The sequence below is a fragment of the Thalassophryne amazonica genome, chromosome 16 (genome assembly GCF_902500255.1).
Source record: "Thalassophryne amazonica chromosome 16, fThaAma1.1, whole genome shotgun sequence".
NCBI classification, from domain to species: Eukaryota; Metazoa; Chordata; class Actinopteri; order Batrachoidiformes; family Batrachoididae; genus Thalassophryne; species Thalassophryne amazonica.
In genome coordinates, this window is record NC_047118.1 from 35684252 (window position 1) to 35801624 (window position 117373).

Sequence of the window (117373 nt, forward strand, 5' to 3'; positions counted from 1 at the left end):
CAAAGTTAAGCCACATCTTACACAGATGGACTTTGCTGCCGTCCTGGATAATGTGCACAAAGTGTTTATTAAAGTGAGGGAGAAGACGACAGGGTCGCTTCAGTCGTTCTCCTCACTAGTAATGCCCCACTGTGGATGAGTGTCATCCACAGCGATTGAGCCAGCTCAATTACCAATCCGCTGAGTCTTGCTCCTTTATGACAGATAGAGCTCATCAACATTAGTGCACTTTGATCTCAATCTGCAAGAACAACGACTGAGCCCAGCTCAGACCGGACACAAACTGCTCAACTGCAGGCCAGACTACCATCTCAGCTTCAAGGAGAAAGCTGCTTTTTTCCCCAAGGCTTTGAAAAAGCCCACAAATGCACTCTGTAAAGTGCAGTGAATAAATAATAATCACGCTGTTGTCAGTAAATGCAAGTCTCCAAATTGAAATGGCATACAGGGAGCATAAACAGATTAAAATCTGGTCACGTTTGATGCACCAGATCAATCCAAAAATCAGCTTTGTTTTGCTTATGTCACAGACCTGCCTGTACCCTATTAAACACTGACACCTGCAGGATGACTGGTGGATGTTAGATGGATGATGAAAAATAGGAGCAGGTGTGGTTAAACGTACAGTACATGTAGCTTGAAATGAGCTTGTACAATCACCAGCCACTTTATTAAGTACACCTGTTCAATTGATTTTCCCTCACATTGGACAAAAAGTTCTGTCCCATCACAATGTATTCCCATTAAAAATCCCTCGTATGTACAGGACAGAGCAGTCAGGGATTGCCCAGTTCAACAGAGGTACGAAATAAAGTTCAGCAGTGACACTAGCAGATTCAAGGAAAGTGGGTACCGTATTTCATTTATTTCTTTCAAACCATGCTCAGACCTGGCACCTAAATGAGGCAGGCTTTTATTGAAGGCCGGGGATTATTAACAAAATCCTGCTTGTTGCCTGCACTTTAATATGGTGTTAAATTTTACACATATCCCTGGGTGTGGCGAACCAAAGACAACCGCTTTAGATCAGAGCCCTCTGTGTGGCTGCAAACTCTGCGTAGCCTGACGTCCACCTGCAAAGTGACAGAGATCACAAGGGCTGATGGTCACTTATCTGTTGTCACTCCTTCCTGTACCATCATATTTTAATAATTTTTCCAGTTCACATGCCGATTACATTTCAATCATGGATCAAATATGTTTAGCAGAAAAGTCCACAAATATGACCAACTTTATAACACAGTCGGAAAAAGACACTCAAATGACACGCAATCCCTGGAGGGAAATTACACATACCAGTACAGTTTGGAGGTTGATGATTGTATGAAGAAGTGGAGCTCGTTGAGGGACAAATTGAGCCAGAAAAAGCCACCATTCCCACCGACGCAACGGAGAACTTTAAAAGGGTTATGCGTAAATCCAACCTGGTCTCATGGCAACTCATGATTTAGCAGCACGAAATATACATTAATCTATTGGTTCGTGATATTGTGACAAAAAGCGCCTCATTTTCGTCACAGCAGCACAAATTCATTCTAATACATTCCGTGATGGCTGCACGAAATTAAAAGTGTGTGTGTGTGTGTGTGGGGGGGGGGGGGGGGGGGGGGGTCAGGGGCAGTTATGGTTGGGGTTAGGGTTGGGGGAAGGAGTAGGGTTAGTAATAGTGAGTTAAAAAAAAACCCCGTCACGAAAATTTGACTCATTTTGTGACGGGAGCACAAAAAACATGAGACTGGGCTGCATACGTCAGTGTCATTGCATGGCCACGGAGTTACGGAGTTATAGAAGCATAAATCAGGCTTTTTGATTTTAAGGTACCACTCTGCAGTGGACTTAGAAAAAAGAGTGACTCAACCAAATGTAATCCTGGTCCTTACTCTGTGGTTTGCATGTTTTCCCTATGTTCACGTGGGTTTCATCCGGGGCACCAGTTTCCTCCCACTTCCAAAGACATGCAGGTTAGGTGGACTGGAACCTTTAAATCAACTGCACGTGTGCGTGCACGTATAAATGTGTTTTTCAATCTATATGCGACCTAGCGACAGACTGGAGTCCTATCCAGGGTGTACCCTACCTCTTCCCCCATAACTGCTAGAATGGCCCCACCAGGACCATAAGTGGGAATAAAAAATGAATGAATGTCCACATCGTGTTCCATCAAAGAATCCATTCTTCCCCCCACCCCGATTTGGAGTGGAGTGGAGGTGGACATTATTAGTGGATAAATGGCATGTGTAGGTCATGCCAGCAGGCTTTGCCATGCCTGATCCATCTCGAGGTTCCCTCATACGCACTCCAATCATTTGGGATCCTGTTTATGGCGCCTTCCAAAAAGGTAACTTGTGGTCAGATGGCGCTCTGAATGCCGCCGGATAGGTGTCCCATCTTGATGGCGCCTGGAGGGTTTTGAACATGTGCATCACACTCTGGGCCGCCGGCCAATTTGAACCAAATATGTAGACTCTCGCAGATGGCTGTCAGAGCGTTTTGTAACTGAAACTGGACACTTTTCAGATGTGCGCCGATTCGTCATTCTGACGCCATTCTGTGTGATTCTGGCTATATGCGACGAGGGTATAAAGATGGATAAATGAATGATGGCGACAGTGAGACCTGGAGGGGGGTGATTGGGAAGCACAGCCTCCCCGATCTGAACCCGAGTGGTGTTCAGTTGTTGGACTTCTGTAGTACTCACAGTTTGTCCATCACGAACACCATGTTCGAGCACAAGGGTGTCCATAAGTGCACGTGGCACCAGGACACCCTGAGCCGGAGGTTGATGATCGACTTTGTAGTTGTATCATCTGACCTTTGGCCACGTGTCTTGGACACTTGAGTGAAGAGAGGGGCAGAGCTGTTGACTGATCACCACCTGGTGGTGAGTTGGATCCGCTGGGAGGGGAGGAAGTCGGTCAGACCTGGCAGGCCCAAACGTACAGTGAGGGTCTACTGGGAACGACTGGCAGAACCCTCTGTCAGCGCGGTCTTCAACTCCCACCTCCGGGAGAGCTTCTCCCAGATCCCAGGAGAGGTTGGAGACATGGAGTCCGAGTGGACCATGTTCTCCACCTCCATTGTCGATGCGGCCGCTCGTAGCTGTGGTCGCAAGGTCTCTGGTGCCTGTCGCGGCGGCAATCCCCGAACCCGGTGGTGGACGCCGGAAGTAAGGGATGCCGTCAAGCTGAAGAAGCAGTCCTACTTATCTTTGTTGGTAGGTGGGACCCCGGAGGCAGCTGACAGGTACCGGCAGGCCAAGTGTGCCGCAACCCGTGTGGTCGCAGAGGCAAAAACTCGGGTCTGGGAGGAGTTCGGGGAGGCCATGGAGGAGGACTATCGGTCGGCCTCGAAGAGATTCTGGCAAACTGTCCGACGCCTCAGGAGGCGGAAGCAGCTCTCCACCAGCACTGTTTACGGTGCAGGTGGGGAGCTATTGACCCTGACTGGGGATGTTGTCGGGCGGTGGAAGGAATACTTCGAGGATCTCCTCAATCCCATTGTCACGTCTTCCGAAGAGGAAGCAGAGACTGGGGACTCAGAGGCGGACTCATCCATTACCCAAGCCGAAGTCACCGAGGTGGTTAGAAAGCTCCTCGGTGGCAAGGCTCCTGGGATGGATGAAATCCGTCCTGAGTACCTTAAGTCTCTGATGTTGTGGGATTGTCTTGGCTGACACGCCTCTGCAATATCGCGTGGCGATCGGGGACAGTGCCTCTGGATTGGCAGACCAGGGTGGTGGTCCCTGTGTTTAAGAAGGGGGACCGGAGGGTGTGTTTCAACTATAGGGGATCACACTCCTCAGCCTCCCCAGTAAGGTCTATTCCAAAGTACATTCGACCGATGTTCGAACCTCGGATTCAGGAGGAACAGTGTGGTTTTCATCCTGGTCGTGGCACACTGGACCAGCTCTACACGCTCCATCGGGTGCTTGAGGGTTCATGGGAGTTCGCCCAACCAGTCCACATGTGTTTTGTGGATCTGGAAAAGGCGTTCAACCGTGTCCCTCGGGGCACCCTGTGGGGGGTGCTCCGGGAGTACGGGGTCCAGGGTCCTTTGCTAAGGGCTATCCGGTCCCTGTACGACCGCAGCAGGAGCTTGGCTCGCACTGCCGGTAGTAAGTCAAACGAGATCATGAGTACAAGCAGCCAAGATGAGTTTCCTCTGCAGGGTGGCTGGGCGCTCCCTTAGAGATAGGGTGAGGAGCTCGGTCACTCGGGAGGAGCTCAGAGTCGAGCCGCTGCTCCTCCACTTCGAAAGGAGTCAGCTGAGGTGGCTCGGGCATCTTTTCCGGATGCCCCCTGGACGCCTCGCCGAAGAGGTGTTCCGGGCACGTCCCATTGGGAGGAGGCCCCGGGAAAGACCCAGGACGCGCTGGAGGGACTACATCTCTTGGCTGCCTTGGGAACGCCTTGAGGTTCCCCCAGAGGAGCTGGGGAGGTGTGTGGGGATCGGGAGGTCTGGGCAACTTTGCTTGAGCTGCTGCCCCCACAACCCGACTCTGGATAAAGCGGAAGAAAATGGATGGATGGATGGTATAAAGATGGTACGTTCCGTGCAGATAAAAGAAAAAGGACACTTGTCACTGTCATCAGACAAACAAAATCACCTACATGAATAATAATAATAATAACAATAATAAGGCGTGATATGAGCACCCACTCAAAAGATTAATCATTAAAAAAGTGGGCCTCAGAATTACTGCAAAGTGTGCTTGTACTCGTGAGGACTTTTCCTTGTTGATTTGTCAAAGGTCAGTGTTATGATTTTCCCAATCAATAATGTTCAGTTATAATTCTTTCAACTGGTCTAATCTGACATTAATGTCATTCTGTAAATATTTCAGACATAATGGTTTCTTCTGTGCCCTTTAACGTCTGTCTCTGAGAGCATGGTTGCTGTTTTGTTTTCTGTCTTTGTTTTTGGTGCACTGTGGCCCACATAAACTGTTGCTGCTGATCCCCAGAGCAGCTTTCCAGGAAATGCTGAACACACCTTCCCAGTTCAGGAAAACTGCTAAATGTCAAGCAAAGAGGCCGTTTTCATTTACCACAAAAGGTTCAACACATTCATAGGACACTGTGACTTGTGTAAGGCCAGAGACTTGGCTGATTATTGTGAGAATGTGAAACAGACCTGATATTATTTGACTGATTTGATATATTCCCCTTTGAGGGATGACTTTATGAGAGAACAAATATAGAAAATGTAAGTACTTCAGGTTTAACATTCAGTAAGTTGGTGATGAAGCATTTCTTCATGCTGTGTTTTGTGCTGAGCTGTAACACAATGCCGACATTAGCCCGGTGCTTCTATCTCCACCTCAGTCCTCCAAATTGAGCACAAATGGAAAAAATCATTCCATTACATCTGGAAAATTTAATTTGCGTGAAGGTTGTATGGGAAGGCAAACCTATCTATATTTAGCTTGACAAATGCATCAAAAACAGAGTTATTGGTGCATAAACACAAAGCATGGGCAGCCTGCAGGTTTTCAATCCAAGCAGTCACCACAGCAGGAAATTTCAAATCAAGGGCAGAAATTCAACAGTGAAATCTGCTGAAGTAAAAACCTGCAGACTGCTGACCCTGCATAGTTCATAACTGGTTGCAACTGGTATAAAACTTTATACTCAATAATACTGTAAGAAAAATGTACAAATCTTATTATATACACTGGGGTAAAGATTTATAGGCTTTTTAAATTGTTGATTAATCAGCTGTTATAAAATATTAAAATCCCAGTAATGATTAGCCACAGCTAAAGGCTACATCATTAAAATCCTAGTTAAACCCTCAATCCTATTTATTTATTTACATTATAAATTATAGAAAGAAACCTAATCCTCAAAACTGAAAGCAGTCTGTGTTAAATTTGTATCTCAAATTCAAAATTTGTGTCAAAATTCACAGATTTTGTTTTTATTTTTAAATTATTATTATTACTACTACTATTTTCAAGTGAGCAATCAACACAAATTTTCTTGCATGAAGTGTTTCAACGGATTTGAGTAATTTGGGGGCACTGAATCTGGTGTTAGTTTTTGCCAATCACAACATGTTATGAAACTATATTTCTCTTAAAACTATGCTTTTGAAGCTGCTTTTGTGCATGATTAGTGGCATCAAACCCGTGAGTGAATGAGCAACTTTTGTGTAATCCATCAATAGGGAACATGCAGATTGCAAAAAAAAGTGATGTGATAGAGGAAATCTGCGCTCAGATTCTGATTCAGCACCCCAAAATGACCCTAAATCAGTTCTCAAAGTACATGCAAGAATTTTTTTTTTAATTTTGTTGACCAGTGTTATTTAAGAAGCTGGTCATTTTGGCAATAAAATTGTTTGCATAGTCTGCGTCATCAACAGATGTGTGTTATTATACTTATTATACTAATCCAATTACATTTTTTCCACAAATCTGATTGGTTAACTGAGACTTCAGACCATATAATATCAGGGTAACCATGGCAAAATATTCAACCCTTTCACATTTAGATGTATTACTCCGGGTCCTGACCGGTGTTCTAATGAGATGTCATTCCTCTTGACAGGTCAGCCCTCCACGCAACTGCGCATGAGTACGCATACGCAATATTGTCGGGATGCGGAACTGTCGATTTATGTGATGAGACACACAATTCAACAGAACACCGGCTGTGCGTGCTGCTATGCAGATGTCATAATGGCACTGTTAGCTGAGAGCGAAAGAAAGCCTCGCCGATCAAATTAACTACAGAAAAATAAACCATGCAAATGATGGAATTGGATTAGAATGGGAATAACCCTGTTGTGTCTGATGATTTGCGGACATCCATGCTGTTACACGATCGCAAATATTAGTTTTCTTCATCAGACACAAGTCACCAGACACAACAGGGTTATTCCCTAAGTGACATTTCCAGATGTTCAGTTTGGTAACACTCATTATGCAGAGTGACGCCACATCTGTTCTGATTTTGTCTCATGTTTAATTTGGATTTGGGTGCAGCAGCATGAACAGGACAGCAGCCACCCACACAGAAGATGATGGAGCATGATTTTGCTGATTTCTAAGTTTAGTTTGTTGATTTTGTGACGTTTGGAAATCGGAAGAAACAACAGCTTTAGGTAAATTACTGTCCATCTCATTAACACGGCAAAGGTACGCCATCTCACGTCATCACAGAACAAACAAGACAGTTTTTCTACCATCAGTATGTGACTGCATCAATATCTGACTTCAGCAAGTGGGCATTTAAAATGTAGTGAGCTCAAGCTGTACTACAGCTGGTGAGGTAGCTGCAGTGGCATGCTGCCTGAGCATTGTCTGCCAAGTAGTGCACTTGTTCCACTTCAATTTAAAATGGGTTCATCTGAGGCCAGGCTCAACGTGCTTATGGGCCCCTTCACACATAACACGAAAGACACCGAAATCAGAAGAAAACCCGCGAACAAAACACAAAATGGGGAACCACGAAACATTCCACCTGCTGTATTTTATGCAAGTGTGCCCCCCCCCCCCAGCCCCACCCACCGCAAGCCACATGTGCAGGGGGGGCGGGGGGCAAAACACACATACGTCACATCTGTTAAGGGGGTGAGTGGGGGTGAGCAATATACACACACGCCACCTGTGTGTTGGTTTTTGCAATGCCACACTTGTGGAGCACTTAGACAAATTTCACATCCAGCTCGAAAGTGATTGTCTGCTCACTGTTTTCATGCTAACAGCGCGAATGGCGACACATTTTCTTAGTGTCAAGCGAATGGTGTTGGATGTTCGCGTGTGTCAGCTGGAATTTGGCTGACACCTGCTGCGAGAGGGATCAAATGGGTTCTCACGGGGCACTCTGTCTTTCAGCAGCTGGTGTGCATGAACAGTTGTAGCGACAGGTGTAGAGGCGTTGGAGGCAGTTCTGATTTTTCACAAATGGCATGCAATTCCTCCTTCATGCGCTAGTCAGCTTCAATCATGGTATGTGTGAAGGGGCCCTAAAGAGGACGCTTGATATTTTTCAACCTGAGCTCTATTTTTGGAACTTTTGCGGTTCATCTTTTCACTCAGGACAAAAATTTATTTAATGGGTGCAGAATTAATTTAAAATACGCACCTCGTCATCGGCTAACAGGCTGTATAATTTAAAGGAGACCTGCACTGAAAAAAAATGCAGTCAGATTTTTTGAACAAAAAATGACTTACATTTACACATGAGATCCTTCTGAATGTAGTAAAGTAAATCTGCAAGCCCAGATCTGTCATTCAACGGAGAAATCTTCATTTGAAAATGACAAATTTACAGCTAACATTTAGCCCTCCGCAAATTGTCCCTCTCATCATGGACGCTGCCGAGACGTCACGGACAAGACCCTCTCCCAGCATGCATTGCGCCAATTGTAATTTGTGGATTTATGTCAGTTTGCATCTGCACCTTTTTCTTGTCTTATACGGAAGGATCTACTTTTTTAAAACTTCATATTGTCTTGCGGCACGTTTGGTGAGTACACATTTCTTTTATTTGTGCTTGAAAATTATTTTGGGGGACTTTTTCATACGCCCGTTTGATTGAGTGGTGTCGCAATGAAAATCTACTGTCTTTCGCCTCCGGTACCATCGCAGGATATGGAGGTGAGACCCGCAAAGAATCCCAGTCATTAAAAATATATAAACCTCTCTCAGCGTCCATGGAGCTCTGGGGCTCCGATTGCCGAGACGTGCGGTGCTGTGGATTTTGCCGCAAGAAGTCTGTCCTTGCAGCAACAGGTGTACCGGCCACTTCGCATTAAAACAGCGAGTGTAATCTCAGGACTTGTGCCAGGTGTGCTGCAGCTCCATTCAGTAGACAGAGAGGTGATGCCGGTGTTGTGCGCTGAATCTGGCACAACACCGGCTGCAAAGCAGACACAGGCAGTGTGAGTGGCCCGCGTCGGCGGTTAATGAGCTCGTTAACGAGCCGGCAGACTTAATAAGCGCAGCGGATGCAGAGAGCGGGAGAGGAAGAACGGCGCCCGCTGTCGATGTCGTTGCTGATCTGAGCACACAGATCTGTATCTCACATTCATTGCAGCTTACTTTTGGATGTTGAAACCAGGACGTGTATAAGTAACATTACTAACAGATAAAATCAATTTCACTGCGGGATCGGACTGAAGGCAGGAGCGCGTCATCTTGTCCCTGACGTCATGGAAATGATACGGCTGTACAAACTGTTTTCACGGAGGGCTAAATTTTAGCTGCAAATTTGTCATTTTTAAACGAAGATTTCTCCGCTGAATTACAAATTTGGGCTTACAGATTTACTTTACTGCATTCACAAGGGTCTTATAAATACATATCAGCTATTTCTTTCTGAAATCTGACCACATTTATTTCAATGCAGGTCTACTTTAACAGTGCAGGGCAAGCTGAAAGCACTCTCTGCAAACTGCTTCTTGTTTCCACTGAACAGGTGCAAATGTCATTAGAAGTGTCTGGTACCATGGAGAACATCCCAATGGAGGTAAGCATGCACATTTGCCTCACTAAATCAAAAGAAAGTTTCAACAATGACAGATTATACAGTTAGCTGCTTACCTTAGCCATCCTGCGGCATGGCTGTCTCCTGAGTTAAAGTGCACTTCACTAATAAATAGTAAGTCACTTCAGCTTCTCCGCTGTTTGCACTCAGCAAACCAGAGGTGGATCTGCATGTTGAACTGGCACACGTTTTACGCCAAATGTCTTTCCTGACACAGCTCCACATTACATGAGGAAATGTGGTGGTGGGGTTGAACTAGGAACCTTCCGCACTGAAAGCAAGTACACTAACCACTTGGCCACTGTTGCAACCACTAATAAATACAATGTCAAATAAGCTGACAATTCTAAATGAATAAGGAATTATGAAAATATTGACATATTGCATTTTATTTTTGGTGCCATGTGCCCTGAGAAATTAAGTCATAAACGTGGGAATTGAGCCTTATTTCACTTGCTGATGATAAACACTCAGACACATGAACCTCTCATAAAACTGGAGTTTAATGACATCATGTATGGTAACGACTAGTGTTGCTTATTTGGTGGACGGATTTTCCAAAGATAATATTTTGAGGAGAGAACTGAGAGGTTCTTTTAATAGTGCGTCTTGTACAAAAAGAAGTGAAGCCCAGCACAGTGTGCGAAAGGTCTTCAAAACACGGATCTAACAACAGGTTTTATCCTTTCCTTTCATGTAGCCAGGAGAAAATTCTTAACAAAGTGTGTTTCCTCTCCCAAAATCGTGGAACCGGCCACGTCTGTGGATTGCGCTGCGGAGTTGCTTCATATTATGCTAAGGTAAGCTGCTATGTGCATGACACCGGCAAGTCTCGCTGAAGAAGCCACGTCACTGATCACTGAATAGGACAAAACGTGACGATGAGCGACCGCTCTAAAAATTGGTCCCCCCTGATGATGCGGTTCACAACTTAACACCTCATTTCTGCTTCAAACTGCACACCAGTCATCATCTATCTCAGCGACAGATATCTGAAGCTTTAGCAAAACAATCATTTTCATATAAATTCAGCATTATTTCATCAGAAAAGACGGTGGAAGCGATCAGAGTGCCGTGGCTAAACGAGCTGCTAGTTGATGCGTTCAATGCGCGTCGGACATTTCAAAACATCACAGAATTTTACCTCGTTTCTGCTTAAACAGCCTTGTTTCTGCATAAACTGACTTTAGAATGATTTAAGAGGTTTTACCTTTAAACCATCCTAACCATCAGTTAGCCTTTGTCTAACTGATGGTTAACAATTCTAAATCATGTATTAACTTTAACGGAGTGGCTATACGCCCAACCGCTGGTTCAGTAAAGTAAATATGCGAGCATATACGCCCAACCACAACCGACCAATGAGCGCGCTTGTAAGCTCACTTCCTGTTTCAACGCGGGAGGAAAAAAGGCGGATATTTTTTTGCTGGCTGCAGGAGTGTTTGCAGCCCGCGGAAGGGCTGTGATCTAAAGCGGCTCTGTTTGGCTCATCACACACAGGAAACTGTGTCAAACTAACACCATCTTACAGCCAACTAGAAGCATTTTGATCAAAAACTGTTTCGTCATCGTTAACGGGCTTCCGTTCAAAATGCTTATGAAGTTTGTCTGTTTTGATCCAATGCGGTGTTTTCGCAGTAATTAAACACCATGCCATTAAATGTGTCAAACATACGCCACAATAGAGCCTTAAAACGTGGTGTAAAAAATGTAGTTTAGATGCACAAAACGTGTCAAATACACGATCACGGTTGGTCGAATAAGATAAGACATTATATTTATCTGCCCAACGGTTGTGCATGTAATGTTCAATGTATGACTTATCTGCCCAACGGTTGGGCGTATGGCCTTTGCCTAACTTTAATGAAGTGGAAAACGATTAATACTGATTGCTGAAAAATTATGCTTTTAGTGTTGTGTGCATGCGCAGTAAGCCTTGGTAGGATGTTTCAATAGGCAGGATGAAATGTTAGGACACTGGACGTGGGCCATCTTCAGTGTTTGTTAATGGCCAAGCTGAGCTAAACTGAAAGCTAGGCTAAACTACCATGAGCCGGCTTCCGGTGGAGGAACACAGATTTCCTGTGGACAAATAACAGTGCCACACGGTGGAACAATAATTTTTTAGGGCTGCAACAAACAATTATTTGGATCATCGATGAATCTGATGGGTTTTCGACACGATTCATTTTTTTTAAATGTGCCAGGGAAACAATTTTTCTCTCCTTCCATCACTTTATTTAACAACAGAACATTATTTGAAAACTTAAAATACTTGAAAATCAGCAAATTGTCAAATGTCCCTTAGCTGTTGAAATATAAATTTATAAAGAATAAAACAGTTTATAACAAAAATAATTATTTCAAATGGCACTGCTTTATCAAAGTGCTGAGTTGCCATAAAATAACATTGAAACATAGAAATGTTATAAAATATATGGTGAAAAAAGGTATTTTTGTTGCTGCAAAAGAGCAATTAGCATAACCAGTTAACCATAAAACCTAAATCAAAAACTGCAGCCTGACTCATTATATGTGTAACATTCTCTGTATAACTTGTAAACTATACTCAACAAAAATATAAACGCAACACTTTTGGTTTTGCTCCCATTTTGTATGAGATGGACTCAAAGATCTAAAACTTTTTCCACATACACAATATCACCATTTCTCTCAAATATTGTTCACAAACCAGTCTAAATCTGTGATAGTGAGCACTTCTCCTTTGCTGAGATAATCCATCTCACCTCACAGGTGTGCCATACCAAGATGCTGATTAGACACCATGATTAGTGCACAGGTGTGCCTTAGACTGCCCACAATAAAAGGCCACTCTGAAAGGTGCAGTTTTATCACACAGCACAATGCCACAGATGTCGCAAGATTTGAGGGAGCGTGCAATTGGCATGCTGACAGCAGGAATGTCAACCAGAGTTGTTGCTTGTGTATTGAATGTTCATGTCTCTACCATAAGCCGTCTCCAAAGTCGTTTCAGAGAATTTGGCAGTACATCCAACCAGCCTCACAACCGCAGACCACGTGTAACCACACCAGCCCAGGACCTCCACATCCAGCATGTTCACCTCCAAGATCGTCTGAGACCAGCCACTCGGACAGCTGCTGAAACAATCGGTTTGCATAACCAAAGAATTTCTGCACAAACTGTCAAAAACCGTCTCAGGGAAGCTCATCTGCATGCTCGTTGTCCTCATCGGGGTCTCGACCTGACTCCAGTTCGTCGTCGTAACCGACTTGAGTGGGCAAATGCTCACATTCGCTGGTGTTTGGCACGTTGGAGAGGTGTTCTCTTCACGGATGATGCGAAGGAGATGTGTTGCACTGCATGAGGCAAATGGTGGTCACACCAGATACTGACTGGTATCCCCCCCAATAAAACAAAACTGCACCTTTCAGAGTGGCCTTTTATTGTGGGCAGTCTAAGGCACACCTGTGCACTAATCATGGTGTCTAATCAGCATCTTGGTATGGCACACCTGTGAGGTGGGATGGATTATCTCAGCAAAGGAGAAGTGCTCACTATCACAGATTTCGACTGGTTTGTGAACAATATTTGAGGGAAATGGTGATATTGTGTATGTGGAAAAAGTTTTAGATCTTTGAGTTCATCTCATACAAAATGGGAGCAAAACCAAAAGTGTTGCATTTATATTTTTGTTGAGTATATGTGGTCATTTCACAATGACAGATGTGACTCATGTCTCTTTCTCTAAAATAGTATTGTAGCATTATTAGTTATTATTACTATTATTATTGTTGCTATTATTATTAATATATAAATAGAAATAAATTTAAAAATATTATAATTTGTAATACATTTGACTTTTTTACGACAACAAACACTGAGCCATTAATTGTTATACAGAAAACAAATGCACAAACATGCTGAAATGCCAGCAGTTTAATGATAACTTTAACACTGAAAACGCCATAGACATGCTAACGCGTGAGCATCGGCGTTAACATAAAATACATCTATCAACTGTTTTAGAAGACCATAACTGATCAGTTTAACATAAAAAAGCTAAATATTCCTCACAGACATATGCTCTTTAGGGTTTTAGTGGAGAAAAATTAAGATAAAGCGAAATAAAACAAATGAAACCAACGAAACAGCTGCTTGAAGCACTCCTTCATTGGTTCAAGATTCAAAGCAAAGCTCGTGTTGTATGGCTGGCGTGCCTGGCTGGCTTTTGTTTGTCTTCTGTTTTCTGTCTTTTGTTTTTCCTTCCAGGTGGCATGCGTTCAGGACTGAGTGGCTGAGTTATCAGGACCTCACCCTGATCACCTGAGGCTGGTCATGTGCAGCTCGTCAGGACTCACAGCTGTGGTGCATCTTTATGGATTGGGGCATGGTTGCATTTAAGTCTGGAGTACACAGTGTGTATTTGCCAGAGACTCGACCTTGTGACCAGACGGGTGAGATCGTCGTCTAGAGAGCCATCTCATCATCATGGACGCAGAGACCGTACCAGGTTTGATGCCATGGTCTGTGAAAGAGGAGGGGGTGAGGTCTCACGCTCGTCAGCACACTTCCTGAGGTACTTTAGGTTTTGTGACTAACATGAGTACAGTCAGTAAATGTGGTGTCCCTCACACCTTATTATATTGAGCTGTTATGTTAGTCGTTTAATCAGCTTCCACTGCAGTGGAGAATGTGAACTGGGTGTTCCATGCCTGCAGGGTGGGAAGCTGATTGGTGATTAAGCCAGGAAGTGTTTGCTGTTTATGTACACCTTTGAGTGGTCTCTCTGTGTGTGGAGTGGTGGACTCACATGATGGTTTCTTCTTTCACAGACTCGGTTGGTCGCGGCCACCTGGGGGGTGTCGGCGGGGTCCTTGGGTCCGAACTGTTCTGGCTCCGGACCGTTTGTGCTGCTGGGAGCGCACCGTTATTCCACCTCGCCAGACCGCGCACTTATTTGTTTGTAATTCTGCACATCACTGTTATGTTTATTAAATTCTGTTATCCTTTGTACCGTGCTCTGCTTATTTTATATTGGGTCCTTCAAACGCTGGTCGGTTCTCCGCCTGCGTCCGACACATAACAGCTCGGTTGATTATATGGAAGAAATGAAACATTTGAGGTAAAACAAAGTTATTTAGCAACTAATCGATGACTAAATTAGTTGACAACTATTTTAATAAGCGATTTTAATCGATTAACTTGATTAGTTGTTTCAGCTCTAATAATTTTACATGGGTCTGTGTGTGAACACAGCAGGAGTGAAATCAGAGACACCACTTTCATAACATATAATCATTATTATTCAGTCTTATTGAGACATATGCAATGTTTGTTTGTTTTTTTTCTTTTTCGTTTTTCTGAATACACCACGAGCTACAAAGAAGTGGAGACAGACATATGTTGGCCGCAAAATACTAGAATTTGATTTGAAAGCCAAATTTAAGCCATATTACATTTGGAGACCAAAAAAAAAAAAAACACAGCCGAGATTAACTTTGTGTCCTGGAGTAAGTCATGAAGTGGACACGTGTAGTGACTTTCAGACAGCCCATGCTCAGCACCTGAGGTTATGTCAGTTTTATGGCTAAAAATGGCTCTAAATCTGTGTGCATTTTTTAGACGCTGTTTGGCTAATTTCATTTTTAATCAGCGACATCAGGACCCACACAAGTTAAAGAGCTGGAAGTAATGATTCATAATCTTGTATATAATGTTTTTTTAGAAGATAGTGTTGATTGGAGTGCGAAGACATTCATCGCTAAGCCACTTGCCGCTGAGAGGTTTTGGCCTTACTGAACTTACAGCTTGCACTGCGCCATTACATTATTTGGCCAGTTAGCACATTATCTGTATTTGCTTTCTAAATCAATACGGTCCCAAATAAATTTGTTTTTATTCCGACTGAAAAGATGAACCCATCAACATCCCCTTTAATCCAGCTAGTGTTAATGAGGCTTTAGCAGTACCGCCAGTTGAACAATGTGTCGCCATGTTGGTAGTGTTTACTCTACCTATGTCGCAGTGAACCTATATCCGGATAAAGAAGCGGAGCACCGACGAGATCCTGCATTACATGTACGGAACAGATGGAGTCTGAACACGCTCCTGTCTTCAAATCCAAACCAGCTAAGCTAATAGGCTAACCTCGGTTTGGTTGTTTATTATGTCATTTTTTGAGGACTGAGCAGTGATTCTCATAATAGATCGTTTTGGTGTGGGCATTAAAAATTATGATCTGATTACTTCCTCAGCAGTCATGGATTAATTAAACATAGCATCATGAAACCACCGAAAGCCGCTAAAAAATGCTAATGCTTTTAGCATCCAAAATTAAATCCCATGACAAATAGCAGTGCACAGATGTCTTAAATGATCCACTAGGAGACTTAACGACACAACAAAACATATCGTCTCCGACACCGACTTTAAGCAACAGGTTGGTCGTTATGGTGTCCCACAGCCGCCTGTACTCAAGGTTCTTGAAATGAAGCAATATCTCCACCTGGTGGGCATTTACCATTAATACAGGTACAATAGAGTTTGTAATAAACTGTAATAAAAGTCTCAAAATGACACGTGGTTCTCTCCAACAGCTTGCAGCCATAGGTAGTGGCCTCTGAGCGAGCAATGCTATGCAAGTCAAAGCAGGCGCACAGCAGCAACACATGACCTGCCACTCAAAGCAACCACACCCCTAATTATGCATAACTTTGTGACTTAAATTAAGGAGTTACAAAAAAAAAAATCACCTACAGTTGCCATGGAAAGAGAAATGAGCTTTTTAGAAAACTGTTTTTCGTACCAGGCTGTAAACATATATTTCTACTCTAAAGTTGGACAGTTCAATATGGACTTCTATGGGAACCTGCTTACTTTTCAAGCCAGCCTCAAGCAGCCAGTCGAACAACTGCAACTTTTTCTACATCCGACTGGGCATCATTTGGGACAGTTCAAGCTTAGCGCTTGGTGTTGAATAGCAGATAGGTCACCCGACCCCGGTCTCCCCTACATCAAGCACAACACCAGCAGGGAAAAAACTTTCGAAACTGGAGGTTTATGTGGGAACACGATCCCTTATCACACATAAGAATGACACCCGACTGTGTGAGGAAGAAGATCAGCAGGGACCCAGTAAAGAGAAAGAAAACGTTGATCAACTCACTTGTAGATCGTTGTTGTTTGCCATCACGGACTTCTTTCAACGATTCTCCATCAGATCCTCGCGTGAAATCCTCCTGTGGTTAAGCACTTGTAAAGTTTAAAACCTGTAGTCAGGTGCGGTGAAAAGCAAACGAGTCATGTATTTAAAACGGTGTGGTTAGGAGACCCGACAGGAGGCCAGGTGAGCCGAGAGAGGAGAGCATCACCTCCCCGGAGCAGGATGCAAACTGCGGGACTGTGTCCAGGACTGACCGCCGGCTGCCGCGGCACGTCTTCATCCTCGGTGATTAAAAACAAACCAAAACACTGTTTTCAAACAACAAAACCGTCAGCATTCACGAGACAAACTCCGCCGTGTTTAGGATAAAGTGAGGCCGCGCTGGCTGCCGGGCTGTGACTGTGGAGAGCCGGTGGAGAGGACGGAACACAGGTGTGAAGTCTGCGGAAAGATAACAGCTACAAAAATTTCAAAATAAAACACATCGTTTTTAAGGTACCGAAAGTAATTCAACAAATTCAACATCATAAAATAACGACTTATATTACTCACATAATTAGTATGCAGCGAGTGCCCGTTTTTTTGGACTTTAATTGAGAATGTGGCTTATACAAAGTTGAGTTTACCATATATTTCTTCATTAATTATTATCGTTGAACTATATGTACATAGAATTTTGTACATATTTTGCTTAATTCCTCTCAGCGTTTTTGAGTAGCGCGCTAATAGCGTTTTAATGTGTTTTTTTTCCACACAGTACAAATATTTTTCTGCTCTAAGTGTGTCTAACTTGACGCAGAGCGAGATACCGGTCAGATCTGCGCTTGTCGACCGCCCCCTAGCGTCAATCTGTCAATATTCAGATGAAGATGAATGATCAGTTTTAAAGGTTTGGCGGGCTTAGACGGAGATCTAAAGCAGAAAAGAAGACTTTGTGTCTGCACACCACAGGAGCTGCTGCCTCCCATCAGAGGATAGAAGGGGATGAGTATCTTAATTGAATTTAGGCTTAGGATAAGGGTTTAATTGTGCATAACATAATTAATAAAAAAAAATAATGCATAAAAGTAAGGAAATTTGGAAAATACTTCCACATCTGTGCAGCTGCTGTATGCAGTTCCACAAGTCTTGTGTAGCAGCAGAATTCCATTATGGCTCAGGTCCAATTGTGGGATTTGTTTATTTATTTAAAACCTTTGCATACTGTGCAGAACATTATATGCTGGTGAGTCAGGATATCTGATTCAAGTAGTTCTGTTCTCTGTAAACATGACAGACAAATTATAAAAAGTACTTCTGACACCAAATCCACATGTTGGCAGATTGCAACAGATGGCAAGTGGATGTTTTATTGTTTTCAGTGAGATGATGACTGAAATTTTGGCATCACTGACTAGGTACCATCAAAAAGTAAAAATTAAAAAAAAAAAATTTTCCTGCTTGCTATAGCGACAAACTGGATTGCAGAATTCCAGCATATTATTGCTCCACATTAAAGTGAAGAACTTCATTTAGTAGTGGTGTGCGATACTGCATGATTTGGTATTGATCCAATACCAAGTAAATACAGGCCCAGTATCACAGATACTGGTACTTTTTAATATTTATGGTGGATGCATCATGAAATTGTTAAATCTGAGCAAATTTTCATGATCTTCAAATGTTTTTGTGATTTTTTTTTCCCTTTGAATTATTAATTAGTTAAAACCCAGGACAGAATTTGGTCAAAGTTTGTTGTTAAATATAAACTACCTTAATATCATAGTCAAAGTACTTTGTTCATAAACAATATAACAGTAACAAAACAATTTTCCCCATACATTGTCATGTCTGAATTTTTTCCCTCATAAATAAACAGCGTGCACAAAATTGTCACTCGACAACAAATTACAGCAAATTCTTTTTTGTTTCAGCCAGAGTGTTCAGAAACTACAAGACAAAAAAAAAAAACCTTCACTGCACTTCTTTTCTGGATTTTTATCTTGAATAAGCAAAGTGTATAACATTATCACTCCACAACAAATGTTATAAAACAAGTAGGATTTCAAGCAGAATGTGTGTTCAAGAAATAAAATATAAAAATAAAACAAAATGTCTCCCCTTCAGTGCACTTCTTTTCTGAATGCAGCAGAGCATGCAGGAGAGAAACGGAAACTAAAGTATCAATCTCATGACACTAGTATTGAGCAATATCAATACCAACACTGATATCGATATTATCGATATTTGGATCGATCTGCTCACCACTATCATTTGGGAAATACATTTTCATGCTGCGGGGAAGAAGCAGCGCCTCGCTAAATCAGAGACATGTGGTTGTCCCGACTTATGTTAAGAAACAGAGATCCGGAAGAGCTGGCAAAAAAAGAGGAAACTACAGTAGCAGAAGTAGCCACCTGTGGTTATCGTCACATGTGCAAAATGTGTTCTATCTATGTCTGATTTTGTCAAAAGTGTGATCAATTTGATAAATTGATTCACACCAAAAAATATCTTTAGTGTATGGAGTGGAATTCTATGAGACATGTTAAAGAGGATTTCAAAGGCACCCTCGCTTGGTGAAGAAGGTTTATGCGCTCCTATTTTCCATCTTCCTTCTCTGTACTTTGTTTTAAGACTTACTTTTTCTTATCTGCACTTATTCACAAATAAATTGCCCATAAGGTCAAAGGACACAACTGTAAGTTGATTTTTGGCTGTCAGCCCCTTATTTTCACCAAACGTTAACTTCTGAAATAAATAAACACTCAAGACCTTGCTGCACATTTGAGTTGCTTTTGTTGCCATCTAGTGGGTGATGTGAGCATTTCAGGGCTTCTGATACATTTCCTACTTGAAATGCCAAATTCACAAAAAAAAAAAAGGCACTTATACAGTAGTGTTCAGAATAATAGTAGTGCTATGTGACTAAAAAGATTAATCCAGGTTTTGAGTATATTTCTTATTGTTACATGGGAAACAAGGTACCAGTAGATTCAGTAGATTCTCACAAATCCAACAAGACCAAGCATTCATGATATGCACACTCTTAAGGCTATGAAATTGGGCTATTAGTAAAAAAAAAAAAAAAAAGTAGAAAAGGGGGTGTTCACAATAATAGTAGCATCTGCTGTTGACGCTACAAACTCAAAACTATTATGTTCAAACTGCTTTTTTAGCAACCTTGTGAATCACTAAACTAGCATTTAGTTGTATAACCACAGTTTTTCATGATTTCTTCACATCTGCGAGGCATTAATTTTGTTGGGTTGGAACCAAGATTTTGCTCGTTTACTAGTGTGCTTGGGGTCATTGTTTTGTTGAAACACCCATTTCAAGGGCATGTCCTCTTCAGTATAAGGCAACATGACCTCTTCAAGTATTTTGACATATCCAAACTGATCCATGATACCTGGTATGCGATATATAGGCCCAACACCATAGTAGGAGAAACATGCCCATATCATGATGCTTGCAACACCATGCTTCACTGTCTTCACTGTGAACTGTGCCTTGAACTCTCAAAAACTGTCTGTGGCCCTTGGACCCAAAAAGAACAATTTTACTCTCATCAGTCCACAAAATATTCCTCCATTTCTCTTTAGGCCAGTTGATGTGTTCTTTGGCAAATTGTAACCTCTTCTGCACGTCTTTTATTTAACAGAGGGACTTTGCGAGGGATTCTTGCAAATAAATGAGCTTCACACAGGCGTCTTCTAACTGTCACAGCACTTACAGGTAACTCCAGACTGTCTTTGATCATCCTGGAGCTGATCAATGGGTGAGCTTTTGCCATTCTGGTTATTCTTCAATCCATTTTGATGGTTGTTTTCCATTTTCTTCCACACGTCTGTTTTTTTGTCCATTTTAAAACATTGGAGATCATTGTAGATGAACTGCCTATAATTTTTGCACCTGCGTATATGTTTTCCCCTCTCCAATCAACTTTTTAATCAAACTACGCTGTTCTTCTGAACAATGTCTTGAACGTCCCCTTTTCCTCAGGCTTTCAAAGAGAAAAGCATGTTCAACAGGTGCTGGCTTTATCCTTAAATAGGGGACACCTGAATCACACCTGTTCCACAAAATTGACGAACTCACTGACTGAATGCCACACTACTATTTTGTGAACACCCCCTTTTCTACTTTTTTTTTTTTACTAATAGCCCAATTTCATAGCCTTAAGAGTGTGCATATCATGAATGCTTGGTCTTGTTGGATTTGTGAGAATCTACTGGTACCTTGTTTCCCATGTAACAATAAGAAATATACTCAAAACCTGGATTAATCTTTTTAGTCACTACTATTATTCTGAACACTACTGTAAATGTCAGAAATGCATGATTTTATTTTTGGCACACATAGCTGCTTTGACTTCCCAGTATTAGTATATAAAAATTTAGATTTTTGGAATTTTATGGTTCTTGAGTTTTAAGATGCAAATGTTTGCTGGACGTATGTAAGAAAGGATGGAATTTCACCTGACAAGCACAACTTAGAGTTGTGAATATTTACTTATTACTATTTCCTACCTTGAATCTGTTTTCCATCCTCTTTTCTTTCTGACTTGTGGCCTTTTCAAAGGTCAAATCTCAGTGTTTTTTTTTTCTTCACCAGTCCAAGGCAGCAATAGCTTTTAAGCAATGCATTTCAGTTGAGCTGCTATTTCACACATTGTTTTCAGAACATTTTTTTTTTTTTTTTTTAGTTTTCATTTCCATCACTGCACATCTGCAGGGACTTCGGAACATTTGGAAAAATGCTAATAAATTAAACGTACTCACCAACATCTGAGCTGCAAACCACCTCTGGAGTGCTACCTGTAGTACTTGTATTTATTCTCCATCTTTTCCTAAGAATGTTGCAATTATTAAAAATGCAAAAGAAGCACTATATGTAATATAGATGTCAGATAAATTTATTTCAGACAGCAATCAGTGATTTTTTTCCACATGACATACTGATAATTATTTGACCAATTAGACAATACAACTACAGAAAGTCAACGCAACTGCAAGGAGAAACAATGACAATTAAAAAAAAATTAATAACTCAAATGTAAAACTTCTTAAGCTTTCTACCACATACAGTCAGCTCTATAAATATTTTGACAGTAATACATTTTTTTGTACTTTTGCTTCTGTACACCACCACAATGGAGCTTTAATTCAAGAGGTTTAACAAAAATATTGCATGAATATTTAGGAATTACAGACTATTTATATATATGAACCTAATTTGGAACAATTTAGGTTCATATAAAAAATTTTACTTTTATGTTTAGTTGAATGCAGGACATAAATCAGGGAACGGAACACAAAACAGACCAGATTTGTTGTAAATCTACTCCACACTAACATTATACCATACAGATACACTGAACAATTACAGCTAATAGGCAGCAGTGTTGCTTTAGTTTTAACTAGCAGAAATACCCATTGGTTAGATAGTATAATGCAATATTAACAAAAAAAAGAAATGAAAATGCCCAGTGACCATATTATATTAGTCAGAGAATACAGCATCTCAGTCCGTGCAGTGCACACTGAGCCAGGTCAAAGTTCACAGCTACTCAAGACACACTATAAGCTCTGACAGCAATGTAAATATTGAAGACTGTGAGTGCTGAAAAGTTGACATTTTGAAAGAATTTTGCAAAAAACTGGGATACAAAATAGGTAGGACACAGAAGAAACAACTTAGGCCCAAGCATATGCACTCACACTACAAAATGCCCCGTAGTACAAACTAAAGAAGACTAATGGGAGGCTGTTAAGAAAATAATTCATCTTTACTGACATTGAAAATTCCTGATCTGTTACAAGTTCCAGAAGTTTGGGGAAAATGAGATATAGGAAACAAGCAAATTTCCCCTGTCCATTTCTAGTTTTTTTTTATATTGAGTCTATATTCTGTGTACTGGTATAATGCACCATGTATAAATATATAATAACAGTAAGCAGTGCACTGTACTTCACCTTAGGAATCATTAGATCTGTATGGCTGGGTTTATTTGGATATGTAAGAGATAAAAATTGCAGCACGGTGGCTTAGTGTTTAGCACTGTTGCCTCACAGCAAGAAGGTCATGGGGTCGATTCCCACCTGCGGCTTTTCTGTGTGGAGTTTGCATGTTCTCCCCGTTTGTGTGGTTTCCCTCTGGGTGTTCCACCTTCCTCCCACATCCAAAGACATGCAGGTTATGTGAATTGGAAACTTAAGTTGTCTGTAGGTGTGTGTGAGGGTGTGAATGTGTTTGTTTGTCTATGTGTGGCCCTGTGACAGTCTCAACTCAACTCAACCTTTATTTCTAAAGCACGTTTAAGGGTGATTCTTTAACTACGGGCACTATTGGCCTTGTAAATGTAATTTCCACCACACCATTGCCTTACAATATAAAGCACCTTGGGGCAACTGTTTGTTGTGATTTGGCGCTATATACATATGCTCTGATGTCACTGTTTATCTCCATAGAAACTACCCAAACAATCTTTCATACAAACTGTTTAAAGGGACATTACAGTGTTGTGGTGGAAATTATGGCAATAGTGTGGGACTACATTTTGTTTAAAAAAATCACAACAGTTGTATGACATTGAATATCCCAATTATGTTTTGATTATTTTACTGATATTTTATTCAGAGATATTTTAAAACATTAGAAAAAACGTTTCTTTACCATTCATTTTTATCATTGAAGATCAAAAGTCTGGGTGTGGGACAAGCACAAAACGGCAATATTTGCATATAATGATGCTGAAAAAAGGTGAAAAAGTCATCATAGACTACTAGAACAAATTTCTTAACACACTTTCATTGTAAAGATAACTATAAAAGTGTGAAATTTCCCCTTTTTTCTGTTTTTCATACAATATGATCAAAGGACATAATAAGTGCCCGTAGTCTAAGAATCACCCTTAAAATGACAGCAGTCAACCAAAGTGCTGTACATAATTAAAAAAGAAATAATTTAATTTGATTTGATTTTATTTGATTTACATAGCGCCAAATCACAGCAAAGCTGCCTCGGGTGCAACACATTAAGTAAGGTCTAACCTTACCAACCCCTAGAGCAGGGGTGGGCAATCATGTGCCATAAAGGGCCGAGACACTGCAGGTTTTCCGTGCAACCAATCACCTCAGCAGGTGGGTTCATTAATGATCAGGTGTCTCAGCAGGTGATTTCATTGACAACCAGGTGTTTATGTTCAGAACAGAAGCTCATCAGCAACCCACCTGCTGAGGTGATTGGTTACATGGAAAACCTGCAATGTCTCGGCCCTCGATGCCCACCCCTGCCCTAGAGCAAGCACACAGGTAACAGCGGTAAGGAAAAAACTACCTCTCATGATTTAAGGACGAAACCTCAAGCAGACCAGACTCAGAGGGGTGACCCTCTGCTTGGGCCATGCTACAGAAAGACTAAGATAAATTCATCAGCATTAAGTAACAGGAAAAACAGAAGAAATACTAAGGTGAAACAAAGATGTAATTGCTCACTTAGGAAATGCCAGAGAAAAGAAATAGGTTTTTCAAGAGGCTTTAAAAGTCTCTGGGGACGTGGATGATCTAATATTAAAGGGGAGAATATTCCAGAGCCTGGTGGCAGCCACTGCAAAGGCTCTGTCACCTCTCGTCTTTAATCTGGCTTTAGGCACCTCCAGCAACAGTTAGAAGATCTTAAGGCTCTGGTTGGGGTGTAAGGAACAAGGTGCCCTGCTCTTTTTTTGTGGGGTGGGGCAGAAGGAAGCTGAAGAAATGAAGACATCTTAAATCAAAGCCAGTGGTATAATTTAAATATGTATTTGTTGTCCATACATCATCATCATGTATGAAGTACTAATACACCAGTGAACATGCATGTTCACTATGCAGCAAAGTCCAGCTCTCTTAACACATTAGGGGAGTGGCCACTTTGAGTGACAGCTTATGTGTGTGTTGACCGTGAAGCTCAGGCCACCATTGTGAAGGTCCTTCAGTCTTTTTAAAATTTCTTTTGCAACATTTTATTACAAATAAATGTATTATGGATTGTTGCATGGTTAATTGTTCAACAGCATCTACTGTCCCTTAGCAAAAAGAAGTTTATTCAAGTGTACTATGAGTATACTTATTTTTTTTACTAAAACTGAGGAAGTATACTTGAAGGTGACTTTTTATAAACTATATTTTATATACTTAAGAATAGTATAGTGAAGTATACTTGGCTTATACTGAGAAGTATAAACAAAAGTCTACATCTAAGTACATTAATACTAAGACTTACACATACTTTAATACTAAAACTTATACTTTAGTATACTTTTTACATCTTTATGCCAAAAAGTACTAACACTTATTATGCACTTGGAGCAAGATATACTAAGTCAAGCCATTTACTCAAGTAACTGAAAAGAAGTCATAAAAGTACAGATTTTCTTTTCTATGTAGTTATTTTTGGTTTCAACGGTTCGCACTTTTCTTTTACGTTTTTTGACAAGGACGGACTTTTTTTTCCTCAGTTGAAGACGCTATGTTTACATTTTTACAAATAAGGACTTGATCTTGGAGAAACCATTACGTTTACATTTTACATGCACTTTTTCCTTTAATTTTCTCCACAAAGGAAGGACTTGATTTCATAGGTCTTTGTCTTTGAAATGTCTGAAAATAACAAACTTGTTTTCAATATTCTGTCTTGTGATTTTTTAAATGCATCACACTCTTGTGTACATACAGTATGAGTAAACTTTAAGGAGTTTATTTTCAGTATATAAATAGTAAGCTACAAGTAATATGCCAACAATGTGTATAACAGTATACTTCAAGTATATGATAATAAACTAAAAATAGGGACTCAAAGTAACTAGTACAATGGCAGTATATCAATAAGTGCACTTGTGGTATACTTTAAGCATAGGAGAGGGATATATCAAGTACATTGGTAAGTGTACGTGTGGTATACTTTAAGTATACAAAAGGGATATACCAAGTACATTGATAGTATATAGATGAGTGTACTTGTTGTATACTTTAGCGTACTTTTGCAAACTTAAAACGAACTTTAAAATGTACTTTTATAAACTTGAAATGTTCCAATTTAGTCCAAAAAAGTATTTAATTTGTGTACTTTCTAGTATACTAACACTACACGGCCTGTAGTATACTTGCTATACTTACACTGAAGTGTTATATGTCGGACGCAGCCCGGAGAACCGACCAGCGTTTGAAGGACCCAGTATAAAATAAGCAGAGCACGGTACAAAGGATAACAGAGTTTAATAAACATAACAGTGATGTGAAAAATATAAAAGTGCGCGGTCTGGCGTGGTGGATTGCGGTGCGCTCCCAGCAGCGCTAACAGTCCGGAGCCAGAACCAAGGACCCCGCCGACACCCCCCAGGTGGCCGCGACAAACCGAGTCTGTGAAAGAAGAAATCATTATGGGAGTCCACACTCACACAGAGAGACCACTCAAAGGTGTACAAACAGCAAACACTTCCTGGCTTAATTGAAAATCAGCTTCCCACCCTGCAGGCATAGAACACCCTGTTCACAAAACTCCACTGCAGTGGAAGCTGATTTAAACGACCAACATACAGCTCAATATAATAAGGTGTGAGGGACACCACATTTACTGACTGTATAAATGTTAGTCACAAAATCTAACGTACCTCAGGAAGTGTGCTGAGCGTGAGACCTCACCCCCTCCTCTTTCACAGACCATGCATCAAACCTGGACGTTCTCTGCATCCACTGATGATGAGATGGCTCTTGAGACGACGATCTCACCCGTCTGGTCACAAGGTCGAGTCTCTGGCCAATACACACTGTGTACTCCAGTCTTAAATGCCACCATGTTCCAATCCATGTAGATGCACCACAGCTGTGAGTCCTGACGAGCCGCAGGTGATCAGCCTCAGGTGATCAGGGTGAGGTCCTGATAAACTCAGCTACACAGCCACTCAGTCCCAAATGCGCACCACCTGGGAGGAAAACCAAAAGACACACAAAAGCCAGCCAGGCACGCCAGCCACAACAGCACCCCACCCTCACGGGAAGCCTCCCGGCGACCACACAAACCTGGCCCAGGAGAAACACCCCCCTCCAGGGACCATGGCTGGAAACCGTATCTGCATTCGTCTTCCAACAGAATCTTCATTTAACAGAACGGTTGATGTCTTCTCCTCTGGCTGCATCTTTGCCTTTGTTTCTGTCTGTCAATTAGCACAGGTATGGCCAGGAGTTCTTAAACCTGTGTGGTCAGCCTTTGTCCAACCATGTTCAGTCTGATTAGTCAGAAAACAAAAAAGAAACACAAACAACCCCCCCCCCCCCCTCCCAGAGGACCATCCCATCAAACCCCGGGAAGGGGAGAAAAGAAAAACAACCCAAACTTAAGCTTGCAAATAACAATGCTAACACCCCCCCCCCTCCCCAGAGGACCGTTCCATCAAACCCCGGGGAAGGGGAGAAAAGAAAAACCCAAACTTAAGCTTGCAAATAAAAATGCTACCCCCCCCCCCCCCCCCCCAACAACATGTAGGGACCAACACCCCCCAGAGGACATCCCGCCAGCTCCAGGAGTAATAACCACAGCCAAGGTCCCTCTGGGATCCAATGTCACCCACGGGGACTCCCAGCGCCTCCCAGAGGACCATTCCATCAACCCCAGGAGACGCCTCCCCTCATGACCAACGGACCCAGCCCCGCCCGTCTATGGCTAGATGGACCCACAGCCCTTTCCCCCCCAGAGGACACCACAGTCACACCCTGAGGGCGGAAACTGGGGGGAAAAACAAAAGGAAAGAAAAAAAAAACATACAAACAAAACAACCCCAACCCCACCCCCTTGGCGCAGTGGAAACTGGAAGCACGTCCAGTGTCACCAACCGTGACTATACCCCAGAAGCCAACCGGGAGGAGTGGAACAGCGATTATGGCAGACGGCACAAAACGGCGCCACTCCTCCGACTTCCAAACCAGCCACCAGCTGCGGGTATATCCCACTGCCCCAAACCTCAGCCACGCCGATGGCAGACGGCTCAAAGGCGCGCTGAAGCCGGAGGTGGAACAGGGAATCAAACAAAAACACCCCCCCCCCCCAGGTGCAGAGGTTACCTGGGAAACGCCCAGCATAACCAAACTGCACCACTCCAGCAACGCCGACAACCAACGGCTCACACGGCTGGAGCCAGAGGAGAAGAGAGGGGAAAAAAGAAAATACCCCAAAGCCCCCCCCCCCTCCCGGGTGCAGAGGTTACCTGGGAAACGCCCAGCATAACCAAACTGCACCACTCCAGCAACGCCGACTCTACGGCTCACCCGGTTGGAGTCAGAGGAGAAGAGAGGGCATAACAAAAAAAAAAAGAAAAAACAACCCAATTACCCCCCCCCCCCATCACCCCCCAGGGGACCGTCCCATCAAACCCTGGGAGGTGAAACTAAAAAAAAATAAAAAGAAAAAGAAAGACTAACAGACTAACATAAAGTTGCTTGGGTCCTTTTTGTGCTCCAAACAGACTGCAGGGACACGACCCCAGACACTAATAGTGTAAAAAAAAAATCCCACACAAAAACCAACTCAAAAAACACCCACACAAAATGAACTAACACAAAACTAATAAGTGATTTATACTGTCAAGCTCAAACAAATGGAACACACCTGTTCCAACTTAAGAGCTTGACGGTAATGTGACTCAGTCACCAACAGAGGGAGCCAGAGTGCTAAAAATGAAAAACCCCCTTTGGTGACAGAAAACAAACGAGCTGCTTTTCTGTGCGCAGCTGTGTGCAACACACAACCAGAAAATGTGATTCAACTAAATAACACCGGAGCTGACAACAGACGCAGTAACTATCATTACTCGGGAAAACGGGGCTACGACTGTAACACAGGAAGCACCGCGACCCGTGCCACAGAGCTCCGCCGGGCGCGTTCACCCATTACACACTCCTGCAGCTCCTGTTTAAACCTCTTATCCGGTCGAAGTGTGACGCGAAGCCGTCGCCAGTCACACTCCACCACGACCCACGGATAAGGCACAAACACAGGAAACACGGCTGCAAGAGAGCACGAATCAGTATTCAGTAATGGGTTCTCAAACACGCACCATCCGGGCGGAGAGCACCCGCAACTATTTCGGATAACTTCTGAACGTCTGCTGCCGCCTTCCCGGCGCGTTACCGTCTCTGCTACCGCTGGGTCCGTGATGTTTGGCCAGAGACTACTGTTATATGTCGGACGCAGCTCGGAGAACTGACCAGCGTTTGAAGGACCCAGTATAAAATAAGCAGAGCACGGTACAAAGGATAACAGAGTTTAATAAACATAACAGTGATGTGAAAAATATGAAAGTGCGCGGTCTGGCGTGGTGGATTGCGGTGCGCTCCCAGCAGCGCCAACGGTCCGGAGCCAGAACCGGTTCGGACCCAAGGACCCCGCCGACACCCCCCAGGTGGCCGCGACAAACCGAGTCTGTGAAAGAAGAAATTATGGGAGTCCACACTCAACACACAGAGAGAACGCTCAAAGGTGTACAAACAGCAAACACTTCCTGGCTTAATTGCAAATTAGCTTCCCACCCTGCAGGCATAGAACACCCTGTTCACAAAACTCCACTGCAGTGGAAGCTGATTTAAACGACCAACATACAGCTCAATATAATAAGGTGTGAGGGACACCATATTTAATGACTGTATAAATGTTAGTCACAAAATCTAACGTACCTCAGGAAGTGTGCTGACGAGCGTGAGACCTCACCCCCTCCTCTTTCACAGACCATGCATCAAACCTGGACGTTCTCTGCATCCACTGATGATGAGATGGCTCTTGAGACGACGATCTCACCCGTCTGGTCACAAGGTCGAGTCTCTGACCAATACACACTGTGTACTCCAGTCTTAAATGCCACCATGTTCCAATCCATGTAGATGCACCACAGCTGTGAGTCCTGACAAGCCGCAGGTGATCAGCCTCAGGTGATCAGGGTGAGGTCCTGATAAACTCAGCTACACAGCCACTCAGTCCCAAATGCGCACCACGTGGGAGGAAAACCAAAAGACAGAAACAAAAGACACAAAAGCCAGCCAGGCACGCCAGCCACAACACTGAAGCATACTTAATAAAATGAACTTTAAGTATACTACTTTTTGCTAAGGGGTGTGGGCTATTGTAGTAAAATTATCATGTGATGTCATTTTGGATGCTAACAGTGTTAGCATTTGTAGAAGCTATCAATAGGTTCTTGAAGTTACATCATTAATCCACATTTGCTGAGGAAAGAAGCAGGTCATAATTTTTTAATACCCAAACTAAAGCAAAACCATTATGAGAAACACCACTCAGCCCCCCAAAATAAAAAGCAAGTTCCCTCTCCCTTTTTCTACTCGAGATCTCCACACCAGATCCAAGATGGATTTGCATGCTGATTTGGCACAAGTTTTACACCGGATGCACTTCCTGACTCAACTCCACATTACATGGAGAATGTGTCAGGGTGGTCAACCAGGAATCTTCTGCTCCAGAAAGAAGTGCACTAACCGCTTGGCCCCCAAAAATATGATGTAATAAACACCCAAATATAGGTTAGACTGTTTGCTGAACTTCAGTAAGATGCTTATGGCATTTATAGCAGCTTGAAGACGTTAGGTTGAGTTAATTAAAGTATACCCTAACTTTTAATGGCCACACCAAAGCAAAACCATTACACAAGAACCACCCAAAATATGATTTAATACACCGAACCAAGGTTAGCCTGTTAGTTGAGCTTTTCTGTTTGGGTTTCATTTGTCCTGCTGAGGTCACACGGTCTCACCTACGCTCCAACTCTTTGCCCATATAGACACTCGCACACATTAGGCACTTCATATATAGGATGATCTCAGCCTGAGATGTTCAGGTGCTTGTTGACTCAAGACTTTCAAAATCAGTACTCCGACTAATTTTGAGGCTTGATTTTTAGTGTGATTCCAATTCTTAAAAATGTTTCAGACACAGTCTTCTAGTTCAAATATAGAAGTAACTCTTGCTGCCATATTCATAGGTCTTCATTCATTCTCTTCGCCATGACATCACTGGTAACCTCAAAGACTCCCTGAATGCAGGCCAATCCTTGAAATGAGGCTACGACTTTGGAATGTGAGCGGGCTGACAGCCACCACACCATCACCCCATCCTTTCTCTTCTCTCCATTTGCAGAACAAGGAGGCGTTCTTCTCTTGTTCCATGACTGATGGCTCCATTAAGCCCATGAAACCCTGAATGTCTGGTGAAGTCACTTTAACATTTACTGACCAGAGATGTTGGAGGTCAGGTGAGATGACATCACATCATCCTATTTGGCATGCACAATGAGGCTTAAACATTTTTTTCCACAAACACCACCATATGAGGAATGTTGGAGTCCAGTAAATATACCAGTAAAGTACTTATCTGTGAATACTTCAGCTCATATAACACTGTTATAACTACCAGAAAAAAAGGGGGGGGGGGGGGGTAGTGCAATTTGTCATAGATCAGTACTTCATTTGAAATGACCAAATATCACTTTAGAGTAAGTCAGCAGAGGTTCGTAGTTCTTTTGGTAAGAAAACATGCTGTAAGTTTGTAGTTTGCATGTTAATAACAGAAATTAATGGGCTGACTTTGTGCTACATGAGTGGCTACTTAGCAAGTCTCAGATGAGGTGTATTATTGCATTGTGAGGGAACATCAGCTACAGCATTTCAGACACGTAGGACACTTCCCTGAGCATAATACAGCATGCATACAACTCAGTATTGAGGACCTCAGCAACTACAAAAGACTGAGAGAACTACAAAAGACTGAGAGGATGCCCATGTGGCTGCAGAACATACTGTAGATGGCTACTTTTTGGAGGTAGCACAGACTGGTGGCTGGCCTGGGTAGTTGGCAAGCAGGAGCCAAGGTGGTTCCAGTGTGCTATGATGCACAGCACAGTACAGTACAGTACGTTCCTAAGACCTCATGTGACCAATGCTAGGGTTCTACCAATACCATTGTTCCAATGGCAACATAGAATTATACAAGCAAACAGCCACACAACCATCTCACTTTGATCAGCACGATCTCAGTGCACCAGCGTGGAAGTAACGAGCTTTGACCTCTCCACCAATTGAGGGACGTTTTCAGAGGTGTCTCTATACACACCTCTCAAACAGGTACTCTCATGGTGATGGATTTACCTGGGACTGCTACATCAGTTTTCTTGAGACTTGAAGTCACGTCGTCAAATGTCTTCAACAAGAAACAAAAATTTAGTTTCTACTAAACCTCTAGATATGTTCTACCTGGGTAACCAAGAATCTTTATGTGGAATATGTAAAGCTTGTGTAATTGAATAATAATTTACAACTTACAATAATTTAGAATTAGACAACTATTCTAACATTTACAATTACCAAAGTATTGCTCTGTATGATATGCATATTCATATTCTGCTAGTTTATTGAATATTTATGATTACTTGATCTTTTCAGAGCTTAATTGGTCTGTTTACTGGTCGTACTCAGTGTTGGGTCTCGACCTCCACGACGGTCCAATCTCCAGGTGGGGAGCTTCCCTGGGTGTTTGGTGAGAAGCTGCTGACAGACATGACTCTAGCAACAGGAGGGCCAAACTGGGGCAGCAATGTGGGCCACAGGCGGCTCTCCAGGGGGCTTAAGGTACCCCCTGTCCCCACAGGAAGGAGAAGGAGTGGTGGACAACCTCTATCACCAGACAACATCAGTGTTTGGTTGATGAGCTGCTGGACCATGTCTACTTTCTTGTTCCACTCCATTTGCTGTGGAGGTATTGGACGGAGTTGCCTGTGAACATTCTTGGGCACATACTGAATGCTTTGCACCCTCTTCCCTAACACCTCTAGCCCCCACTGCAGGTTCCTGTTCTCTCTACCACTTTCTTCCTCTTCATCGCTGGTTTCCATGGCTTCATAGATGGTGCAGAGACCCGAGGACGTGGACAGCATGATTCCGGATGGGCTCCTCCTTGCTTGTTGCTGCTGGAGGTGCTTTTGCTGCATTCGGTACTGCTGCTCCAGCTGCCACTGCAGAACCTGCCTGTGTTGTCGGTGTTCCTGCTGCTGTTGCTGGAGCTGCAACTGAAGGAGTTCCCTGCGCTGCCTCTCCAGCTGTTTCTGCTGGTCCAGTCTCAACCGCTCCTCCTCCAGCCACTGCCTCTTCTGTCTCTCCTGTTCTTGACGGTGCTGCATCTCTCTCAGCTTTTCTTGGTGCTGCTCCAGCCGCCTTAACTGTTCTCCATCAGTGTGACTGTCAATGGTGGTCTCAATCAAAGGTGCAGGAGGTGCAAGCTTGGTAAAATGTGCTGCAAGAGTAGGATCAATGGGCCGCCTATTACCTGGCACCAATGCTAAGTAGTGCCCATTAGCTATTGGAGCACTGTAATTCTGGTTCTGGTAATCTTCTTGTGCATCTCTTTGCATCTTATAATCCTTATATGATGGAGTACAGCCATCTTCTTCCACTTCATCTCTCTTCTTGTCCCCTGTCAGACAGTTAAGATCACTTGTTGCATCATTTGAGATGCATGCATTAAATACAACAGGTGCAAAGAGGGTTTGGAGGTTCCACAAGAGGGCCAAGGTATAAATCACAAAGGAAAGGGTGATTCACAAAAGTTATACAAACAGCTCCAAATCACGTATCGGTATTTGATTATCAGGAAAGAAGAACACAAAATGAAATGATCATTGTAAGATGTTTCACTTGTAAAGTTATACATCAGTTTGACATTCCTTTAGTGGTCATGTGAAACATCACAGCACATTACAGACAACGGGTATTCGATGAGACAAACATGAGGATAAAAGAAAAAGAAAGAATTATTACAAAAAAATGGTATTAAGCTGAAGTACAACACTGGACATTAGATGTCTGAGCCCAATATCTAAATTATTATCATAATATTTGCAATGATGAGGAAGAGTAAACAGAATTTTGTTGTATATTGATGGCCAGCAATGTAACATATACTAATTGTGTATATTGGGCTGAAAAATCATAATAGCCAGTATGGTTCATTCATGAAAAATATACATGGTAGAACTTGTCAAACATTTAACACTCTCCTTCAGATACGACAGTCTTTAAATGTGTCCACGTATAATCAAAAAGCCCTGAAAATTCTGCCCCAGGAAGCTAACTAAACCCATTTTGGTGTGACTATGTATATAAAACTGGGCTCTAGTAACCGTATTAAAATATCTTTAACAAACTGACAAACGACCAAGAGTTGTAATTTTTTGTGTTTCTCGTAACGTGGTGGAAAATGTTGTATGATGGTCTGGAATGTTTTGTTATCAAGGTTTCAGTGAAAAGGAGCAAGCAGGTCGAAGGAAGAGGCTTAAAGACACAAAACGTAAAAAAAAAAAAAAAAAAAAAAAGACTTGTCTATATGTCGAAACATTGCCGGCAGGGTTTGCACTGTTCAGAACTTAACATCTTGAAAGCACATGATGTACACAGTATGACACTTTTCCCGAGTAATGGTTTTGTGCTTCACCTCTTCTGAATCAGCTAGCACTTAATCTGGAAATGCCAGAGACAAGGAATGCTACAGAGCAGCGTACTGGGACACCATGTGGGTTCCCTTATGATTGTACCAAAATTCCATTTGACACACAACACCATTGTTCCATGTTGCATTACTTCCTGTTTGTGATTATCATTCTCATGGTGAAGGCTAAGAGATGCCATGGGAATTAGCTGTGCAAACACACAAATACAGGACTCAAACACCAGAACAGTTGTTTCAGGCATGCCAAATCCACAGGGGAAATAAGAAACAGGAACAAAATGCCTTGCAATGATGTTTTAATGGAATTTTGAAAGATATCTTTGCATGAACCATTTATTTCTGAACATGTTGCATGTAGAGTTGTTTCAACTCTTCAGGTAATATTGACTTTTGTTAGTTAAACATGCAATATACTGTAAAAATTATAAACCAACTGCCCACTGTGGACAGTTTCAGTGTAACATTCAACTGCGATACGATGTGGAACATTGTAAGGTCTCGTCACAAAGAACAGGCTTGTTCTCAGTCTCTTCTGAAGCACAAATGGACTGAGGCATAACCACTTACACCCAAATTCTCCAACCACATAATTACCTTAACAGCCTGCAAGGAACATAGAACCTCTCAAAGCACACGACAAAAACTTCAACAATCTAATACTCCCACACCTAACTCATCAACTCTGTAACGAAGAAGCCAAGTTCATATCTAGCCTTTATTTTGATATCTAAAAGTGTTAAAATGAAAACACAAACTTATAAAGAGAACATGTAACTAGTGCTATGGTGCTGTAGTACATGAAGCATGTGCACACAGGGTTGGGAGGACCAGGTTCCAACAAAATATAAACAAAAAGGATTTTTTTTTTTTTTTTAAGTTGACATTGACTGGTAAAAACAGTAGGATAAATACACAGTGAGTCACAATGTGTGTGTTTTTTTTCTTTTGTGTTCGAAAGCTCAGTCACTTGAGACCAATCAGTCAGTACCCTGTCAGGAGCCAAAGATTAAGCAGTGTTACTTAAAAAGAACATCCTAATAGAAAGTGGTAGTAGCTACTGTACATCAAGGAGAAAGCCATACACTCATAACCATGACCATAACAGTATGAAAGAGGGAGGCTTCATTTAAAAATTGCTACAGTCATTTTTTCCCCATCCCTTTATTTTTTTTAAAATCTTTTCCTACAATCTTGCGCTCCTGTATTTTTTTTTCCTTCTTCTAAGATTCTAATCCAACGAGAGAGAAAACAAACAGCAGGATAGGAGGAAGGGGGGTTGCAGGAAAAAGGTGCATTCCAGGGGGGTAACAGGGAGGCTTATACATTACCTGCAAGAAAACTATCAGTCTTATCACTTATGGTGGAGAAGTAAGATGGCTGACTATCATCTTCACTATGCTGCGCTCCAACATGATGGGGGTGTAGGGCTTCAACCTCCTCCAGGTGGTCTGCTGCATCCTTTCCCTCCATTAAGTAGTGGTAGTCATCTAAACCAGGCTGGATATCTCCTGGGTGGTCCAAAGGCATCAAGTCCACAGACCTACACAGCAGGTCCTCCACTTGGGCAGCAGCGGCTGATGGCACGGTCAGCTCCTTAATGAGTGAGGGATCCTTGGCCTCCTCTGGCAGCTGCTCCTCATTCTCCAGGGAGAAGATGCCTGGACTCTTTCCACAGCTCTCAGCCATAGAGTGGGCATTGGAGTTGGATGTGGTGCAGTCAAAGCCATATGACGCCACAGAGTTAGCAGACTGAGGAGTGGCCCCGCCTCCATCCTCTTCACCCTCTCCTGCTAGTGTGCCCACTGCCTCCTCGTCCTCCTCAAGAGCAGGCAGACTGCAGGTGGGAGGAGGACTTTCAAAGCCAGCATTCTCATCCATGACCATCGCTGCTTCAGGGTCGTTTATCTGCAGCTCACCCTCTGTATCGCTGGCCTCGTCTCCTGAGGATGAGGGGGACGAGGGGGCTGACGCAGGAGCCGTTGGAGGCCCTGTTCCAAGGACCTCATCAGCAGGCAGTGTCTCAGCCTCCTCCTCCTCTCCATCACCTTTCTCCAGGTGAATACCTAGGTCTTGCTCCATGTCAGGTTGGATTGAAGCAGGCACAGGTGTCTGATGTTTGTCAGAACGAGACTCTACCCCAGAGCTACTGTCGTAGTCATGAAGTTCTTCTGGTGTGCTTGTTTCACTACCGCTGTGCGCAGCCAGGCCTGTGCCACTCAGGGCGCCGATTTGGGACATGCCAACAGCTGAGGCAGCAGGTAGGACATGACCCTCTTCAAATTCTGAGCTCTGTATCTGCTCATAGTCTGAGTGATGCATCTTAGATTCCTGGTCTGGCTGTGGAGCTAGTGAAGGTGCACTACTGTCCATATATGCTTGAGCAGGAGACTCCATCGGTGTCTCAGATTCAGCGGCACCATGGTCTGAAACAGGGCTAGGAGAGGAGGCAGAGAGCAGTGAAGCTGGTTGAGCCCAGTGATCAAAGAAGGGGTTTGTTTTGTCCCAAGAAGAGGCAGTGGGAATGTTGGGAATTGGACCAGAGTAATTGAGGTTGTCCAAATGTTCCTCCTCATTAAAGTCGTCTTCATCTACATTCTCACAGCTCTCTATTACTCCTTCACTGTGCATCTCGACATCTTCATCGTCCTCATCTTGTTCCTGCTGCTCAAATACTTTGTGGTGCTCCTCTGCTCTTTCCGAGCTCAGGTCCATATCGTCCACCCGCTCGTCCTCTTCATCGTCATCCTCCTCTTCTTCATTGGCCAAGGTTTCCACATTGGGTGAACCCATGAGATTTCCATCTCCTTCAGAACCACGGAGGCTGGAGTCAACCAGGGCATCGGAGCTTTGTGTGCCTTCCAGTATTGCAGTGTGCTGTGTGCTGCTGAGGTCAGAGACTCCCTGCTGCCGACTGCTGGTACAGCTACTCACATCTTCAGAGTCCATCCCAGACAGCAGGTTATCACCGTGCCAACCTGCTGAACTGCCAAAAGCGGGTGACCTCACTTGGAATTCCTCAGAGGGCTGAGAAGAGCTCATGTCAGTGACCATGGAAGAAAGCTGATGTAGTCTCCTCTGTTCTTCATCCTCATCTTCATCAGCCACATCATCATCCTCGTTGATCTCCTCCTCTGCCTTTTCTACTGCATCCTCATTTTCGTGAGGGGAGAGTGGGTCCCTGGAGGTAAAGTCACCCATGGGTGAGACATCCATCATGTGAAGCGGTGTCATCATACTGAAGGCCTCAGTTGAAGGAGGTGTGGGACCACGTATTAATGGTTTTTCTTTCTCTTCTTGTTCCACCTGCTCTTCTTCTTCCCTGTCCTCCCAAGATCCATGCACTTCCATAGTCTCCTTTTCCTCTCTTTCCTGGAATGCCACCATATCGCTTGAGCTCTGAGGAGAACTACTGAATGCAGGAAGGGGCTGGTTCCCATCCCAAGGATCAGACTGGACATGCATATCCAGCAAAGACTCATGCTTTGGCTCTCTGACGGGTGAAACAGAGCCTTGTGGGGAACAAGGAGGAGACATGACAGTAGTTCCCAAAGAAGAGATACACTCATTAGCAGATTTATCAAGATGGTAAAAGTCCAGTTGAGCTGCAAGGTGAGGACTGGCAAACAGTTCATGTAACGGTCCACCTTCTAACTCTGGTGCTAATATTGGCTGAGGCAATGTTTCTACAGAGTGTTCTGAAGATCCTTCGAGAACAGGTTCTTGATTTGGTTCTCTTACAGGTTCTGGTGTTATTTCATGTATAGGCTCTTGTACAGGTTCTGATGTTAATTCATGTATAGGTTCTGATGTTTGTTCTTGTACAGGTTTTGGTGTTGCTTCTTGTTTTGGTTCTTGAACAGGTTCAGGTGTCGGTTCACGTACAGGTTCAGGTGTCGGTTCACGTACAGGTTCTGGTGTCATTTCACGTGTAGGATCAGGTGTCGGTTCACGTACAGGTTCTGGTGTCATTTCACGTGTAGGATCAGGTGTCGGTTCACGTACAGGTTCTGGTGTCATTTCACGTGTAGGATCAGGTGTCGGTTCACGTACAGGTTCTGGTGTCATTTCACGTGTAGGATCAGGTGTTGGTTCTCCTAGAAGTTCTGGTGTCACTTCACGTACAAGGTCTGGATTTGGTTCTCTGATTGGTTCAGGTGTTGGTTCTCTGACTGGTTCAGGTGTGGCTTCTCTGACTGGTTCAGGTGTGGCTTCTCTGATTGGTTCAGGTGTGGCTTCTCTGATTGGTTCAGGTGTGGCTTCTCTGATTGGTTCAGGTGTGGCTTCTCTGATTGGCTCAGGTGTGGCTTCTCTGATTGGCTCAGGTGTTGTTTCTCGTGCAGGTTCTGGTGTTATTTCTATTATGGGTTCTTGTTCTTGTAGTAATGGTTCTTTTATGGATTCTGACACTGATGCAGTGATTTGTTCAGGGACTGGTTCTTGTTCATGAATTGCTTTAGTCTTGCTGGTCATCAGTTCTGCTGTACTTGACAGAGGAGCTTCAGGAGCTTCTTCTACTTGTGCAGCAGGTTCTGGCTCATTTGACTTGGTGATACAAGCTGCTACTGTACCAATACCAGCAGCAGTAGCTGCAACAACAGCAGTAATTTCCTTTGCTGGTTCAGTTGCCGCTTTGGGGCCACGTTTCACAGGAGTTGGGGTACTGCTGCCAATAGTTTTCTTTGGACTGGAAGTCTTAGTTGCAGACGGTTTGGAGATAGGAGTCTTGGAAATATTCTTAGAAGATATCTGCTTTATTTCATCTGTTTTGGGACGACCACGCGTCTTTGTGTCTGCAGCTTGAGTAGCAGCTGTCTTTTTGATACCAGAATCTGATTTTGAGGCTGATTTTGGGGTCTCTGGTTTAGCTGACTTTGTAGAGGAGACGGGTCGGGTAAGTGGTGAGGCTGCAGGCTTCTTGGCTGCTGGTGTGGCTGGTTTGGAAACATCTAGGAAACAAAAAACATTACAAGGGATGGTTGAAAAGGCTATTATGGTATTGATATTATGCATCTCACAGGTATACTATGATTATCTGGTTTCACTGTTAATCATGGTTAAAAATGCAGTAATTTCCCAACCACAGAAATTTTAGAATATACAGTTCTGATGCAAAAGTTAAAGTAAAGTGAGTCCCATATAGGCCCCCAGGGCCAGTGCTTATTTGTGAAGCAGAAGAGAGTCCACAACTCCCTCAGGACAGGACACTAGTCCATCACAGGTTACTTCCCAGCCAAGGCCGGTGTATACCCCCCTCAAGGATATCTTCTCCCTCACCTTGGAAATCTTCCCCCCCACCCTTGACAGGCAACATTCCTACAGGGCAGCACTGATTAACCCAAACCTTGAAAAGGCCCAATCAGAATAGAGCAACCTTTAAACTCTATATTTTATGGATGGTCGGGATATTTCATGGAAACGTGGATGTCAGCATATGCTGGCTAAATCATCATGGTGTGACAGCTGCACAACGTATTTGACATATCCAGCATATTTAGCGCATTTTCATACGTCAACATACACTGGCTAATCGTCAAGCTGTGACAGGGCACTAAAACTGATCCAAAAATCTGGTACCAAAGTGAAAACACACATTCCAAATAACAGAACAGTCTGTAAATATGGTAACTTCAACACTTGTGTTCATGATAATGAAATCTTTTTTTACCTTTTTTAACAGGGGTTGCATTTTTCAGTGTTTGTGATGCTGGAGACTTTCCACCAGAGGGGGTAGTAGAGGTTTGTTTGGAGGCAGCAGGCTTGGTGGCAGTGGAAGGGGTTTTAGGGGGAGCAGGTTTTGCTGTGGATGGGGAACTCTTGGTAGTGCTTGAAGCAAGTGGCCGAGTGGAGGCTGGAGCGGGGCGAGACGTAGATGTACCAGTTGTAGGCCTGAAGAAACACAACATATACAAAGGCTAAGAAATACTGAGAGGAACTGAGAGGAAGCATACGTATTACATCAACACATTATGTAAGTGTCTGTTATGCATCATACAGTAGTGTTCAGAATAATAGTAGTGCTATGTGACTAAAAAGATTAATCCAGGTTTTGAGTATATTTCTTATTGTTACATGGGAAACAAGGTACCAGTAGATTCAATAGATTCTCACAAATCCAACAAGACCAAGCATTCATGATATGCACTCTCTTAAGGCTATGAAATTGGGATATTAGTAAAAAAAAAAAGTAGAAAAGGGGGTGTTCACAATAATAGTAGTGTGGCATTCAGTCAGTGAGTTCGTCAATTTTGTGAAACAAATAGGTGTGAATCAGGTGTCCCCTATGTAAGGATGAAGCCAGCACCTGTTGAACATGCTTTTCTCTTTGAAAGCCTGAGGAAAATGGGACGTTCAAGACATTGTTCAGAAGAACAGCATAGTCTGATTAAAAAGTTGATTGGAGAGGGGAAAACTTATACACAGGTCCAAAAAATTATAGGCTGTTCATCTACAATGATCTCCAATGCTTTAAAATGGACAAAAAAAAAAAAAATAGACGCGTGGAAGAAAACGGAAAACAACCATCAAAATGGATAGAAGAATAACCAGAATGGCAAAGGCTCACCCATTGATCCGCTCCAGGATGATCAAAGACAGTATGGAGTTACCTGTAAGTGCTGTGACAGAAGACGCCTATGTGAAGCTAATTTATTTGCAAGAATCCCCCACAAAGTCCCTCTGTTGAATAAAAGACGTGCAGAAGAGGTTACAATTTGCCAAAGAACACATCAACTGGCCTAAAGAGAAATGGAGGAATATTTTGTGGACTGATGAGAGTAAAATTGTTCTTTTTGGGTCCAAGGGCCGCAGACAGTTTGAGACGACCCCCAAACTCTGAATTCAAGCCACAGTTCACAGTGAAGACAGTGAAGCATGGTGGTGCAAGCATCATGATATGAGCATGTTTCTCCTACTATGGTGTTGGGCCTATATATCGCATACCAGGTATCATGGATCAGTATGGATATGTCAAAAAATACTTGAAGAGGTCATGTTGCCTTATGCTGAAGAGGACATGCCCTTGAAATGGATGTTTCAACAAGAAAATGACCCCAAGCACACTAGTAAACGAGCAAAATCTTGGTTCCAAACCAACAAAATTAATGCCTCGCAGATGTGAAGAAATCATGAAAAACTGTGGTTATACAACTAAATACTAGTTTAGTGATTCACAGGATTGCTTAAAAAGTAGTTTGAACATAATAGTTTTGAGTTTGTAGCGTCAACAGCAGATGCTACTATTATTGTGAACACCCCCTTTTCTACTTTTTTTTTACTAATAGCCCAATTTCATAGCCTTAGAGTGTACTACTGGTACCTTGTTTCCCATGTAACAATAAGAAATATACTCAAAACCTGGATTTATCTTTTTAGTCACATAGCACTACTATTATTCTGAACACTACTGTATTTACATACACTCAACATGAAAATGTACTTTTCAACAACTGAGTTTACATGTGTAGTGGATCAGCATGCCCATGAGAGAGACACACGTAATGATTACTAGTTCAGAGAACAACACTTAATGACTTTGAGACATCAATACTCTCGCCTTTGAGTGTTGATAACTTTTTCTCCCCACATCTTGACTGTTCCTCACACTACAAGACTGTGGCCTCTATGATGCAACACTGAAAGACAAGTGTGTCCAGACTAGAGACAGACAATTTATCAGTGAGCTCAGTCACATTTTATTTCACAGTGATTAAAAGATTATTTTGTTAATTTTAAAGAGTCTTACTGCCTGTTAGCTTCCTCTCAGCAAGGGGAAGTCCCCGTTCAAATTGTTTAGTCTGAACAAAGCCTGAGTGAGTTCAGTAAGACAATGATTTCTTTATTTTCGGAATAAGAGAGAGAAGAGTAATTAAAGCTGACTCAAGAGCTGCAAAGCCATTAATAGCTCAGTGCAAACAGCAGGCCACTCACTGAGTTGACATTTTATGTACTGGTCAACCCCTCAGCTGTATGCGGCGCAAAGCGGTCCTGACTATAAACATGAGCACATGCCCAACAAAATCCAGCGTTTCATTGATTAGTCATTGCTCCTGCCAGGAATTGTCCTCTAAAAGGATACAACCACAAGCACTTCCACATGTACCCAACAGTTCAGAAATGGAAGTGCAACACAATAGCAACAAATAGAAGAGCAGTAATCAAAATCGCTTTATGAGCCAATTATCCTCATTTGGAAGTAAATCCTCACATTCTCCGAATACATGCTCACGGTGGACTGCACCATTTGCAAGGTTCTCTAACAACGCCACTGTTAGTGCCATTTTACGCATCACTTTGCGCATGCTTTTATATCCATCCATATAACTGCAAACACGTGGGTGTGTTAAATGTTCATCAGTGTGTTTCTGATGTGCACATCACTCTGATGACTTCATGTTTTCACACTATTAACGGTTCCCTGCATCACCTTTACATGTCCACAGTGGAGCAATAGCTGTAGAAAAATGTGTACACCAACCTGGATTTTTGCGTGACGCACCTCACATTTCCATGCTCACGTCACTTTCGATACATTTGCACATGGACGTGGACAAGGGGATACGCCAGGTTTCTGTGCGTAAGCACGCTTTGTACATGAGGCCCCTGGTAACTTATATCAATCCAGATGGCCAGTTATGCTCTGCACAACCACTGATTGGATTGCTTTGTCCAGATGATGACAGAACCCCCCTTTTCACAACACCTTAGTTTTAAGGAACACTTTGAAAACAAAATGAAAAATGTTAAGGAATGAAAACCAAACAAAAAATATTAATTTCAATGACAAATTAAAAATGGACTGCATTTAAATAGCACTTTTCTATCTGCATCAGACACTCAACACGCTTTACAATAATAATGCCTCACATTCATCCCGATGTCAGACTATATGTCACACCTGAGTATTAGATGCATCTGTCCAGAAATGGAGAGAGAGACAGAAAAAGCAAATAAACAAAAGCAACCCATAAGTCACTTTGGTCTATATATTCTGGAAAATATGGTAAAACCACTAGTTCGGACATCCCATGAAGGAGTAACCTATTTAGACAAATACACCTTCCCTGCCATAGTAGAGTCAAGATTCAAGATTAGTTTATTTGCCATTTGTAGTTAAAAAACCACATAGGAAATGGTTGTGCAAAAAGTTTAGTACATCACACACAAGAAAACAACATTAGACAAACATGGAACAAATTATCACATAAAGACACATTGACACTATGAAATACAAGGTACAGAGATCAAGTTAAAAAGTTAAGATCAAATAAATTATATAACAGTACAGCAAAAATAAACCCTCCCCACTTCTCCCTTCTTTGCTCTGGGGCATCACAGAAAATCCATCCTGATGCAACTCCCTATTGCATGAAGAATGGTTATGAGTGATCTTGAACCACTAATGTTTTTGAAGCAAGTGCACTGGCCACCACACCGCCCTCTTTGGCCACTCTCTTCTCCTCCTGCCTGGTGGCTCCATCCTCAGCATCATTCTTGCAATATAACCTCCATCCTTCCTCTGCACGTCTAAACTATCTCAAACTCATTTTTCTGACTTTGTGTCTAAACTGTGCTGTTGTCCCTCTGACAGGTTGATTCCTACTCACGTCCATCCTCATTACTCCAAACGAAAGTTGCAGCATTTTCAGATGTCACATTCAGCTCTGCCTCCCTCTGGTTAGTGCCACTACCTCGAAGAAGTACAATATAGCTGATCTCACTAGAGTCATGTAAATCTTTCTTTTCACTCTCGCAGATATCCTTCTATCACAAATCAATCCTGCCACCTTTCCCCACCCACTCCACCCTGCCTGCACTCTCTTCTTCACCTCTCTACACAGCTGACCATGACCATGGTGTCATGCTCACCTTAAATTATTATATAAGTTACTCAACAACCTTGCCTGCTTTTCTCACCCTAAACCCGTTTTCTCTGTTCACTTTAGGTTAGCAAGTTAAGCCAAATCTGATATCCTGAGAAAAACAACAGGCAACATGACAAGTTCATCTCAATGGCTAAGAAGTAGAGCAGTTCTGAAGGTGACTCACTTGCACCTGGGAGATTAATAATGCAATGCATCCTACCTGAGTTAATCCTCGCCTTGATCTCTTAACTGTATTCTCCCCATGAGGGAATGACTCGTGGCCTACCCTTGAAGCTCACTTTTATGTCACATCTAAGCAAAGTAACCTACATCTCGTAGTCCTGACAAAGCTGTGGCATGCCTCTCCTGGGCCCTGTTACACTAACTGCCTGCTTCTAAATAAAGAACTGCGTTAGTGCCAGAAGAATAAGAACAGGCAATGGAGGATGAAGGTTTGGGGTGTGTGAAGATGGATGTGACCATGTTAAATCTTTAATTCTGAATGAAGAATAAAAATAACTCCCACAAATCCCCCAGCTGGAACCCTGTGCTCAGTTAAAAGCGTGCTCATTGTATAAGGACAATAAACTGCTTGTGAGACTCACAAGTTGGCAAATGTATTTGAATACAGGTTGGTAATCTGAAGTAGGTGGCATCAAGATAAGTAAGAACTTTGTTCTTACTGCTAAACAAAGCCTTACATGTTTAACAGTAGATACAGTGAGATAAAAAAATAAAACAGGTGTGTAGTAGTACTGTAAATGTACACTTCACCCTCAGCTCTACCACAGTGCTGTCTGAAGAAAATTCCTATCAAATTGATTTTCAACAACAAACTAAGAAGTAGCATCAGCTTCAAGTGTGTATATCCTTTTTTTCCAGCACTTCTGATGTGTAACACTAGAGCTCTAAAATTATACCTCAAATAAGAGGTGAAATGTGGTTCATATATATATATATATATATATATATATATATATATATATATATGGTGTTGTTTTGAAAGACCTCTTTGAGTCTTTCCTGAGGAAAAGCTGAAAAAAGAATTACAGGGGAAAGAAAAAAGAGTAAATTAAAAGATATACAGACTGCTATAAGAGATGAAATATACAGAGGGGATATTCCGATAGAACATTCATATTAATCTAAGTCATGGAAAAATTAGGGATAATCAAAAAAGACAGGAGGACTATTTAATGAAGTGAAATTTACCAGTAAAGAAAGAAGCACAAGCTCAAGCATGAGAGACAGCGAGAGATGGAAAGTGGAAGGAACTGAATATTCAACCGATTATGCATAATCTCTTCAGTGTCGTCTTCTCACTTATCAAAGAAGACAAGTCTGGCTAGAGTATTTAAGACACAAGATGACTGGGATGCTCTGGGATTAATTTTTGTCCCACCACAACTGTTAGCTGCTGTGGTGGCAATGACATGATAAAGTGGTACACTGAAGCTTAAACTATTTTAATCTTACAAAAAAATCTGTAATTAAGATCAACTGTAGGCAAAAGGATTAGGTGTCAGGTATTGCTCTTCTGTGTATGATCTTAAAAGCTACAATTAAATGAATGGGCATCTTGTAGAAAAAAGGGCATAATCTGTGTTGGGCTGATATATTTCACAAGACACTGGATATGGAAAAACAAACATGACAAATCAGGGTTAGAGCAAATGTAGCAAAACAAAGTCCAGAAATGCATTGACGCTGAAAAACCAGACAACCAATGACGAGCTGCTACAAGCACACTGAGGCATACACAGCAAAATACCTAAGTGTGCCTTCATCGCCGAAGGATGACTGATAATATTTACCTTTGTTACCGTTATTCACATCTTAAATTATAAGAGCTGCAGAAAACTGCCCCAGTGTGTGAAATGTGCTTGCTGGTGCAACTTTGTAGTGACAAAACAACAGTTATAAGTGTACAATACATAATGTTATGCACAATAAAAAGGGTAAATTAATAAAAACTTGTGGACACTACAGTGTGGCTGCATATCGGTAATCAAATAACATAGAGGCTTTTTGATGTCATTACATGTAGCCCTTCTAATTCCTGACATGGTTTTGTGGCTAGTCCATGAGCATTTCCTGCTTCCTGAGATGTATAGAGCTTGAACGGTAAAAGACACGCATACAAACCATAATAAAGCTGACATCCCACAGAACAAGTGTGTAATTACAACAATTATAAGGTAAATCTAATTGTTTAAAAATATCCACTCTTAGGATGTAAAATTACACTGTCTATGCTTGTTGAATTACTGTATTTCACAAGTATTTTGCTTATCACAATATTCACAGAATCCCCTACTGTGATGAGTGCTTCCTTTTCTGAGAAAAACCCTCACTTTCCCCGGTGGCAACATGGAACTGAAATCAAGTGCAGACACACATCCGCAAGCAACCATGTATGTACAGTATGTAACATGGTCAACTATTCCAACACTATTGGAATTAAAACTGGCCTTAAATAGAAGTCCTGCAAGCATTTCGGCCGGCAGCCATCTTCACTGAAGCAAAGACAACATTGAGTGGACATCCATCAACAGTTAAGCAACAAATTAAAGGTGACACTGTCGTATTTCAGTGTTCCAACTGCACAAGCAGGAGTGTATCCCATATACTTCATACAGGTTTAAATCTCATATATCATGGTACTGCATCAGGACCCCCACAAGACTGTTTCCTTCTTCTTCTTTTTTAAACAGACATTTTCCCCCAGCTGATTTTGCCCTAATCACACATTCAAGAGTATACCAGGTCTATTAGAAAAGTATCCGACCTTATTATTTTTTTCAAAAACCATATGGATTTGAATCACGTGTGATTACATCAGACATGCTTGAACCCTCGTGGGCATGCGAGAGTTTTTTCACGCCTGTCGGTTACGTCATTCGCCTGTGGGCAGTCTTTGAGTGAGGAGTCGCCCACCCTCTCGTCGTTTTTTCATTGTTTAGGAATGGCTCAGAGACTGTTGCTTTGTTTGATCAAAAGTTTTTCAAAACTGTAAGGCACAACTGAGTAGACACCATTTGATAAATTCAGCTGGTTTTCGGTAAAAATTTTAACAGCTGATGAGAGATTTTGGTCTGGTAGTGTTGCTTTAAGGACGGCCCACGGTGCCTGACGGCGATCGAGGCGGCAGCATCTCACCGTTTCAAGTTGAAAACTTCCACATTTCAGGCTCTGTTGATCCAGGAAGTCGTCAGAAAACAGAAAACTTTCAGAAGAAGTCGGCATGAGGAGTTTATTCGGACATTCCATTGTTAACGGACATTTTGTAATGAAAGAACGTGCGAGCAGAGTCGCATGTCGGGCTGGGGGGGTCGCGACAGGAAAAACACCTCCGTTGGAAACCTTAACAGGCAAGTTGGAACATGCCCAAGCTGTTAAACAATTTCTCAGTTACTCACTTGTTGAAAGCCATCAAAAGCCGCCTAATTTTACAAATGGTTTTCAACACGGAGGTGTTTTTCCTGTCGCGAAGCACACAGATTCGCAGAGTCGTCACGGAAACGACTCGGCGAATTTGCGCGCACGTCTTTCATTAAAAAATGTCCTTAAACAGTGGAATGTCCGCATAAAGTCCTCATGCCGGCCTGTTCTGAATGTTCTCTGTTCTCTCACGATGTCCTGGGTGAATTAAGCCTTAAATTAGGATGTTTTCAGGTCGAAACAGCCCGACGACGGCGCCTGGAAGCGCTGCACGACGTCCTGGTCTGTGGGAAGTCCTTACACCGACAGAAACACCCCATAATCTCTCATCAGCCATTAAACTTTTCACCGAAAACCAGCTTAATTTCTCGAATAGTGTCCACTCGGATATTCCTCACAGGTCCAGAAAAAATGTTGATAAAGCAACGCGCGCCGTCTCGAGCAGCGTGTGAAACAAAGGAATTCAGCCGAGAGGGCGGGACAACATCTCACTCAAGGCCTGCCCACAGGGAAATGACGTCACCGACACGCGTGAAAAAACTCACGCATGCGCACGAGGGTTCAAGCATGATTGGTGTAATCGCACGTCATTCAAATCCATATAGTTAAAAAAAATAAAATAAAAGGGTCGGTTTATTATCTAATAGACCTCGTACTTATTCACTGGAAATTCCAGGGTGTGCACCATCCCTAAAATGCCACTGGGCGGGGCTCAACGCTGAGGATGACAAAAACCATCAAGCGCCATTTTCAAAAGTGAAAAGTGAATAGAACATGAAACAGGATGGATAGCAGAGGCGACAGGGGGATTGATAAGGAGGTCCAGGCGAACAACGAAGTCCAGTGAAAATTCAAGTCCTTGAGCGAAATCTGCATTAGTGCACCTGGGTAGTGGGTACCCACAGAACTAAACACGCCATGAAGCAGGACTGCAAGCATCTGAAGGACTTGAAGCACCACCACAACAACATAAGTGGCTGATACCACAAAACCAATGGAATAATTGCTCAAAGAATGTAGTGTGTGACAAAAAAGACTACTGTTCATTGCTGTTGCTGTTTTTTTTTTCAGTAACGGACATTATAATCAAGATGTCCAGAGTCAGTTAAACAATTATGAATTATCGATATTTTACGCAGTTACATTACCTAACACTATATTTTGTTACCAAGCTAGCAGAACACCAAATTTTAATTTCTCGCTTTTGGCAAATGACTAATATTTTGAATACTAGCGATAGCTAGCAAGCAAACTTTTCATGTTCCTTTGCATTTCACGCTAATGTTTACTTGTGAGCTGTCAGTAGCATTAGAAGCTTGGTATTACTGTGAGCCCGGTGGACACAAAAGGACTATCCCTGTAAATATTTGCTACATCTGAGGAGTAGTTTGAGTTCCCAGAGTGGAAACAGGGATACAAGTTGTAATGAGGAGCTGACTGAGATGCTGTAGATCTTTCAGTACTGCAGCATGTTCTTAATCACCTGACAAGTTGAAAATAAACCTTTTTCTCACAAAGAAGTGTTTTTTCATCGAAGAACCTGTGACAGATCAGACATTCCAAATGTATTTACAGCAGCATTTCCTACCTCAAATTATTAGAATGGCTGTTCTTGACCAAAATGGCCAACTATGAACGGTTGACTTTTAGACTGAATGACCAAGAGGAGGTGTTTTTGAAATTATGGGGCCCCTATTTGAACCACTTACAAAATGGGTGATATGTGAAATGTAGTAGTTTGATTTTCATGTGAAGGATGAAATACTCAGACTGTAAAAGATCTTGGCTGTGAAGTGGAGGGGAGAGGTGACTGGGAGGAGAGCGGAAGAGTTGGAGAACATTAACCTGGGACTCGTGGTATATATATCTCTCCCACCACCCACTCAACCCCCCCCCCCCCCTTTTTTTTCTCTCCCCTTTTTCTTGTTAACAATTTACTGTAGCTGTAGTGGGTTTGTTCTTGTCCCACTGTGTGTGTTGGTTGTGTTGGTTTTACTGTTTTAAAGTTCATAAAGCAATAAAAAGTGAATCACAAAAAGAATGGCTGTTCTTAAGTGAGAAATTACACAGCCTTTCTAGTAGGGTAGCATAGCAAAACAACTGTTATTGGTTGAAATAAAAGGAATAATAAATGTAATAGTTTTGACTGTGTTGAATGTTTGGTCTCCAAAGTAAAGGTCAAACAGGGTCGACGTCCACTGGATTCTATGACGTGACATGTTACCCTGTAACATGATAACTAAGCATGACAGATGGTGCAAACTATTGCGTTTAAAAATGCTATTAACTCAACCAATAATTTGCATCATTTTTTACCAAAATTGGAGCAACTTTCACTTTTGACCTCTGTACAAACTGAAACTGATCTTTGTCACCATTTTTGCTGTTTTTACCCTGTAAATCCATGGAATTCAGTTATAGATAGTCCAAACTATGCCTTTTTGGAATCCTTATGATCAGACAAATAATGTGGCATAGTTTTCAACATGATTGGAGCATTTTTAAATTTTGACCCCTGTGTAATTCTTTATTGACCCCTGTAGCTCATTAGAGGTCAGCTCTAGGAAGGCGCTATATCTGAAAATAAACATTAGCTAATTTAGAATATGTGTGCCAAATTCCATGCTTTTATCACAAAATGAACAATTTTTATGGAAATATTAGCTAAACTGCACCACTATTCTACACTGTTGGAGTGGGGGAGCCCCCCCCCCCCCCAAAATAAATAAATAGATACAAAGTAAATACCAAGTAAGTGCCTTCAGCTGCTCCCTTGATTCCACTTGGGGTCACCACAGCAGATCTGAATGCATGTTGATTTGGCAGAGGTTTTACACCAGATGCCCTTCCTGACACAACGCCACATTACATGAGGAAAAGGGCAGGGTTTGAACCACGGACTTTTTGCACTAAAATCAATCGCACTGACCACTTGGCCACCACCCCTGCCAATAAGCAAACAAATAAATAAATAAATAAATAATAGAGTTGCAATACCCTGCCACAGTTTCTTCATGGAGAGGCACTCATATGACCAATTTCACTGTAAAATAAAGCAGATTAGAATTCTGCACTCTAAACGTGGTCATGTTGTTCTTGCTCTCCTTGGGATTGTGTAGCGTTGTCCTTTGGGACAGCAACAGCCGGGTGAGCCTCACTGTGTTCGTTCCAGCCGTGGTAATGTTTGCCTGAGTGCTTGACACAGCAGCTGCAGACCAAGCATGGACTCGGTTTTGCTACGGTCTATAATGCAGGTCAAATTTCCATAAAAACCTGATGAACAGTGCATATTCTTTTTTCCACTATTGATGACATTGAAACATAAAATCATAACTGTGTAGACAAGGTGCTGAAGACTCACGGTCAACTGTGTGCCATAGACCTGAGAAGTCTGTTTAAAGAACAAAAGAGGACACATAAGACTTAAATTAGTTATAGATTGAAGGATTAAATCAACCCAGGTAGAAAATGTTCAAAAGGGGCCACAGTTAAATAGTCTGAATACTAACAACTTGTGTCTGAAAAATGAATGAGTGCACTGGGTACACATACAAATAACAGCTTCAGTTTACATCCCATCTGCTACATAGTTGAAGCATGAGAATCCACACAAATGCAGACTTACACACTCAGTTCTTAGTCACACAAATATCTTCTCCCCTTCCTGCCTCTGACTCTTTTCCACTCAGTCCATTTGGTAATTAGGTCTGCGGCTGTACCGCTCATGAACTCATGGCCGCAAGCAGAAAACCGCTTCACATTATGTTACTGGCCACACCCACAGCAGGACAGCAGGTTTACTGATCGTACATCATGTCATTTGATTCATTTTGTGCTGCAGAACAGTCTGGAGCAGAGATGGCTGCGGCCACTGACACATGGCAGTGGACCATTACCTCAGCAGTAATTTGTTAGATTATGAGGTGGGCTGCTTTCAGTCCACTGCTATATAAATTTATCATCCCCAAGGGACCATCAAGAGGAAAAACAGCGTGACTAATGTGACAACACCAGTGGCTGAGCTGATGGCAAAAAAAAAAAGAACCAACCTGATTATCAAACGGCTAACTTTCCCTATTTCCTCCTCTGGTTTAAACTATAAAAGCTGGCTGAATTGCCTTTCTCTGTTCTCTTATCTGCAACAGGAAAATATTTCCCTTTTTCACTCTCTAACACACAAATATATACAAATTTATGTATATAGCTCACGCTCTTTGCATGCACAGTCAGTCCTGACTCTCTGTATGGACCTATGCCATCAAAGAAAGCTTAGCAGGCCAAGGCGGTAGACTTAATACTCCACCACCATCACCTTTTTTGTTTTACTTGACTCTGGAGCACCTGCAGACACCAGGGTGCAAGAAAAGAGCTAAGTGAACCACTGGCACAGGCACATGAAGCTCTGAAAACCTGAAAAAAAATCCCCCTTCACTTCCACTCTAAAATGAGTAATTTGGCAGCAAACGCATGCACACTGTGCATTCTAAATGCATTCTGTTTCTACAAAGCACACAAACAGTTTAAAGCAACTATAGTGCATAACACTGCTCTCTTAAGGGAAAAAAGGCACATGTTCATGCACAGAAGCAGACAAATAATGTGAGCACACAGTCTATCCCAGCATGTATGGAACCAATGCTAAAAGAACTGATTTCTACTATATGTATACTAATCAAGCTGAAGTATTTCATATCAAGACTTGTTTGATGTGGCCAATCAGCCACAAACAGCAGGTGATTGGCATCAGCTCAGGTTTGAGGACGTGACTGTCCCAGTGCAGAGTTTGTTGGCAGGTAAACTGCATTGTTAAGACAATAAGATGTTTAGGTCCTGTGATAAACCCGCCACCGGATCATATGGGGATATAAGAACCACTTGTGCGTGTCTATCTAGTGGTCCACTTGAAGCTTTTCTGAGAAGATTTCTTTCATATTTGATAAGATATCAGCACTGAACCCTGGTGTGATGTATGTTACATCAAATTTTATATGAATGGAATGCATTATAGTGTCACTGTTTTTAAAGTGGAAACTATTTATAGCCATACAACATCCAAATGTCTGCACATTTTGATGTGAACATTTACTGCCTCTTACTGTTACTGTATGAAGACTGTATTATTTATTCATTGGTGGATATGGATCAAATCTGCTTCAACATGTTATTCCTACACATTTTAAAAATATGTTAGCTTCCAGACCAGTCCTACATCTGTGTGTTAAAAGATATTTGCTGAGAACGTCATAAAAACATCTGTAACAAAGCTGCTGGTACTGTCCTGAAAAACCTAATTTAATTTAACTAAAACCTCTTGCTAAACACAAGGAACAAACTATGTGAGTGGCCTCAGACAATTAAATTAGTCTGCTGTCACTTAGTGAGACCACAGTTGTTCTGCACTTTTATTTCAGACAGCAGGAACTTGAGCAAGATAAAATTAAATCAGTTGAGCCATAGAGTGAAACTGAACAAATTGAGAGGCCCGATGTGGATGTGTAGATGTGTGCATGTGTGCGTGACAGTAATGGGGGAGTGGGTGATAAATATGCCTGGCAAGCTGTCCTTTTCTGACAGCAGCTCAAGTTAAAGAGTGACTGGGGAGAAAATGACAAAACCATCAGTAAATAAAGCAGAAATGTGCGGTTATGTCTTCTACACTCACATTATTGTCTCTGTATCAATATAACTAGAGGGCTGGGGTGGTGGCCAAGCTTTTAAGTGTGCTAGTTTCCAGTGCAGAAGGTTGTCAGTTCAAACTTTGCTCATTCTCCTATATGAAGTTGTGTCAGGAAGGGCATCTGGAGTAATACTATGCCAATTGAACATGCAGATCCACCTTGGATCTGCTGTGGTGAAAACATGGGAGAAGCCAAAGAGACATTATTATTAAAAAAGAAAAATGACTGGTGCAACACAGAAATATGTGCCGGAAAGTTTAATAAGGTGCTGAAAACAAAAATATACAACGGGACTAACGTTTCAATGTGAGAGTCACATCTTCCTCAGAGTCCTCAAATTAGTCCTATCTGGCTGCACCAGATTTGTTTGTGCTATACAGAAGCACGGTGAACTCTTCTCTTTTGTTCTAAGACATTATTATTATTGTTATTATCATTATTATCATTATTATTAGTGGTGTGCACACAGACACACCACACTTTGTCATTCACACACTAGTGAGCAGCTCCTACAGTAGTAACACCAAATGCTGCAGTTTAGAAACATTTGGATGCACAGAAACAAGATGACCTAAATCTGAATGAAACAATTCTTCAGCAAGATTTGAGCTTAATGTTTTGATAAATTGTCTTTAGCACATTCAGTCATACATGGTGAGAGTGATACAGAAGACAGGACAAATGTTTTTTCATATGTTGTTGCAAGAAACTACAGTAACGTCCAGTTTAGCAAACACCAAAAGTACAGTAAAGACATTAGACATGTATCAACAACACCATTAAACACATTACACTGAATCACATCAGTCACTGTGTAAACTAATCCCAAACATAAATGATAGAAACGTCCCATCATCCATAGAGTGGTGGCTGCAACTGCAACATGGGCCTTATGTAACAGACCAAGATTGGTGTGAGACTCGTGTTTAATAAATCCAAGCACTGACTCGATCAGGTCCAATGTCAGCTGATGCGATCAGATCAGAACATCCCTACTTAGAACCTTAGATCCAAAATCCAAACCTTTGTCTGAATTTCACCCTCTGCTCTTAAAAGCAAGAAGGAACTCTACCTTCAGAATCAGAATCATTTATTGTCATTTTACACTGTACAAAGTATAACTAAGTAAAAAAAAAAGTAGCAGCTCTCTTTTCATTGAAGTGGTTGATGATAACTAAATGATAGAATTTAAATAAAATAGAATAGAATAATAAGAATCAAGGAAAGCAAAAAACTGTACACAATATACAAAACTCTTATTCCCTTAAACAGAGCCAAAGGTTACCCAATTAACACAGAATTACAGTATATGCAATTATTTTATGTTCTACTGTTGGAGGGATTGATGGATTCCATACAATTTGTAACACTGATGAAATGTTCTGTAAGCATTTACAGCATATAGCTACACCACTCCGCATGGACAAAAGAAGGACATGTGATTCTACAAATTTCTATGAAAGATGAGGTAAATGATTAGCAGCAGCATAGCAGAAGCCTATTTCAACACATAAGATAGTGACTTCCCTAATCGTAGATGGTTCTTTTTATTTTTACCTAGCAAAAATAAAATAAGCATAGCATCATATAATTTGGATAACGTCCGGACCATTCCTATTTCTGTCTTCCTTTTTTAACCCTGTTTTAAAAATAAAAACAATATATGCACTTCTGGGTTCAGATTGGACTTCTACAAGCCAATTTTGACTCAGCTCCAAACTTTGATTTGGTCATTAGTCATTGTGACTCGTGGTGACAAGCTAAGCAAGTTTTACTTGGTCATTGTTTGCTAAAGGCAATGTTCTAAATTATCGAGGCAGCGTTTACGATGACAATGCAACACAACCAGAAAACATTTAAACACATTGCTCTTTATACTTACCATCTAAGTACTGAATGTATTATGAAAGGGGCAGATTTGTGTTTGTGCTTTGCATTCTGATAGCAACAGACCTATTTGTGTGCTCGGAAAGTAGATTCAGGCTGTGCACAACTCAGTAGCTGCATGCTTCTGAGGCTGCAATCTTCAGACACTTAAGTCGTAAGTGGCGTGACTAGGCTGTCCCATTTCGAAGGCTCCTTGTAAAGCGGCTGACGTATGCAGCATTCTTTGCCCCAAAAAACGAAGGACATAACACATGTATCCTTTGTGGCCCAAAGAATCCCAGTAGTCACTTCTTCCACCCCCCCGTGCAAAATCTTTGCTAAATAAATAAAAAGACAAAAGGACACTTTTGGACTTCATACATACAATTGTAAATAAGCTACAATAGCTTGCCACGTGCAATGGTTAAGGTTTCCAGGTGATGGGGTTATTTGGCAACATGAGCTCATGGCGCAACAGCAAAATACTCCGCGGGCAAGAGTGCCTCATTTCTGAAGTTTGTTCCTGTCTCCGCTGTGCCTGAAGGCCTGAAGTGTTTCCTGGGGCACAGCTCTTAGAAACATGCAGACCCTGAATTGGGACACAACCACAGCCTCTCTTTTCCTGTCAAAATACGCTGCATTCAGAAAGTATTCACAGCACTCCACTTTGCCTACATTTTGTTATGATACGGCCTTATTCCAAAATGGAGCAAAATTATTTTTCTCTCAAAATTGTACTCACAGCACCACATAATGACAACATTGAAAAACGTTTTTTGAAATGTCTGCAAATTTATTAAAAAAAAAAAAAAAAACCTAAGAAATCACATGTACTTAAGTATTCACACCCTTTGCTCAATACTTTGTTGATGCACCTTTGGCAGCAATTACAGCCTGAAGTCTTCTTGAATATGATATCACAAGTTGGTGCACCTATCTTTTGGCAGTTTTGTCCATTCCTCTTTGCAGCACCTCTCAAGCGCCATCAGGTTGGATAGAAAGCGTTGTTGCACAGTCATTTTCAGACCTCTCCAGAGATGTTCAGTCAGATTCAGGTCTGGGCTCCTGCTGGGTCACTCAAGGACATTCACAGAGTTGTTCTGAAGCCACTCCTTTGATATCTTGGCTGTGTGCTTAGGGTCATTGTACAACTGAAAGATGAACAGTTGTCCCAATCTGAGGCTAAGTGCCCTCTGGAGCAGGTTTTCATGCAGGGTGTCTCTGTACATTGCTGCATTCATCTTTCCCTCAATCCTCCTGACTAGTCTCCCAGTTCCTGCTGCTGAAAAACATCCCCACATCATGATGTTGCCACCACCATGCTTCAATGTAGGGATGGTGCCTGGTTTTCTCCAAACATGACACCTCACATTCATGCCAAAGAGTTCAATCTTTGTCTCATCAGACCAGAGAATTTTGTGTCTCATGGTCCGAGAGACCTTCGGGTGCCTTTTGGCAAACTCCAGGCAGGCTACAATGTGCATTTACAGGCCTGACTGGTGGATTGCTGGAAAAGTCTTGCTGGATATGAACTTATTCTATTTACCGATGATGGAGGCCACTGTGCTCATTGAGACCTTCAAAGCAGCAGAAATGTTTCTGTACCCTTTCAATCTTCATGTTTCTGTACCCTTTCAATCTTTGTCTCATCAGACCAGAGAATTACAGGCCCCAGGCAGCCCATCTGCACATGGCAGGCAGCTGCACATGGCAGGCAGGCTGCCTGGGGCCTTGTACTAAAGAGTGACTTCCGTCTCGCCACTCTACCAGACCTGATTGGTGGATTGCTGCAGAAATGGTTGTCCTTTTGCAAAGTTCTGCTCTCTCTACAGAGGAATGTTGGAGCTCTGACAGAGTGATCATCGGGTTCTTGGTTACCTTCCTGACTAAGGCCCTTTCCATTCAAAAGCTCAGTTTAGACAGGCAGCCAGCTCTAGGAAGAATCCTGGTGGATCCGAACTGCTTCCATTTATGGATTATGGAGGCCTCTGTGCTCATTGGGACCTTCAAAGCAGCATAAATATTTCTGTACCCTTCCCCAGATTTGTGCCTCGAGACAATCATGTCTCGGAGGTCTACAGACAATTCCTTTGACTTCATGCTTGTTTGTTTGTGCTCTGACATGCACTGTCAACTGTGGGACCTTATATGAAGACAGGTATGTATGTACCTGTCTACATATCATGTCCAATCAACTGAATTTACTCCAGGTGAACTCCAATTAAGCCGTAGAACATCTCAAGGATGATCAGTGTAAACATGATGCACCTGAGCTCAATTTTGAGCTTCATGTCAGAGGCTGTGAATACTTATATACACAGTAAAATCACCAGTGTTAAATAACACTGACAGTGTTTGGGGTCAGTGTGGACTCATACAGACACTGTCTGTGTTAAAACAAACAAAAAAATTTTCACATTGTCATTATGGGGTATTGTGTGTGTACAAGTTTGAGGAAAAAATTAATTTCATCCATTTTTGAATAAGGTTGTAACATAAAATGTGGAAAAAGTATGAAGTGCTGTGAATACTTACCAGATGCACTGTAGTGGCTTCATCACTGAAGGTCAAGTATCGTGTATCACGTCACTGAGGTACGTGGCTACTGCTTGAAAAAAAAAAAGCATACACAAGAAGAGGCAAAGGAACCATATTACAAGAACAATCACTGTCTCAACAAAGATCACTTTCAGCTTTCAATACGTCAAAAACTTGTGGTGTGAGGGTATGAAGACTTAAAGTGCATATCACTAGTAAAAAAAAAAAAAAAGTCAAAATATTGATGTATTTCATTTTATTTTTGGTGCCATATGCCCAGAAAAAATAAGTCATAAACATGGGGAAATTAGCATGATTTCACCTGCCTTTGACAAATGCTCAGAAACCCCAAGCTGTGAGGAATATGAAGTTGGTGACGTCATCTCAGGTCAGTCCCACAAAATGAATGTGTGAAAACGTAACTTTTTACAGTGTTTTTCAATGGGAGGTTTGTGTGTGTGTGTGTGTGTGTGTGTGTGTGTGTGTGTGTGTGTGTGTGTGTGTGTGTGTGTGTGTGTGTGTGTGTGTGTGTGTGTGTGTGTGTGTGTGTGTGTGTGTGTGTAAAATGTGTGTTTTGCAAGGAAGGAGTCACACCACTATCATTACTTAGGGCCAGATGTGGATAGATTATCCAAAGATAATATTTTGAGGAGGAAAGTGAGGCTTTTTTAAAGGAGTCCCTCTGGGACAGAGCAGAAGTGAAGCCAACCACAGCCTGAGAATGTTCTTCAAAAAATGTAATTAACCATAGATTTTATCATTTCCCTTTGTGAACTCTAACAAAGCATGTTTCCTCTTCTGAACGAGTGGAATGGTCGCGTTTGTGGTTTGTGCCATTGCGTCACACAAAGCTAAGCGAAGATGCTACACGCAGGATGCCGAGGAGTTTCCCCTGGGGAACCCACTTCTCTGATCATGAGTCGGACAGTCATACAGTGATCACTGGTAACAGGAGAACGGTGACGTGGATTAGCTTCCAGACGTTTTGTGTTATTGGCTAAGCTGAGCTAAAACGATGGCTAAGCTAAGCAAAGCTACCGGTAGAGGTCCAAAGAAGTTCTATAGAGGCATGCTGTTTGCCTGTGGCAAAAACACAGCGCCACATGGTGGAGTTCTACGTGGCTCTGTGTGTACACACAACAGGAGTGAAATCAGACACCACTTTCAAAGTATGTGATCATTATTATTCAGTCTTACTGAGATGTATGCAATATATATATTTTCTTCTAAATACACTGCAGGTTTACAAAAAGGTGGAGATGGGTATTTGTTGATCGCAAAATACAAGAATTTGATTTGAAAGCCAAATTAAAGCCATATTACATTTGAAGACAAAAACAGCCCAGATTGACTGTGTGTCCTGGAGTAAATCATGAAGTGGACACAGGTGGACTGACTGTCAGACAGCCCATGCTCAGCACCTGAGGTTATGTCACTTTTATGGCTAAAAATAGCTCTGAATCTGTGTGCATTTTTCAGATGCTGTTTATCATTACTAGCACAAATTAAAGAGTTGGACGTAATGATGCATAATCTGGAATATAATTTACAAAACACAGTGTTGACTGGAGTGCAATATGCCCTTTAAGACATTCACAACACATGAAATACAGAAACCCATGCAGTACAAATCATGAATAAAAACCTCTTGCTCAGCTGGTTCATTTAAATGCTGATTGGGCCCCATTCTCTTCTCTCTTCACCCTGTTCTTTTCCCCAAAAGTTGTATTATTTATAATGTTGTACAAAGCTTGCTCTAGTGAAACCCTGCAGGACATTCCTATGAGGCATGTTCTGACTTTGGTTAGTTGTTGACCTACATATGTCTAGCCCCACCAACACACTCTGTGTGTGCCTTATTCCTCTAGATTTTTATTTAGCTATTACCCTACAGTAAAGCAGAGCAAATATTTAGCTCTAAAAGTGGAGGAGCTTCATAATGCTGAATTAATTCCACACAATACCAATACAGTAAATTTCTGATCTTGTTCTGAAGCCAATTTGATGATTTGTTCACAAATAAGGGGAATGTTTTTTAAAAACAGGCACCAGTTTCAACCGGCTGCCTGCCTGCATGGATGCCATCCAGTACCCAGGGTGGTTCTGCAGGATGGTGGCCGCTGTGATACCAGGGCAGCTCCCAGACCTAACCCGCTTTGAGCATTTTGCCTGGAGGATGTCTGAGAGGAAGGGTGATTACTCTCACATACTCATTCATTCTGCAGTGATGAAGCTTCTAGAAATCTCGCACCCACCTGGTTGTCTTAGTAACAGGAGGCTTATCAGTCTTGGGTGAAGCAGTAGAGCTGGGCTTGGTAGGTGCTGCAGAGGGGGGCTTGGTAGCTGGAAGAAAGGAGAGGAGAGGAGAGGAGAGGATGGTGCAAATAAAGGAGGCATAAAACCTCATGATACTCTTTCCATGCAGTATGTTAGACAGATTTTGGGCAATTTAATCTCATGCTATCCGTAAAAACAAACAAAAAAGAGAACATTTCAGAGTGGCCTTTTATTGTGGCCAGCCTAATGCCGCGTTCACACCGGGCGCGATCAGACGCTACAAATTCGCGGGGGTCGCATGGTGACGGACGCGCCTCCTTCGCCCGGTGTGTGGCTCTACTTTTGCTGCAAAAATTCGCCCCGGTGCGTCATCAAGTAGGAGGAGCTTCCATTCCGCTCGCCAGCTCCGGTTGTCAGTCAAGTTAACATAACAGACCTTGATCACACAGAGCGAGTTGTTGTGGAAAGCTGACAAACGTCATGAGACGTTCCCAATTCAGGAAGTATCATTATTTGCTGCAGGAGCTGCGTCTGGATGACGGCCGCTTTCAGTGGCCCTTCCGCCTCTGCAGGACCCAGTTTGAGGACCTCCTGTACCGTTCAGGTGCGCACATGTAAACAATAAAAAAAAAAAAAGAAACTCTGCTGCCTGCTACGGGGCTCCTCCTCGCTCTTCCCCCAAAAACTCTGTCATAATTGTGTTTAGAAACCAGTCACCATTTGTTTTATTATATATCTGTGTATTTAATTAATAAAATATTCTCCACAGACAATTCGCTCGCGCACGCACGTAAAAGGAAAAAAAGAAAAAAGAAACTCTGCTGCTTGCTGCGGAGCTGCTCCTTGCTCTTTCCCAAAAAACTCTGTCATAATTGTGTTTAGAAACCAGTCACCATTTGCTTTATTATACATCTGTGTAGTTAATAAGTAAAATAATCTCCATGGACGATTCACTCGCACGCGCGCACGTAAAAGAAAAAGAAAAAGAAAATCCGCTCCCGCTGCTGCAGGGCTGCTGCTCGCTCTAAAAACTCTGTCATAATTGTGAAATAAAAGACAAAAGAGACATAAGTCAATCAATCAATCAATCAATCAATTTTTTTATATAGCGCCAAATCACAAGTCCTGCTCACAGGCTGCTATCAGAGACAGGACATGTTCACATCTTCAGTCAAACTCCAGACATCTCCACGTCACTACATATTCAGTCCCTGTTTGGTCATCGCGGCGCGACGAGACAAAAAAGTTCAGATTTTTCAACTTGGGGAGGAGGGCAATGCGACGTGATATGATGCAATATCGCGCCACAAATGCGCCAATCGCTCAAAATCGCTTCACCTGCGTCCATCGCGTCGCGCTGCTTGCGTGACTTGGCACCAAAACACGTTGTTCCATAGGGATTACATGGCAACCTGTCGCTGCTGTCGCTCACATCGCGCCCAGTGTCAACGCGGCATAAGGCACACCTGTGCAATAACCATAATAACAATCATATAATTTCTCACGAGTGAAATTGGAGTTGAATTCAAATTAAAGTTTAAACAACTGGATCAGTAATTAAAATTGGTAATATTACAACAGGTGGAATCAATACTGTAATTAAAACAGAAAAACTGGAGTTGACTCAAACACTGTATCCACATTTAAAGACATGCAGGTTAGGTGAACTGGAAACTTTATAATTGTCCAGGTCTCCCTTGCAAAAGAGATCTTAGTCTCAATGGGACTAGCCTGGTTAAATAAAAGTTAAATAAATAATGAAAATAAATAAATAAATAAATCCTGGTGCAGTGATTATTCCCCATTAGAATTTGAGCTGAAAAAAATATTTCAGTGGCTTTATTATGAATGTTCACTTTATAAATTATACTTTAACACAAATCCTATTTCTGTTTTTTGTGACATTTTTACTAACCTGGAGGCTTCTTAGTAGCAGCTGTAGTGGTGCTGGTTTTGACACCATTAGGAGTTGTAGGTGATGGTTTCTTGGTTGCTGTGGTCCCGGGCACTGGCTTGACACCACTGTTGGTGGGGGCAGCACCTGTGGCTTTCTTCTCACCCACCTTTGTAGTACTCTTTGTGGGCAGAGTCCCCGTCGTTCCTCGTGAATTTTTTAAGGGAGCTGTGGTCTGGGTGCTCTTTTTTTCAACAGCTGTGGTCTTCTTTGCCATTCCATTGGTCTGTGGCTTAGACATCCCATTTGATAGGCGGCTCTGGGAAGTGTTCCGTGATCCAGTTGTGGCCTGCACTGCGTTAGTGGGGCTAGGTTTTGTCTTGGCAACTGCCTTGTTGGTCATCTTTGTTTTGGGGTCTGTTGGCGACTTTTTGTTGGTTTTGGTTGCTGGAGTTTCCTTGGCCTTTTCTGCTTGTGGTTTCACCTGCTCCATATCTTCCACAGGTTGCTGTGCGAGCGCCTCCTCCTCTGGAGTGGCTGCCTGGATGGGGTCCTGGTTGGTTGGTGCTGCATCATTCACTGGATTAGATCCCAATGTTTCCACTGGGTCCAGTGCTGCCGTGGTAACCCCATCTGGTTTCATCTCTTGTATGCTTGTGGTCCGTCTCTGCAGAGCAAGGCTGGTGCACTTTATGCACACAGGATGGCCACAGGTCTACACGTTCCTGGAGAGTGCAAGATCTGTTCTGAGGAGAGACAGCATAATAGCAGAATACAAATAGTCAGATAAAGCCATGATTTATATCACACAGAGGCACGTGGAAATATTTCTGTGCAAGCAACCAACAAAACTGAGAAGGTTAGTTTAAGCGAATCCAACAAAATGTGAGACATTATATTGTTTAACTGCAGTGTACTGTATGTCAGCATTCATTGGCAAACTTCATAGCACCTTCAAGGCTGTAGTAGTTTGAATTTTCTGTGATTTAAATTATAAAAGGGATTTTCTTTGACACCACTATTTAATTTCTTAGTATTTAAATAAAGAAATCATATCACCAACATCCTCAAAATTCTACTTTTCTGGAAACATTTTACAATTTTGACCCATGTGATTTAAAATACAGCCACAAGAGGTACTAACACACTGGGAGACTCTGTATCTCCACTGTGGATGTCCTGGTGAGGTTTTTCTTTTTTTTTTCTTCTTTTTTACCCCGATCCCAATCTAAGGGCCCCTTCACACATAGTATGAATAAGTACAAATCAGGGCGAATTACAGCGGAACAGCTCGTATGAGCGAACCACGAAAACATCAAGCCGACGGGCAGGCGTGAACAATGCCGCTGGGACGGTTTTGTGCACGCGGGAACACAGTGTGAGCAGCATGATGTTTTATGTAATAAATAAATATAAATAAATAAATAAACATTTTTATATGGCTTGTCAATTAGTGCTTAGCTGTAATATTAAACCTTGGCCACTCAGAGTAATACTGATTCAACAACATGTTAGAGTTAAAAGTGTATTCATTATTATTATCATTATTATTATGTGTAAAAATGTGTTTGAAATGCCATCAAATGTGGGCCTTTACCTGAAGTGGGTGGGGGTGGTCTTTATGACCAGGAAGAAAACAGAAACAGTGAGAAGAAAAACTTGATTATGCGGAAAGCGCTAACTGGCCGTCCAGTAAGAAGGCTACAGCACATGCGCCTTCCATCAGAAAGACTTGGTGCATATTTGAAAAGCTAAATATGTTTTTATGTGTGTGGGTGTGCTGGCTGTAAGGTAGGCTGAATAATTTATGAAATTGTAAACAAAATGGCAATTTTAACAAATGCGAATAACAAACAGCAAAGGATGAGAATATCTTTATGTTTTTCTACAAATACGCAGTAATAGGTTGTCTGAGAAAGGCCCAGTATATGTATAAAATGACTCACAACTTCAGGCCCTGATGGGCCATTAGACTATACCACCCTTTTGACATATGAATCCCTGCGTGATAGTCATGTTCGCCAATCAAATGTGTTATGCTCCTCGTGTCCTGGGCATGCCTAGCAATAAGAAGTAATTATTATTAATATAAGTGAATAATATTTCAATGTTTTCTTAAGTAGTAATACTCCATAGCATATTTTACATGTACATAGTGAATACTGAACTGAACCTTGACTTTTAAAGATTCTAATTGTAAATCAAATCACAATATCTGTTAGAAAAAAAAAAAATCACAATTAGATATTTTCCCAAAAATAATTTAGCCCTGGCTGGCTGTTATTGTTGCATTGGTACGGTGCTATGAAACAGGGGGAAAATTACATCCACTGCTCATGAGGTGAGTGAATAAGGGATTAGAGGTCTGGAGGGATTATATTTCCTAGCTGGCTTGGGAACACCTTGGGATCCCCCAGCAAGAGTTAAAGGACTTGTCTGAGGATAGGGCAGTGTGGGGTGAGCTGCTTGCTACTGTAACCCAGATTCAGATAGATGACAGAGAATTAATGAAGGAATGAATGAAAATAAGTTTTGTGTTATAGCTTAACTAAAATTCTAACTTTAAATTTTTGATTAAACAAACAAAAATAAAATCAGGTAATCAACTCTCTCATTTTTCTTTTTTTGTGTTCTGACAACTTATTTGGGTTTTCAGAGAGATGGAACTGTTCTATAAGTCCATAAGAGGGTAGATAACATTTGTTGGACACCTTATACAGCCGGAAACACACAGTACGTAACATGCTCCAAGGGCAGCCCAATCTCACATTTTTTTTTCGTGCTCCCGTCACAAAATAAGCCAAATTTTTGTGATGGGTTTTTCTTTTAAACTCACTATTCCTAACCCTACTCCTACCCCCGACCCTAACCTTAACCATAACCTAATATTACTCTTTCCCCCCACCCTAACCATAACCACCCCGACTCCCCCGCTTCACTTTTAATTTCATGCAGACATCACAGAATGAATTAGAATGAATTCGTGCTGCCGTGACGAAAATGAGGCGCTTTTCGTCACAATATCACGAACCAATAGATTAATGTATATTTCGTGCTGCTGAATCACCACTTGCCGTGAGACCAGGTTGCCAAGGGACACATCAGGAAAAAGTTAGATCAACACATTTATGTTCCCTTGAATATGTGTTAGATGCCTCAGGGGCTCTAGAAAGAAAGATAGAAGACAACATGCAGTATGCTGCAGAAACATAACACATTTTACAAATAGTCTTCATTACTTTCAGCGCCAGCTGCTGTGCAGTGGCAAAAGATCCCCTCTGTGACACTAAAAAGCTCAGTGACACACTTGGCTAACATCTCCACAATGACTTGGCTTATTTTTCTATGCTACATCTGGCATCAGAAGCCAACAGTGTCAAAGAGTGACTTTTTTGGAACAGTTCACTAATACGAGAAACAAAGCCAAAGATGAGGTGTCATCTCTGCCGATAAGGAACTGAAGCCCCACAACACTCCATAATTCGATCACAACAACATAATTTTAATGAACGTATACGGCCCAAACAACTGCATGTTGTCGTGTGTGTGTTTGTGTGTATATTCTATCCCGGCTGGAATTTATTCCTGCTATAGTTAGTAAAATGTGAAGCCCCCCCACTAAACACACAGAAAGACAAAAATATTGCTGCCATGTAGAATGTAGATAATAATTTGTTTAAAGAGCTTTCGAATAACACAAAAAGGGCCACTAACCAAGAAACAAGGAGACCAACACAGAATGTGAAAAAAAACAGGAGGTCATATGATGGTACTTGAAAAAGTTCTCTGCCTTACCCAAAAACAAAAGTATCTGGATGTGATGTTCTTCCTCAAAGGGATAGCGAAGCTTGAACAACAGTGGACCAAGTACACTGAAGCTAATGCTGCGTATACACATAGGCAAGATGCGTTACGAATGTAATATTTGCGTCATTCTTGGCACATTCCTGACATTCTTAACGTGACAACACATCTGAATAGGTTTCTTAATAGTGCGTGTTGGTGCGTGATATTCGTGATTTTCGTGGAGCGTGTTTTTGGCTGTTAAAAAATGTTCCACAAATGTCATGCACCACCCTCATTTCGTCTCATGTCGTGGAGGTCGCAACTGAGCGTGTTGATCCGTCTTGATTAGCGGTGATCCTCAAAAGAGCGTAACAAAGTTCTTCTCTGACGTGTGCACAATTAAACCCTGCTGTACTGCATTCAGTTTCATTGCTGCAGTATGCTGAAGGACAGTGACGCCAAGTCGGCTAAAAGTTTTGTTCCAATGCTCCTCAGCGCGCTCCTGCAGGTGTTCCACCTGCTGCATGTGCCTGATGTTTGGAAAAACGAGCGAGATGAGAGCGGCGTGGAGCCACACATCTGGCTCTCTCCATCTCCTCCTCCTCTCTGCGCCACTCCATGCACAGCGCCCAACTAAGCATGCAATCACAAAGTTCTTCTGCTGTGGATTAATCTAGATGTTGAGGCACAAACTGGAGCGATCTGAACTGTTCAGCAACTGATGGTTGGATGAATATGGGTGTGTGTGTGGAGACAATTCGCCTCATTCACAGTGAGACAACTTAACAATGTGCTGTTACGCGTGATAGCGCGCAGCAACATGGAACATTATTCTTCTCTGTGTGTCATGGTTCCTGATAATTCTCCAGCAACACGTGCCATTAATCATAACGCGTGGTAACAGGTTGCAGCAGTTCCTGAGGACACCTGATGCGTAGGGCTGTCACAATTATTACAATATTCGTCAATCGGGATTATTTTTCATATTCGTGATTATTTTTCATATTCGTGATTACCGTGAATTATTTATTTTATCCACAAAGCATAAAACGACTCAGAATCTGACGTCATTGTGCTGCAGCCTCGCTCTCGTCTTAAGGCAGGACAATAACATGGAGGCTGACGGCCGATTAAAACAGTGCCGTCTTCTTCAAAAGCCGTCTTAAATGCGGAGCTGTCGGTGTGTGTGTTAACAGGCTGCAGACTGCGAGGGAGGGGGTGGGTGAAGGAGATTCCTGAATGCAGGCGCGACACGTTCAGTGCGCAGCGAGCGCGGAGCAGAGAGAGGATTTTAACCCGAGTGAACATGTTAACAAAAGGAAAACGTGAAGCTGCCTTTACTTCTCTCTGAACTTTCTCTAAAGGTGTGATTCTGCCGTTACCGTCCTGTTCACACCATGTGCGTGTCGTATGCTGAATTTATGAGATCATGAGATGAAATAAACGGTGAAATAGCTTTAAAAACATATTTAAAAAATGAGAATATATGAATGAACTGAGCCACAAAAAAAAAAAAAAAAAAACCTGACATGGAGAAGCTGTGGTGATGTTCAGACGCACAGATCACAAAAAGCAGGTGAGAACTCTGAACTTTAACAGCTGTTACTTTCCAAAGGTATTTATTTGTTCAGTATGGGCTTAATGCAGTGTTTAAGCACAAAACGTGACTGATGAGGAGAAACAATTTCAGAAATGCAACAGAAACAACCACAATTCAGAAAAAGTTGGGACTGTATGTAAAATGAAAATGTTGCACCATTCCCAGTTTCTCCACTCACAGAAGCCAAACGTTCTTCCAGAGTTGTGTAATTATACTACAATAGTAGAATATAAAGAAGGGAAAAAAAGAAAAAAAGATAGACAATATATTCGTCAATTGCAATTATTTGTCTGACAATTAATCATCTCCAGAAATTCCTAATCATGACAGCCCTACTGATGCGTCTGTCTCAAATCATCAAATTCGTGATCAGCGGCCAAGAATGTATACTTCATGGCATTCGTGACTTGCCATCGTTAAGTGTAAATGCAGCTTAAGGAAGACTATGCTGAAAACATAATGCAAGAACTGCCTTTCTCCTGTGCCTTTTCTGGGGAGGCCAAGAACTTTTTGAAGTATCCTCTGACACCAAAATGTGATTCTGAACTTAATATTTTAGTTTATCAAAGGATGATTAATTGTTACCAATTTATAAAGCTTTTTCTTCACAACATAACAGTAACAACATCAACACATAGACATCTGCTACAGAATATGGTAATAAGTCCTTATAAAAATAGTGCAAAGCTGGAAAGGGCCCTGGATGAATCTGTAGAATGGATCAATGGAAGAGCAGTAAATCCAAACAAAGGGAGACAGTTTGACTCTTCAATTCCAAATAGAGGCATGAACAGTCAAACACATAAAAAACTCTGAACAAGAAGTGGGACATTAAGCGCATGAAACCTGACCAAGGAACACCATCTGTAATACAAACTGTCACACAACACTGGCTTTAATGTGAGGCAAGAGGCGCTTATTTTCTTTCCTCAGCTGTTTTCAGCTGGAACAAGAGGAAAAAGATAACTTTTTGCACAAGTATAAGTAGGGCATTGAGGCCTTGCTGAAAAACAGAGAGGGGAGTGGAGTAGGAGGAAATAAGCTTGTCAAAGTTTACAAACAGAGGGAGGAGACGGCTGTGAGGGAGGCTGCAAGTGGTGAGAAAAGTCTGAGGCAACACAAAGGCCAACCCAAAGGAAGCGAGTTGGCCTGTGGAGCATGGGAACGAGTGGGACGAAGACGAAGAAAAAGACAAATGAAATGAGCTCAGTATGGCCTGATGCTCACTGGTCCAACACTAAAATCCAGACATCACTAGTCATCCTAGTTTCCACTGACTTACCACATGCACACGTACACAAACACACACACAGTTTACAGCAGGAACTTTGTTCAACCGTTCTGTGAGGAACAACAACTTTCACACACTTTCTGCCCTTTGAGTCTCGACCGGAGATCAGGTCTGAACTCACAGCTCCACCTGACAGAAAGACCAGGAGGACGTGTCTTCAGCCATATCACACACACACACACACACACAGACAATGACACTCATACACACACACACACACACACACACACACACACACACACACACACACACACACACACAGCTTTTAACGTTGCATTCTGTACTGTGAGCTTCCTGGAAACAATCCTGGCTCTTCTTCGCCTTTATGCCACTACTCTGTCATCTTTTCTGATCCCCTAAAATAAATCTCATAAGTCAAAAGACCTTCTTTCATTCTCTAATGATCCTCCCTTCCTTCCATCCTTCCACCCCACCCCAATTCTTTTCCTCTCCAGCACTACCACAACTCCTTCCACCCCTCTGTTCTCTGTTTGGCTTTGCACAGATGGCTGGAGCAGCTGAGCAAGGCTGGGGTGGGTAGTGGAGTGGAGTGAGAGAGAGAAAGATAATGAGTGAAGAAGAAATATACTCATATGAGGTCTGTTAGAAAAGTATCCGACTTTTTTTATTTTTTTTTTCAAAAACCTGGTGGATTTGAATCATGTGTGTTTGCATGAGCCAACCTTTACCTTTGTGCGCATGCGTGAATTTTTTCACACCTGTCGGTTGTGTCATTTGCTTGTAAGCAGCCTTTGTGTGAGGATGGGTGGAGTCTCTCATCGTTTTTTCTTTGCAAGGAAATGGCGGAACGACTGGAGCAGCGCGACTGCATCAAATTTTGCCAGAAACTGGGCGACAGCCAGGTGGAAACCATTCGGATTATTCAGACGGCTTTCGGTGACGATCCTATGGGCATCACACAGATTAAGGAGCCGTACAACCGGTTTAAAGACGGCCGCACAACGGTGGAGAGCGTGCCGCGCTCCGGGCGGCCATCAACATGCTGAAATGACCAGATCATTTCCAAAGTGAACGCTGTGGTGATGCGGGACCGTTATGTGACTATCCGAGAAATTGTGGAAGAGGTGGACATCAGCACTTTTTCGGCACATTCCACTGTGACAGAAGATTTGGCCATGAAAAGAGTTGCAGCGAAATTCATCGGCACGAAGCTGATGGCGCAGCAAAAGCACCTTCGTGTTGAAGCCTCACAGGACATGTTGTGACACGCCCAGCTCGTCCACAATTTCTCGGCTAGTCACACGACTGAAAAGCCACCGAAAGCCGTCTGAATCTTCCGAATGGTGTAGAGGACCTAGCTGTTCTGGACTAATATGACCTCAATGAACAATGAACCACACCCTTTTAAAAAATGGCCACGCTCTTTTTTTGTCCTGAGTGTTACTTCAAATACAACTGTATTTTCTAAAATGCAGCAGCTATAGATTTTCCAAGGTATTCAAAATGTTCAGAATGACCAATACGTGTTTGGGAGGGTCATAGAAAAGTGTAACATTTCTTTTTTTATATTTTAAGAGAAAATGGCTAAAATAAGTTGGTCATCTTATTACCGTACATCGAAAGAGGACAAACTTTTGCCAAGTATAATGAAATTTTATTTTCAGCCATACTATTATCAATAGAAAATTGATTTAAAGTGAAAAATACAAAACAAAACTTGTTTCTTTAGCAGGCAGCAGTATCTAGAGATCTTAAATGTTTTAAAGATTGTCAGGGAATTTTCCCAACAGCCAATAATACAACTTATAACACCACATTAAAATCCAGATATGATTATGTTCACCATCACTGTTAGGGTTTCTGCACCAATCACTTACTTCCCTTGCATTTGCAGTACTTGCAGCAATAGATCCCACCTACCCGAAAATATAGCTGTATTTGAAGTAAAATTTGGGACAAAAAAGGTCTGTTTCGGAGTGTTTGTCCCAGATAGAAATTTTGGCACATATCCAAGTTGTTCACTGGGGTCATATTAGTCTACAACAGTTGAGTTATTCTCTCCTAAATGATGTGCATACATGTCTAAGGTAGGTTCTAGACTAATGAAGAAATCCAATAAGTCAAAGCTTTTACAAGAAACAGAGTTAGGCACTGATGTGAGAAATAATGAGCAAAGAGGGAAAAAAAAGTTTCAGTATCACAGTGTGGCCAAGTTGCATTTCATTTATCACATTTAATTCTCAGATACTGAAAGAAATTACGAACCCAGAAAATATATATTGTCAACAGATGATCAAATGGTACAGTTTCAGAACAAGTGGTGCCGCATTCACTTGCTTTTTGCGAGCATATGTTTATCATTGTCACACATGGTTTCCCATACAAAGAATTTTGAAATCATGAAATTGTTGCTACAGAATAGCCTTCTCCATTCTTTCTAAGATGTACTCTGTATTTTGGGATGAAAAAAGTTGCAGCAGAAGTCAAGTGTTGGTTACTGAGTGTTCCACCCCCATCTCAACCTCAGGTTAATATGCCTGGATTTCTCCCCAATACTCCACATTCTTCGGTACATGTACACCATTAATCTGATTTATTTCATTGTTTTACATCTGTGCATGTATAAAAGCAAGTGCCACTCACATTTCCAGAGGTTCAACGGGACAACCTGTTGTCTCGTCGGGCATTATATTCGTTGTTTTATGTCACACTTGCTTTGGCAATGTAAATGTATGTTTCCCATGCCAATAAAGTCCTTTTGAAATTGAGAGCGCTCTTTTTTCAGTCTATGCTTTTTTTTTTTTTTTCTGGAGCTGCCGTTTCTTCTTTCTCCACTTCCAAAGAAATACAACTAAGTCCCTTCGGCTGCTCCTCGTTTTGCATTCAGGGTGGCAACAGCAAATCTGAGATGGATCTGCATGTTGAATTGCCCTTCCTGACGTAACATTACATGGGGAATTGCGGCAGGGGAAGGATTTGAACTGATAACCTTCCACACTTGAACCAAGAGCACTAACCACTTGGCCACCACCCCTGCACTCCAAAGAAATACAATTACTGACATCATGTAAACCCAATTTTTCCAATTATCGGATTACTGAAGTGCATGTAAACGCGAGAGATCAGATTATTACAGTTATCTGATTATTATGGTCATGGTCATGTAAATGTGGCCATTGTTCCTTTTGCAAGATTTTTTTTATAATCCACACGCTGGGGGTCACAGAGCTCCATGTGGGTTTAGCTGAGGAGCTTTTGGAAAAGCAAACAACAGCAAGTAACTTCTTGTAAACCCAGTGATGAAATGTGAAATCTCAGGTGCATTCTGAGGTCTATTTGCCCAGCAAAAAAAAATCTTTAAAAAAAATTAAATGAATAATTTTTTGTTGGGTCAGGTCAATTTTTCCACTCCAGAGAAGAGTCTTTTCACACAACTTGTATTATAACGATACAAGTTGTGTGAAAAGACTATTTTCCCATAATGGCAAGATGACAGAACTATAATACAAAGTCTGTCCCATGGATTAGAATACAGTGTTGTTAGCATTTGATAAAACCACATATTCACATTGGAATGTTACTGTTCTCTCTCTACATTTATCTAAACATTTGACTTCAGCAATGTGGGTTCTTATAACAACCAATGGTGTCTTAAAATAAACAAAAATAAAATTTGATACAAGTAAAGCTGCATCTATTGTTCATTAAGTCACCAATATAACTTTTAGCTCTCAGAACACTGATTTAAGTTTAAATTTGATTCTTACTCACTTCTCTGAATTCTGACGTCAGCATTGCTGGGATAGTCATTATTTACGTATGGTACAAAACAACGCACAAACATTTTTACATTAATATCTGACTTCTAAGAGCATGTTAAATATTTATCATATTATATATAATTCACATTAATATTTCCCATCCATGTAACAGAGGAAAAAGAAGATTTAGCAGGTTAACATATCGCATTTGCATGGAGACAGTTGGAAGTAAATTCATTCCAAAGACAGAGTTTGTTTTATGCGAAATAACTTGAATAACTTCAACTGTATCAGGTTCTACTGGCAAAGCAGGCAGGACACAATTGCAGGACGTGGACAAACAGCTCTGTATAATTGAGGCGTTTACTTGATTCGTAGGCAGGGGTCGGTACACAAAAAGGCAGTCCAAAAAGAGCAACAGTAACACAATCATCAGGCAAGGGCAAGGTCCGGATACACAGGCAAGTAGTCAAAAACACGATGAGGCAGTCAAGGCAAGAAACGCAAGAAACAGAGCTAGAAAGAGGCACAAGGCACATCGATCAGGCGAGGAATACAGGCACACAGTGCAGTATATAAAGCCTCAGGTAATGAGCAGCAAATCAGGGACAGGTGTGAGGAAACTTCCAGAGACAGGGCGTGTCCAGCACAGAGGGAAACGCCCCCCATGCCAAACCAAGAGAAGAAGGGGAGCAAGAGAGAGCAGGACAGGGAAAACACAAGCAGAAAAGCAGTGCAAGAGACAGAAAGATACAAAAGCAACAAACCAACCCGCATACAAAGTCCAAATCCTGACAAACTGACGATGAATTCCATCAATCAATCAATCAATCAATCAATTTTTTTTTTATATAGCGCCAAATCACAACAAACAGTTGCCCCAAGGCGCCTTATATTGTAAGGCAAGGTCATACAATAATTATGTAAAACCCCAACGGTCAAAACGACCCCCTGTGAGCAAGCACTTGGCTACAGTGGGAAGGAAAACATGATATAACATGATATCAAAAACATGATATAATAAAATCAAAGACTTACTGAGAGTGTTAATGTTTCCGTATAAATGATGATTAGAAAGAGTCGGCAGTGGTTTGGCCCTAATGGCCAAAAAATAAATAAAAAAAATTCTGTCAGGTTCTGTAAACTTTTGAGCACAACTGTAAATAAAAAATATAGAATTTGACTACATTAAACTACAAATTTGCACATCTGATAAAATCCTCTGTGCTCGTGCTGGACGTGTCAGACAAAGATTAATATCAAATCCTGAATGACTAACCTGGACATAATTTGAGTAAGCAGTGAACCTGGAAGTAAGGCTGTGTAAAATTACCATCCAATCTATATCCTTGTCACAAAAAATACTAAGGCATCTGGCGAGATGGTTAATTTTAATGCTTCACTCTTTAGTATCCCAGACTGCTGGTGTGTGAGAGTGAGACGAATGAATTCCAATGGCATTGCCACAGTGAGACCAACATCACTCTTTCTCCTGCAATCCTCCAGACAGCTGTGAGATTGCACTTCTTTCTTTTCTGCTGCTCCCTTGCCCAGATTAACATAATCGGTCAACCATAAGCATAAACAGCCCACTTACTTCACCCTATGCAGAAACCAGTGGTGAATGAGTTATTTTCCCACAACAGTATTCCCTAATTAACACTCCAACTACAGTTGGGTAACCTGGCGATCTTAATTTGGCATCCAATTTGCACAAACTTTCAGACTCCACATGAACGAAGCAAAACTGACTGGTTGTGACACAATAACGATGACTACACATCTTGGAGATGTAACTTGTGTTATAAACTGAAGACAGCAGAGGGGACATAGAATGGCCGCAAGCATACCAACATCCTGAAAGAGGTGTCAAAGCAGGGAAGATAAGAATGACCACTTCTGCTCAGAACTCTCAGAATAAAATCAAAGCAAAAACAGGATGCAGAGATTTGTGAGTTGGCTATTTAGCCTTCAGCTGAAGTAACGCACATTGTATCCAGGCAACCATATCCACAACTAATCATTTGATGTTATTACATGACTTCAGCTAAATATGTGAGGAGAACTGAGATTCAGATCATGGATCATAATTCTACCCTAAAAGATCTTCATATGATCTACTGTTCAGGACATGAACCACGAACTCAAAGTGGCACTGTGTGTAACTGCAGGGCTCGACAATAGCACTGGTCTGATGGCCCGGCAGCCTTTTTTACACGTTCCAGGCCACCACGGGCCAGTGAAGTTCATATTTCACTGGTCCGTACGGGCCAGTAAGAATTAAAATCACTTTGGGCAAATTTATTAGTCTTACCGTGAAGAAATCTGTCAAAATACATGTAGAAATTGAACATTTTCGCTACATCGTCCGCCATGTTTGTTATGGTAGCTACGGCGCATGCGTGGGGCCGTCTTCGTCTCTTTCCGCGCCACGAACCTGCAGACAAACTTCGTCTGCAGGAGCATCTTCTGATGTGGCGCAAAGTTCGCTTCAACATCGACGCATCATTTTTGCTTACGCAAGATCGATCGCAGTGAATATTATGAAACCTCCTGCCCCTGGGCAGAAACCAGGGAAGCAAAGGAAAGAACAGCTATCACCCTCAAAACAAGCACAGAGGAGGAAGGCTGCTGATGCTGAATATGAGAAGGGTGAGGAAAACTTGGCAAGCTTCCTGGAAGAAAAGATGGCCATGGCTGGAGCGTGATGAGAAGAGCGAGGTTGTCTTCTGTGGAACTTGTAGGGCCATGCCAGAATATGCTGACAAGTAAGTATAAATATACCAAGTCCTGGTAGACATCTGGTATGATTTCCTACGCCAGTTTAAAAGTCTAATCAGTATGCCCTTGTGGAAACCCCATGGTGACAACATTAGCAATTAGAGTATTGTATATTTACTGGGTCAATGCGGCGGTCGTCGGTTCGGCACGGGCGTGAAAGTATGGGCCAGTGATATTTTCATCCAGGCCAGTAACTTTCAAATTCTACTGGCCCTCTGGGCCAGTGCATAAACTGCCTTATTGTCAAGCCCTGAACTGTATGTAGATTTTATTTACAATGTTTCTTTCAACAACTCTTCCATGTCACTTTCCTATTGATTAAACTCTCTTCCTTTTTGTTTTCTCTACCAAAGACAAATCTCTCATCATTTCTAAATTCTATCATGTGCAGCCTTTTAGGCTGTTGTGATTGTATTATTATCACCCAGTGAGCGCCAGTGTGTTGCAACGTGAAACATCTTCAACCCACTAATGCAATTGTGGGTTTTTAAGTTAACTGGATTGAAAATAACTGTTCACATTCAAGAATGAGCAACTGCTGTTTTGTGAGTTAAGAATTATTATATTACACAAATAAGATTCTAATGCGCTATTGTAAGCCATTTAAATTGGTAATGTCATCAAAACTGCAAAGCTGAAACATGTTCTATTACAACCCCAATTCCAACAAAGTTGGGACATTGTGTAAAATGTAAATAAAAACAGAATACAATGATTTGCAAATTCTCTTCAACCTATATTCAATTGAATACACCACAAAGACAAGATATTTAATGTTCAAACTGATAAACTTTATTGTTTTTGTGCAAATATTTCCTCATTTTGAAATAGATGCTTGCAACACATTTCAAAAAAGCTGGGACAGTGGTATGTTTACCACTGTGTTACAACACCTTTCCTTCTAACAACACTCAATAAGCGTTTGGGAACTGAGGACACTAATTGTTGAATCTTTGTAGGTTGAATTTTTTCCCATTCTTGCTTGATGTACGACTTCAGTTGTTCAACAGTCCGGGGTCTCCGTTGTTGCATTTTGTGCTTCATAATGCGCCACACATTTTCAATGAGCGACAGGTCTGGACTGCTGGCAGGCCAGTCTAGTACCCGCACTGTTACTACGAAGCCACGCTGTTATAACACGTGCAGAATGGGGCTTGGCACTGTCTTGCTGAAATAAGCAGGGACGTCCCTGAAAAAGATGTTGCTTGGATGGCAGCATGTGTTGCTCCAAAACCTGGATGTACCTTTCAGCATTGATGGTGCCATCACAGATGTGTAAGTTGCCCATGCCATGGGCACTAACACACCCCCATACTCACAGATGCTGGCTTTTGAACTCAGCGCTGGTAACAATCTGGATGGTCTTTTTCCTCTTTTGTCCGGAGGACATGATGTCCATGATTTACAAAAACAATTTCAAATGTGGACTCATCAGACCACAGCACACTTTTCCACTTTGTGTCTGTCCATTTCAAATGAGCTTGGGCCCAGAGAAGGCAGCAGCGTTTCTGAATGTTGTTGATGTATGGTTTTCGCTTTACATGGTAGAGTTTTAACTTGCCGAACTGAGTTAACTGACAATGGTTTTCTGAAGTGTTCCTCAGCCCACGCGGTAAGATCCTTTACACAATGATGTCAGTTTTTAATGCAGTGCCACCTGAGGGATCGAAGGTCACGGACATTCAATGCTGGTTTTTGACCTTGCCGCTTACGTGTAAAAAGTTTGCCAGATTCTCTGAATCTTCTGATTATATTATGGACTGTAGATGATGGAATCCTTAAATTCCTTGCAATTAAATGTTGTGAAACATTGCTCTTAAACTGTTGAACAATTTTTCACGCAGTTGTTCACAAAGTGGTGATCCTCGCCACTTTGATTTTTATCTTTTTGTATGAGTTCTGATTGTCACTGACTTCGAAACAATATGTTTGTTGGCCCTCACAATGCATGTAATGTGGCTCCAGCTCAGAAACGGCATCCCACTCCAAATTCCCTGCAAGTCTCACTGATGAGGCACACAGCAACAGAAAACCCACACAAATACCATGTAGTACAGCAACAAAAGGTGCTGGTCAAAGCCCCAGATCCTTAACAGGGGTTGCATTGACAATTTTTGTTTTATGATAAGCACTGGGGATCTGTATTGTTTCTCAAAACTCCATCTTTCAAACATCTCTATTGTTTCTCAAAAAGTGGACATCACAACCTGAATGGTTGTTTGATAAGATTACTAACCCCAAGAGCCTTAATTATTTTCAAATTTATGGTTTCTCTCACTCTAACTGACCCCAAACAGACCCAGTTATGCCTAAGCTTAGATACTGCTGAAAAAAAAGAAAACATTATTGCTTCACAACCCACTTTTGTTATGCAGAAAAGTTAAATTAAGTAAACATATTTTTATGTGGCTCATCAATTTAACTTAGTGTAAAACTAGTCAAACTTAGGCACAGAGAAATACTGATCAACGTCTTAGCCATTAAAAGGATGATTATTGAAATTATTAATAATAATAGTATATGCAAGAAATGTCCTTGTGCCCTCCTCTTTCCATCCAGCTGTACACCCGGCCTTCCCCACAGAGTCTGTGAGCAGTCTGTGAGTATTTATGAAGAAGTGCTACTTCTGACTGACAGGTAAGAAGATTTTAGCCATGCTTTTTTCTCGTGGTCTCCTCGCCACATCCTGCGATGAAATGGGAATATACCACTATGCATGCAGAACATCTTACACCAATGCGTCAATAATACTGTGAACCATTATAGTTCCCTGCTAAGCTCTCAGTTATAACCACAATGATTCAAGTTCATTTTGATCTGTTCCATAACCACAATATTTTTCAGATTTCTATATTGCGTACAGGGTTCTCAGCAGGATTTTTTCTCAGCGTAATGGGATGGAAAAATCACCTTAAGAAGCCAGGGGTTTGGGGACTGCTTAGGCTTCAACCCTGCTGAAGCTTTTTTTTTTTTTAATCGGCTTATAAAGGGCCTTCTTTAACGGATTATAAATGGTGTTTTTTTAAACTTTAAAATGTAGAGTAATCAGAAATTAATGTTGAAGTTAAAAAAAAACATTTGTAAGTATTTTCTATAGTAAACGGTTGTGTATAAATTAGCTCCTGTGCACTGACACACATTTCTACACTCTTCCATGTTTTGGTCTGATGCCTCTTTCTTCTGTAAGGCTGTAACAAAGATAAAAAAAAAAAAAATTAAAAAAACGATGGCGTTATTTAACAAAATTTGGCCCTCAAAATGCAGGCAATAGTGTTTCAGAGGGATATAAATGTAAAATGTTACTTTGACCCTGGTCTCCCATACAGTACCTGCGCCTGGAGTGCTGCAGCACGGCTGTGGTCAGACTAGAGTGCTGAGACTTTGACACCGGGATAAGTTCTCCCCGATGGAACGGAGGACGTCTCATTTTGGGGAAAAACAGTTTTGGTCGGTTGTAGTATGTCTGTCTGTTTTACAAAGTTTGGAAAGAGACGTCATTTGATTTAAAACGGTGATTCGCTTTGAAGTTATTGATTCCCGAATGATCTGTCTTTCCACCTTTACTCGGCAGAGAGTCGCAGCAAATCCCACAACACACACAGACATGGAGCGGAGGATATTATCAATATTACTACTATTTTCATAAGGGACAGTAACTTTAGTTTACAAACCAGAAAAGCGGAAGATATTAAGGTTCCAGTCCATGGCAGAGAACCGCGTCGTACGTGTGAAGCGGTGGATGATCCTCGCAGAAAAAGAGTCCTTTTAGCGACTTTAATCAACAGAGAAGGTGAGTCACGCCTGACATCTTTAAATGGCTTTGATACAGGTTGATGAATAAATTGTGGATGTGCTGCTTCTAAATAAGAACCAGTGGGTCCACAATCAATATAGAGAAATGATTATTTTCATCCTCAAAAATAATGTAACGGCCCAACTGCAGTGTAATTTTTTATTATAACAGCGTAACGGACCATTATGCTGTTATAATGCTGGTGAGAACCCTGGTGTAACAACATATATTAGCTTCAAACATCACATTCTAATTTGTTTATTTGTTTGGGTTTTGGGGGGGAGGGGTAATTATAATTATTTACTTTACTAAATTAATTGATCACCTAATTAATGCATCTACACAGTACATGCCTTTACTACATATACAGTATAAGAGTGCATGTATCTGTAATACATACTTAAAACATATAATTTACATTCCTAATTACTTACATTTTCAAATATATTTCACATATGGTGCTGTTTTGGGTTGTTTTAATCTTCAAATATAGTTTGGAAAGACTGATTTTAGCAAATAAGGTGCACTTTGTTATTACATATTGTTGCTATTATTGTTGTTATGAATATTACTACAAGTAATAAGGCTTATACCGTAAAATAATGAGTGGCAACCCAGCTATTCAAGGTGAGCTCATCCTCCTAAGCATTATCCTTTTCTAACACCCACGCGGGAACATAAACAAAATGTGTGCTCACTGTGGTGTTTGTATCCCAGACATACTGCTCTGTTGTAGAGCAGTTGTCAATAACTGGAAAGCAGCCAGCTCCACTGAAGGATCTAAGCTTTTCCGACTGTCTAGACATAAACAAGCAGTAACTGAATAATCAGTGCATTAGCATATTTAAACCTTAACCCCTTTTTGCATCAAGTATGAACTATAACAATGGATGTATGGGAGCCATCTACCTACCATATCTGCTTATAATTTATGAGGCTTTTAGTTAATGACCTACTAACAATTCTGTAGAATTAAAAAGCTACCTTGTAGATTGTTCTGTTTAATGATACATTAATTAAAATTATGCTCAAAAATAAAAGACTAAATCAAAAACCATTAGCTCATTCCCTCATTTTAGCCAGTTTCATGTTTCCATGGTAAAATGTCAGCTGCCTTTTCACAGTATATAACTATGTCCACACACACATGCATACATTCTGCGAGCCTTCTTTTATCCTCGGGGCCTACTCTAAATAGATGGCAAAGAGAGGGATTGTGGGGGAAGGAAGCGGCAGAAGCAATGGTGGGACAGGGAAGACCACAGAAAAGACTCAAAAGAAAGTGCATTCTTCAGGTTGATGTGGCCGTCCACTAACACTAGCAAGAACAGAGTGAAGTCTGATAAAATGACTTTGGACAACCTAACACATTCTTAAGAACATGAGAGGTTCCATATAAGACACTAAAAGTGAAAGGGTTGTAGTTTAGTATTTATTCTATTAAATGAACACTTAGGGGGTTTCTACACTGCAACTGACATTGTACTTTAGGACTCCAAATAAACCATCTTCCCTCATCTGACGGTGAGGACCTAAGTGGTTTAAAAAGCGCATCTGACAAGGTATAGACAGGCAAAAGTCAAAATAAGAAAAATGATAACCTGCATATACTGTTTTTGATGAATAGCTTTTCCCCTAAGTTTCAGTTTCAAGCTTATACATGTAAAAAAACATAATAATAATAATAATAATAAATCAAAGTCTGCACAGTGCAAGTTTGATGATGATTAAACTGCAAATTTGGGCTCTACCAATCAAACCATAAAATAATGAAAATAATACTCCTCTCCTGCTCTTGAAATTCTGTTATAAAAATTAATCAAAGAAAAAGGTTGCAACACATATAATCTTAATACACAAAATGTGCATAATTGGTACTAAAAAATCTGGATGTTTTTTAATTCTTCCTTTTCTGTATTATCTGATTTTACACATCACCAATTTCTCTTTACTTGAGGCAAACAACTGCAAGAATTAAGTAGCACTACTTCAATAATTTACTGCTTTTTTTGCCTACAGCACCACTGCTCAGGGTACCACAGGTCACACGTAACGTTTTCTATTCAAGCTGATGACAGGGGAATATTTTTTTTGCTTAAAAGCTAATCCAGGTGAATCCACTGATTATGCAAAATCAAGATTAAATAAACTTTGAAAATCTGCTGTAAAAAAGCTGGTGTGACTGGGACCTAAGGGAATGAGCACACAGACACCAAAACCACCACAGACAATGAGTACCTCTATCCTTGTGTCCTGGAGGTGTTGCATCTCAACATGTTTAAATCAACAAGTAATCTACAATCCACAGGCAGATCCTTACACAAGAAATTTCTATAAGAGGTTCTTCTTCTTCATTAATCATTCAACAGTTTCATAAGGTTTAGATGAAAACCGTCTGAACAACCCTGGTAACAGACATAGAGACAACATAAACAAACATACATACATGAAAACATACATTTTCTGGCAGTAATATAACAATAATAACGATGTAAAAGGAACACTGTTTGGCTAAAGCAATATAATTTTACTTTCCACTAATAGCCACTGCTGTTACTATAATGACAGCCACATCCTTTATAAACAGACAGTAGAGCACAAGAACTTAAATGACAGCCACATCCTTTATAAACAGGCATGAGGAAAAAAAAAGAAATTAAATGTTGGAGAAAGTTATATGCTATGTTTCAGACTAGACAACATCAAACACCATTTTATTTATGACATCTTTTATTTATGACATCTTCCAATTAGGATCATCTAGGCCTGTAGATGTCACTGCCTCTGCGTCGGGTTCAATAGAAAATATCGCAGCTCTGAGCTGAAGTGACTGATTTTGTGTGTGTATGTTTGTGTGTTGGTATTCAAAGTCTTGACAAGGTCAGTCATGAGAATGGAGCAATAGGATAGAACAAAGAACGGTGTGTAGACAGATGGAATTGTCAAGTGTTGGTATATCCCAGAGCCGAGGTCAGAAAAAAAGCCTCTGTCCTGCACACGCAAAAAAAAAAAAAAAAAAAACTCCAAACAAAACCTGCCTCCTTATATATCATTTACAACAGTCGTTGGCAGTGATGAACAAAGGAGAATCAAGAGAAAGACAAAGATGTGGTAGCTTCAAGCAAAAAAAAATTTTTTTTTTTCCCCGAGATGGCGCTGCTATGGACAGCTGCCTGCCAGAGTGCTCCTTGTCAATGTGTGTATAAATAAAACTGAATCTGAATTAAAAGTCTAACAATTTTGGTTTTGTAAAATGCAACATGTTTCTATCCACAAGTAAGACCTGTATAGCCCTGAGAGCCACTGATGCCAATGCTTATCTCCAGATTCTGGCACAAGTCACTTGCTCAGCCAAGCAGACAAGCAGCATGAGCGGAATTCAGTCCAAAGTCTACATATTGGCAGATTAACTCCTTATCAACTGAGCTACTAAGCAGAGGGTTCATTAGTGTATGTCAAGGGATTTTACTGTGAAAGGGCAGAATGGGAGTTATGCCTGTTTCTCTTTCAGTGCGGCAAAGTTTCACCAATCTTAGTTCAAACAATGGAGTCTGTGTCTCTACTTTTATCCTGCTATAAGTTTCAGCAAACTATAAACCTTGTTGGAAAACCTTTTATTTCCTCAGCTTTATAGTACACAAGTTCACTTTCACAGTTGCTTTCCTGCCCCTCAACAGCTCCACTCTCCTTCCCTCTCTTTTTTCCCCAGTTTCAGTGCTTTCTTCACCACACGTAACTACAACAATACTTTGTGGGAGGAAATTGTCACTTACTTCAACGTGCAAACTTCAGGCTGTTTTCACACATGAAAGCCTGGAACAAGGTCTGAACCAAGGTTCATGTTTGCATACATTTGGTCTGGTTAGTTTGATTTCACACTGCAAAGATAAAAGAGCTTTTCATAACGTACTGACGTCCTCATCTATGTAGGCTGCATCTCTCCATACTTGACATTGTTTGGCTCGTAGACGTGCGTGCCTCTGGCATCAGCTTGTTGTCAATATGGTGTGTAGTTTCATTTGAACACACACACACACACACACAAAATACATGCCATACAATGGCATGTATTTTTTTCCCTCTGCTTGGTCTAAAAAGTAACCGTTACTGACTGCCACAATTGTTTTTCCTGATTTCTTATAGTGTTTCTTAAAGCCAGAAAGTTGCCATTTGAAATGACTTTAGTTTTGTGTCATGTCTGTGATCTGCTTTTTTTCTACAAAATTAAACAACTGAAGGAACATCCTCCGAGGCCGGTGATTCCATAATTTTTGCCAGGGGTTGTCTAACTCCCAGAAGGAGCTGAGAAGGAGTGGGGATGCATGCCAATGGCCAACACAGTTTAAGGTTGCAAAATGCAAAAGTTCACATCACCACCCCTCCTTCTTACAAACACAAAACAAGCTGATACACACATACCAAAAACACACACAACCCTGTCCTCCCCAAAGTGCCTTTGGGCTCAAAAAAAAACCCCAAAAAAACTTGCCCCCCCCCCCGGGGACAGGCAGATTAACACATGACAGAGTTTGTTAACCCTGCACAAAAGGAGATGCTAATCTCGTACAGTTGGTTTTGACTGTCATCAGACACATACATGGACAGAAAAAATGGACACAGCCACCCAAGTAAGAAGGAAGAAAGAAACACACAACAGTAACAGAGGCCCCAGTATGTGCCAGAAATGAGACAATGGTGCAGGCAGGCAGGGATAGGCTCCATCACCCCCAAAACAATGCAGATTCTGACTACAAACAAGCTTCTACTACAGTCTGGCTCAACTCCACCTCCTACAGGGATGAGCAGCAGAGCAGTGCAGAGTTCAATTTTGTGGATATTGATCGCACACACAGGAGAAAGTGGGGAGGTGTACTACCAACTCCACAGATGGGCAAGACAGAGAAGGAGACAGGGGGAACATAGGAACTGCATCACTGGGGCAGACGCTTCTCCTTAGAGATAAGAGAGAACAGTGACAAGATTTTGTAAGAGAGTGGAAAAAAGGGGACTAGTTGGTAGGGTAAATGGAGAGAAAGAGAGAGAGAGAGAGAGAGAGACACAGACAATAGCCCAGAACAAGACAAAATGTGGGACAGCACAGAAACACAGGCAATCAAGGGCAATCAAGAAACTAAAGCTAATTTGTAATTTGAAGAGCTGCTAAACAGCCCCCATAATGGGGCCACATACACCCTCCTCACCCTCTCTGGGGGTAAATGAAATCATTTAGGCTCAGGACCAGCTGGTGTCTTGGATCAATGACACCAGACAACAGAGAGATGGTGGACCAGAGCAAAACCAAGAAGACATCTGGACAGGATGACAGAAGGACACCCTAGAGGCCTTCTGCTCTTTCAAGATTTTCTACAGGTCACAGACACGTGTTAAACTGCAAGTGGAACGGCTGCACCTAAGAGCATTACGTCCACATATCTGAAGTGGAACAAGCCAGGTGGAATCTGATCCCTCACAGGAAGGCAGAAAGGTTGTGGTTGTGTTAACTAGGCCAGCATCAGCTAGCAACATCTTTCCAAAAACACCAACACACACCAAACAGCTTGCCCTGAATGACAGAAACTGGATATAGAGTAAACCCAACAACATAGATTTTGCCTATACCACACGAACAGGTAGAGCAGACTTCATCATCATCAGCTTGCAAGAGCAAATCATCTAAAAACTGTGAGAGCAGCACATGGTGCTTTTACTCGTCCCCAGTCCTTGAAACACTTCGAATGAGGGCAAATATTACTGCCTGTTCAAAATCCACTCCACTCCTCTTTATGTGAAAACTGATAACTTGCAAGTGAGTGAGAATGAGCTTGGTGGTCAGGAGAGATACAGTGAGAGTGGAGAGCAACCATCTTCAGCTAAAACAAAGCAGCCAATCAAAGAAATAGACATTTTATGATTGTTTCACAACGGTCAAAACCCAAATAAACACAGCCACAAAAATAAACAGCCACATGACAACATAAGCTTCTTCCTCCTGTCCTTCTTTGCCTGTGCGTGTGTGCGTGCAAGGTCAACCTCGCCCTCGGTCAAACAGTTACACAAATCTGACAATGAACACACTTACACCACAGACATATTTAAGCACGGCTGCCCAATATGGGCTTGTCGGCCACATTTGTGATCTTTTTGGCCCAGCATAAATATTAACAAGCTACACTCAACAAAATGGGTCTTTGGATGGGCTCAATTCAATTATGTGTAGAATTTCCATCTAATAAATATATGTATCCCCAACTCAAATATGACACATCCATGCAAGATAATGTAATTTAAATGAGTTGGGACTACATATTATTCCATTATTAGATGGAATCCAATCCAATAAGTCAGTTTTTTTGAGTGTATCACACAAATGACTCATTGGATAAAATGAATTCAATTATGGGCAGGATTTCCATCTATTAAATATATGTATTCCCAACTAAATTAAATTAAATTATCTTGCAAGGATCTGCTTCATTTGAGTTGGGGCTACATATATTTACGGATTAGATGGAAATCTTTTTGAGTGTATTTGAAAATTTTAAAAAATGCCTAAGAATAGTGGGTTTTTTTGTATTATTCTGAAGTTTTAGTTTGGATTATTACTTTTATATCAAATATAATACATTTAATTGTTATGTAACTGCATGCATGTAATTCACACAAGATCAATATTTTTGGCCCATGGCCCTTCCAAGGAAAGAAACTGGGCACACTTTGTGTTTAAAGAGAGGAGAAAAATAAAGAGAACAGCTCCTTTGGTGTGTGTGCAGGTGTGAATGTGTGTATGTGGCTCTGCGACAGACTGGCGTCCTGTCCAGTGTGTACCCTCCCTCACGCCCTGTGACTGCTGGGATAGGCTCCAGCCCCCCGCGACCATTGGCTGGAGTAACCGGTTTAAGGTGAGTGAGTCAGTGAGTGAGTGAGTCAGTGAGCTCTGTAATGTCCAAATTCCTTCAAAATAGTTTGATTTTAACACTAAGCAGGGCAGTTCTGTAACACTGTAACTGAAGAGCAGCTACTTATTTTCTAATTTTGTATTATGGATGGGTTGGAGAAGGTTTATATTGGGGGAAAATGTTTTGTATTTGTCCACAATAATTGCAAGTTTGCACAATATCTCTGTATTATGTGAACTTGGTCTAGTTCACATAATACTTTGTGAACTTTGTTGATGTGAACTTTGTCTAGTCTAGTTTTAACTAGACTAGACAAAAGTCTATGTAGTTTTAACTAGACTAGACAAAAGACAAAAATAAACATGTTACTGTTCTCGCCTACCATGCTATACCAGTATTTCCATCTCAGCATTTATGTTTAGGTTTTGAGACAAATGAATAAGCCATGATGTACAGTGCACATTTTTCCACATTTTTTATGTTACAGCCTTGTTCCAAATGGATGAAATGATTTTTTCCCCTTAAAATTCTACTCACAACACCTCATAATGACAACATGAAAAAATATATATATATATTTTGCAAATTTATTAAAAATAATTAAAAAAAAAACAACAACTAAAAAAAAAATCACATGTACATAATTATTCACAGCCTTTGCCATAAAGCTCAAAATTGAGCTCAGGTGCATCCTGTTTCCACTAATCATCCTTGAGATGTTTCTACAACTTAATCGGAGTCCACCTGGAGTAAATTCAGTTGATTGAACATGATTTGGAAAGACACACACCTGTCCACATATAAGGTCCCACAGTTGACAGTGCATGTCAGAGCACAAACCAAGCATGAAGTCAAATGAATTGTCTGTAAGCCTCCAAGATAGGATTGTCTTGAGGCACAAATCTGGGGAAGGGTACAGAAACATTTCTGCTGCTTTGAAGGTCCCAATGAGTACAGGGCCTTCCATCACACGTAAATAGAAGAAGTTCGGCTCCACCAGGACTCTTCCTAGAGCTGGCTGCCTGTTTAAACTGAGGGATTGGGGGAGAAGGGCCTTAAGCTCAGGTTACACATAGACGGTTTTGTCGGCGGGTAGTACGTAGACCGAAGTTCGCTGTAGTTCCGGCTGTTTTCGCGGTGGAAAGGGGCGGAGCATTTCGGCGGCGTTTTGAGCACCGTACTAGCCGCAAATACGCGGATAAAACACTGCTAAATCCGCCGAATAAAGCGGAGTTTTGACGCCGTAGCATCCGGCACACGTCAGGCAATGGGGGTTAATACCCAGTTCTATCCTTTACAATCGCAGGTTAAGATGCGCGTGAGAACGGCGGTGTTCTGCTGCCGCGGATAATGCCCTGTGTACCGCTGGATTTATCCAGGCAAATCCTGCGTTCCTCCAGGAACTTTTGAATATAGGCACCGTACCCAGAGTATAATAGGCTGAAACAGCTATCAGTGCAGGGGGAGGGAGATCATCTCTCAGCCTTTTCTTTTCTCTCCTTTTTCCCCTCCTCAACGTGTTGCTCGTCTGCACCACAGGGCTACCCATGCTTCTGAACCAGACCTCTTGGTAAGTCCTTGCCGCTGCCAATTTTATTTTAAGAGGCATACTGGAGCTTCTCTGCAAAAATATCTGGAGCTGACCGCGAGTGAGAGGCCTGCATGCAGCGCGCTAGCATTTTTATACTGACCGCCGCCTATCGGCCGTTTGGAATGCCGTTAACCGGGAGGTGGCGTTTAGAACAGCATACTGTCCGCTAGCGCCGCCGTTTTGTCTGCCTCTGTCGCCGGTTAAAACACCTTTGAAGACGCCAATGTGGGCTCTATCGCCGTTTTACACGTCGTTGGTTAGGGATAGAACGCCGGCCGCCAATTACGGCGGTGTAAACTGCGGCACTACAGGAAGGGGCGGGATGACACGGCGATTAAAAAGTATCAAACGCCGTTGTTTGCGTTGTCTCCGTCGTCAGGCCATTTCTCCCGGAGCGCTCCCAGAATTATTCGACATGTTGAATAATTTTTTCGACGATTCCCGGTGAAGCCGGAACCAAACCACGCCCCCGTGCGCCGGCGTTAACTACGGCGTTTGATCCCTAAAACGGCCCAGAGGGGGCTAAATCTCTGCCGGGACGCTTCCGGGAGAGTTTACCGTCTATGTGTAAACAGGGCTTTAGTCAGGGAGGTGACCAAGAACTTGATGCACTCTGTGAGAACTCCAACATTCCTCTGTGGAGAGAGGTCAACCTTACAGGAAGACAACCATCTTCAAAATTATGCCATGAAGTAAATTTTAGGCCATACCATCCAGCCCTACCTTGAACCTCAACAAGATTTGCCTGCAAGCATTTCATCACTGCACGCCACTGGAAAAACCTCTTTGACAAACTGCATCACACTACCGATAGTGGTAAAAATGCATTATTATACAGGTTATCTGACATACAGTCCCATAGTAATTCCATACAGAGATATGTTAGAGTACGTTGGTCAGTCTGTGACATTACCTTGATCACATCAGTCACTGCTAGGGATGGGTATTGATAAGGTTTTATCGATATCGATGTCATTATCGATTCTGCTTATCGATCCGATTCCTTATCAATTCCCTTATTGATACCTCGTGAATTTTGTACTAAAAGTAGGCTTTACAGGTTTTCTATGTATTTCCTTGAGTCTTAAAGTAAATAAATATGAAATTAGTCACTGTATCCTTGATCTCTGGACATAAATAAAAATAAACAAAACTGTGTTTCGCTTTGAAGTTATTAATTCAGACTGAATTCTATCGTTCTATCTTGACTTGTCAGAGAGCTGCGCAAAGTTTGGAGCTGTGTCAACAGAACGGAGGATGATTCTCGTTTCTTTCTTGCAACAAGACAGGAGTCCCAGTTAGTAACTTTAATCCGCACAAAAGTGAATCACAACTCATATTCAGGGATGAAAGTGGTGAAAAACAAAAAAAAGCTGAAACCCAAAATTACCCCCCAACACCACCTGCACGAAAATGTTTGAATTCTAGAAGCTCTGAAATGCAATCTGGGACTATTCCAGACAATAAACTGGAGTGAGTGCTGAATCCATTTAGGTGAGAAAAAAAAATACAACTTTCCTTATTCAAATTCATTCCAGTAGTATTCTGCTCTTACTAGGATGCAGCAGTTTTCTAGTTTGGCAGAAAGTTCTGGAGGAAATCACTGAAGAAATTAACACATTGAAAATATGGTTTGACCGAAACAAACTGTCATTAAACTTAAATAAGACAGGGATGAAATGGAGGTGTGAGAGTCACTAGGTGTTCACAGGAAACATTTATTTCTGTATGTATTTATTTATTTATGTTAGTTGCTATTATATATTTTCTGTTGTGTTTCTATTCAGGTTCTTTTTGTCTCTTTCTCTAAAATTGTATATAATAATCATTAGATTATTAATATATAAGCAAAAATAAATTTAAGGAATATTACAATTTGAAAACAAATGCACCCGAACGTGATGACGGCTGCAATTGCTAAATGCTAACTTTTAACATTGAAAATGGCATAGACATGCTAACGCGTTAGCATCGCTCCCGTTTTTAAGTTATAAAATACATCTATCAACTGTTTCAGAAGACCATAACAGGTCGGTTTAACATAGAAAAGGTAAATAATACTCACAGACGTATGCTCTTTAGGGTTTTAGCGGGGGAAAATTAAGCGAAAGAAAGAAAGAAAGAAACGAAGCAATCGACCAAAGCATTGCTTCAATCGAACCACGCTTCGATTGGTTCAAGGTTCAAAGCAAAGCCGCGCTGCAGAAAAGTTGATTAAGGACCCGCTGCAGGGTCTGTAACCAATGTAGAGAAATGATCATTTTCCTGACAAACACCCACCAAAACAACGGCCACTCTGAAGGACCGATAACAGAATCATTAAGCACAAAGCTTATTGATGTCAGTGGATCGAATCATTTCTTAACGATACCCGAAAGGAACCGGTTCTCGATACCCATCCCTAGTCACTGCTGATATAAACAAAAGAATAATAAATATCATTGTCCATGTCTCCATCACTCTTTTCTCTGCTTTACAATCCATTCCTAAAACAATTATGTATTTAGTTATTTTAAATTTTTGGCTCAATTTCAATCATATCCAAGTACTTTACTAGAGCTTTACTGGAGTAATGTGGAACTGCAAATACATAGCACCATGGCCACGAAAATTTTGGTCTTGCAGCCTAGCAACAGGCGTACAAACCATATCCATTATCCATCCTCCCACCAGAAGAATTCAGCATCCAAACACAGCAAATTACTGCAGCTGCTGGCAAATGCAGTCTCAAAACCGTACCGCCAGTTGCCAGCTGTGTGCACTGACAACTGTGACACCACCAACCAAGGCTATCTTCACTATGGCAAAGATAACAGCAAAGCTTATTTCTACTTTATCTTCACTATTCACATTTCATGTACTGTCGCAGCAACCTCCTCAATGATCCAGACAAGAGAAGGAAATACACTTTCTATTGGTGTTTTGATAAACTCAAAACAAGAAACTATTGTGCTGGTGTTGTTTGGCTTACAAGAGAGCCAGTGATGGTGGCGGTGAACCTAATGATGCCAAGAAGAGCAAGGGTCACGAGTTTAGGATGAAAAAAGCCTGATGACCAGAAGCACAAGCTTGCCTTTGTCATGACTCAGAACTTCAGGGCTAGGGGATTTAATTTTGAGTCACACATCCACCCAACACCAGTCCTTAGGCTATGGGGGCATGCTGACACACAGGCCTATTAATGCAACAATCATCTCCCTCTCAGGGCTGCAGTATTGGTTGAGAGGCCAGCTGGGAGCAAAATAGGTCATTGAAATTTAAATTGCACTAAAACACAAGCTCATAAAAAGACTTCATGAGAAATTATGCTAGAACAACTGGCTCTCATTAAAGCTGTTGTTCAGCAGAAAATTGAATGTTGATGTATATTTTAAAATCGGCCATTTATTGTGGCTTTATTAAAATAAATCTCATTCTTGTGAAGCTGTTACAAATGCAATTAAGAACTACTATCATAAAAAACTGTATTGTTAGATTGAACAATAAAATCTGCAAGTGTCAAACTGTAGTGCTATAACCTGAAATAATGAACAACAAAAAATAAAGAGTTGCTGTAGTATATGAAGAAAAAAAAAAGACTAACTATTGTATATTTGCAAATCTGCAAACACAAAAAGATAGATATTAATGATTTAGATGCAGGTTGGAGAGCATGCACTGGTGCCATGTGTCACTACATCTACCACACCACAGAACAATCCTGGATTCTGGATGGTAACCACCCAGTCAGAGTACAAGTCCATCTCCACCTCTCAACACTAGGGTTGCAACAAATGATTATTTCCATAACTGATTCATTGAGAAAATAATCAATTGTTCATTTATTCATTTTCTATACCCACTTATTCCAACTCAGGGTCATGGGGAAGCTGGAGCCTATCCCAGCAGTCATAGGGTGGGAGGCAGGGTACACCATGGACAGGACGTCGGTCTGTGGCAGGGTCACAGATACAGAAAAAAACTCATTCATACGCTCACTCACACCTACAGTCAATTTAAAGTGTCCAATTCACCTAACGTGCATGTCTGAAGTGGGAGGAAGCCGGAACCCACATAAACATGGGGAGAGCATTCAAACTGCACACAGAAAGGACTAGGCAGAAAGCAATCCCAGGACCTTCTTGCTGTGAGGCAACAGTGCTAGCCACTAAGCCACCGTGCTACCACGTAGTTGTTTGGGCCATAAAATGTCAGAAAATTGTGAAAAATGTCAATTAATGTTTTCCAGAGCCAAACATAATACCTTCAAATGTCTTGTTTTGTCCACAAACCTAAGACACTCAGTTTCACTTTCAAAGAGGAATAAAGAAACTTATACAATAAACAAAAACATATTCACATTAGAGAAGCTGGAAGCAGAGAATTTTATTGTTTTTAGATGACTCAACAGGACTGCTATTTTAATAGTTGATAGAATAATCTGTTAATTTTTGCAGTTCTACTTCAAAGTAAACATCGACCTGCTGCAGCCAAGCTTTCAATGACTTCCTAGATTCGGCCATCAAAAGTGGGTCTGTATGCAGCGAAAGTGTCAAATTTGCAAACATTCTGCTTGGGGGGGGGTCGCCACAGTACACATTGATTTGACAAAAATTTTACACCAGACACCTTTCCTGCTACAACTCAAGACATAAACAGAAACAAGGGCATGGGTGGTAAAATGAAATCCAAACAATAAAAAAATAAATATAAATACATATTTCTAAATTATAAAAATACCCACGCCTTTAATGGCACATTACTGCATCACATTTATTGCTATTTCACTTTAGATAATACAAGCATGTTATTGACAACATGCTTAGGCCCCATTCAGAATGGATTCAAGAAAGATCGTTTTCTAGTTGGACAGCGTTCAGACCTGTTTTTCAAATCCGGCTCATCCCACACATGCATCCAAACTCAACCCTGCTCAAGCAGAAAGATGTGTCTGAAAGTCAGAATGCCTGAGCATGTGCTTTTGGATGTCAACATGACAGCACAAAAGTGTGGGTGTGTCTGATTTTGGACATGACAGCTCAGCGGTGTGTGCGTTTGGATGTTGATATGACAGAACGGGGTGTGTGCATTTGGATCTGGACATGCAAGCGCACCTGTGTGATATGGACGGGTGTCACACTTGGAAGGCAACGCACCCATCAGATTTTCTTGGCGAGAAGACACTGCAGAGAAAGACAGCTGTTTGCCGTCCTTACTGTTGCAGCCGCACTGAAGACTGCCACAGTGGAGAGGACACTGTGGAGGCACGGACATAGTGAGGAAGTTTGACTTCATAATCCCCGAGCTAACCAGATTCCAGACACAACTGTATTCAGATCTCGGCGAATGCCGCTCAAATCCAGCTCAGCCCACCACACAGAGGAATAGAATATTAACTTAGTGTGGACGCCACCCTACCACCTACTTACTTATTACAGACCATAAATATACATAAAGAACTATTCAAACCAATACTACTCTGAAAAATAATACAATGTGCTGCAGCCAGATGCAGGCCAATGAGATCCACACTAGCTTGCACTCAGTCACATGGAAAATAATTACAACTTTCTTATTACAACTAATTACATAATTACAACTTACAACTTTATATACAATTAATATATTATCTGTGTTTTTGACAGGTACAATAGAACTTGTCTGTGCCAGGGTGGGGGGAGGGGGAGGGGTGTGGCATCACAATGGTGGTTCCACATCATGATATCTGTCAGCGATCGATCATGGAATAATCAAACTGCCCACCACGGGTAAACTGCAACACGTTAATTCCTGATTTATATGCATTTTTATTTTCAACTATGTTGTTTTCATTTTGAGTCATTCATTTTCTGCTGCTTATCCGTGTCCAGGTCACGGAGGCAATAGACCAAGCAGTAGGGATGTGAATCTTACAGCAACTCACTATTCAATTCGATTCCGATTCTTGGGGTGACGATTCGATTCAGAATCGATTTTCAATTCAAAGAGCTCTGAGAAATAGTTATATTATTTAAAAAATGTTTATGTTTAAGAAAATGCAGCTTTACAAGGTTAATCAAGTGATTCTTAATGTAAATTTACTTATCTGCTTTGCTCATTCAGAGTTGGCTGGCAGTTTAGCGAAGCGCTGGTCAGTAGTCGAAAGATACCGCTGCTCCCCTCTTTTAGCACCAGGTGATGGTGTAGCATGTGGGCTTGCGGATTTGAAGTGTTTCCGAAGTACTTGACTTTCATTTTGCAGATTTTGCAAACTGCATAAGTCATGTCAAGCTCCTTCTTACACAGCAAATAATAAAATCCAAAATGTGCTCAAACATTTGCCTTCAGCAAAGACGGTGCTGGCTGAATTACCCCTTCGTCTGCCATGCTAAGCTGCAGCTCACGGTTGTTTGAAGCATGCCGGACCCTCCCCGTGGGGACGCTGTAGTACGGAAGCCGTTGCCTGGCAAACAGTACATACAGCGAGTAAGCAAGAAAATGTTTTAAAAAATGCTTTTTAAAAATTGATTCTTGGACATTTTGGATCGATTCAGAATCATAATAAATAAGAATCGCGATTCAGACGTGAATCGATTTTTTCCCGACACCCCTACCAAGCAGCTCCACTCACCCACGCTTCCCTAACCTATGCCAAGCCCTGTAACTCTTCCCTAGGCATCCCAAGGCATTCCCAAACCAGTTAGAAAATATAATCCCTCCAGTGTGTCCCGGGTCTTCCCAGGGGTCTATTCCCAGTAGGATGTGCCTCTAAATCCTCCCTAGGGAGACCACCCGAGGGCATCCTCATCAGATGCCCAAACCACCTCAGCTGGCTCCTTTCAATGCAAAGAAGCAGCGGCTCTACTCAGAATCCCTCCTGAATATTTGAGCTTCTCAGCCTGGAGTACAAGACCAGATACCCGATGTAGCAATCTCATTTTCACCACTTGTAACCGTGACCTTGTTCTTTTGGTCATTACCCAAAGCTCATGACCATGGGTAAGAACAGGAGCTTACATCGACTGGTAAATCAAGAGTCTCACCTTCTGGTTCAGCTCTTTCTTCACCATGGTGGCCCATCTATTGCCCTCACACTCCAGTTTACCTCCACTTTTAAACAAGACCACAAGATACGTAAACTCATCCACTTGGGGCATTAACTCTCACCGTGTCCAGAGGGTGCAATTCTTCCTTTTCCAACAGAGGACCATGGTCTCAGATTTGAAGTTGCTGATTCTTATCCCAGTCGCTTCACACTCTGCCTCAAACCTGCCTGTTCTTTGTAGTTCACTTGTTGCTCTCATTTGTATCTGTATTTGTATCTAATATGATAGGAGGGTGAAGATTATAGGAGACATTATAGTACCTCACTTAAAAGCATAATAACAACACTGAACATAAAAGTACTGTCCAATCCAAAACAGTCTAATTTTAATGAGGCTTGCGAAATGAATTTTGATTCACATGACTAATAAATGGCTTCATTTTTTTTCAAGCATAGTTTATGACAAATCCACAGTCACCATAATCAGAACACCACAGCAATAATCCACAACCTCCAGCTAATAATTTACTTTAAGACCTTTAAAAAAACTTAATAGAGGAGGTGTGTGGTTTTAAAGCGCTGCCAAATTTAATTTCACATGATTGCATTAGCACATGGTCTATCTGGCAGCCTGTCTGTCTGTCCTCCATTTCCCCGCTGCATCCACCAACACTGTGAGTCAGCCATTCTCTCATCATGGCACCAACGGGGTGGATGGCTTAAGAGCCCTGGAGAGTCTCCAAGCCTGGAATGGCCGTGCCTAAAAAGTGCTTGTATTAGCTGCCCTGGGGTGACATCAATTCCTCATGGTTGAGCACCACAAACAATTGACTGATCCGTGCCCACCATGGCCACAAAGCTAGACACAATTTATGTCCCTGTCTCCGCCACCTCAGGGGAAGAGTTCAGCTTGTGAGCAACGGACAGAAATTTTCATTTGTTGAATGTGAGCAGTTTATTAAAAGCTTCAGGCTTTGTGAAGTGACAGTGTTCTCTCCTCTCCATTGTTCATCCGGGAGTCTAATCTGTCTTGCTGCACTCAGTTAGTCGGTTGAGGAGCAGCTATGGGCCCCTACAGTCCTGAGGCTCACACCACAATAGCTGATCACTTTTAGGGGGGTTGACATTAATCAGCTCTTATTATACGAGCCTGTGCATCCAAACCCTGGAAGATATTTTCAATTTGACACTTTTCCTCCAAAAGACTGTGCATATAACTACAAACGCCACGCTATAGCGTTGTAATAAAACCCGAGTGTGAATCTGCAAAATGATTATGGTGAAATTTGCAGACATTTATCCCTGAGGCGACTGATTTGGACCATCATAGAACAATGGGCATTCACGATGGAGGGATGGAGAAGGAAAGGAGGGAAAACACCCACGAAATTGCAACATAAATCAGAGATAAAAAGCCTGTTCATTAAAAATAGAATGGATGCAATGGTTTAATCTATTTTAACAGGTCTGCCGAGCCCTTCCATGCAGACTGACACCGCCCCGTTAAGAAACCAACGTGAAACAAGCAGCTCGTCGGGGGATAAAAAATAATAATAAAAAAGACGAGGTGACACTCAGCACAATACATATATTTTACACAAATTTTCACTTACACTAAAACCCCACCACAATTCTGACGTGCTGTTGAGTGATAACCAGTAATAACACGGTAAGTACAACAACGTTAAAATATGTGAAGTCGGCTTCATTTAAGCTAACCGGGGTCAAACTGTAAAGAAATAAGGGCCATTAGCATGCTAGCCGAAGCGTTATTTCGCTCTTACCAGTCAGCGCAGCGGTCGAGCTAGCCAAATCCTCTCCAGCTACGCCCAGTGTTCAGTCAGCTCACCCGGACTGGGTCCTCAGATAAAACACAAAAAGTGAGGATGGTGCTGCTGAATGTGACACCGGCACGAGAGGCGACAGGAGCAAGAAGAAAAACGGGAGAACTCAGCCAGTCGAGCCGAGCCGACACACAAAAAACTTCTGTGTCTCAACCGCCTTTTTTTTTTTTCAACAGGGATGCGCGTTCACCGCGGGGGAAGAAAGGACGCCCAGCATTGCGCGCGCACAGATGCGCACAAACACACACACACACACACGTAGGCCGGTGAACGCGTGGACGGACGGACGGACGGAGGAGAAGGCTGCTGCCGCTGCTGCGTTCACGGAATACCAGAAATGTTGGAATAAGCAAGACCTCCGAGCAGAGTTTTGGATGGGGAATCGTATAGGCTTGATTTTGGTGCTAAATTACTCCCAAAACCGTTTATCTCTTCTCATCGCATCGAGTTCAGCTGCTATTCTTTACTTTTGTAAAATGTAGAACCGCCCTGCAGAATTCCTATCGAACTCTGTAGAAATCCTAAAGAATTTAATTAAGCAAGTGGCACGTGGCTATTCGTGCGTAGGGGTGGTGACCAAGTGGTTAGTGCACTAGTGAGAAAGGTTACCGGTTCGAATCCCACCCCACCACATTTCTCCATGTAATGTGGAGTTGCATCAGGAAGGGCATCCGGTGTAAAATTTGTGCCAGTTCAACATGCAGATCTACCTTGGATTTGCTGTGGCGACCCCGAGTACAAAACAAGGGAGCAGCCGAAGGGACTTACTTACTTTCAGTGGCTATTCGTACGTAGCCGTATTAATAATTCCAAAATCTATTCATACATAGCGCAGCGTTGTTTTGTTTGGATTAGTGGCTGTGGTTAACATAGTTTCGGAATCGATAGTAAATACATGTACAACAAGTACATAGCCTTGTGATCACATGACCTGTATTGACCAATGAGAGAGACGCTACATACGAATAGAATTTCACTTTAAGAATACGGCTACGTACGGATAGCTACTGCCTTTCTTTAATAAAGTAGGTATCCCTATTAATAACTCAAAATTCTATTCATATGTAGCGCAGCCACATTATGGTTAGTGTTAGGATTAGTGGCTGTGGTTAACATAGTTTCGGAATCTACGTATGGATAGTAAATACATGTACAAGTACGTAGCCTCGTGATCAAGTGACCTGTATTGACCAATGAGAGAGACGCTACATACGAATAGAATATCACTTTAAGAATACGGCTACGTACAGATAGCTACTGCCTTTCTTTAATAAAGTAGGTATCCGTACGTAGCCGTATTAATAACTCAAAATTCTATTGCTATGTAGCGCAGCCATGTTATGGTTAGCATTAGGATTAGTGACTGTGGTTAACATAGTTTCAGAATCTACGTATGGGTAGTAAATACATGTACAAGTACGTAGCCTTGTGATCACGTGACCTGTATTGACCAATGAGAGAGACGCTACATACGAATAGAATTTCTCTTTAAGAATAGCTACTGCCTTTCTTTAATAAAATAGGTATCCGTACGTAGTCGTATTAATAACTCAAAATTCTATTGATATGTAGTGCAGCCATGTTATGGTTAGCGTTAGGATTAGTGACTGTGGTCAGGGCCGGCCCAAGCCTTTATGGGGCCTTAAAGGAGACCTGCATTGAAATAAATGCAGTCAGATCTTTGGACCAAAAAATGACTTACATTTACACATAAGATCCTTCTGAATGTAGTAAAGTAAATCTGGAAGCCCAGATCTGTCATTCAACAGAGAAATCTTCATTTAAAAATGACAAATTTACAGCTAACATTTAGTCCTCCGCAAAACTGTCCCTCTCATCATGGACGCTGCCGAGACGTCACAGAGAAGACCCTCTCTCCCAGCATGCATTACGCGCCAAGTGTAATTTGTAGATTTATGTCAGTTTGCATCTGCACCTTTTTCTTGTCTTATACGGAAGGATCTACTTTTTTTAAAACTTCATATTGTCTTGTGGCACGTTTGCTGAGTACACATTTCTTTTATTTGTGCTTGAAAATTATTTTGGGGGACTTTTTCATACGCCCGTTTGATTGAGTGGTGTCGCAATGAAAATCTACTGTCTTTCGCCTCTGGTACCATCGCGGGATATGGAGGCGAGACCCACAAAATATATAAACCTCTCTCAGCGTCCATGGAGCTCTGGGGCTTCGATTGCCGAGATGTGCGGTGCTGTGGATTTTGCCGCAAGAAGTCTGTCCTTGCAGCAACAGGTGTACCGGCCGCTTCGCATTTAAAACAGCGAGCGTAATCTCAGGACTTGTGCCAAGTGTGCTGCAGCTCCATTCAGTAGACAGAGAGGTGATGCCGGTGTTGTGCGCTGAATCTGGCACAACACCGGCTGCAAAGCAGACACGGGTGGTGTGAGTGGCCCGCGTCGGCGGTTAACAAGCTCCTTAACGAGTCCGCAGACTTAATAAGCGCAGCGGAGGCAGAGAGCGGGAGAGAAAGAACGACGCCCGCTGTCGATGTCGTTGCTGATCTGAGCACACAGATCTGTATCTCACATTCATTGCAGCTTGCTTTTGGATGTTGAAACCAGGACGTGTATAAGTAACATTACTAACATAAAATCAATTTCAATGCGGGATCGGACTGAAGGCAGGAGCGCGTCGTCTTGTCCCTGACGTCATGGAAATGATACGGCTGTACAAACTGTTTTCACAGAGGGCTAAATTTTAGCTGCAAATTTGTCATTTTTAAACGAAGATTTCTCCGCTGAATTACAAATTTGGGCTTACAGATTTACTTTACTGCATTCACAAGGGTCTTATAAATACATATCAGCTATTTCTTTCTGAAATCTGACCACATTTATTTCAATGTAGGTCTACTTTAAGCAGAATTTCATTTGGGGGCCCCCTACCATCACCTTAGCACCAGATGCCTCATTATTCCATAGGCTACACTGTTATGTGTGTAACGTACCCACAATCATTAGCATTATTTGTAATTATCTTACATCATACAGGTGTCATTCTTGTTTTTAACCTTAAAGGGGTAGCAAACTCATAAATATGTTTTAATTAACTTCTACATACAGAGTGATGTATAAGTATGGCTCATTAAACTATTTGAAAGTAACATCAGCAGGCAGGAGACTGCATTTATAGTAAACACGTTAGTTTAATTTCTTTCAGATGTGCAATGGTGTGCAAAATGTTCAATATACAAATACAAAATAGAATCAAATGACATTCACATTATCTTACAGAAAAATAAAGTTGTAATCAAAATTAAATACTTAAATAATAAATACAATACTTAAATAATCTCCAAAATGAACATAGAAATCCACAACATAACAGCAAAGTGTGTGCACAGCAATGCACAAACATTGCACTGGGGGCTATTGCTTTAACTTTGGCCTGCAAACCACTGAGAGCTGAGCTACTTTTCCCCACCTTTTGCACCAAATTAATCTGAGGAGTTGATCTGCCCTGCTGTTTAACTCTAAGTTTTTCTTCGTAAGGAAGACTATCAAATGGCTTCGCCAAAATCCGGTCCACAACATTCAAATTGTCTGCCATTATGTGCAGCTTGCTAGCTCGCTAGCTGGGACTGGCGCGAGGCTAGTGTGAAGTGTGTCCGCCTGTGAGTGCTTTGTGACGCTGGAGGAGCTCAGCAGCACGCGCTGCTCGGTAGGGACAGAAACTGCGATAGAAGTCAGAAAGAGTGATAGAAGTCAGTCTCCAAACACAAGCAGCTACAAAAAAAAAAAAAAAAACTGAAATAGAAGCTCGATTTGTCGCTAATCGTTTTTAACAAAGAAAATGCCGCTAAGAGGATTAGAAAAGTCTCCGGTTCAACTCAAAACAGAATGAAAACGCGCCCACGGATGTTTACACCAAAAGATCGCTGATTCGCTCATTTCGCTGTCAATCAAAAAGGGATTCAGCCTCAGACAGATCATCCAATCATCATGCAGAAGCTGAGCGTCCGGGCCCCATAGACCCCCAGACACGCTAAGCGTCCGATGGGCGGGACAAAGCCCAGCATTTATCCAATGACTCGTCTCGTTTCGCTGCAGTGTTTGTGTCGCTATTGAAGTCTGTGGACGCTCCACACTATTTAAAGCACCGTGAAGCTGCGGGTTTGAGTGAGAGGAAAGCCGTGTCGTTACCAGTGATAAGAAGCTGATTCTGAACAAAAGTTGAGCGCGTTGTAGCGCATATTTAGTCAATGACATATACACACTCGTATTTGATCACTTATTTTTTGACATTTTAGGGAAAGCCGAGCTTCCCTTGCAGTCTTAGAGCAATCGCCTCTGACTTTAAGACACCTAAAGCACTTTACACTAAACGAACGGAGCATTTCGCAAATAATGACAACAAAAATTGTAATGCTGGACATGCAAACCTACCTTTGTCTTGTTGTTTTTTTCTCGTCTTCCAACTTCTTATTTTTTCTTTTCTCCGCTCCAGAGGGATCATTTCTTTTCTGAGACATAACTTGCACTCACTTCGTTCCTCACGATTAGTCATCGACCACCTGACCCAAACGCTGCATCTAAATTTGCCCAACGGTGGCAGCAGCCAACAGGAGGCATCAAATAACCTAGTATTGATATTTTGTTAAAATGAATTTATTTTTTTCGGGTGTAATACAATTTCGATTAAATTATTCAATATTATTTTAATTTCATGTATATATTTACTTTTTTATCACAACGTCTCGGTGCTCTCGGGGCCCCCTGGTGGCGTGGAGGCCCTAAGCGACCGCGTAGTTGGCGTATGCCTTGGGCCGGCTCTGGCTGTGGTTAGCATAGTTTTGGAATCTACGTATGGATAGCAAATACATATAAAACTACATAGCCTCATGATCGCGTGACCTTTATTGACCAATGAGAGAGATGCTACATACAAATAGAATTTCACTTTAAGAATACAACTACGTACGGATAGCTACAGCCTTTCTTTAATAAAGTAGGTATCCGTACGTATCCGTATTAATAACTCAAAATTCTATTCATATGTAGCGCAGCCATGTTAAGCTTAGGATTAGTGGCGTGGTTAACATAATTTCGGGATCTACGTATGGATAGCAAATACATGTACAAGTACGTAGCCTCGTGATCACGTGACCTGTATTGACCAATGAGAGAGACGCTACATACGAATAGAATTTCACTTTAAGAATACGGCTACGTACGGATAGCTACTGCCTTTCTTTAATAAAGTAGGTATCCCTATGTAGTCGTATTAATAACTCAAAATTCTATTCATATGTAGCGCAGCCACATTATGGTTAGCGTTAGGATTAGTGGCTGTGGTTAACATAGTTTCAGAATCTACGTATGGGTAGTAAATACATGTACAAGTACGTAGCCTCGTGATCACGTGACCTGTATTGACCAATGAGAGAGACGCTACATACGAATAGAATTTCTCTTTAAGAATACGGCTACGTATAGATAGCCACTGCCTTCCTTTAATTCTAGTTTTTTCAGCTGTATCCAATATTTGCCATGTAGAGTGCACCAGCAAGTGTACTATATGTAAGGCCCCTGTAGTCGGTGCGGACCAAGGTAGCTTAGCCGCCGTTAGTTACCCTCTGGCAGATCACGAGCAGCCGGGAAAGCAGGCTGACTGGGTGACTGTGAGGAGGAAGCGTAGCCCTAAACAGAAGCCCCGTGTACACCGTCAACATCTCTAACCGTTTTTCCCCACTCGACGACACACCCGCCGAGGATCAAAGTCTGGTTATTGGCGACTCTGTTTTGAGAAATGTGAAGTTAGCGACACCAGCAACCATAGTCAATTGTCTTCCGGGGGCCAGAGCAGGCGACATTGAAGGAAATTTGAAACTGCTGGTTAAGGCTAAGCGTAAATTTGGTAAGATTGTAATTCACGTCGGCAGTAATGACACCCGGTTACGCCAATCAGAGGTCACTAAAATTAACATTAAATCGGTGTGTAACTTTGCAAAAACAATGTCGGACTCTGTAGTTTTCTCTGGGCCCCTCCCCAATCGGACCGGGAGTGACATGTTTAGCCGCATGTTCTCCTTGAATTGCTGGCTGTCTGAGTGGTGTCCAAAAAATGAGGTGGGCTTCATAGATAATTGGCAAAGCTTCTGGGGAAAACCTGGTCTTGTTAGGAGAGACGGCATCCATCCCACTTTGGATGGAGCAGCTCTCATTTCTAGAAATCTGGCCAATTTTCTTAAATCCTCCAAACCGTGACTATCCAGGGTTGGGACCAGGAAGCAGAGTTGTAGTCTTACACACCTCTCTGCAGCTTCTCTCCCCCTGCCATCCCCTCATTACCCCATCCCCGTAGAGACGGTGCCTGCTCCCAGACTACCAATAACCAGCAAAAATCTATTTAAGCATAAAAATTCAAAAAGAAAAAATAATATAGCACCTTCAACTGCACCACAGACTAAAACAGTTAAATGTGGTCTATTAAACATTAGGTCTCTCTCTTCTAAGTCCCTGTTGGTAAATGATATAATAATTGATCAACATATTGATTTATTCTGCCTAACAGAAACCTGGTTACAGCAGGATGAATATGTTAGTTTAAATGAGTCAACACCCCCGAGTCACACTAACTGTCAGAATGCTCGTAGCACGGGCCGGGGCGGAGCATTAGCAGCAATCTTCCATTCCAGCTTATTAATTAATCCAAAACCCAGACAGAGCTTTAATTCATTTGAAAGCTTGTCTCTTAGTCTTGTCCATCCAAATTGGAAATCCCAAAAACCAGTTTTATTTGTTATTATCTATCGTCCACCTGGTCGTTACTGTGAGTTTCTCTGTGAATTTTCAGACCTTTTGTCTGACTTAGTGCTTAGCTCAGATAAGATAATTATAGTGGGCGATTTTAACATCCACACAGATGCTGAGAATGACAGCCTCAACACTGCATTTAATCTATTATTAGACTCTATTGGCTTTGCTCAAAAAGTAAATGAGTCCACCCACCACTTTAATCATATCTTAGATCTTGTTCTGACTTATGGTATGGAAATAGAAGACTTAACAGTATTCCCTGAAAACTCCCTTCTGTCTGATCATTTCTTAATAACATTTACATTTACTCTGATGGACTACCCAGCAGTGGGGAATAAGTTTCATTACACTAGAAGTCTTTCAGAAAGCGCTGTAACTAGGTTTAAGGATATGATTCCTTCTTTATGTTCTCTAATGCCATATACCAACACAGTGCAGAGTAGCTACCTAAACTCTGTAAGGGAGATAGAGTATCTCGTCAGTAGTTTTACATCCTCATTGAAGACAACTTTGGATGCTGTAGCTCCTCTGAAAAAGAGAGCTTTAAATCAGAAGTGTCTGACTCCGTGGTATAACTCACAAACTCGTAGCTTAAAGCAGATAACCCGTAAGTTGGAGAGGAAATGGCGTCTCACTAATTTAGAAGATCTTCACTTAGCCTGGAAAAAGAGTCTGTTGCTCTATAAAAAAGCCCTCCGTAAAGCTAGGACATCTTTCTACTCATCACTAATTGAAGAAAATAAGAACAACCCCAGGTTTCTTTTCAGCACTGTAGCCAGGCTGACAAAGAGTCAGAGCTCTATTGAGCTGAGTATTCCATTAACTTTAACTAGTAATGACTTCATGACTTTCTTTGCTAACAAAATTTTAACTATTAGAGAAAAAATTACTCATAACCATCCCAAAGACGTATCGTTATCTTTGGCTGCTTTCAGTGATGCCGGTATTTGGTTAGACTCTTTCTCTCCGATTGTTCTGTCTGAGTTATTTTCATTAGTTACTTCATCCAAACCATCAACATGTTTATTAGACCCCATTCCTACCAGGCTGCTCAAGGAAGCCCTACCATTATTTAATGCTTCGATCTTAAGTATGATCAATCTATCTTTGTTAGTTGGCTATGTACCACAGGCTTTTAAGGTGGCAGTAATTAAACCATTACTTAAAAAGCCATCACTTGACCCAGCTATCTTAGCTAATTATAGGCCAATCTCCAACCTTCCTTTTCTCTCAAAAATTCTTGAAAGGGTAGTTGTAAAACAGGTAACTGATCATCTGCAGAGGAATGGTCTATTTGAAGAGTTTCAGTCAGGTTTTAGAATTCATCATAGTACAGAAACAGCATTAGTGAAGGTTACAAATTATCTTCTTATGGCCTCGGACAGTGGACTCATCTCTGTGCTTGTTCTGTTAGACCTCAGTGCTGCTTTTGATACTGTTGACCATAAAATTTTATTACAGAGATTAGAGCATGCCATAGGTATTAAAGGCACTGCGCTGCAGTGGTTTGAATCATATTTGTCTAATAGATTACAATTTGTTCATGTAAATGGGGAATCTTCTTCACAGACTAAAGTTAATTATGGAGTTCCACAAGGTTCTGTGCTAGAACCAATTTTATTCACTTTATACATGCTTCCCTTAGGCAGTATTATTAGACGGTATTGCTTAAATTTTCATTGTTACGCAGATGATACACAGCTTTATCTATCCATGAAGCCAGAGGACACACACCAATTAGCTAAACTGCAGGATTGTCTTACAGACATAAAGACATGGATGACCTCTAATTTCCTGCTTTTAAACTCAGATAAAACTGAAGTTATTGTACTTGGCCCCACAAATCTTAGAAACATGGTGTCTAACCAGATCCTTACTCTGGATGGCATTACCCTGACCTCTAGTAATACTGTGAGAAATCTTGGAGTCATTTTTGATCAGGATATGTCATTCAAAGCGCATATTAAACAAATATGTAGGACTGCTTTTTTGCATTTACGCAATATCTCTAAAATCAGAAAGGTCTTGTCTCAGAGTGATGCTGAAAAACTAATTCATGCATTTATTTCCTCTAGGCTGGACTATTGTAATTCATTATTATCAGGTTGTCCTAAAAGTTCCCTAAAAAGCCTTCAGTTAATTCAAAATGCTGCAGCTAGAGTACTGACGGGGACTAGAAGGAGAGAGCATATCTCACCCATATTGGCCTCTCTTCATTGGCTTCCTGTTAATTCTAGAATAGAATTTAAAATTCTTCTTCTTACTTATAAGGTTTTGAATAATCAGGTCCCATCTTATCTTAGGGACCTCGTAGTACCATATCACCCCAATAGAGCGCTTCGCTCTCAGACTGCAGGCTTACTTGTAGTTCCTAGGGTTTGTAAGAGTAGAATGGGAGGCAGAGCCTTCAGCTTTCAGGCTCCTCTCCTGTGGAACCAGCTCCCAATTCAGATCAGGGAGACAGACACCCTCTCTACTTTTAAGATTAGGCTTAAAACTTTCCTTTTTGCTAAAGCTTATAGTTAGGGCTGGATCAGGTGACCCTGAACCATCCCTTAGTTATGCTGCTATAGACGTAGACTGCTGGGGGGTTCCCATGATGCACTGTTTCTTTCTCTTTTTGCTCTGTATGCACCACTCTGCATTTAATCATTAGTGATCGATCTCTGCTCCCCTCCACAGCATGTCTTTTTCCTGGTTCTCTCCCTCAGCCCCAACCAGTCCCAGCAGAAGACTGCCCCTCCCTGAGCCTGGTTCTGCTGGAGGTTTCTTCCTGTTAAAAGGGAGTTTTTCCTTCCCACTGTAGCCAAGTGCTTGCTCACAGGGGGTCGTTTTGACCGTTGGGGTTTTACATAATTATTGTATGGCCTTGCCTTACAATATAAAGTGCCTTGGGGCAACTGTTTGTTGTGATTTGGCGCTATATAAAAAAATTGATTGATTGATTGATTGATATGTGCAGGAAGACAAACTACATGTAAATTCAATCACAGAGTATTTGTAATTTTCCATAATCCATTCAGCAGGTGGAAGACTTGTCTATAGGACATTACATAGGCAAAACAAAGGCAGTTTATCAATTGAGCAAAGTTAACCAAATGCACAAGTGTTTATCCTTAGTATGTGCACCTTTATTTTAGTGAGTTAAAAGATGATTGGGTTAATTGTTTCTGAGTTATTGCTTACACAAACAATGACATATTTACCCACCCACTTGCAAGCTCACTATTCACGAACTCATGTACATTTTTGCTGATCAAGCCCTATACTATTACAAGCACAGGGAAAAATCTTTAGTTGGCTCAAACAAACTTGTGGAACTTATGGCCATAGTGATATCATTGGAGAGACAGTGACCTCATGGAAGCCCATCCAAAGATAGTGTAATCCACCAAAATCTGGATCTCTATCTCAAGCAGAAAAAAAACCCAATAAAATATGGAGGCCAAATCATGACTTTTTTTTAGAGCAGATTAAAAAAATGAATGAATGTTGGGTTTGTGGTGAGATAATGTGCACAATGGTAGTTTCATGCTGACACATCTAAATGTAATTCTAAACACTGTTAATGTTATTAGTTGTACCTGTTTTACAAGTCAGAACTCCGTGACCTGAAACCTCTTTTGTGCATGTGTTTCCATGTTGCACGTGATGATTATTTGTGGCTATATGACAACTTAAACTGGTATTATTTTCCAACAAGAACCCAAGAGGAATGTTTGAACAAAACATGTTTTATTCCAGTCAAATGAACCAACAGCTAAATTTACATAAAGTTAATGCAACTTTCGTTTGTTTCTTTCTGTGACCTGCCTTGACTGTTTGGGTCAGTTACATGTCACCCTGTCATGTGTAAAACAAGAACAAAGAAATTTGTAAATGCAGGGTGGATTAGCTGGTTTGCTGAGATGCCTTTGTCAAATCAGTTCCAATGTATTTAAGCAACAATAACCAAAAAAAAAAAAAACAGGTGTAACCCTTTTCAGTCACAATGACTTGGATTAACTTTGATGAATCAGGATGCCATGACAAGAGCTATCATGCACGAAAGCAGGTACCTGACAATGGAGCAGTTTAATGCATTGCATTCATCATTAGGACGGGCGCAGAGATTTTACATGATCATTTCTATCTGTCTGACTTTGCAGACAATCAGAGGTGGAAAACCTCGGCTCCAGGGAGTAAAAGTCAGGCCACAAATTTGTTCCATCCACCCACTAAACCAGCTGATTGTAATTAGTTCAAGGCTTCAGGCAGGTGATTATGTTAATTAGTGAAATCACTTGTTTTAGCTGCACAGGTAGAAGCCATACACATGGTGGGAGTTTTAGTCACTGAAGCTGAGGTTTTCCAACTCTGCAGATGATAACTCAAAAAGTAGAGCCTGGATTTTTAAGAAATTTTGGAGACAGATGGACATTAGGTCAGGGAAGAGTTTATTAAATTATGAAGCAAATTAGTACATGATTCAGATTATAAATGGGCTGTATATGTTGCTTCAAACAGGAACTATCTACTGACTGGAATTATCATATAAGACTGGTGCAGATTTGATATAATCCAATAAATTTGAAGAAATACATCAATCTGGGTGTATTTTGTCAGATGTTTTGTAGGACCAACCTACCAACAATTGAAAAAGTAGGTTGATACCATTATTTTGTTGCTGTTTTAATTTTCCAGTGGATTTTTGTAACTCTTTGGATTGCTTCCTACCCCCCCCCCCCAAAAAAAAAAAAGAAAGAAGAAGAATTTCTTGCAAACAAAGCAAGAGCTTGCTTGCTGACAGTGTGCATGTTTTTTTTTTAAGTTAGGGTTGCAAAAAACGTGAACTTACCTTTTAAGGGCTTCAAACCTGGGAAACGAATATTTACAAGGAGACAGTGAACGCATCATTCACCGCGGCAGCGCACTGAGATGAAATCGAAAGGCCTGAATAGTGAGCAGCACAAGCACAGCCAATCACCTCCCAGACTGGGGGATTATTCAAATAAGGGATGATGTCACCTCTTGCAAGTCACTCTCCTGTTGCCTGAGTTCCTCCCGGTTGTCTGCGCCCTCCATGTAGGCCCCTGCACTTCTTTTCTGCTCTCTTCAAACCCCTTTTCTTTCCTCCTTTCTCATGGCTGACTGCGCCCCCCCACACGCACACATGCATCAAGTCGTCTGCATTGTCCGCCTTCAAATGCTGTGCAGCTGCTTCAAAATTTTATCTCACATAACAGATTGCAAGCCTGTTGATTATTAAAATTCTGATGATTTTGAATTCCTATCTTCTCAAATTAATCTCATCACGCAGGTTATTTCCAAATTAAGTCTTGATAAAAGTAAGTCCCTTCGGCTGCTCCCTTGTTTGCACTCACACACACAGCACATCACAGCAAATCCAGGGTGGATCTGCATGTTGATTTGGCACAGGTTTTACGCCGGATGCCCTTCCTGACGCAACTCCACATTACATGGAGAAATGTGGCAGGGGTGGGATTTGAATCCAGAACCTTCCGAACTGAAACCAAGCGCATTAACCACTTGGCCACAACCCCTGCTAAATTAAGTCTTGATCCTGTTGCTAAAATGCAATTGGTTGAAAACCTTGCAAATGTTTTTATTATTATTATTATTTTATTTTATTTCCAGCAGGCAACAAACCTCCATGAAGCCGACTGTAGGTGTTGTTTAACGTGCATGCAGGGTGAAATATGTGCACCTGCTGAACCCGGTGTGAGAGAATATAACTGAAACGAACAGAAACTAACTGAAAAATGTTGAGCTTGTCAACACGATTGGGTTCGAAATCAACACCAAAAGGTGCAGCAGCTACATTATGCAAAGCATTCAGCCGAGGAGCCGAGGGTGTGTGTTTTCCTCATAGTTGCAATGAGACACCGAAGGGCGTTGTTTCTTGGCGTGCAGGCTTTTGTTTCGGTGTGCCGTGCTCCTCACCAGAACAGAGCTTTTCATCACAGACAGTCTGGGTGGGCATGCCGCCTGGCTGTCTGTCTGCTGTGCTGCTGCTCAGCTCCCAGCAGCCGCCTGCTCTGTCTACATGAGCCAGGCTTTTGTGTACCGGTCTGTTCTGGATGGGCTTCTTGTTAGGATGAGCCCACGGTGCACCCTGCTCTCTCCATGTGCTAAAGAGGGGAGGGGGAGTTGTTCTGGCCCTGAGGTTCATATTAGATGGCTGCATTGGGATAGGGTCCCGCCGGGTCTCCCATGGGACTCGACACAAATCTCGCAGGAGCAGGCAGTTAGAACTTTTCTCTGGGTGGGAACGGGCGGCTAAAAAAAACACTGCGTGATCGGGAGTGACAGAATGACTCAGTCAACAAAGGAGAATAATGTAAAGTATGCCGCGTCCACACGCTACTTTCAGCTTAGGCCCCATTAAAAACAAACAAAAAACATTAGTTTATCATCCCCACCCACATGCTGTAATCAGCCCGCATCAAGTTATTGTTTGTGTTTTGCAAATTTCATTGACACCAGCACAGTTGATGCATAACCGGTAAATCCACTAGGTGGTGAGTATGCTTTGGTCGAAGACGGCCGAAGTTTACTGTGCCGGGCCCGGATCTTGCTGTTTGTTGTCACTGACAACTACACAGTCACTTTCTCCGTCTCACTCACACATGGTATGCATATTTATTACGCTACTAGAATGCAGCACACTGACTGTATTCAACATAGAACCAAGATTTATTTAAAAAAAATCTCACATTTTCAGTTCCTCACTTGGTATGCAAGTGCTGTATGTCATTTTTCAGGCTTGAAATGATATTGTAAGTACCTGTTTCTAAGAAGAAAAAAAATCCACCTGCACTCATCCATTTTTTTCTGATGTCAAGGATGATAAACTAATGTTTTTGTTTAATGCGGCCTTAAATAGGACGTCTTTAATTTAACAGGGGCGGACAAGAATAGCAACAAGTACACATACAGACGCAGCCACAGCGGGAGTTACCGCAGCAACTCGACAGTCCCACTTTACTGCATGCCCATATATGGCACACATATATAATGAATAGAATATAAAACTGTCTTTAAACTAAATGAAAACAAGGAAATGGGAGCGCTGTTCCTAATCAGTGTGTCAAAAGACATACAGGCCAGGGAAACAAAACATACAACCCCATGAATGTCTTTATTAATAGCCTAAATGATGTGTTTTCTCCTGAGGGATGGGAGAACACACAAAATCAATGTATCTCTATTGTTGTGCAGCATAAATTCTCAGAGTTTCACGGGTGCCAGCAGGACTGGACACACACGTTGCGGTTGCAGGCGGTAATGTCTGAAATTCAGCGGGAGTGGGAAAAAGAAAATAGTCCCGCGAAGGGCTCTAGTTCATATCGTGGACATGTGCACTGACAATGCATTGCATTAAATATGACAGCTATTGGTGCATCAAATTAACAGAGGGTGTTTTGTTTCCATCCCCTTGAAGTGGACTGATGTCAGACAGTCGGCAGGGACAGCTGCACCACTCGTTAATTATCCTTCTATTAATTGACTTTGTTGAAGAACGGCGCTTCCTTTCCTGCCAAATTATAATGAAAGGTCAATTCAGACCCACAGGATTATTCGAAAGATGAACTGCTGTGTTTGTGCGTGTGACCGATTCAAGATGCTCGATAATGTGTTGTTATGCAGTTGCCAGGAAAGGTCCCAGGATCACGACTGTCTCCTCACATGCAGACAGAAAGGAGACTTTCTCATCAGCGCATGATGTGAGCCACCTTGTTGTCATGACAATGCTGAGATGTGGCCGGCGTGTGGTGTAGAAGAGCGAAGATGTGGAGAGAAACCCAGCGGGACGAGAGGACGAATGAAGAGGCATCTGTACATACGCTGGGATAGACCAGCGGATTTATTGTGGAACTGCACAGTATGTCTTCATTATGAGACAAATTTGATCAAATTTGGATTAATTTTCGATGTTCTATTAAACTTTGAACTGTAGCTTTGAATTACAAAAATTGTTTTCTGTTACTTTAACAAAGACCCTTCCAGCAACAAGGGATATTTGAGTGATCTGACCAAAGTAGGCAGGAGACCTGGACCAAAGCCCAGTGTCAGGGTTTGATTCCTGCTGAGCACCAGAACCTTTCCGACAGCTGGATAGCTGTGAGAGCCCTGTAAGCCTGGCCTGTGGGTTTCCAGTGAGTCCAGCTTGCTTATTGTCTCTGTTTAAGGAGAAAAATCTCAGCAAATTGTAAGTTAATTTCTAGCCTTTTTCCTGCATTCTAAGGCAACCTGGGTTGCTAAATACTGACTCTCTAGTCATTGTTTTTAATATACAATTTTTATTTTAAACACTAGAAATCTAGAGACGATGAGATGGTAACTTGGATGAGACGTCTCTTCAACATTGTGTTGATGTCTGGGACAGTGCCTAAGGAGTAGGAGTAGCAAACAGGGGTGGTGGTCCCCATATTTTAAAAGGAGGACCAGAGAGTGTGTGCTAACTACAGAGGCATCACACTACTCACCCTCCCTGGTAAAGTCTACTCCAGGGTGCAGGAAAGGAGGGTTCGGCCGATAGTCGAACCTCTGATTGAAGTGTAACAATGCGGGTTCCGTCCTGGTCATGGAACAACCGACCAGCTCTTTACTCTCACAAGGATCCTGGAGGGTGCCTGGGAGTATGCCCATCCAGTCTGCATGTGTTTTGTGGATTTGGAGAAGGCGTATAATTGAGTATCCCGGGAGATACTGTGGGCGGTGCTGCGGGAGTATGGAGTGAGGGGGACCCTGCTCAGGACCATCCAATCTCTGTACTCACAAAGCAAGAGCTGTGTTCGGGTGCTCGGTAGTAAGTCGGACTCATTTCCGGTGGAGGTTGGCCTCCACCAGGGCTGTACCTTGTCACCGATCCTGTTTGTGATATTCATGGACAGGATATCGAGGCGTAGCCGTGGGGAGGAAGGTTTCGAGTTTGGTGGGCTCAGGGTCTCATCACTGCTTTTTGCAGATGATGTGGTCCTGTTGGCTTCATCAGCCTGTGATCTCCAACACTCACTGGATCGGTTTGCAGGCGAGTGTGAAACAGCTGGGATGAGGATCAGCACCTCTAAATCTGAGGCCATGGTTCTCAGCAGGAAACCGATGGATTGCTTATGTGTGGCGAATTGGGTGACTGTAAGTTGCCCATGTCATGGGCAACTTACACATCTGTGATGGCATCATCAATACTGAAAGGTACATCCAGGTTTTGGAGCAACACATGCTGCCATCCAAGCAACGTCTTTTTCAGGGACGTCCCTGCTTTTTTCAGCAAGACAATGCCAAGCCACATTCTGCACGTGTTACAACAGCGTGGCTTCATAGTAAAAGAGTGCAGGTACTAGACTGGCCTGTCTGCAGTCCAGACCTGTCTCCCATTGAAAATGTGTGGCACATTATGAAGCACAAAATATGACAACAGAGACCCCTGACTGTTGAACAAATGAAGTCATTAGTCAATCAAAAATGGGAAAGAATTCCACCTACAAAGCTTCAACAATTAGTGTCCTCAGTTCCCAAAGGCTTGAGTGTTGTTAGAAGGAAAGGTGATGTAACACAGTGGTAAACATACCACTGTCCCAGCTTTTTTGAAACATGTTGCAGGCATCCATTTCAAAATGAGCAAATATTTGGACAAAAACAATAAAGTTTATCAGTTTGAACATTAAATATCTTATCTTTGTGGTGTATTCAGTTGAATATAGGTTGAAGAGGATTTGCAAATCACTGTATTCTGTTTTTATTTACATTTTACACAATGTCCCAACTTCATTGGAATTGGGGTTGTAGGTCCTACTTGCAACTCGCAAGGTATTCCTAATAAAGTGGGAGATTAGTGTAGCGCTCTAGCTGTAATATTCTTTAGCTGAATGAATCAGGTCATGATGATAGCCATACAGTTTGGACGCAACTGGGGTTATACATAAGGTTGCAGGAACAACATGCAGAAATAAGTTGAAATTTGTATCACATGCAGGATCTTAATGTCTGGCCTCATAACAGCATTTTGCAAAAGCAGAAGCGAGAAGAAGAAATGAAAACATATTGTAGTACCACTGTGTTCTGTCTACTGTAGGTATTGCTTTACTGTTGCATTCAATAAAAAACACATTACGCAATATACTGGAGGTGTACGCAAGCATGTGTGCAAGCATGTGTGAAGGCAGACCAGGAAGAGGATGCGGACTCTAAGGATCTGATGCTGGTTGGCTCGGAGCTGATGGACATATTGGCATGGTCAACCAGCCACAACAAAGAGAGGAAGGTGTTTTTTCCACACAGGCAGCGGCGTGTGGTTGCAGAAACAGGAAGGGGCAGGGCTGTGTACCCGCAGCTCAGTTCCCGTGTTATTTATCTCATTGTTTTTCCCCCCCGGCCCATAGTGCAGCTGGGGCAGCACAGCACAAAGGAGGCTGGCACTCAGTCAAGCCCCAAAATGTGGCCTCTGGTCAAGGGTGTGCTACCTTTGACACCTACGCATCAAAGTGAGCTCTCATTAGGTTTCATATATTCAAGCATGTTTAGCTTCTCCACAGCAGAAAGCAGGAGTCAGGGAGAGACACGCCCGCCACGCCACAGCCGCCATGTTTTGCAGAGACATGCACGGATGAAATCTCTTCTAACACAAGTGCTGTCAAAACTGGGCATTAACATGCACAACATTTCACACTAATAGCGCGAGCATCATTATGTTACAAGTGGGCTGTGCATAATAAAGCACACAGACACAGGCTAGCACACGCCAGCACAGCTGCTGCTGCACAGTATGGAGTCCCAGCAGAGCTCAGTGTGCCAGGGCAGCAAATCATTAACATACCGGATGTCCTGTCAGAGAACGTGCAGAAGGATTCACATCCACCTTATCAGGATTATTATATGCATAATTACGTATTACTGGGGCTTTGTTGTTTTTGGTTGGGTGACTATAAGCAGGATTATGCAAAATGTTTGGAGCTGATCTCCAGAATGGTATGTCGAGTTCATTCATTTTGATGATGATCAGCATTCAAATGTGGAATTAGGATTTTTTTTTCTTTCTAAATTAATTTCTTTTAGATAGCAAGATAGGTCATTTTATCATGTTTCAATCAATTTAGCAAAACTGATACACAGGTCTTGATTAAACTTGTCCATCATACATACTAAGTCAAGTCTGGCAGCATGTGTTGGTGTGCCTGCATCAATCACACCATAGGACCACCCCAGGTCCTCGATGGCAATCACTCAAGCAAACTTTCCCCAATCACTCAAAATAAATCATCTATCTGCTGCTCCCAGTTGAAATGAGGGCATTCCCTTGGCCTTCTCCAGCCACTTGGGTACTTGGGTCCTCAACACTGAGACACCGGTATGCTGGATCAGGCACCAAGAAATGCACCACGCGTCCAAAATGTCACACCCTTATGATACAAGTGATACTGAGTCGTTCGACACAGTCATTCCAGTGGTACCCAAGGAGCCTCGTCCCAAAGACATTGACACACCAATGTGTGTCAGTGTGCAGTATATATATCCAAGACATATATCTACACACCAGGATTCTTGAGTGATTTTCTATTTTGATGGCAAATTGACCCAGTGATCGTTTGGTCTCAAACCCACCGCTTTAATCTCAAGACCATCACCACTCCTCAGAGCTACAGTTTATACATCTCATGGTCGACTCCAGGAATTCAATGGAAGGCTAGATATTTGCCTTGGTCCAAGACAGTTGCAAACCCAGAGAGATATCACCCACATCCGCATGACAACCAAAGAATTTGTTCATATGTGTATATGGATCCACACAGGGATGATGCCATTGGATTTGCTGTAATATAGGAAATCAGACTACAAACATGCAATAATATTGTTCATCTCAAAGAAGATTACCAGATTTGTTTGTTCTTGATAGAGGTAAGGGCTCTCTGATGTTTGAACATGACATAAGGCCCAATCTTGCTTTCAATATGAGTTTATAAACAGCGGTTATGCAAGTGAATTGCTCATCAAGAATGAGTCATGCTGGTATTTAATCGGTGAAGCATGTAAGAAACCCTATCGGATGGTTTCTCCATCAGATGGTATTATCAGCTTCGTCTGGGACCTTATGTGGTCCAGAGCAGGCCACTTCCTTCCAGATGAATTCTTAGTGCTTTGGTTTGACCCTTGTTATATCCTGAAGTAGATAATGCATGCACTGACTGAGGATATTGGACCGCAGGACTCTATTACCACTCCAGTGGCCTTGCTTTGATCCTTCTGTCATATATGCATTTTCATTTTCGTGCATTTACATCTTCACTTTCATGCAATTGTTTAGGCTGGTATAGTATATCGCTGCTTCCTGTTATGTTCTGACGGTTATTGAGTAGGTTGCAACAATGCTTTTCTTACACTCTCAGCATAGTTTTTCTCTCTGAACATCTCACCCTTTTCTCATCATCTCACTACGTATTTTAGGTTCTTATATTTTTTTTTCCTGTTGGTGCCTGCAGTCAGAGCTTGCTCTCTCCCTCTAGTGGTGTAAGACCACAACAACACATTCAAGCAACCATCTTAATTCATGCAGCAACCCTTGGGCTCTGTCTTAATGATTTACAGCGCACAGTCTAAAGTGCATAGCAAGTCTGTTTTGCTATTTACACAGTGGCTAGTTGGAGCATATAGTAGACCCTGGCTGCAAAGGGGTTGTATTTAGTCTCTTAATTAGTCATGAGTGCATTTTGGACACAGCGAGAATTGAACTCATCTGTCAATACCTTTAAGAGCCAATTGTCATTTAACCTGGAGTATTACTATTTTGGTGGCTGGTTCAAGTGAGAAGTTTTCTGGTGAGGAAACTGATCTGTGGACAAAGTGTGAAACGGGAAGTATTCATGGGAACAGCAACCAACCACCTTACTACATTGAAGCAGTAAGGTGAAGTTGTTGAATATTTCCCCTTCGTATTTACTTTTATTTTCATTTTTTGTTTTCAGTTCAATTTCATTGTAGTTTCATGCACTAATGCACATGCCTGTGTGCTGTGGTGGGCACAGTTCAGCTAATCCGATAACAGATAATTATCAAAGCTAATGTTTTTGCTAGCGGATTAGCTTTTCAGACAAGTTTTAAAACCATCATCGGACCAATTATCTTCAGATAAATTTCGTTCCAATAAAATTTTTTTGCTGGTAAAGTGAGCAAAGTTTAACAGTCAAAAATGTTTGTAAACCCTAAAATCAAACATTTTAGTCAGTCTGTTGTGTATTTGCGGCAGGCTGGCTGCCTGTTACTTGCTGATGACGTCATCATTAAGCGCAAGATTTTATTGGCCGGTCGATGTAGGGAGCATTGTGGGTAGTGCAGTTCAGGTTCACTTTTCGACGTTACACTGTTACAGTCTGCTTGACACAAACAACACGGACTAATTTTAACAATATTTTATCCTGACAGGATAATTTAATCGTCAAGACTCGGTGGGGGAGAGTAGTTCTCACGGCGCAGCTGTGTGTACGGAGGGACTTTTCTTCACCATTTAGACACTGTTTTGGATTTAAAAAAGGACGCTTTATTTTTTCAGATGAATCCCATTGAAACTAACAGGTAAGAATTTATATTTACTAATGTGTCTTTTACTCTGCCAGTCAGTGCATTAATGGACGTATTTTGCTTGTTTAAGCCGCAGGGTTCAAAACATGTGAAAAAGCAGCAGCTTTTTAGTTTGTGTTTATAATACCGAGATAAACTGTGACTTCTAATACTGTGTTTTACTGCTTTTGAAAGATGATGACAGTGTTTGGGGTTTGTTCTTTATTCATTCATTTTCATGCGTTCTTATATGTTTGTGATCCTTGAATTTACCCAGCAGCGAAAAGTGAAAGTGGTTTATCAGAAGCCCACAGTGTAATCGGATGTGTCCGCGTCCGAATCAATACTAAAAGTTATCAGTTATCTGTAATAAAGACACATTTTTTAGCAGTTTATCAGTTTACCATCATAAAAGATAACTTTTCAGTTAACGGATTAATGGTTATCTTTTTGGTTAGCTGTGCCCACCACTGCCTGTGTGTATAAGCACAGTGTGTGACCAAGTGTGACCCTGCTAATGTAAGGCGTTCCTAAATATTAAGTATCTAAATATGTAGGCCAGATTTTTGCACATTGATTTCTGCTGCCTCATGAAAGCAATGCTCCAGCGCTGCGTCTGATCACACCTCAATTTAAAACAGGGACATGCATGGGTACACAGATGAGCACAAGTACACTGGGTGATGGATGTGAAAATAACTGTGTCATTTGGAAACAAGTACACTGCGCTATGCACTTCTTTTCAATTCATGCCACTTTTCTATGCAGGATTGTGGATGCTTGGTGCCTTTCCCAGCACTTGCAGTTAGATGAAAAAATGTGTGCATCCCCATGTAAATGATTACATATTTTATGTAAATGATTTCATAATACAAATTTTTTTTTGACAAAAGTATGATAACTTATGCTGTGTACGAGTATTTTAAATGTGAAAACAAATAACTAATACATGGCCTAATTAATTACTGCACCATACTTTTACATTTCTTAGTGATTGAGTTAATGTAACGATAATGATTTGGAAA

General features: G+C 41.7%; 1 protein-coding gene and 1 long non-coding RNA gene across 6 annotated transcripts; one reads left to right on the plus strand and one right to left on the minus strand.

Annotated features, from left to right (window-relative positions):
- Positions 1–34435: 34435 nt before the first annotated feature.
- wu:fb95e10 (proteoglycan 4) lies at positions 34436–96192 on the minus strand. Of its 5 annotated transcripts, XM_034190263.1 has the most exons (7): positions 95958–96190; positions 61732–62456; positions 59795–59882; positions 39822–40042; positions 38277–39102; positions 35485–38000; positions 34436–35384 (listed from the first exon to the last, which is right to left on the minus strand). In XM_034190263.1, the coding sequence occupies exons 2-7, from the start codon at positions 62351–62353 to the stop codon at positions 35377–35379; spliced, it is 4281 nt and encodes a 1426-aa protein (XP_034046154.1). In that variant the 5' UTR covers positions 62354–62456; positions 95958–96190; the 3' UTR covers positions 34436–35376. The 5 variants fall into 5 exon arrangements, with proteins under 5 accessions (XP_034046154.1, XP_034046155.1, XP_034046152.1 ...); XM_034190264.1 differs by having other exon boundaries at positions 34436–38009; positions 38310–39102; positions 95958–96192; XM_034190261.1 differs by having other exon boundaries at positions 34436–38000; positions 95958–96189.
- On the plus strand, positions 37754–49287 carry LOC117527775. The gene is made up of 3 exons (XR_004565602.1): positions 37754–37896; positions 38209–38406; positions 49275–49287. It is a non-coding gene; the product is annotated as an uncharacterized LOC117527775 (long non-coding RNA).
- Positions 96193–117373: the final 21181 nt, after the last annotated feature.

Excerpts from the sequence above, each read along its gene's own strand:
- wu:fb95e10 (XM_034190261.1), bottom strand. The coding sequence starts at position 62,353 with ATGAAACCAGATGGGGTTACCACGGCAGCACTGGACCCAGTGGAAACA. Across the intron at positions 59,883-61,731 it reads TGCTACTAAGAAGCCTCCAG|CTACCAAGCCCCCCTCTGCA; the intron begins GTTAGTAAAAAT and ends CCTTTCTTCCAG. Across the intron at positions 40,043-59,794 it reads CCTGTTACTAAGACAACCAG|GCCTACAACTGGTACATCTA; the intron begins GTGGGTGCGAGA and ends GTGTTTCTTCAG.